Source organism: Balaenoptera acutorostrata, chromosome 1, assembly GCF_949987535.1.
Source record: "Balaenoptera acutorostrata chromosome 1, mBalAcu1.1, whole genome shotgun sequence".
In the NCBI taxonomy this organism is placed as follows: domain Eukaryota; kingdom Metazoa; phylum Chordata; class Mammalia; order Artiodactyla; family Balaenopteridae; genus Balaenoptera; species Balaenoptera acutorostrata.
In genome coordinates, this window is record NC_080064.1 from 127,121,533 (window position 1) to 127,265,711 (window position 144,179).

The following is a 144,179-nucleotide window of genomic DNA, read 5'->3' on the forward strand; positions in this document are numbered from 1 at the left end:
GTGTCTGTGAGCATCTGTGCTTTGTCTCAATTTGTTTTGTGCATCCGTTAGCAAGATGTGTCCTGAGGTGATTGCTTCTTCGCTTTACACCACTTGGGTTAATGCAAGGTTTTATCGGATAGTGGGGGAGACCTGTATATATACATGCATTCACACTTGGTGTGTTCAGCCAGCACCAACGCATGGTTTATTTCTTAAAATAAATGAACTGGGAAAAAAGTGCAAATTGCCCTTTCCCAGAGAGTGTACCTCAGATCACACTTTCTAATGGAGAAGATGTGGAAATTCCTTGCCTAAAATGTGTCTACAAAGCTGCTTCCCATAGAATTGAGCATGTGTTGCTTGGCTGAGTTGGTGAAGGTTGGGGATGTCTTAGATTATAAATACATATGCTTAAAAATATACCCCCCTCACCTCATGACATGTATGATAGAGAAATATTTTTTTCCAAGAGTGGAAACCACTATTTACCACTCTCTATTTCAGTATCTGGGTCTCCTTTCTTGCTTTACCTCTTTTGAGTGGTGGTGGTGGTGTGTATGTGTGTGTGTGTGTGTAAGTGTGAGAGAGAGACAGAGACAGAGAGAGAGAAAGAGAATGAAAGAGAGAGGAGAGAGAGAGAATATGAACTAGTGACTCTCAGCCCTCTTAAAACTGCTGATCCCACAGAATGGTCACATCTCTTATTTAAAATAGCCATGACAGATTTGAATAATAGGTGCAGTAGAGAGAACAGCTGGTACCTAGAGGACACCAGGCACTTACCAGTCAGGCACTGGCTTCCAAAGCAGAAAAGCAGGTCGGGGTGAGGTGGTCGGGAGAGGCAGGGGGCGGGGTTCTCATGGGCTGGGTCCCCAGTTCCTCCTACCTCCATCGGGTTTTCAGAATACAAGTACAGGTCAAGAGCTCCATCCCCACTATATTTCCCACTCTTGCCTAACTGTGGTCTAATCATTCAAAAATGCAGCTCTGTGGGAGAGAAGGCAATATCCCGAAGCCTTAACTGCCTTCGGGAGTTCAGACTCTTCCAAATATCTTGTTTTAGTCTGACCTTGGGTAGCAAGTGTTAAGCTAAAGGAAAATCATTTAGCAAAAGCAAAGCAGAAACTGATCAAAGGGTGCTCTAGGGAGGAGTGGAGGTGGGGAGAGGATGGAAGGGCAAGATTTGCCCTCTGTGTTTCTAAAATTTCTTCTTCCCCCAATTTCACAGCACTGAGTCACAGACTAAGATAGTGCATTATCAGGGAGAAGGATGAGGACCCCTTTCTGTTCCTTACTCAACGTCATCCAGCTTCTTTCTCATCTGAGACTTGCCTTCTGGACCAACAGTGATTGCAGCGCTCTGCCTTAGTCTGCAAGTTTTCCTAGCTGGGCAGGACTCCTGCATCTGCCCTCAATATGTCCCTGGGGCCTTCCCTGGGCTTTTTGGAAAACCAGGCACTGCATCTTTAAGGACCAAATTAAAAAGAAAAGAGACGTTGTTGTTGTTGTTGAATACATACTGTATTTAACATTTTTTTTAATCCCAGAGAAGTGAAATGCAACATCTGTTTGAGTTTATGTAACATCCAAAGACTGACGACTCAGAATTTCCTAATTAAAGTCATTTTTAAGGCACTCTGCAGAGCCAGCTTTCATCTCTTCCTTCGTTGGGTTTTTCTCCAAACTGTAGCAGAATACCTGGGTTCTCTTTCTTCAAAGTGATACACACATGCTCATGCTTTTAACCTGCTCTTTGTCCGGACGACACCGATAAACAGCACAATTCCAATTGGGAAACAGGAAAGGAAGGAAATACATGTGGGGAGATGGGTGAGGAGAGCACGGAGAGAACATCCAAGTCGATGAACTGATGTGGTAGGAGAAGAAAAGAGAAGGAGCAGAAGGGAAATGGAACAGGGTAGCGTGGGCCAGATGGCTGGCGGCCGGTGAAAAATAGGCTACATTTCCCAGTGAGGTTTCAATTAATTTAGCTGGTTCCTTTTTTTTTTTTTTTTCATTTTTAAACATAGGGAAAGTATAGGAGAGGTGTCTCAAAATTATGGAAAGTGTATATAGGTTAAGTGTGCTTGCTTGTGCTCATGCACTGATGAAGGTTTGATTTTAGAGATAGGTATGATTTGAGGGGTTGTAAAAAGTCCCCCTCTGATAAAAAATAATCTCCCCTACTGGCCCACTACTGTGCCTGAAATTCCCACCATGAGGGCCACTCCTTCAGATTAAGGCATTATCTGTAGCCCCTATTAAAACATAAATGTCACCTGGGAGGGGTAACACTCAACTCTTTAGCACCCACTGACTGAACTGTCTGTCACCTATCAGAGAGTAGGACCCTGAGAGACGGGACGTAGGGCAGGGACATTCTGACTAATTTGGAAACAAGGCTTGGTGATATGGGATACAGGAGAGGGACCAGCTGGGCAGCTGAGGGTGTGCTTGACATAGTAGTTGCCCCGGGAGGTTACTTGGGGGCAAGAGAATAACCTTTGAGGGAGATGGGGTAGCAAAAACAACTCTTCCCACATCACAGGTTTCCCTAGGCTGTGTGTGTGTGTGTGTGTGTGTGCATGTGTGTGTGTATGTGATGTGTCTAACAGTTTGTAGATATTACAACATTCTGTGTATATATCCAATATAGAATTCACTTGGGTCTATTATGAATGTAGTATATCTCTATGATTTTTATATCGTGTGTGCACATGTGTACACACACACACATATTTACTCACACTCAGCAGTGGAGATCGTGTAAGTGTGAAATGTGAGGTGTCTCTTCTTAGCCATCTGGGGTATGGATGGTTCAATTCTTGGGGAAAGGACTGGCGTGGGGCAATGTGACTCCTTTCTCTGTTATCAGCAGACCTGCGTTCAATTCAGGTGGCTCTGCAGAAATGGCCGAGGCTTGGGTTATAAAGACTGGGCACGGGCCTTCCCATCTGGGTTGGGATTTGGAGAATAAATGTCTCCAGCTTTGGAGTTTGGGAGCCTGGGGGAAGGGCAAGTAGAGAAAGAATCTGGGAAAGGGTAGGTTTCTGCTCTGAGAAAAGCTGGAAGTTGTCTGAGAGCAGCCCCCAGGCTGGATGCAGGTACCAGCCTCTATGTACAACTGGAGGGACCTGCCAGCTCTCCAGGGATCTGCTCAGGTTGGTTGAACTGATGGGGAAAGTTCAGTGGGAAGGGTCAGAGATGGGGAAGGTTCAGGGCTGGAGGAATGGGATGAGAACTCATCATTCCTCAATGGCCTTTTCCTATTCTTGGTGCTGAAGAAAGCTTGGGAAATAAAGGATGAAGGATGTGGGTGATGGGAAGAAGCAAAGGAGAGAAGACACTAGAAGTGCTTCTCAACTCTAGTCTCACGTTAGAATCCTCTGCATAACCTTTTAAAAATATCAGGGCCAGGCTAACCCCAGAGATTCTGCTGGAATGAGCTGGGGAGGGGACCAGAACTGGGTTTTCTGTAAGCTCCTCAGGTGTCTCTAATGTGCATGTGGCATTAGTTAAGAAGACAGTACCAGAGCAATTGAGAAGTCTAGTTCTGAGATGGTCAGGCTGGAGCTGAGTGGCTAGTCCCCGTCATGCACATGAAGAAGGAGAAGGGGAGGACTGATCCGAGGGGGTAGGGTTAGGGGCTTCTGAGAGCTTCTATTTGGACAGTCAAGCCTCTGCTGATGTGTGTGGCTTTACAGCCTCACTAGCTGGTGGTTTCTAACCCCACTTCTGGTTAAAATCTGCTTGAGGTGGAGGTGTTTGGGCAGAGGGAGAGAATTTCCCCCCCTGTTTTCTGTCATTTAAAAGAGGAATAATTCACTGTGCCCCATGGGGCCAAGAAGACAAATTCTGGGACTGGGTGCTTCAAAGATGGGAGTAGATTTTCTGCTGTATAATAAATACATATTTCATAAATAAATAAATCAATAAGCAAGGCAATAAATAAAATAATGCACACAGTTTTTGCCTTCTTAGGGTGGTTCTCCCCTTACCCACCCTGATCCTAGTGACATACACTTTGCCCTTGGTTACCCGAAGGTACCCAGCCTGGCCATGTAGGGGAAATAAGACTGCTTTGGCCCTGGCTCTCCAAGGATCAGAGAAATCTAGAGAGAGTATTAACACTGGCCACCCATGTGGAGAAGGGAGAAAGAGGGGAGATACGTACTCCCTCTTGTTTTTCACCCAAAAGGGTAGGGAGGGCAGGCAGGTTTGGGAACGAACGCTGGAACATTTTAGGTATCTGAAGTCCAAGCTGACCAGTGCTTCATCCCAGCTTCACTTAGAGGGATGGGCATGGACTTGAGATCTGGATGGACCCACTCTTTCCACACAAAAAGATACAGCAGGCACAACTCTCACTTTAACACAGCTCCCCAGGAGCCAACCAGCCAGCCAGTTAGCCCATGGACACTGCTGCCTGGCGCGTGGTGGGGTGGGAGGGGGTACAGGTCATGGGATGAGGGGATGGGAGGATGGCGAGGAGACAGGTAGGATGGCGCCCATTTTAATGGGAAATCAGCTGTCCAGGGCTTCAGCTTCTGGAGCCACCAGCCATCGCTCAGTTCGTCCTCTTTAGTCTCTGCCATGTGGTTCTGCTCCTGGGTGTGCCTTGTCCTACTAGGTGACCTGTATGTGGACATGGAGACATGTAAATAAAATGGGCATTAAGACAGTGACCGAAGAATGCCATTCCTTAAAAGCAGATGTTCATAATCTGGGCTCCATAAATAGATTGCAAGGGGACAACGACCCTGAGATTTTTATGCAAAATTATCGGTACTTATTTACATATGCATTGCTCTGTCAAGATGGTCTATAGCATTTATGTGGTTCTTTAAAAATGATTAAAAACTAAAATAATATTAAGGGATTCTAGATCGTTTATAGAGGTAACCCATCAGCAAGGCACAAAAGGATCTACAGAAATGGGTGGGAATTCCAGACCCTCCATGGCCTTGGTTCTCAGCATCCAAAGGCACAAGGTAATTTGCAAGAATCGCTGATTCATCAGAACCCTATGGCTCACCCAGTATACCTGTGCATGGCCACATATTCCAACTGTGCTAAAACTTTTTGAGTATGCCTGTATTATTCAACTTGAAGTTGTCAATCAGTTTTTCTTTAAAAAAAGAAAAATATTTTCCACTATTTTTGGGGGAACTTGTATATATTGCTTCATGTAATAGTGGTGGTCCTAAAGAAGAAGTGGTGAACTGAATTTTTAAAATAAAAAGGGTATTTTTGAACGTATGAAAGGAGTTGCTCTGAGGTAAATCCAAGCATTGGGCATCTTCCTCTTTCTTCCCTGATCATTTTTGTATGCTTTGTATCGTTGGATTATTGACATGCTGGGTTTGCTTACAGGGATGTACTGCTATATGGCATAACTAGTTTTTATGATTCTAAATGAACACTGTTGCATTTTCAAATTTTATGCATGGTTTCAGTTTCAGAAAGAAACCAAATTCCAAGTTCTTGTAGAGATGGTCAAATAAACTTGTTCCAGTTGTTTGAAGTTTGCAGACAACCCCATTATACATGCAAATGGGGACTTAGTAGCCTAGAAGCCATTCTAGAAACTGTCCCTCCCTACACCTTGTGCTCTGGAATAGCTACCATGGTCTAGTGTCAATGAATGCCAGTTCTTCTTCCTGCAGTGAGCAATTGGTCAGAGGCACTGATCGTGCTAGGCTCTGCCAGCCCTTGATGTCGCGCATGGCACAGAGTGAAAGACATGGTGGGTGATGGGGGAGAGTAGAGTACCAAGTGGGTACAGGTGTGCAGAGGCTTTGAGACAACCTCGGAGTCTCTCTGTTGCTGATGGACCACATTGCCTGTGTGCAGAAGTCATATCATCATGATGACTGCTTTACATGACTATTATATTCATTATCATATTATTCATATTATATTAATTATACAATAAAGATGCCTTTGGGTTAGCATAATTTTTGTACAAAAAATATTTTAACTGCATGGTCAAGTTCTGTCTACCAGTTTTCCCCAAGGCAAGGCACAAGAAGGTCAGAGCTCTATGTCAGTGTGCTCCCACAAGCCTAAAACCTTTAAAGGGGTGACTGTGGCACTGAGGACAGGTCTTCTTCCCATTTCACAGATGGAAAAGTGCAGGTGATCTGCATGAGAGGACCTGCATAATAAAGTCAATTCAAAAATCAGGCCTCAGGGGTCTCAGATTTCCTGGTCCACTAGACCCTCCTGAGCATTTGAAATAGGCTTGGGAGATGCTTCCTTCTTTACTGAAGAGGAAAAGACATTGTTTTGGCTGCAGAAAGTTTGGAATCCAGGTGAATTTAGAGTTGCTTATTCTGTCATAAGAAATGCCACATTTCCTTTCTGATAAACATGCCCAAAGAAGGAATTTCTCTTTTTTGATTTTGTGAGTGGCTCTTAGGAACAGGTATTTTCTTGCTGTTTCAGAAGACCCATGAAATTCTCCAGGTGAGATAGTAGATGAGTCTTTAGTCCCTGATGTGTGTGTGTGTGTGTGTGTGTGTGTGTATACACATGCATGCATGTGTACTGTGCGTGAAGAGGTAAGTGGGGTAGCGCCTCAGTCCCTGTTCATCTGATATGCATACGCAGAGTCCTTCTTTCTTTCCTAATTAATTAGAAGTAATAGCTTTCTATAGTTTCTGGTACGTGAGGGAATGAAGTGGGAAATAATCTAATTGGCTGTCTTGCTTTCAAAGCCCGGTTTAATGAAATAGTTCTTAGCCTGAAGTGCATGTATTATCTTTCCTGTTATTTTTCCAATTAACGTTTCATTGGATCACGTCTGTGTGGAATATTCTAATTGGTTTGAAGGGCGGGGGTGATGGGACGAGAGCAGATGGAGAGAGAACCAGCTGTTCCCTTCATCATCGGAGCCGTGTATGTACTGATGTGGCTGTAGGCTTTCCCCAGTGCGTTTCTTTGGAAGCGCTCAAAGAGCTCAAAGAGCTTGACAGAGTGCTGCCGTGTCACCTTTGCCATCCTCACTGAGCTCTTGGGCCAGACAGGCTGACTAAGGGAGCACTTGCCAAGATTCTGGGCTTCCTTCTGTGATGTGTGACTCCAAAGGGGAAAATGAGTGGCTTCCCAAGTTTCCTGTGGGCACTATCTACCTGCAGACTCTGTTTAGCCTGGAACATAGGAGACACCTCCTACAAATACTTGTAAGAGTGAGTGTGCAGAGGGGTCTCACAACACCCTCCCACATCTGCTCTTCTTGTGAAGAGAACAATGCATAGAACATGGCATGAAGCAGGGCTGGGGCTGGGGCTGGGGTGAGGCAAGCCAGGTGCCGAGGGCACACACCGAAGGGGGCTCTCTCTCAGCAGACACAGAATCACAGCTCGCAAACAGGAGTTGGCACCTTCTTAGATTTTCCAGCCCAGGCACCTTGGTTGGTTCACGCTAGTCCCGGGTCTGGCCTGAAGCAAAGAATTCTGTCCTCCCTCCTGTCTCCTCCCTGCTCCTAGTGATGCTGGGTCTCAGCCAGCCTGAGATCAGCCCCAAACTCAGCCATCTCTCCATTCAAATGCTTCACGTGCACTATCAGAGCCCCTCACGGTCTCCAGGGAGGTTTGACTGCATCTGGGCTGCTGCTCTGTGTCTTGGCCTTCTCCCCTCACTGCTGTAATTCGAATGTCTATATTCCTTTCTCCCGGGCATTTCTGACCCAGCATTCAGCTGTTTTAAGGGTCAGGCCACGTTTTCTGGGTTAGTGAAGGACAAATAGGAGCCCGGAGGCAGAGAAGAGCCTCCTTTGCAAGGCTACACGTGGCCTGCTACCCAAAGGCCTGTTTTCACATTTGTCTTGGTGAGAAGAGATAGTAGGCTCTCTTCAGGACCACTCTCCAGCTGGGCAAAATTACCTTTCTCCCCAGAAAGTCTGTGGTGGGGCCCACCTGGCAGTGAGGCACAGATTGGGGTTTGGGGCAGGGAGACTTGGGAAGTAGCCCTGAAGCAGGCTATGTGGCTGGTCCAGATGGGGCCATGTGGAATAGGGCTATAGCAGGCAAGGCCGGCAGAGAGAGGGGCCGTGGCCAAATATGCCTCCACGGTGGTGAGACAGCTTGGGGGTGGAGGCAGCGTTGGAAGAAGTATTTCCTCCTTTTATGTGTACCCATGTGACCAAATCTGTAATGTTACCTACAAACTGTGGCATCCCAGCCAAGATTTGGGGCATCAAAAACCGTCTAGGGACAGACAGGCCAGTGAAGACCCACATAAAATTATATATACATATAATGCTAATAATTTTTCCCTCTGTATCTCTTGCCTGAGCCAGTGACAGGAAAAACATAGCTGTCCCTGGCTGGCTTCTCCAGGAGGCTTAAACTAGGCAAATTGTGCTGGGATTTCAAGTCCGGCCCAGATCTGATCAACCTCTTTTCCTTTCCAAAAGGCAAGGAACTCTTGGAATTCCAGCTATAAATTCTGCTCAGAGCTGCTTTCTACAGGGCTATGCAGTGGTCTCCTTTCTTTTCTTGACTGCCAGGGTCCAGTTCTCTCCATCAAGGTGTCTGGGGGCAGGGGGAGCTCAAAAACCCCACCTTCCCCCAAGGCCATGCCTCCCTTGGCAGGGACAGTGGGTTTCCCTGAGATGGTCTTGGGCTTCCAATTCGATGGCACCTGAGGACCTGCAACTAACCCTGGGCCCCATGATTCTCCTGAAGTGACAAAACCTTACATCAGGCAGCACTTTAGACATTTTGGAGTGTTTCCAGACATCATCCTGCTGTGTCTTCCTGACTATGATGTTGGCTGGGCTGTATTAGTGGCTCAGTTAACAAAGGAGAAAACTGAGGCTGAGATGAATTACGTGATTTGCTAAAGGTCTAGTTCATCAGCTGCGTTTAGAAAATTCAAGTCATGCTGAGGTCTTGGGCTCTGGCCTCCTGTCTCAGAGTACTCTTCCAAGGTGGAAGAGGAGAGAAATCACCTGAGAGCACAGACCCTGAGACAGCTGAACCCAGACTCTTCAGGACAGCTTATTCTGTCTGGACAAAGTGCACCCGGAGATCAATTAGGGTGACCCTGCAAAGACTCCTTCTGCTAGTCAGTCAGCCCTGCCTGAGGAATAGCAGTGGCTGGACAGGCAGAGAAGGATGCCTGCACTTAACTAGGGAGAACATGCTCTGTGAGAACGGAGTAAAAGTGTTGTGCCAGAAGACTGAAATCCAAATCTTAAGAGCACCACTGATATCAGTGTGACCTTGGACAGGTCACTTGACTTTCAAATCCCTCGTCAGTAAAGTGGGGATATAAAGCAGACCTTATAAGATTGTTGAGAATCAAATGACAAAATTTTTGTGTCTGTGCTATGCAAACTGCAACATACTAATCAAATGGGAGTTATTGTTATTAATAACAATAAGAAGAGAAAGATTAGACCAATACTAAGATTTTTTATCTCGAATAGAGATGTTTTTTACTCCACACAAAGGAAGGTAAAAACCCTTTGTAAACTGTAAAGCACCGCAGACCTCAAAAGAATTATTAGGAGGACTGAGGTTAGTTAGTGATGGGATCCATCACGGGAGGGGGCATGGCTGACCAAGGTGAGCGACAGCACTCCGTCTCCCTAGAGGCATTCCTATAAGAGTGTTTAAGGATGGCCAAACAACCTTGGCTGTCCTCTGGCTGAGCTGGCAACTCTTCTGAAGGCCTTCCATAGGCAGATGTCCTACCAGGGAAACTGGAACCAGATGTACTCAAGATCTCAGAAGAAATTAGTGACAATAAGACTCTGGGGTAAAAATATCTCTGGGCACCGAGCTTGCTCACTCCACTCCCTTTCTATCTAAGGATCTTTTAGGCTTAATTATAGAGTTCAGGCGTTCATTGGGGTTTTAATTAATTTTCTTTTCAGCTTGAAGCATGTGTGAGTGTAGCGGGTCTGTGTGTGTGTGTGTGTGTGTGTGTGTGTGTGTGTGTGTGTGTTTACATCTTTCTTTGCAACTCAGTCGGGAGCTGGCTCTGGCAATGTTTAATTGTGCCCTGAGTTCTAGCAAGAACGTTCAAGGTGACAACCGGAGCTTGGAAAGCCATTGTTTCCAATGTCTCTGCCCCACATGCTGCTCCTGACGCACTGAGGGATGGCGGGTGGCAGGGCCTTGCTCAGCTGGGACCTCAGCTGTGGGATGCATGCTTTCCTCCTCCTTTTGTGCTCATGGTGTTTCAGGGATTCTCAGACCAGGACAGCAGATTTCCTACTCCACTAATTACCAGTACTGTGTTAAGAGATGCCGAGTGACAGCCAGCTCACCCACACTGCAGCCCCCGACAGGCTTTTTTTCTGGGCAAATCTCCCTGGGGATTGCACAGTTTTCTGCATAAGAAAACAGTGTTACTTCTCTTATTTTGATATGTCCACTTAGTAGACTGGTAGGGACTACATGACTGTGTGGGTGAAAGTGACTTGCTTTCTCCTTTCCTTCGTTCTCTTTTGTGCTCTCTAGGCAGGGAACAACGCGGGAGGCTCCACAGTATAGTGTAATAGCATGGGATTCGGAGCCAAGTGGCTCAGTTTGAATCCTAACTCATGACATTTGCTATTTCTGTGCCTATGGATAAGTCACTTAACCCCTTTGGATCTCAATTTATTGTCTGTAAAAAGGGGATAATAATAGCAATATCAACAACAATATTACACTCATAAGACTGTCTGGGGATAAGAAAATGCATGTGGAAGCCTTTTGTAAAATACTCCATAAATTGTAGTTCTTTTATTTTACTGCTCAGAACTACTGCTGAGAACATGATTTTGACCTGTGAGATATTCCTAGCACCAGGCAAGAGGGAGTTGCAAAAAGGCCCATGGAAGGGGAGGCAGAGAAGGAACTCGCCTCTAACCTTCCCGGGTGCTGTGGACCAAAGCAATGAACTGGGAATGTAGGATGCTGCAAAGGGCCCAGATTAAGATTTCAATCTCAGAACAGCTTGCATAGATAAAAGGAAACCAGGAACATTCAATTTTTTGAACATACTTGTGACAAGGATTTCCCCCTATTCTTTAAAGGATGGATTCGATTGTCTCTAGTGCTAAAAGGGTGAATGGCTCAAGGATGGTGACAATGCTTTGGCTGGAGACAAGGGGAAAACTGTGGGTCTTAGGTAAGTGTGACCATGCTGTGATATGAGATATGGGAGACCCAGGGTCTTCTCTTGGCTCTGCTGCTAATTATGACCCCTTGAATGATGTGACCCTGAATAGATGAGTTAATATAGCTCGACCTCAATTTCCTTGAGATCATGGAATAAAAAAATCTCAAAGGTGACTAAAGAATCTATGACCTAATGAAATGCTCTTTTCCACACAGGAATTAAAAACTCTTGTGCCAACTGTTGTGTGTATATGTGTTTGGAATCCAAATATAGTACTAAGACCACCCAACTAAAACCTAATCAAGGCACCACAGGAGCCCCTTTAAGCTGATGGTATCTGGCATCAGACCCAGGGACTGTCAGGGGAAGAAAGGCCTCATGGGAGGATAGAGGTGACCCCAACCGAGATTTCAAGGTGAATTCTCTCTTGTTGGAGAGTTTCATTTGGCAATATCCTGATTAGCTGAAAGGTAATGATCTAAGGATGACAGAAAGAAAAGGGATCATTTCCTTGTAAAGCAACTATAACTTTAAAATAATAGGCTGCAGGGCAATAGAGCATTCTGCCAGGCTGATTTCAGAATTGAGAGACCCAACTATGGAGTTCACAACAGTATCACTGACAATAATCAAAATGTATATTTGCACAGTGCCTTTAACTTTCATAAGCACTTTCCCATCTACTTTTCTCATTTTTGTTGTTACATAATTTTCCAGAAAACTTGTGGGAGGTCATTTCTTTTAAAACTCTGAAAAGTGTGAGTTTTCAGTAGGAACAAGTCTAGCTAAGTATGTAGCACCTTGCTTTATAAATACAATAAAAGTTATGCTATAAACATAATTGTGTAAGTAATATCTTATTTTAATGGACAGAAATCTTGTGTAGTATTTTGCAATGTAAAAAATCCTTCCTCATTAACCTTCTGTTTGTTACAATTTTAGATTTTTAAATATCAGGTTTTCTTAAAGTAGGGCCAATGGGATTGGATATCAGGATAAGTATCCACACTCCAGAATTCCATAAGGGTAGCATCTAATTCAATCACAGGGAGAGAGTCCTGTTTCTGACATCAGCATGGAAATTAAGCAGTTTTATATTTAAACCATGGAGCTCTCTGGGACTACCTCTCCCATAAAGAAGGAGGCATAACATGGGAAGGGACAGAGGAATCCAAATGTAATAGCTGAATTATTTCTAAATGGAATGTCTCCAGGTCTTCTGTGAGTCACCGATGTGTCATTAATGTGGTGTTATAAATAGCTCAGCTTGCCATCAATAACTGATCTATAAGAGAGTAGCTGTTGGTTGGAGTGTGAGATTAACACTGCATAATTTGGAGTGGATCTGTTAACCCTCTCATGTAAATAAGCACCATCTCCTGGGACCTGAAGTGACCTGAAATAAATTAGACTGAATTGCATTTTGAATAAAAGTAATAAACAAGTCCTCCTGTTTTTTCTTCTCCATTTTCAAACTCTGATAAAAGACAGGTCACTGGAGCCAACCATGGGATTGTAATAATTGTGTTGAATCGTAACTCTCTCATCTCTGAAATTAGGCTGGCAGTATCCACCCATAAAATCCACGATGATATTACGAGAGTTTTATAATTATTTTGCATGGGGGGGGCTTGAACAAGGATCTATCTATCATCTATCTATCTATCTATCAATCAAAATTAGCACTATGGAGAATAAAAGGAAAAGTTCTTTTTGTAGTGATTTAAAAGCTCTTTCTGTGGTGATCCATATGGTAAAGACTGGATACTTTTAAAAGTTTATATTGGCCTGACTAAAGATCTCAGCAATACAGGTTTGCTTACTGTGAGTAACTCAGATTTTCATTAAGAGTCTGAAGTTAAGACTTATGAAGCACTTTCTCACAAATGCTCAAGCAGTTAGAGTTGAGCTTCTGTGAAACTGAGCTAAAATAAACATACATAGGTACACAGTATATGTACTGGGTATGCATAAAGGCTATAAGCACACATACAGGTACAGCTGGCAAATCTGCTAGTAATTATGCTGTATATATCCTGGCATGTGTGCTTGCATGTGTGAATGTGTAACAGTAAAAATACTATTCTTACTTGTAGAAATGTTCTTGAAACTCTACATGGGTTCATGGCTTATAAACAATTATCTTTTTGTAAATTTAGGGCTGGTAATGGGAACAGAATAAGCAGCTGTAAACAAAATCACATTTCGGGTTTCACTAAAAACATGGTGAAGGCCCCAAATAGCACAGTTGTTGCAGAATACAGAAACTATCTATCCAAATACTGTGATTGAGGATACTTTAAATAAGCAGTTTTTGGAAAGAGGTGGGTAGATGGAACCATTGAGAGTCACCATCAATTAGAACTACGGTCAGCAACTTGGACAGTTCCTAGGAGGCTCTCCCTCAGAATGGAACCAATATCATGTCTCCAGTTTTCTTAGCGTTTCTTTCATTCCAGTGAGTGTGTTGACGATCTGATGATTAACTAAGACATGCACAGGTATTATTTTGCAATAACAAATTATTCCCTCCTCCTTCCATTGCCCATTCTCTTCACCACCTGACTTTCCTTCCACCCCTTTCCCCAGCACCCTCCAGTTGGGCAGTGGAACTGTATGTCTTACAAACACCTGGTGTGGATGTTTTCACTCCCACTTCTAATTGGTTGGGAAGCAGTATTTGCCACAGGCACTGTTTAATTTTGTTTCCATCCCCTGCATCTCACAGGAAAGAAATGGTCAATAGTTCAAAGAATCATCCTGGTCAGCTCCAAAATATGGCTACTTGCATGGTAATCACAGCAAGTCTGTCAAATCAGTGATTTCTTTATTCCTAAAAGGAAGGGATTTTTCCTAAGGATTATGGTTCTACCACCCAAGGAGCAGCTCTACTCTTCACAAGTGGCTGCAAAGGCTGGCAAACCACGAGGTCTGCTTTGGCTCAGAAACTCAGTTTGGCTCCTGCCACCCCTGGCAACCTCACTGTGTGTCTCAGTGGTGTGTGCTCCACACACAGTCAGGCCAGTCTGCTTCTACTTAGGAGGGATCACAACCAGAGGTGGCCCCCGCTTGGGCCTCCACATGAGGACCTGGGCATCGTTGGCATTGGGTTTCACTAGTGCGTTGGGGGGGATAGGTTCCATCCGGCTCAGGATCCGGGGCTGCTCCTGCTGAGTCCTGCCCACCAGCCGGGCCCGTTGCCCCAAGAGCTGAAGAGGGTCCACCTCAATGTCCACCCTCATCCTCCACTTGATAGTCTGCAGAATGATCTTCTCTTTCGTGGTGGTGTTCATGGCCACCAGCCAGGTAGTGAAACTTTGGTCCCTCTTGATCCTCGTGAGCAGTGGCACATTGCTGTCACTCACTGGCACTGCCCATGTCACACTGGGGTAGAAATTGTCATTCATGCTGACGGAGAACCTGGAGATCTTGTTGGTGGGGCCAACCAGGGTCACAGTTTCTGTGGTGTTCCCGTACCAAGGGTAGCTCACCCCATCTGAGTCACTGATGGCTTTTACTCTCCCTTCCCTCAAGTCAGGCAGTTCCCAGCTTGACCTGGCAAAGCAGAAGAGATGCACAAGAAAAGAAGAGGCTGAATGAATTTTTCAAAAGCTGGAGAGATGCCCACCACTTACTATCACAGTCAACTTGGGCAAAATGGGAAGTTCAGAGGGGAATTCAGGTCAAAAAGTTCTATGCTGTGCTGTTTCGGGATTAAATGAGAACAAATCAAAACAAAACAAAAATAAAAAAGCAATACCAGAACAAGTTAAATTAAGCCATAGCTGGTCCAACTGGAAGCAAAAAGCTCAAAGAAGCATTTATGAGACCCACAAAGAGGCATCAATTAGCTGGAATGGTGCAATTGTAATGAACTACCTAGAGGCATTCAATTGCAAAAACCACTTTGTCAGGAAGTATGCGCATCTCTAAGGTTTGTTAAGAAAAGGTGGTGGTTGAAATCTGACATACTTGGAAGGAAGTATCAGGTGGAAAGGAGGGCAAAGGGAGGTAAGGTTAAAGGTTATACTGATTTCCTAGGAAATCAAAGTAGTACAATTTCTACTCAACAAAGAAAGTTGTTTAAATTCTAGTCATTGGCCAATCCAGCATTTAGAAAACAGACGTAGAAACTGATAACACAGGAGATAATGGTCACCTTTAGGAAAGCACCTCAATGTGCACGTTGTGCCGTAGGCTGGCATACATAGTCTCTACTATGCTGTTCTCCCATCAACTTTAAGTCCAGCCTGGAAGTCTAATTGCTTAGTTTAGCAAACTTGCCATTCTGGGTACTTTGTTACTCCTGGCTGCTCCCAACCTTGAACAGAGGGAAGGAGGAGGATATGTGCCCTACTCTTAGCCCATGTTTCTCCCCCAGTGCTATGGACTACTCATCATCATCATCATAGCTGATACTTACTGAATGCTTGCACTATTCCGACCACCGTGCTGAGTACTTTAATTACGTCATCTCAGTTAATGCTCAAAATATCCCACAAAATAAATACATTTTTATTTCCATTTACACATGAGAGGGTGGAGACTTAAAGATGTTAAGGTACATGCCAAGGGTTCTACAGATTGTAAGACGTGGAGCTTGGAGTTGTCTGACTCCAAAGTCTATGTTTTTGACCACCGTGCTACACTGGTTTCTGAAGTGTCCTTACATGATGCTGGAGGAAGCCAGAGTGGAGGGTTTTCAGGCTATCCAGTGGGCTAGCAGTTCCCAGAGCTGCCATGGGAAGATGGACTGGGTCCTCCTAGGGGCAGACGTTTAGTCAGCAGAACCTGGCTATGCATCCTCCATAAATCCTTTCCTGGGACCAAGAATGACTCTCAGCAATGTTGCATGAGAAATTAATAATTAAGGAAAGAAATGAGACTGCTCCACTCATCAGCTAAGAGGTGGAGGTCTTGTTCGAAATGAAGTTCTTCTCTTAGGAAGTGACAGAAGATCCTACGACTTTATTTTTTTTCTTTTTAAATATTTTAATTGAAATATAGTTGAACAAAATATGTTACATGCGTGTAATATAATGATTCACAATTTTTAAAGCTTATACACCATTTAGTTATTATAAAATATTGGCCATATTCCCTGTGTTGTACAATATATCCTTCTGGCTTATTTTATTATTTATTTATTTATTTATTTATTTTTTAACATCTTTATTGGAGTATAATTGCTTTATAATGGCGTGTTAGTTTCTGCTTTATAACAAAGTGAATCAGCTATACATATACACATATCCCCATATCTCCTCCATCTTGCATCGCCCTCCCACCCTCCTTATCCCACACTTCTAGGTGGTCACAAAGCACTGAGCTGACCTCCCTGTGCTATGAGGTTGCTTCCCACTAGCTTTCTATTTTACATTTGGTAGTGTATATATGTCCATGCCACTCTCTCACTTCGTCCCAGCTTACCCTTCCCCCTCTCTGTGTCCTCAAGTCCATTCTCTACGTCTGGGTCTTTATTCCTGTCCTGCCGCTAGATTCACTGGGACAGTTTTTTTTAGATTCCATATATATGCGTTAGCATATGGTATTTGTTTTTCTCTTTCTAACTTACTTCACTCTGTATGACAGACTCTAGGTCCATCCACCTCACTACAAATAACTAAATTTCGTTTCTTTTTATGGCTGAGTAATATTCCATTGTATATATGTGCCACATCTTCTTTATCCACTCATCTATCGATGGGCATTTAGGTTGCTTCCATGTCCTGGCTATTGTAACTAGCACTGCAATGAACATTGGGGTACATGTGTCTTTTTGAATTATGGTTTTCTCAGGGTATATGCCCAGTAGTGGGATTGCTAGGTCATATGGTAGTTCTATTTTTAGTTTTTTAAGTAACCTCCATACTGTTCTCCATAGTGGCTGTATCAATTTACATTCCCACCAACAGTGCAAGAGGGTTCCCTTTTCTCCACACACTCTCCAGCATTTATTGTTTGTAGATTTTTTGATAATGGCCATTCTGACTGGTGTGAGGTGATACCTTGTAGTTTTGATTTGCATTTCTCTAATGATTAGTGATGTTGAGCATCCTTTCATGTGTTTGTTGGCAATCTGTATATCTTCTCTGGAGAAATGTCTATTTAGGTCTTCTGCCCATTTTTGGATTGGGTTTTTTTTTGATATTGAGCTGCATGAGCTGCTTGTAAATTTTGGAGATTAATCCCTTGTCAGTTGCTTCATTTGCAAATATTTTCTCTCTTTCTGAGGGTCTTTTCATCTTGTTTATGGTTTCCTTTGCTGTGCAAAAGCTTTTAAGTTTCATTAGGTCCCATTTGTCTAATTTTGTTTTTATTTCCATTTCTCTAGGAGGTGGGTCAAAAAGGATCTTGCAGTGATTTATGTCATAGAGTGTTCTGCCTATGTTTTCCTCTAAGAGTTTTATAATGTCTGGCCTTACCTTTAAATCTTTAATCCATTTTGAGTTTATTTTTCTGTATGGTGTTGGAAGTGTTCAATTTAATTCTTTTACATGTAGCTGTCCAGTTTTCCAGGTACAACTTATTGAAGAGGCTGTCTTTCCTCCATTGAATATTCTTGCCTCCATTATGAAAATAAGGTGACCATATGTGCGTGGGTTTATCTCTGGGATTCGTATCCTGTTCAATTAATCTATATTTCTGTTTTTGTGCCAGTACCATACTGTCTTGATTACTGTAGCTTTGAAGTATAGTCTGAAGTCAGGGAGCCTGATTCCTCCAGCTCTGTTTTTCTTTCTCAAGATTGCTATGGCTATTTGGGGTCGTTTGTGTTTCCATAAAAATTGTAAAATTTTTTGTTCTAGTTCTGTGAAAAATGCCCTTGGTAGTTTGATAGGGATTGCATTGAATCTGTAGATTGCTTCGGGTTGTACAGTCATTTTCACAATGTTGATTCTTCCTGTCCAAGAACATTGTATATCTCTCCATCTGTTGGTATCATCTTTAATTTCTCTCATCAGTGTCTTATAGTTTTTGGCATACCGGTCTTTTGTCTCCTTAGATAGGTTTATTCCTAGGTATTTTATTCTTTTTGTTGCAATGGTAAATGGGAGTGTTTCCTTAATTTTTCTTTCAGATTTTTCACCATTACTGTATAGGAATGCAAGAGATTTCTGTGCATTAATTTTATATCCTGCTACTCTACCAAATTCATTGATTAGCTCTAGTAGCTTTCTGGTAGCATCTTTAGGCTTCTCTATGTATAGTATCATGTCATCTGCAAACAGTGACAGCTTTACCTCTTTTCTGATTTGGATTCCTTTTATTTCTTTTTCTTCTCTGATTGCTGTGGCTAAAACTTTCACAACGTTGTTGAATAATAGTGGTGAGAGTGGACACCTTTGTCTTTTCCCTGATCTTAGAGGAAATGGTTTCAGTTTTTCAACATTGAGAACGATGTTGGCTGTGGGTTTGTCATATATGGCCTTTATTATGTTGATGTAGGTTCCCTCTATGCCCACTTTCTGGAGAGTTTTTATCATTAACGGGTGTTGAATTTTGTTGAAAGCTTTTTCTGCATATGTTGAGATTATCATATGGTTTTTATCCTTCTATTTGTTAATATGGTGTATTACATTGATTGATTTGCATATACTGAAGAATCCTTGCATTCCTGGGATATACCCCACTTGATCATGGTGTACGATCCTTTTAATGTGCTGTTGGATTCTGTTTGCTTGGATTTTGTTGAGGATTTTTGCATCTATGTTCGTCAGTGATATTGGCCTGTAGTTTTCTTTTTTGTGACATCTTTGTCTGGTTTTGGTATCAGGGGGATGGTGGTCTCATAGAATGAATTTGGGAGTGTTCCTCCCTCTGCTATATTTTGGAAGAGTTTGAGAAGGATGGGTGTTAGCTCTCCTCTAAATGTTCGATAGAAATCACCTGTGAAGCCATCTGGTCCTGGGCTTTTGTTGGAAGATTTTTAATCACAGTTTCAATTTCAGTGCTTGTGATTGGTCTGTTTATATTTTCTGTTTCTTCCTGGTTCAGACTTGGAAGTTTGTACTTTTCTAAGAATTTGTCCATTTCTTCCAGGTTGTCCATTTTATTGGCATATAGTTTTTTGTAGTAATCTCTCATGATCCTTTGTATTTCTGCAGTGTCAGTTGTTACTTCTCCTTTTTCATTTCTAATTCTATTGTTTTGAGTCTTCTCCCCTTTTTCTTGATGAGTCTGGCTAATGGTTTATCAATTTTGTTTATCTTCTCAAAGAACCAGCTTTTAGTTTTATTGATCTTTGCTACTGTTTCTTTCGTTTCCTTTTCATTTATTTCTGATCTGAGCTTTATGATTTCTTTCCTTCTGCTAACTTTGGGTTTTTTTTTTTTATTCTTCTTTCTCTAATTGCTTTAGGTGTAAGGTTAGGTTGTTTATTTGAGATGTTTCTTGTTTCTTGAGGTAGGATTGTATTGCTATAAACTTCCCTCTTAGAAAGGCTTTTGCTGCATCCCATAGGTTTTGGGTTGTCATGTTTTGTTATTTGTTTCTAGGCAATTTTTGATTTCCTCTTTGATTTCTTCAGTGATCTCTTGGTTATTTAGTAGTGTATTGTTTAGCCTCCATGTGTGTGTATTTTTTACAGATTTTTTCCTGTAATTGATATCTAGTCTCATAGCGTTGTGGTTGGAAAAGATACTTGATACAATTTCAATTTTCTTAAATTTACCAAGACTTGATTTGTGACCCAAGATATGATGTATCTTGGAGAATGTTCCATGAGTGCTTGAGAAGAAAGTGTATTTTGTTGTTTTTGGATCGTATGTCCTATAAATATCAATTAAGTCCATCCTGTTTAATGTATCATTTAAAGCTTGTGTTTCCTTATTTATTTTCATTTTGGATGATCTGTCCATTGGTGAAAGTGGGGTGTTAAAGTCCCCTACTATGATTGTGTTACTGTCAATTTCCTTTTTTATGGCAGTTAGCATTTGCCTATGTATTGAGGTGCTCCTATTTTGGGTGTCTAAATATTTACAATTGTTACATCTTCTTCTTGGATTGATCCCTTGATCATTATGTAGTGTCCTTCTTTGTCTCTTGTAATAGTATTTATTTTAAAGTCTATTTTGTCTGATATGAGAATTGCTCTGCCAACTTTCTTTTGATTTCCATTTGCATGGAATATCTTTTTCCATCCCCTCACTTTCAGTCTGTATGTGTCCCTAGGTCTGAAGTGGGTCTCTTGTAGACAGCATATATATGGGTCTTGTTTTTGTATCCATTCAGCCAGTGTATGTCTTTTGGTTGGAGCATTTAATCCATTTACATTTAAGGTAGTTATCGATATGTATGTTCCTATTACCATTTTGTTGTTTTGGGTTTGTTATTGTAGGTCTTTTCCTTCCCTTGTGTTTCCTGCCTAGAGAAGTTCCTTTAGCATTTGTTGTAAAGCTAGTTTCATGGTGCTGAATTCTCTTAGCTTTTGCTTGTCTGTAAAGGTTTTAATTACTCTGTCAAATATGAATGAGATCCTTGCTTGGTAGAGTAATCTTGGTTGTAGGTTTTTCCATTTCATCACTTTAAATATGTCCTGCCAGTCCCTTCTGGGAGCTTCTGCTGAGCTTCTGCTGAAAGATCAGCTGTTAACCTTATGGGGATTCCCTTGTATGGTATTTGTTGCTTTTCCCTTGCTGCTTTTAATATTTTTTCTTTGTATTTAATTTTTAATAGTTTGATTAACATGTGTCTTGGCGTGTTTCTCCTTGGATTTATCCTGTATGGCTCTCTGTGCTTCCTGGACATGATTGACTATTTCTTTTCCCATGTTAGGGAAGTTTTCAACTATAATGTCTTCAAATATTTTCTCAGATACTTTCTTTTTCTCTTCTTCTCCTGGGATCCCTATAATTTGAATGTTGGTGCATTTAATGTTGTCCCAGAGGTCTCTGAGACTGTCCTCAGTTCTTTTTGTTCTTTTTTCTCTATTCTGCTCTGCGGTAGTTATTTCCACTATTTTATCTTCCAGGTCACTTATCCGTTCTTCTGCCTCAGTTATTCTGCTATTGATTCCTTCTAGAGAATTTGTAATTCATCTATTGTGTTGTTCATCGTTGTTTGTTTGCTCTTTAGTTCTTCTAGGTCCTTGTTAAACGTTTCTTGTATTTTCTCCATTCTATTTTCAAGATTTTAGATCATCTTTACAATCATTACTCTGAATTCTTTTTCAGGTAGACTGCCTATTTCCTCTTCATTTTTTTGGTCTGATGGGTTTTTACCTTGCTCCTTCATCTGCTACATATTTCTCTGTTTTCCCATTGTGCTTAACTCACTGTGTTTGGGATCTCCTTTTCACAGGCTGCAGGTTTGTAGTTCCCGTTGTTTCTGGTGTCTGCCCCAGTGGCTAAGGTTGGTTCAGTGGGTTGTGTAGGCTTCCTGGTGGAGGGGACTGGTGCCTGTGTTCTGGTGGATGAGGCTGGATGTTGTATTTCTGGTGGGCAGGATTGCGTCCGGCGGTGTGTTTTGGGGTGTCTGTGACCTTATTATGATTTTAGGCAGCCTCTCAGCTAATGGGTGGGGTTATGTTCCTGTCTTGTTAGTTGTTTGGCATAGGGTATCCAGCACTATAGCTTGCTGGTTGTTGAGTGGAGCTGAGTCTTAGCATTGAGCAGGAGATCTCTGGGAGAGCTTTCGCCATTTGATATTATGTGGAGCTGGGAGGTCTCTGGTGGACCAATGTCCTGAACTCGGCTCTTCCCCCTCAGAGGCCTGACCCCTGGCCAGAACACCAAAACCCTGTCAGCCACACTGCAGTTGTATGATCTTGGGTAGGTTATTTAACCCCGCACCAGTTTTGCTTCCTTGTGTGTTGGTCTTGGAGAGTCTCCTAGAGAGGCAGAGGGCAGCTTCGGCTCATGCTGGGGCAGAAATATTTAGAAGCTTGTTCCAACGCGATAAGCTGGTGCCAACGGGTGCCACTGTCACTGCCGGACTTTACACCAATGGCCTAAAAGGGAGTTGCATTGCCAGGTTAATACTGAACTGTCTCAGAATCCTTCACACAGGGACATGGAGAAACTGACTGCTGCCTCCTGCTGCCCCCCACAATACTCCCTATGCTAGGCAGCCCCAGCCTGAAGGGAGGGGAAGGCTGGATTGCCTGGAAAGGAGGTGAGCCCACAGCTGCAAGAACCTTTTCTCTTGCCTCCGTGCCCTTGATAACTGCTGGGAAAAACTGCAGTGTATAATGGTTGGCAGAAACTAAGTAAGAGGAATTGACTTGATGCATAAAGTTGGAGACTTCAGTTACCATTTTGTTACCCATGCTAGTTGTAGCTTGGCCAAGGAGTAGCTCCCAGGTAATTCTATAGCCACTTCTTACTCTACAAAAGGGAATAAGTGTTGTTTGAGTGGGATATAATCATACAAGGTCAGGTCAAGTGAGAACCAATCTGCCTGCTGGGTTGATGAAATGGTCAAACTGGAGGCAGTTTTGTTCCCCGAGTCAAAGGGTTGTGACAATTATTCAGTCACCAGGCATTCATTTTCTGTGTTGCTTCAACCCTGTTCTTCATTTTACTTACAGTGATCAGGCTCTGCTGGCCTTTGGTTTCCTCTGTGGGACTGGAGGACAAGTATTCCCAATAGGGTAAAATTTTACTTGCCCTCCTGTCCTAAACACTGGGCCAGCTGTGGCGTGTTGCCTGGGGAGTTTAGCTTGTTATAACACTGTCCTTTTCAGGACTGGCTAGCTTGGCATTCTATTCAATTACTTTGTCTATAGAATCTTTACATTCATGTTTTTTCTCCATTTTCCCGTCCAGAGCTATGTGAGCAACGACTCGGGCCCAGGGTCTAGAGGTCAGTTTTTTGGGAAAATCACAAAGCTTTGTTTGGTCCCAGGTTTTCTGAAAACAGAGATAATACAATGAAGTTGCACTCTTGTGACTGTCTTGAAAGAGAAAGAAGGAAGCTACCCTTGTCTTGGAGGATTCTCTGGAAGAGAGAAATAAAATAGACTTCTTAATCATCACATCAAAACAAAGGCACCAGAAATGCAAAGGATAATGAGAGACTACTACAAGCAACTACATGCCAATAAAATGGACAACCTGGAAGAAATGGACAAATTCTTAGGAAAGTACAACCTTCCAAGACTGAACCAGGAAGAAACAGAAAATATAAACAGACCAATCACAAGCACTGAAATTGAAACTGTGATTAAAAATCTTCCAACAAACAAAAGCCCAGGACCAGATGGCTTCACAGGTGAATTCTATCAAACATTTAGAGAAGAGCTAACACCCATCCTTCTCAAACTCTTCCAAAATATAGCAGAGGGAGGAACACTCCCAAATTCATTCTACAAGACCACCATCACCCTGACACCAAAACCAGACAAAGATGTCACAAAAAAGAAAACTACAGGCCAATATCACTGACGAACATAGATGCAAAAATCCTCAACAAAATCCTAGCAAACAGAATCCAACAGCACATTAAAAAGATCGTACACGATGATCAAGTGGGGTTTATTCCAGGAATGCAAGGATTCTTCAATATATGCAAATCAATCAATGTGATACACCGTATTAACAAATAGAAGGATAAAAACCATATGATAATCTCAACATATGCAGAAAAAGCTTTCAACAAAATTCAACACCCATTTATGATAAAAACTCTCCAGAAAGTGGGCATAGAGGGAACCTACATCAACATAATAAAGGCCATATATGACAAACCCACAGCCAACAGCATTCTCAATGGTGAAAAACAGAAAGCATTTCCTCTAAGATCAGGAACAAGACAAGGGTGTCCACTCTCACCATTATTATTCAACAACGTTTTGGAAGTTTTAGCCACAGCAATCAGAGAAGAAAAAGAAACAAAAGAAATCCAAATCAGAAAAGAAGAAATAAAGCTGTCACTGTTTGCAGATGACATGATACTATACATAGAGAATCCTAAAGATGCTACCAGAAAGCTACTAGAGCTAATCAATGAATTTGGTAGAGTAGCAGGATATACAATTAATGCACAGAAATGTCATTCCTATAAACTAATGATGAAAAATCTGAAAGAAAAATTAAGGAAACACTCCCGTTTACCATTGCAACAAAAAGAATAAAATACCTAGGAATAAACCTACCTAAGGAGACAAAAGACCTGTATGCAGGAAACTATAAGACACTGATGAAAGAAATTAAAGATGATACAAACAGATGGAGAGATATACTATGTTCCTGGGTAGGAAGAATCAACATTGTGAAAATGACTATACTTGCTTTGACTATACCCAAAGCAATCTACAGATTCAATGCAATCCCTATCAAACTACCACTGGCATTTTTCACAGAACTAGAACAAAAAGTTTACAATTTGTATGGAAACACAAAAGACCCCGAATAGCAAAAGCAATCTTGAGAAAGAAAAACGGAGCTGGAGGAATCAGGCTCCCTGACTTCAGACTATACTACAAAGCTACAGTAATCAAGACAGTATGGTACTGGCACAAAAACAGAAATATAGATTAATGGAGCAGGATAGGAAGCCCAGAGATAAAGCCACACACATATGGTCACCTTATCTTTGGCAAAGGAGGCAAGAGTATATGGCAAGAATGGAGAAAAGGCAGCCTCATCAATAAGTTGTGCTGAGAAAACTGGACAGCTACATGTAAAAAAATGAAATTAGAACACTTCCTAACACTGTACACAAAAATAAACTCAAAATGGATTATGGACCTAAATGTAAGGCCAGAGACTATCAAATTCTTAGAGGACAACATAGGAAGAACTCTATGACATAAATCACAGCAGAATCCTTTTTGACCCACCCTCTAGAGTAATGGAAATAAACACAAAAATAAACAAATGGGACCTAATGAAACTTAAAAGCTTTTGCACAGCAAAGGAAACCATAAACAAGATGAAAAGACAACATTTAGAATGGGAGAAAGTATTTGCAAGCGAAGCAACTGACAAAGGATTAATCTCCAAAATATACAAGCAGCTCATGCAGCTCAATATCAAAAGAACAAACTACCCAATCCAAAAATGGGCGTAAGACCTAAATAGACATTTCTCCAAAGTAGATATACAGTTTGCCAACAAACATATGAAAGAATGCTCAACATCACTAATCATTAGAGAAATGCAAATCCAAACTACAATGAGGTATCACCTCACACGGGTCAGAATGGCCATCATCAAAAACTCTACAAACAATAAATGCTGGAGAAGGTGTGGAGAAAACGGAACCCTCTTGCACTGTTGGTGGGAATGTAAATTGATACAGCCACTATGGAGAAAAGTATGGAGGTTCCTTAAAAACTAAAAACAGAACTACCATATGACCCAGCAATCCCACTACTTTCTCAGGGCATATACCCTGAGAAAACCATAATTCAAAAAGAGTCATGTACCACAATGTTCATTGCAGCACTAGTTACAATAGCCAGGACATGGAAGCAACCTAAATGTCCATCGACAGATGAATGGATAAAGAAGATGTGGCACATATATACAATGGAATATTACTCAGCCATAAAAAGAAATGAAATTGAGTTATTTGTAGTGAGGTGGATGGACCTAGAGTCTGTCTTACAGAGTGAAGTAAGTCAGAAAGAGAAAAACAAATGCCATATGCTAACACATATATATGGAATCTAAAAAAATGGTTCTGATGAACCTAGGGGCAGGTGAGGAATAAAGACGCAGATGTAGAGAATGGACTTGAGGACACGGTTGGGGGGAAGGGGAAGCTGGGATGAATTGAGACAGTGGCATGGACATATATACACTACCAAATGTAAAATAAATAGCTAGTGGGAAGCAGCCGCATAGCACAGGGAGATCAGCTCGGTGTTTTGTGACTACCTAGAGGGGTGGGATTGGGAGGGTGGGAGGGAGGCTCAAGAGGGAGGGGATATGGGGAGATATATATAGATATAGATATAGATGATATAGATAGAGATATAGATATAGATACACACACACATATATACATATAGCTGATTCACTTTGTTATACAACAGAAACTAACACAACATTGTAAAGCAATTATACTCCAATAAAGGTGTAAAACAAAAACAAAAACAAAAAAACAAAGGCACCTGGTGCGTGTAGCTAATGGGCATGGTGACCTTGGGAGGCTACACACTCGTTCCATCCATTTCTGTGACTTTGGCCACTGCTCTATTGGAAATCCCTCAGGTCTGAGGCATGTTCTTTTCCATAGCCCCAGGGGCCCCAGGACTACATGATTAATGGAGGGTTTGATTTTGGAAGCAGCCAAAATTCATTATGACTTAAGCGTAGTGAATAGGGACTTAAGCCTAGTGTACAGGGAGTAGGTTTCTTTTTGAAAAGTACCATATCATTTTTATTTCTTTTATGAAAAATAGCTATTAATGTGCATTCCAAGGTAGTGGCTTTTTTATTTTTTATTTTTGCAAAAAGAGTTTTGCCTGTAAAATGCATGACTGGTTTATGTAGCTGATAAATTGGCTTTCATAATAGTTTTCAAATAGTTCCTGATAAGTTCCAAGAATAACAGCACCATTGGAATCACTCTATGACCATTATGACTACTTTGAATGGGATGCCAAAATCACTTCAAATTCCACATAGCCCAAGCCAAACTCACCACATCCACCATAAACTTGGCCCTTTCCCCCATCTCTGCTGCAGGCATTGGCCCACTGCTCACCCTGTCTTCCAGGACAGAAGTGAGGGTCATCTTTGGCTCTTCCTCTGCCTTCTCCTAGACTGCCAAAGCTGTTGTTACTGCATCTTGTGAATTTGCCCCATAAGTGATGCTTGAATTTATCTCCCTTTCTCCATTCAACTCTCACTGCCCTTATTATTATTATTTTTTTAATTTTATTTATTAATTTTATTTATGGCTGTGTTGGGTCTTCGCCTCTGCGCGAGGGCTCTCTCCAGTTGCAGCAAGCGGGGGCCACTCCTCATCGCGGTGCGCGGGCCTCTCACCATCGTGTTTTCTCCTGTTGCGGAGCACAGGCTCCAGACGCGCAGGCTCAGCAATTGTGGCTCACGGGCCCAGCTGCTCCGCGGCATGTGGGATCCTCCCAGACCAGGGCCCGAACCCGTGTCCCCTGCACCGGCAGGCAGACTCTCAACCACTGCGCCACCAGGGAAGCCCCTCACTGCCCTTATTTAATCCGAGTCTTCAGCATCTCTTACCTGGTCTACTGTAATGGTCCATAACTGGTCTCTCTGCATCCAATCCTGATCCCTCTCAAATTCATCTTTTAGGCTGCACTCATGTACAAATATGCAGATCTGATTATGTCTTTTCTCTACCTAAAACCCTTCAAAGTCTCCTTTACCTGGACATCACTGGCATCACCTACAGGAAAAAATTCAAGTTCCTTAATAGGACATATGTGGCCCTCTGCAGTCTGGCCTCCCTGTCTCCACATACCATGCTGTTTCTCACCTCTGCCCCTTTGCTCACTCTGTGCCGTCTGCCTGCACTGCTCTTTCCTCTCCTAAAGTCTCACTGTGTTTAACTGTTTGACATTTGAGAATCATTGCATGCATCACCTCCTCCAGGAAGCCTTCTCTTCTGTGCTCCCATGGGTATATCCAGATCTTTACAGGTCCCAGATTATATTATAATTATCTGAAAGGCTTGCTCCCTTGCCTCCGTCATTCCTGGCTCAAATATCATGTTCTCAGTGCAATAGTTCCTGACAGCCATATTCAAAATGGCAACTTCCTGCCCCAGCCCTCCCCATCCCTGATTCATTTTTCTTTATAGCACTGTCTAATATACTATATAATTTACTTAGCTAATGGTCTATCTCTCCTCATCTCACTCCCCAAATATAACCCCAAAGAAGGCAGGGATTTCCTATGTTTTATTCACTGCCATATCTCCAGTACTGACAATTTATTCACTGCTATATCTACAGTACCGACAACAGTGCCTGACACACAGGAGTTCAACATTTTTTGTTAAATAAATAAGCATTGAATTGATCTGAAGTGAAAGATGGGAGGAGACTATTTTCAGTTGGGATGTTGCTGCTTTTATGAAGTTGCAAAGTTGGGTCTAGAGCTTAGGAGAAAATCAGGGCTAGAGATGTAAATTTGGCAACTATCTGCATGGAGAGAATTGGTTGATGTGATGGGGATGGGTGAGATCTCTGGGGATGAAACAGAGATCTTAGGGGGCTTGTTAGATGGCCAGGAGACAAAGAGGAATCTGAAAAGCAGAATAGCCAGTGAAGGGGGGGTAGAACTTGTTTCCGAAGTCAAGAGAATTTCAGGCAGTCATCACTGTCAAAAGCCACACAAATGGAAGAGAGTGGGGTTAAGAAAAAGCCATTAGATTTACTATCAAGACAGCAGTAAAGATATGCTGGTGGAGGCCATTCTGTAAGGGGTTATGGAGGGAATGAATAAACACAAGAAAAAATGGAGAGTTCAGGGAGTTCCTTCAAGAAGTTGGGCAATGAAGGGGACAAGAAAGATAAAGTAGAGAGCTGATCAAGCAAAGAAGCTGAAGGCAGGATTTCTGGAGCCAGACTGTCTAGGCTTGTAAACCTAGTGCTATCACTTAGTAGCTACCACTTACTAGACAAGTTACTTGCCATTTCTATACCTGTTTCCCCATTTATCAAATAGACATAAGAACAGGACTTACTTGATGTACTTGGTGTGAGAATTAAATGACATAATGAAGGGAAGTACTTAACACAGTGTGGCACAAAGTAAGTTACATTGAAGGTTAGGTATCAGTAAGGAACAGAGACGGGGCAGCGTAAGAGAAAAAGGAAATGAACAGCCACTGAACCCTTCCACGTGCAAGCACTTAATAGTAACTATATGAGGCAGGGATTATTATACGCTGTTCATACATGAGGAAAAGTGGACTAAGCAAAGTCATATAGATGGTAAGGGGCGGTGCCAGGGTGTAAAGGCAAGCCTCCCTGGCCCCAAACTCTGCCTTTTCTACTGCATCACACTGTGGGAAGAGCTCCTTTGAGTTCTAAATTTCATCTCTTTCCTTGAAGTTTTTGGTGTGGTGAATGGAGGGAGCAACCAAGACTGCCCTCAGGAGTCTTGGATGTCAATCCCAAGGTGACAGCTGGCTGACCTCAGCAAATCAGCCTCAGGCTGCTCATGTGTAAAATGGGAAGAAAAATAACCCCGCCTCCTTAATCTCAGGGCTATTACAAGGATCAAATGAAGTGATGATCTGTGAGCAACTGCTTTGTAAACTGTAACACACCTGGTCAATATTAGTTCTTATCATCTCATTCCCCTCCTTCTCCAACCACCCTTCTCCTCACGGTGATAAACACAGTATTTTCCTTTCAGACAATCAGCTATTGACCCAAAGCTCACAGCTACTGGACTCGCCAATGGAGCTAATAATGAAAACATCGATTATTGCAACCTACATGCTTTCTGCGTTCCATTTTTAGAAGAAAGAGACAAATCTCAATCAAACAAGCTCACGTGTAGCATTTCATTCAAATAAGTGGTCCCTGGGTTGAGGTCCAGGTCTCCACCCAGACCCAGCCAGTTCTCCCAGTGTCCATGAGGGCCAGAGCAACCTCTCTGAAGGAGCCTTGCTTTGCTCTTGCCAAAGCCCTGTGGTCATCAAGGGGATGGGGGGCCAGCAGCAGCATTCTTGAAGGCAGGGAGTGGGCAGGTGTGCAGGGGCACTGCTGAGACTACTGTCCCCTGACGGAGACTGGAATGGGAGTCAGGGGAACCACACATGGAAAGGACTGATGCTTTCAAGCCTGTAGAGCTCCCAGGGGAGGCCATCCAGGATGGTACTGCCCCTAGGCCTAGGTAAGAGAAGTCCCTGCCTGGCCCAACGCTTTAAAGGTACCCACTCTAGTATCTTCTGGCTATGTCCTTACACATTGGGCAAGGAGCTTGTGGGGCTAAGAGGGCATGCCCACCTAGAACCTGTGCCCCTCCTTCTAGACCACCCTCCGGGTATCTGGGATCCAGCTCAGATGGCCCCAAACTTGCCTTCAGGGCCTACACAGGCCTTTTTCCTGGTCTGTTTTCCTAAGGGTCCACTCCACCTGTGTGTACACCCCTGGCCCCAAGGCTGTTTGTTGGGGGTATGCATGGAGTTTGGACATACACATGTTAAATGTCCACATGCATATGTGTGATGGTGCATGTCTCGATATGGTACAGAGCAAGGGGAAGGAAGAGAAATGCAACCAGGGGCTGAAGGTTGGCTACTCCTATGCTGCTACATCTGGCACAGAACTTTTGGAATCCAAGAATTCTAAACCTGAACCTGGCTTTCAGGTTGTTATAAAGATACATCTGTCAAGGTCAGAGGATAGAACTTAGTGTTCTGTTAGTCTGAATTATACATTCAGCATTTTGTTAGTTTGGCTTAAAATTAATATTAATATTTTAAAATACGGTATGTGGGCCTTCATTCTTCCTCTGGACCCTACAAATATTAGGGATGGGTAACAGGTGGGAGATCTGTAGCCACAGATCTGGAACCATGGACAGTTCCAACCCTGAATTTTCTTTGGGTATGTGAGTTTTATTCACATCTGTTTAGTACTAACATTTACTCTTGGAAACAGCATTGCACCTACTTCTTACATTGATCGCATGACATGGGCATCATTCCATTTCCATTACACAATAAGGAACCTGCTCAAGGTCACACAGCTAGTGCTGGGCAGAAGTGAGTTGCGAACACAAGATCTTATTCTAAATCACACGTGTTCCCTAAAGTGACTCCCTGGTACTAAATTAGTGCTCCAAAGGCTCTGAAAAATAATAACAGTCATGGATGATATTAGCTGGCACACAATGCTCTCACCGTATCTATTGTTAAAATGTTAAAACAGTTTTGGAACAATGGCTAAAGAGACTCCCCTCTCCCCAAGAGCGTCCCCCCTGGCTACCCAGGTTCCTTCTCAGGCCCTGGTTCTGTCCCAAATCCAGCAACTATAGGGTTAGTGTAGGCAGAGCAGAGGCAGTTCTGTAGCTGGGTATCAGTCCTGGTCACATGCCAGGCGCTGTTCTGAGAGTCTGTGGTCTAACCGCCTCAGCGCGTCTGCTCTTAAAGAAGACTGACCGCTGTGTAAACTTCACTGCACTTAGAGGGTGGAAAAGAGGCCCCTACCTTGTTTCTTTATGTCATGGCTCAAACCAATAGAGTTACCAGTCAGGAACGTGGAAAGTTTAGTTAAAGAGAACACTACGCTTTCTGAGAATTCAGCGTTTCTGCTCCATCCAGCGCAGAGAAGAGTCATGTGCCTACGTCCTGGGAAGCCGCCTGCTCAGCGTCACTTCGGACTTGCAGAGGCGGTGCCCAGCATCTTTCCTCCCCCCCACACCCCTGCACAGGAGGCTCTGGAGACATCAGTCCATGGTGGGCAGGGAGGTCGAGAGGGAGAGGGTGGAGATAAGTCCCTTTGGAAGGAGCAGAGCTCAGGGCTGGGAGAGGGCGGAGGTGGGGCTGGGGGGAAGCCAATACCCTGTATCACCCAGGGAGTCACGAAGCCCATGGCCCCTGGGTAGCCTCCCAGCCCACTCAGGCACCAATCCCAGCCCTGGCACTGGCACACATCCCGATTCTCAGATGGTCTGCACCATGATTACAGAGTAAGTTTTAAAATTAGGCTTTTCCTCATTCTGCACTGTTTATGTCAGACTCTGAGAAGCCTGTAAATACCACCCTCCCACCTCTGCCTCCGCCCCCTTCCTTCCTGACCACATCCTTTTCTTTCTGGCACACAGAGAGGCATTTTTCCCCCCCAACAGCAGAAAAGACAATTTCCAGTGTTTTAAAGAGTCATCAGCGTTGGGCGAGGCTTCATGTTTAACCGAAAGGCTTCTTTTGTCAGCCACCCTCATGTTCTGTTTAGACTGCGTTTCTCTACCAATGGAGACACCTTCTCAGTATGTATTTACTCTCGGGCTTCCCTGGTGGCGCAGTGGTTAAGAATCCGCCTGCCAGTGCAGGGCACACGGGTTCGAGCCCTGATCTGGGAAGATCCCACATGTCGCGGAGAAACTAAGCCCGTGCGCCACAACTACTGAGCCTGCGCTCTAGAGCTCGTGCTCCGCAACAAGAGAAGCCACCGCAGTGAGAAGCCCACGCACCGCATCGAAGAGTAGCCCCAGCTCGTCGCAGCTAGAGAAAGACTGCGTGCAGCAACAAAGACCCAATGCAGCCAAAAATAAATAAATTAATTAATTTTTAAAAAATGTATTTACTCTTCACCACTTAGAGGTCAGTCACTGTCTCGAAGCCCTTGTCCTGGCTGGGTTCTCAGACACCTCTGCTGCTTCGTCCTAGCTGACAGCCCTGAGGTCTTGGATCGGCGGCCAGTTTTCTGGGTCATGTCTGAGTATGGTTTGCCTCTGACTCCAATTCTGAGCTTCCTGGAGCAAAGCGCCTTTCCCCGCAGAGAGAGCTGTGGGCCTCGGTAGCCTTATCCACGGAGTATCCTCATGCGTGCCTGCAGGGCGGGAATGCGGACCCAGGCTGTGTCCCTTACAGAGCCGGCCAGGCATGGGCACTCTGCTGGGCATGTGAGGGTCTGTGCTTGGCCTCAAGGAGCTCGCAGCCAGCCTGAGGTGACCGGCCAGACCTCCTGATGGGTCAGACGCCAGAATTTGTCTTTACACTCTATGTGCATGGCCACCATCCCGCTCCTCATCATTTTTCCTCTCTCCAGGACACTGCAATGACCTCCTTGCTGGGCCCCCTTGTCTAAGCTTGCCCTGCCCCCACAAGCCACGAATGTGGTTTTTAAGAAATGTATGTCAGATCATGCCTCACCTCTCTGAAAACTCCGATGACGGCTTCTCTTGCACTGCACATCCACGCTGCATTATTTGGCCCCTGCCAGTTCTCCAGTCTCATCTCCACCACCTCCCCCTGGCTCCTTATACACCCCCAACACTGACCTTTTTCACCCTGGGACAAGACAAACTCCTTCCCACCTCTGAGCCTTTGGACTTGCTGTTCCCTTTGCCCAGAACCCTCTTCCCCCAGCTCTTTCAATGCTTGGCTCCTTTTCATCCTCAATTTGCAGCTCCAAGTCGCCTCCTGAGAGGGGCTGCCCGACGGTGCCAGTCTCCCCACCAGACTGCAGGCATCTCGAGGACAGGCCTCACTGTGCCTCCAGCGAGCCCAGAGCAGGAGCTTCCTCAAGCTTCTGCAATGAGCGGGCCCAGTGTTTCCGGCAGAGCAGGCAGGGCCGGCTATTGAGGTTAGTTCCAGAGGGCAGCAGAGGGGATGCTATGGGAAGGGTCTTCAGGAGACCAGGGGAACAGGCCTGATGTGACGACCAAAGGAATGCGAAGGGATTGGATGAAGACACATTGGGAGGAGCGTCTTAAGGTTCCCGGCTTGGAGCTTGAGTTGAACGTCCTTCTGACATTCAGCATTGACCATGAGCCCGGCCCCCCCAGGTGCTGGGAGAGGCCAGAGGCACCAGGTGGTGGGGGCCATGATCTGGCCATGGCAGTCAGCTGTATCCTCTACTTCCATCCCTCTAAGCAGACAAATAGTGGACAAGAGAAGAGGGAAAGTGGACATGTGTTTTTTTTCTTCTTATTTTGGAATTCTGCTACTACAGGTAGAACCTCAGTTAAAATTTAAAAAAGACATTATTGGATGGAGATTTCAAAATGTTAAAAGTATAATGATAAGATTATGGATATTTTCCTTTTATTTTTATTTTGTATATATCTTCATATAAAAAATAATTAATTTGTATTTATTCTGTAATCAAAAGAGATGAATTGCTTCACAGAATTGTGTATCATGAGGGTGAAGCATTTTGGGGAAAAAAAGAGGAAGAGGAGGGCTTCCCTGGTGGCGCAGTGGTTGAGAATCTGCCTGCCGATGCAGGGGACATGGGTTCGAGCCCTGATCTGGGAAGATCCCACATGCTGTGGAGCAACTAGGCCCGTGAGCCACAACTACTGAGCCTGCGCGTCTGGAGCCTGTGCTCTGCAACAAGAGAGGCCGCGACAGTGAGAGGCCCACGCACCGCGATGAAGAGTGGCCCCCGCTCGCCACAACTAGAGAAAGCCCTCGCATAGAAACGAAGACCCAATGCAGCCAAAAATAAAAATAAAATAAAAAAATTTAAAAAAAAAAAGAGGAAGAGGAGTGGCAACATAACGTAGGTTGAATTGAGCTGGGCAGGCCGAGGGGCAGCTGGAGGTGACACGGAGAGGCAGCGAGCAGGACTCACGCTGACCTGTGTGCAGCCCTGGACAGCACTGCCTGCAGGGCCATGCAGACTTGGGCAAACAGCTAGGCCTCTTGGGTCTTCAGTTTCCAAGTATTATGGGAATAATAATAAAACCCACCTTATAGGTTGCTTTTAGAAATAAATGAGAAACCTATGCAAAGCAATCTCTGCAGTGCCTGGCACAGAGTAGATGCTTCATGAATGGGAACTGTTATTACAGATACTGCTCATTTAAGTAGAATGTTGACTGATTGGGACCCAAGCATCCTCAAAGGGTAAGAGGTATTTCCTCCTTTAATGCAGGTGATGTGGGCACCTGAGTATTTCCCTCCCATACTGACAAGGTTACAGGAGGGTGGATGGCCACCCTTCATTTACATGATGGGGACACTGAAGGAGAGAGAGAGATGATCCATTCATGACACTCACCAAGAAAGACACACATCCACATGTTCATTTCACAAAGATTTTTGAGATTTTCTTCTCAACATTGAGTCAGACTTTGTAGTTAACAGAGAGGACCTAGGACACCAACCCTCTCAAATTTTGCATGCGATTTCATGGGAGAAGGGTCCTGCTTTGGAAGCTACTAGCTTGGCCAGAGACCACTCTCTCATGCTCTTCTGGGATGACTTTTGGGCTACCTTCTCCAACGCGAGCACTTTCACCTTCAATTTTTTTTCATCTATAAAACTGAGAGGGTGGAATACACAATAATCTCATGAATAAGGCCATGTCTAGTCCTATGTTCTTTGACCAAAGACCTCAGTCCTTGTACTGATGGCCAGTGGGATTTTCAGGGCCATAGAGGAAGAAGTTCTGCTTTCAGAAGAGAACTGTAGTGGGTACTCCCCAGGGATGGGCTGCTCTCCCCAGAACACAGGATCCTACACAACTGGTTCTCCTTGAGATCCAAGGCCACTGGGGACTCAGGGTAGCTTCCCTGGGTCTACACTGGGCCAGGGTCCCCATTCACATTCCACTCCAGGGTCTGGCGCCGTCCTGACTGAGTCTCCTGCACTACCTGCCGCTGGGGAGCTACTGCAGCTCTTGAGCCCTGATGGGGTCTCTGACTTGCCGGTTGTCAGGCTTCCAGTCTGTGCCTTGGGTGGTGGAAGGAGACACCGCTCCTGCCTTCACACCACCCGGATCCCAGCCCCAAGCCAGGCCTCTCCTACAGCTCCCACTGGAGCCTAGAATCTGGGAGCTCCTGTGATGATGAAAGACCTTTGACACTGTCAACACCCAACCTCTTTCTTTCTTTGCATTTTTCCTCTTGTTCCTTGTCCCTGACTGGGTGGAGGTGTGGTTCACTTATTTCTTTTTTTTTTGTTATTCAAGTGGGATTCCTAGTAGGAATCTTCTGGTGATCCCTGGAGGAGGACGTGTTGGGGTCCTCCCATTTACCCCGTCTCGGTGAGCTGACACAGTCTGGCACTGCATGCCCTGTAGTCTCATTGACTCTTTTAGCCCAGAACATCTGCAGCTTTAACTGTTATTTATAAAGATACAGCTAGTTTTCTGTGGGCTGAATCCAATGGTGGCACATATATCTGATGAAGACGATGTGAGGAAGTTTGGCTGGGGGTCCCCCTGAGGAGAAGACAGCCACTCTGCCAACCCCACTCTGCCATCTGGACCTAACGTGCATGGGGGCTGGGGCCAGAACTCAGAAGTCTTCCTATTTCTTGGCCTGGACAGCAGTTGTTGTGATTTCTTCCCATCCAATTTGGGAATGATTAAGGGCAAATTCAAGGGCAAGGAGATATTGGTAATGACACAATTGCCAAATCTTCCCCAAGATGAACAGGAAGTCAATAGATATATACCATCTGAATGAATGAATGAATGAATGAACCACAGCAGGACTCCTGGGCACAGTGTCTGAGCAGGAGTGAAGGGGCACCGCCCACCCTCTGGTATCAGAGAGCATTCTTACCCTTCCCCTGCCTCTGGTTACAGAGGTCTCAGGGACCCAGGGAGAAGTGACCAGGATTTGGACATGTCTGCTGTCATCATGTTTAAACCTCGCTCCTCTGACCAGAGCTGCCCGAGGCTCACTGATCCCAGCCTGGGGAAGAGAGAAGGTGGCCTCCTTCCACTCCTGCCCACCCCATCGGCTGGCCACGAGGAACATCCCACAGGGCTGCGGCTCAAGGATCTGGGTACTGGGGGGGAGGGGGGAGGGTTGATGCAGGGTCTGGGGAGGGGGGTCCTTGGCCTCAGCGTCTAGAGGAGCCTACAGTCTGGAAACCAGGAAATAAAGTCAAAGTCAAAGATCTGTTCATTGGAGCAAGAACAAGACCAGGGGAATCAGATTGAGCAAAACAGCCATGGTGACAGGGTTGAGAAGATTAAGGCAGACAGAGGGGAGACTCTCAGAAGTCAGGTATTATTAATACTGCTACTACTCATAAGAACCGCTAATATATACTGGGGGCTTACCATGTGCCAAGCATTCAACTAAATGCTTGATACATCAACCTCAAAGGAGGCACTGTTACTCCCTCGACTTTTTTCTTCCCCCACATAAGGGACCTGAGGCTCAGGTTAAGTCACTTGGCAAAGTCACAAAGCAAGTAGGTGGCTGAGCTGGTATGAACCTAACTCTCTAGCACCTGTGCCCACCTGTTGCCCAGAACCAAAGGTACTGACCTGGGTCCCCTAACTTGATTCCCCAAACACTGGTTTTCTGTACAGGTGAAACCACAGCTAAGGTGAGTCCCCAGGGGGAGCATGGTGGCAGAGGGACAAGACTGCCAGGAGCTGCTGGGACCAGTCCTCTCTCACCAGCACTGGGCCAGGTGTGGCCGGGAAGATGGAAGCTGCCCTCGCAGAATGCGGACATGCCAGTTTCCCTTCTCCCAGCTGCCAAGTCCTTCCGCTGCTTCTTTAGGGAGCTCCCATTTCCCACCAAATAATGGCCAAGGAGAGAAGGGGAAGGGTGGGGAAGGGTCAGGTTCATTAGTCTAAGCCAAGGAGGGAGGCAGACACAGGCTCACAGGAGGGACCAGGCTGAGGATGGAGGTGGAGTTATGCAGCGGCACAGACTTTTAAAATCAGAGTTTACTGTTTTCATTAACTTTCCACTGCGTGTTCATCACAGGCCACGTTTCACTGCCCGCTGAGCGGGGCAGCAGATGTGGGGAGTTACCGGCAGCAGCCAAGCTGGGAGCAGACCATGTGAGGATGCCGGCGGCTCAGTGTGTGTCCTGGCGACAGGGCTGTGAAAATGATTTATTAGACAGGTCCCTGTTTAGCACACAGAAGGGGCGCCTGTGTGCAGGGAGTTGCGCACATATGTGAGCACAGAGGACTTCACGTGGGTGTTATGACACTAGAGGGCAGAGAGATTGCAAAGCACGCAGGGGCTTCTAAGTTTTCCCCCAGTACAGCATGTCCAGGCGGGATGCCCCTCTGGGCGACGGTCGAGGTAAATGCTTCACACGCTTGCTCTCTTGAATCTGTGCCAACACTACCAGGTGGCTTCTATTACCACCATCCCATTTTGCAAAGGAGGAAACTGAGACTCAGAAAGATTAAGAGGTACCTGGGATCACATGGCTGGTAAGTCGTGGAGCCAGGATTCACACCCAAGCAGTTGCCTCCATGGCCCATATTTAAGCACTCGGCTCTCCAGAGACAGAAGGAAAGTACCTTTTCTTGAGCTCCTACTATGCTTCAGGCACCATGCTAGGTCCTTTGTCAACTCATTTGGTCTTCGTAACTGTCTTTGTGAAGGAGGCAAAACCCTGACTTAGAAATGCAGCAACTTAGGTTGAGAGAAGTTAGGTAACCTGTGTACATTCTCCCAGCTAGTAAGTGCAGAGCTGAGATTTAGCCCAAGAGAGATGCCGCACCCTTTCTCCTAAACTGGGTGCCTCCTACCTGACGGTATTGTGTTTTCAATTTTAAAAAGTTACACTACAGCTGACCCTTGGTATCCAAGGGTTCTGCATCCACAGATTCAACCATTGGCGGATTGAAAATATTGGGAAAAAGAATTCCAGAAAGTTCCGAAAAGCAAAACTTGAATTTGCCATGTGCCCTGGCAACTATTTACATAGCATTTACATTGCATTTATAACCATTTACATAACATTTATATTGTCTTAAGTATTATAAGTAACGTGGGGATGATTTAAAGTATATGGGAGGATGTGTGTAGGTTATATGCAAATACTATGCCATTTTATATAATGGACTTAGGCATTCCCGTATTTTGGTATACTCTGGGGGTCCTGGAACCAATCCCCCATGAATACTGAGGGACAACTGTATTTTTGACACTGCCTGCCCCAATCTGTTTTGTTTGTTGGTTGTTTAATTAATTCCTTTAGCACGTAATTCTTTTTTTTTTTTTTTAAGTATTTGTTTTTTTTTTTTTTTAATACTTTATTTATTTATTTATTTATTTATGGCTGTGCTGGGTCTTCGCCTCTGCGCGAGGGCCCTCTCCAGCTGTGGCAAGTGGGGGCCACTCTCCATCACGGTGCGCGGGCCTCCCACCATCGCGGCCTCTCCTGCTGCGGAGCACAGGCTCCAGACGCGCAGGCTCAGCAGCTGTGGCTCACGGGCCCAGTCGCTCCGCGGCATGCGGGATCCTCCCAGACCAGGGCTCGAACCCGTGCCCCCTGCACCAGCAAGCAGATTCCCAACCACTGCGCCACCAGGGAAGCCTAGCACGTAATTCTTGAAGTCCTTTTGTGTCCAAGGCAATATGAGGCAGGGGACACAAAGCTGGCTGTGACCTGGCTCCTGGTGGGTTTGATGACCTTGATGCAAGGAGGAAGGTGAGGAGTGCCGCTCAACCAGAGAACATTCTGGGGGTGCTGGGATGGCAGAGGGCACTTGTTCTCAGTATTTTGAATGGGATTGTTTTACTAATTTCCTTTTCAGATAGTCATTATCAGTGTACTGAAATGCAACTGATTTCAGGAAGCGCTGTGTCTGCTGCTGTTTCCTTCCGCACCCCAGGGGCGGTGGCTCAGGAGTCAGCCTTCCCCAACATGAAGTCCAGGCTTGGATGCTTTGAGCCAATTCTGCTCAAGCTGTTGGTCACCTCCATCAAACACTCAGGGGACTGCCTTTTGCCCCTGGATGGATCATCTCTGCTCTGATGATTCTGGCATCAGCCTGAGAGCCAGCAGGGGAGCTGGCTTTCAGCAGAGGCCTCTGGAAACTCATGCTTTTCAGATGTTCAGTTGAAATCAGGAGCTTTATGACTCTTCCTTTATTCAGAAGCCCATCAAAGCCAATGTGGGAGCTGCCGTGGATTCAGAAGGAAAACCAGCATCACACCTGCATGGCCCTTCAGCCCCACCATGTTCCACTCTGTCCTCACTCTCTTTCCAAGGGAATTTTCTTTCTTCTGCAGACCCTGCTGGGTGGGGCAGAAAAAGCACTGGGAGGCAGAAGATCCAGGACCGCTTTCCTGACTGTCACTCAGCCACATGACTCGCATGGGTTACATTTTGACTCTCTTAGGCCTCAGTTGTCTGAGCTGTAAAATGGAGATCATAATGCCCCCTTACGGATTCACCATGTGGGTTACACGAGAAGTAAGTGTAATGTTAGATGCCCATTACAAACAACTTCCAGTCTTCATTGAGTAACTTCCAGCTACGGCCAAGCCATTTCTACCCTGTGACCCTATGTGAAGGGCTTCTTGATCAGTCTAACCCACCTGACTTTCGGAGGGCTGTGTGACTTCTTCCCAGGAGTAGGGGCAGAGGAAGCAGATGCTGGATTAATCTGGGGTTTGGGTTTTGCTGGGTTGGTGGCCTCTCCACTCTACGACTCTTCAAAGGCTTCCTATCACAGGCAGAATCAAACCTGGACCCTAACTTGCTCCACACGGCCCTGCTTAATCTGGCCTCTGACTCTCTCTCCAGCTTCATCTCACACTACACTCCCCGTGCTCTCAGGGCTCTATCCCCACCAGCTTCCCTTACAGTCCTGAAACACGCCTGCTCTTCCCTGCCTCAGGGCCTTGGCACATGCTGTTGGGAAAGCACTTTTCCCACTGTTTGCATGGGTAACTCTGAATAATCCTTAGCTCTCAGTGCGAGTATTACTTCCTCTGGGACCTTCTCTAGTCTGCACACACCCTCCCCCAATGCTGAACTAAACTAGGTCTGTCTTATTGAACCCTGTTCTTTTTCTGATTCATAGAACATATCACTGTTTGCAGTTACATATGAGTGTGTTTATGGTTTAACACCTGTCTCTTCATGCGGACTGGGACAGCTCAACTCTGATCCCTGTTATAGACCCGGCACCTGCCACTGTCTGCCGCACGGTGGTATTTCATGAACGTGTGGAAGGGTGAATGTCTGCAGAAGAGGCAAGAGGATGGAGGGTGTCGGAAGAAGTGATGGTGATGACGTGCCTGAGAGGTAAGGAGGCAGGGAGAAGGCAGAGGGCTCTATGAGACGGAAGATGAGTCCAGTGGAAGGCCTGAGGGTGACTGTTTGAATTTAAGATTTCACAGGAGCAGCCTTGAAGGATGGTCTGTTTTGAGGCTCCCAGACAGGGTACTTGCTGCCTCCTGATGGGGTTTTGTGCAGTTGGGCATCCAGAGGGCCCCGGGAGCTGGGAAATGGACCGGGAAGTAGGAGAGGACTCCATGGACGGGCCCATGTTGCCGTGACCCTGTGGTATAGGGAAGCCCTGCCCTGCAGGTGTCTGAGGGAGTTGGGACTTCACGTGTATCCCTTGGACTCAGCAGGAGGGAACTCTCTTTGGGAGGCAGGGGCTCTGTGAACACAACTGCAGTGGGGGTTAAATAGCAGCTTTCCCTCATGGTCTGGAGCCCTGTGGCCAAAAACGCTGCATGGACTCTGTGAGACTCAGCTTACACCTTCCCTGGGCCACACTGGGGCTCTTAGCCCTCTGGAAGCAATGAAAAAGCTGAACAGCAGAGGCAGGGATGGAAAACTAAACAGGAAGCTGGTAATAGCCTCTTGCAGATGTAGCTCTTTTATAATAGAAAGGTTCATACCAAGGTCAGATATACAATACTCCTCCTGTCCCGCCCACGCCTACAATTCTTCCCAGTGTTCACTTTCTGACCCTTTGCTCTCATGGGGGTTGAAAGATGTCAACATGAAAACTGGGAAACAGGAAGCCCTGTCTCGTATGTGTCAATTTTCGGGGCTCTTGAGCACACAACCATGGGAGTGACTCTTTTTTTCCAAGCCAGGACCATGATACCACCTGCTCATTCACTAGCCTAGCCCCTGGATGGACGGGCAGACCAATGCCCCAGCCACTGAAACTGACCCTTATGCAACAGGAAGACTGGGCTGGAAAAGCAAAAGTCATCAGGAGAAGTAGGTGCCACGAGCTGAAGGAGGAGCCCACACTGATGACAACAACAGGGTAAAAGCCATCCAAGATCACAGGTTAAGTCCATCCTTCTATGGCTAAGACTAGACCCACCGAAGGGAATGTTGTCCCAATCAAAATCGATAATAAAGAAAAACCACCCCATGGTGACAGATGGTAACTAGACTTATCATGGTGGTCATTTTGTAATGCATAGAAATATTGAATCACTATGTTGTACACCTGGAACTAACATAGCGTTGTAGGTCAATTATACTTCTATTAAAAAAAAAATCATGATGAAATGGATGTGGAGGCAGGGAAGTTTGCCAAATTCCTCTTAGCAGCAACCTGCTCCCAAACATAATTAGATAAATTGTGGGAAGAAGTTACATTGAAGTCTCACCCAACTACAGTGTCTGTATTCCAGACCCCAGGTCTAGATCAAATGCCATTAGACAGGACAGAAATCATCTAAAGTGTATACTGAAATATGATGTTATCTCTGAGAGTGGCGTTGTGGGTGATTTTATTTTCTGCCTTATACTCTTATGTATGAATTACTTATATAATAAAAAATGGTATTTAAAAAAAAAAAAAGAAAAAAGAAAACCACCCCAGAGATATGGCTCATTTTAAATCAGTTACCTGATTTCTTGAACCCTTACCATGTGCCTGGCTCTGTCCTGGGTGCAGAGGACATCAAGACTTATAAAACAGGGTCCCTGCCCTCAGGGAATGTTGACATTATTTGGGGAGGACTCAGAGGCAGATTACTTCAGTACAATGTGGGATATTTGTGGACAGAGACATGTCATCACGAGGGCAGCAGTGCTTTTGCTGGGGAGAGGATGGTGGTGGTAATAAGGACAGCCAGCGCTGATGGAGTGCCTGCTCTGTGCGGGCCTCGTTCACGGCCCTTCACATGCATTAGCTGATTGATCCTCACAGCCACTCGGTGAGGCTGGAACTAGCCTTGTCCCCATTTTACATGGGAGGAACTGAGGTTTGGGGAGGTAAAGAAACTAGCCTAGGGTAACGCAGGATTTGAATGCAGGCCAGCTGGCTCCTGAGCAGAATCTGGATAAAGAATGAATAGCAGAAGAGGAAGCAGCATGAGCAAAGTCCTTAACAAGTGGTGTGGGCAGAAAGGGTAGAAGAAGTAATTTCTGAATCGCCTGAACATAATGTTGGGCTAAGAGCGAGGGAGGATGAGGCTGAAGGGAAGGTGGTGGGCTTGACAACTGCCCCAGGGCTGTCTGGTCAGGTTGGTGCAAGGAGGTGGGGTCTCAAGACTGATTCCTTGTGGGTCCTGCCACCTCCTGCTGCTACGGAGATGCTCCACAATGTTCGGTGGTTGAATGAATGGGAAAACCACCACAGCCAAATACTGGCTTAATATTCTGCTTTTCACAACATCCTCCCCTTATAAATGATCTCGTTTAACCTTCATGCTAACCCTATGAAACAGACAGTATGTCCTCCATATTATAGACAAGGAAACCAAAGCTCAGACAGGCTAACTGATTTTTCTCAAGGTCCAGCAGTTAGTAAGTGATGGAGACAGGTCTTGAGCCTATATCCACATTCTGTATGTTTCCTACCACATGCCCCACTGCTGTCACTGAGGCAGGAGGGCCTGAGAACCTGGAAACGCAGTGGTTGACACAGTTGAGCTATCATTTCTCTGAAATACAGAATAGGTGGGAGGTTTAGGTATGAAGAGCCCATTTCTCTGAAGAATTTTCCAGAACTTGACTCTCAGGAAGAAGATCTGTCCAAACGGTCTATAACACACTTAGTAAACATGAACAAGAAAAAATTAGCGAATGAGCTGCCATCAACGCTAATCATCTGTGCCAAAGGAGGCGAGCACTGATGAGGGAGATAAAAAGCCATGGGAAACTGTCTTTTGGATGGTGGGACCCGGGCCCTGCTCCCCAGCAGGGGGTCCCGGGCTGGCCTGCCTTCTGCACAGCCTGAATTCCAAACCTGCCTGGTGTTCCTGACCCTACCCACTCTGGGGGCTTGTTTAAAGGGACCCCTCCAGGTGGTCAGTGGTCTCAACCCCCCTCCTCCTCCTCCTGCCCCCAGTTAGTCCTGCTCGGTTTCCTCTCTTCCACAGACCTTTTGCCTTGGATTCACTTCTGGTTCTCTGCCTAATCTCTGCCCATTAGTCTTCGTGCTTCAAACTTCCTTAGCCCGTTCTTGTCATCCAGGATGCAGACCTGGCTTCTCCCTTATTCCATACTCCTCAGTTACAAGCCAGCCTTGCCCACCCAGCACTCCAGTCCTGACCCTTGGGAGCCCTAGGTGGGAGCCCCACAAAGTGAATTTTGTGTACATGGCAGTTTTTATCTTAGGTCCAACCACCCCAAACATAGTCTCTTAAATTTGGTGACATCTGCGCAGTTCTTTTTGTGTGATACGGTAAAAGAGGCTCTCAGAAATGTTATTCTAATCTACATTTTTGATGAATGAAGTAATAAGGAACTTGTTTAATCCTCCCAACAATGTCCATTTTACAGAGGAGCACACTGGATCTCAGAGACCTTCTAACTTGCCACTAAGTGGCCAGGCCAGAATTAAACCTGGGCCTATCTGAGCCCCAAACCTACACTCTTTCAAATCCACTTGGAACTTCAGCAGTAGTTAAGGATATGTAAAGAAACAAATATATTGGGGCAGCTACTACTTAAAGGAGCCTCACAGAGAAGCATTTTGGAACAGAAAAATCTTTATGTAACATAAATAAGCACCCATTAGTTTTCTGGTTTTATAAGTTTCTCTAAATATATATATATATATATATGTGTGTGTGTGTGTGTATATATATATATATATATATATATATATATGTATATATATATATCTCTCCAGTTCCTTAAAGTGGGGCATGTCAGTTTGTGAGAAATAACCCAGAAAAGTGGCCAAGTTGTGTCTCAAGTCTAGTTGTGAATGGTAGTTGTGAACAGCAGGAAAAATAGGCAGCTGATAATAAATTCTAATTTTCAAGCAGCTATTCTAAGTCCCTGCCCTTCCCACTACTTTTACAAAGAAAAAAAGGGGTCTTATAGAGAGACCTGTGATTGCCAAGGGGGAGGGGGTTGTTGGAGGAGGGATGGATTGGGACTTTGGGGTTAACAGATGCAAACTATTATATATAGAATGGATAAGCAACAAGGTCCTACTGTATAGCACAGGGAACTATATTCAATATCCTGTGATAAACCATAATGGAAAAGAATATGAAAAAGAATGTATGTATGTTTATACATATATATATATATATATATATATATATATATATATGTATGTATAACTGAATCACCTTGCAGAAATTAGCACAACATTGTAAATCAACTATACTGCAATAAAATAGATTTTTTTAAAAAAGGAGTCTTGGGGGGGCATTTGTTACCTTTTACTTCCTTTTCCCCTGGGCCAAAAGCAGAAGGAAATAGGCTGAAATGTCACTCCCTGCCAGGTACTATGGGACCCAGAGTTCACAGAACCCCACTGAAAGCAGGGTGCTTGCCTTCTTTGCCATCAAATATCTTTCGGGGCCCTTCCCACATGTAAAGGCTCTAAGAGATCGAACCTGTGTTACACGAACGGATGACAAACTCATGAGAGAAAAGTGTGTCAAAGAGCAGTTCTCTGCAGAATAAAAGAATCCTGACCAGCAGAGGTTTCTCAAGGGCCTGGCAATGGCAGGCAAGCAGGTCACATGGAAAGGGCTCTTTATTATTTTTTTAAAGAAAGTGAGAAAATGAGCAGATGTAGATTAGGCACTGAAGGTAAGGCAGGCATTGATTTTCAGGAAAGACTTGATACCTCCTGATTGGCTCGGATGATATAAGGATAGCGCTGCTAGGAGGGGACTGCGTATCTTGGGATCAATGACTGTGCACAGGGGAGAGGTGGGGATGTGGGGAACAGGGAAGGAGGGCACACAGGGAATGTGAATGAGTGAGTGAGTGAGTGAGTGAGTGTGTGTGTGTGTTCTGGAGTCCATGCTTATAGAGCCAGAGGTCCGGCACAAGGAGGGGAAGCAGGAGGTTGGGATGCAGGGATGATCTCAGACAGCAAATGCTGAATGCAGCCCCAGAGCAGAAGTCATCTGAGGGGGAATGCACCTGGGGGAGTGTCCATACCCACAGCCAAAAGAAAAATGGTGGTAACTGAAGAGCACACAGAGGTGGTGGGAATGAGAGTCTCGGTTCCGATGGAGCGGGAGGCTGCAGCCAGGAGGGGGCACGGAAGTGGAAGGCTGTCACTCCACTACGGAAGGCGGAAGTATCCTGTGCTCCCTGTGAAATCAGTCTCCAAGCCTCTCTCCCCGGAGGTGTGTGTGCCACGCTGACATCTGCTGTCTGCCAGAATGCTGCAGTGGGCATTCTGCAGTCAAGGTGGACCCAGTGCTGCCCTTGGCCATGCTGCATCAGGACTGCAATGAGTCCGTGGATTCCTGCTGTCATGTTCTGTCACAGCAGATTTCCCTCTGCTTCAAACAGTGTGTACTTAGGAGGCTGACAGTGCAAGACAGTCCTATAGATGCAGGGACAGAATGTGCCTTAATTCTTTTGCAGTGAACATTTTGGCCCCATATGGATGCTGCCATGAATCAAAATGGTCACATATTCTGGAAGGATCCCTGGGAGGAGCAGAGGATGTTTGGGGCCAAATGAGGCTGAGATGTGCAGGGGAGGAACAAGCTGGGGCTTCTGTTGTAGTGACAGCAATACAGGAGTAGTACTAGTTACTGTGGTTTATGCACCTATGACATGCCAGACAGGATAGAGAGTTTTATGTACATTTCTTCCCTTAATCCTTAGTACCATGCTTCTGCACAGTGGATAGTATTAGACCCATTTAATATATAAGAACACAAGTTCAGGGAGCTGAAGCAGCTTGTCCAAGGTGGGGAGTCAGAGGTGGCCCAGCTGGCAGGCTGCTCTGACACTTAAGCTGCTCCTGTGCCCCCTCTTTAGGCAGGGGGAGCTCTGTCCTCGGGCCCCTGCAGGAGCAGAGTTGCGGGCACACGTGCGGGCTCAGGAGGCCCGGCCTCAGGTGGCTGCATTTTCCCATTGCCCAAGGGCTTGCCAGGCCCTGTGGTGGCAGCTTCCCATCCCTCCCCTCCTTCCTTTGAGCACGGAAAACTCAGCAGACAGGCCCCTCCCGCTCCCCAGTCCCACTGTGGTGGCAGGCCAGGCCCAGGAGGACTTGGGCAGAGGGGTGCACAGGCATCACAGGTGAGACCAGGGGTGTGGGGAGCAATCTGGGCAGGTAAAAATGAAGGCAGAGGGGCAGCGGTCAAGGTGGCCAGTGGGCCAGGAACCGGGGCAGGCAGGCAGGAGAGCTCACGGAGATGGAGTGGTCAGAAGACATGGAGGCAGGCCTGGTGCTGGCCCGAGGTTCGGGCACATCTGGGGGCGTGGGCACACAGCTTCACAGCTTCTCGATTCTGCAGCATGGGCTGTCAGGAGCCACCGGGGAGGGGAGGTTAGGGACTACCCTGGAAGGAAGGCCACCACGACCGTTTTCAATAGGAGCAGTACAGCCAGAGCCTCTGGGCACAGACTGCCAGGCACTGCCCTGGCAGAGAATCCTCACTCCCTGTCTCTGCCCCAGAACTCTTGCACCCCAGGGACCCCTAGGCCTCCTCAGTCATCCCTCTCTTAACCCCTGCCAAGAAAGGGGCTGGGGGAAATGGGCAGGGCATTGCCCAAGTGATAGATACAGTGAGTGAGGCTCAGACCCTCCCCCGCCACCTCCCAGAAGGTCTCTGGGGCTGGAGCAGGGGATGGAATCAGGAACTCTTGTGGGTGGAGACACTCCGCTGGCAGAGAGGAGTAAGGTGCCGATGCCCGAGGACTGGTGACGGTCAGAATAAACACGGAGATAATCAGATCCTAAGTGCAGCAAGCTGCAGACAGCAAGGTAATTCCCCATCCGGCAATGGCAACACCTAAAAGTACTGAACTGTGGTTCTCACAGGAATGCTTAATGGCCCACATTCAATCTAGAGCGGCTTCTGGATTATGGGTTAGGGTAAATAAAGAAGATCATCTAAGCGACATAACCACAGGTTTTTAGCTTAAAATGACATCTGGTACCAACAGAGTGTCTGTCTCTAAGAAACTCAGATTGCCAGTCATCCCAGGAGCCTCTCTGCTGCTCTCAGCAAGTTTTCATCCTGACTTGTTCTGACTGGTGGGAAGAACACAAGTTTGGACCTCCAGCTCCCCTTTGGGCCCCTGTCGTTTGTTAGCCAGGAGCCACTGCTGAGAACGGGCCGTCACCGGTCAGCATGTGGGCTGCGGCTCTGGCAAGGGCGGTCAGCTGGGTCTGCTTCCACCCGTGGGCTGGAAGCTCACCCCGCTGGCCAGCCCAAAGAGCCCCCCACGCACATCACTATACCCCCGTCTCTTCTCCAAGAGAAACAACTTTAAGCACACAACTTCCTGGTGGCTGGTCAGTGGCAGCCTTTCCTTTGGAAGGAAGGAAAACTCAGGATCTAATTCCTGGTTCTATAATGTCCTGGCCATGTGACCTAGGGTGGGTTACCTCGCTGCTTTATGCCTGTTTCATCATCCAAGATGGGGACTAAGGAGAGGAATGTCTCTGACTGCCCTGAAGTCATCAGAGAGGTCTGCTTCAATGCTCTCATCTTCTCTTCACCCAGTTGACCTTCCTGCCCTGAACACCCATCATGGCAGGTCTGCCTGCATCTCACCGCACCCTGACCTTTGCCTCTGGAAGCCAACCTAGTTGCCAGGGAAACAAGGCTGGAGTCCTAGGATCAAGCGATGATGAACAGCTGTCTTCAAAAGGAAAAGAACAGGATTTATCACTGGCCCTGACCCTGGGTATCACCCTGACTTCACATCCTCCCTCTGCACAGGTGGGCACCTTTGAAGAGTCAGGCAGTAAGAGACTGTAACTGCTCTCTTACTTCCGCTGTTTTGGATGTTGTTATTCATTATCTTTTCTTCCTCTGGCTGAGGCCAAGGCAAGTGGTGAGCAATCCTGGCTTTTCCTCCCGTGAGCTGCTCCCCAAAGCCCAGCTAATAGTTAACTTCCCTGCTTCTTTCTTGCTTGCCGGTCACTGATGCCATGACCACATGTCATGTGCATGCTGGCTGCTGGCTAGTCTTCAGCTTTGGGAGAGTAGAGTTTGTGGCCCTCAGCTATGAAAGACTCAGCTTCTGCTATCTCATCAGGCAGAGTTCCGGGAAGCTGAGCACATCTGGACCTGTGAGGAGTGAGACAGAAGATATAATGGGATGACGGCTTAGGACAGACACAAGCTCTGAACCTCCAGCTTCTCTGCATGTAATACTGAGAATTAAGAAGTTACAAGTGTGAGCATGGGCTGGCACTATACCATCAAGCTTTGGGAGGTCCTATGCCCTGTAAATGTTGACAGGAATGACCGAGAAACCTGAAAGGTCCCTGCTGAGCAAAAATGAAGGACACCACAGTTGTGAAAAACCAAGTGACCAGTATGAACTGTATTTGATGACCAATGTTGGAGGGTGGAAAGCGTTAGGCCTCTGCGTGAAGACAACTGATGGGACCACTGTAGACAGGGGTCTCCTGACCATCCCACAAATGCTGGCCTGAACCTGACCCTTCTCTTTCATATGTTCCCTGGATCAAGCAACTATGGAATTTAGGTGACTGAGATCAGTCCAAGGAACACATTTTTCAGTGCATCTGCTCTTTTCTGCATCAAGGAGACCCCAAATGTATGGCTTGTTAAAAATAGGTACTCTCTCCAGGACTCATGGGCAGGAATAGGAAGGATAAGGTTATACTGGGTTTCACGTTTGTTCTCTGCACCCCAATAAATGGGCCTCTACTTTCAGAGCTTGGTTGTCAAGTCAAGACGCCTAATATGATGATCGTACCAATGCAGAGAGAGAGAAAGCTAGAAGTCTCAGACGAGTCCAGGACAACTTGTAACACAGGCTAGAACAGCTGTCATCCGGCAAGGACACATTGACTATGGTCCACGTACAGCGTCTGTGCTGTACCTACAGTCTGTTCTGGAAATGTAATAAGTCTCTTACTTTAGTTACAAATAACTGGGAATTACCACTTCCTTTTGGCCACCTGAAATGGGAGAAAAGTCAAATCCACAAGGTCCCCAAATATGTCTTTATAACAGAAAATTGTCAAGTGGTTACTAGACCAGGATGCCTTCTGCACAGGGCTTTTGAGGGGATCCAATGAGTGCAGGTCATCAACGTTCGAAGCACTTAATAAGTACTTGGTCAATGTTCAATGTTATCTAATTTTCTGTAATATTTGAAATATAACCAGCCAGAAACTAGGGCTCCTGGCTTCCCAGAGGCTAGTTCATTACCTGTGGCTTTCCATTCTTTATTGCTCTCTGGCTAAGCTTCCATCCAGGTCATAGTGATTTTGCCTAAGATAATATAAATTGAGTTCAGTAAGTTGCATGATCCAGGTTCTCAAAGACTTGATTAGCATCAGGAGACATTACTCAGCACCATGGCCTTCCCTGGCTATAATTCTGCAATCTCGTCTCCAGAAGCAGCCAGGTCTCTCTGGCATTGCTGTTTCTGTCTAAATTCTTGGGGTGTATCTCCCCACTGGCTCTGTCTGCAATTCTCTTTCAGCTTAGTCATTCCCTCTTCAGAACGGATTTACTAGGGATTAGCTTTCTTATTCATTTATCACATTTCTATTATAATCATACTCACGACCCCAGTCCCTGGATAGAGACAAAACAGAGAGAAAAGTCGAGAGAAAATATAGGTCCAAGCCCAAAGTAGGCTTCTATGGAGTCCAGCCTAGTTCTTCTCTTCCAATCTTCACCTCACTTCACCCAATTTATTTAGTTTTTATTTGTTTCTTTTCCATTATGGTTTATCACAGGATATTGAATATAGTTCCCTGTGCTATACAGTAGGACCTTGTTGTTTATCCATCCTATATATAATAGTTTATATCTGCTAATCCCAAACTCCTGATCCATTTCTCCCCCACCCCCCTCCCCCTTGGCAACCACAAGTCTGTTCTCTGTGTCTGTTCCCTTCACCCAATTTATAAAAAAGCACTAATCAGGTTCTTAGGTCAACAGTCTGAATTACCTTGGAGAGAAACCTCTGGAGCCTGAAAGAGTACTTTCCCTTAGAATCATCCTCCAAATGCTGCCAGACCAAGCTCTGGGCCCTCAGCCCTCATGGCACTGCCTCAGATAAGATAACTGAGGAAAGGCTTTGAGGGAGATGTTAATTCACGGATTTCCCTGATGAAGAGCAGAGTACACACTGACGTCCCACTCTGGCCATTCCTTTCTGCAGACGCCCCACTATTCAAGGAGCAGCTGGGTGCTCTGTTACTCCAAGAGGCAGGTGTTGTCTCAGCTCCTGCCCTCAAACCAAGGAGGATGGGGATCTGACAACAAGGCCCTGGACCACCTACAATTCTGGGAGTACTTTCTATATGCCAGGCTCCATGCTAAGTACTCTATACATTCACCTCTTTTCATCTTTGCAACAATCCTATAAAGCACATACTAGGTGACCCCCATTTTACAGATGTGCAAACTGAGGCCCAGAGAGGTTATGTAATTCAGCCAAAGTCACTAACAGGTGCCAGAGCTGGGATATGAACCCATTAGACTCTGTATTCTTGGGAAACCCACTTAAAATACATTGTTAAATTGGCTAAATTAGAGAGATGAGAGGTTAAAAACAAATCTGTTTTCTAATTAAAAAAATAAAACCACAGAAACTTCCTATCATGAATCAGGCTTGGCTGTGCCCCATCTGATGGTCATTCAGTCTGAAGATGGTCACTGGCCCCCCAGACTCCGCATGCCCTGTCCTGGCCCAGGTTGGGGGTGGATGTGTGGGGGTGGGCAGCAGATGAGCAAGCTGGCTCTCATGACGGCCCTCTGGACCAGTTAGCTGTCCTCAGCCAGGATTCCCCTCCTGCGGGCTCCGGACTCACAGCCTGTCCCCATCAGGGTCCTGCCCCCTACAGGCTTCCTCGGAAACAATGTGGTTTAGTGAAAAGAGACTCTTTGCAAGGGGAAAAAGCTGGATTTGAAATTCCATCTCTCTTATTTGTAGCTGTATGTTCAGATGACTTTACCACTCCAGCTTTGGTTTCCTCAACTGTGAAGCAGAGCTAATCACTCCAACAATGTTATAAAGATTAAATTAAATGTGTGGTGAGAGAACCCAGGGAAAGCTTTATAAACATTAGCAATTAAATATATAACAAAGTTCATTTTCATTGGGGTGTGAATGACCATTAGGAGTTTTGCATTTTAAAGAATACTTGCATTTTAAAAGAGGAATCTGATAAAACAAATGACGCTCAAAGCAGTGGGTTGTTAATGTGACATCAGAAATCCAGGAATCCCACTTACTTCCTCTGGCAGGCCTGGAGGACAGGCATCATGCTGTTCCCTCCCTTCAAAGAGGCTCTGGCCCTGCTGTGTTGTTCTAGCTGGCCTCCCGTGCATTCACACTTGAGTGTGTTTCCTTGAACGGCCCTGCACAGAAATGAGTTGGTGCTTCCTGGTATATATGGGTTGCTGAAGGGAGGGTAAGGAGGTGGGGTCTGCGTGCAGATGGGAGCAGCTGTGAGATCTCAGCTCTGCCGTGTAGGATGGGGAGGTCGGGGGAAGATGCCACTTCTGGCAGGAGCAGTGTCAGGATCCAAACGCATAAACCATTAAGGTCAAACACAGGGCAAAAGGAGGCAGCCCATCAGAACCAGTAACACCCCCTACTATGCTGGGATCCACCACCCTGCAGGTACTTGTTGGCATGCAAATTCTTTACATAACAAGATGCAGGGCAGTAAGTAAATCAAATAGACACCATTTATGCTCTTAATATTCAGCCAAAGGCCCCCTCTGTGCACACGTTATGTCAGGCACTGCTGGGGGATACAATGTATGATGATAAAAAGACATTTTTATTGCACATTAGGATTTCTGAGGTGCTCACACATGCACGATCTAACTGAATTCTTGAAATGAACTGTGCAGAACATAGTCTAATGCCCATTTTGAGGTCAGGAAACTGAGGCTCAAGGAGGGTGTCCTGGGTCATAGTAAATGGCAGAGCTCAGGCTAAAGGCCATTGGTTCATTCATTCGTTCACTCAGTCACAGAGTGGCCAGGATTTTTCCAAATTGATTTTGGTGTAGATCTGTCATCTTTAAGAAAAGACTGGCTGCTGAGGCTAGAGAATCCAGGAGCTTGTGAGAGGCAGGTACGTCTGTTTGGTTCATGTGGTCTCCCCAGGACAGTGGGTGCTCTCTTGGACACAGAGGGGGGAGTAACAGGTAGAAAAGTGAACTTTTACCTCCTTCAAACTGTGCCTCTCTTCTGCTCAGCTCCTACGAGTCCAGGGATGGATCACATTGGGGAAACAAGCAGCCCAGCATCCACCAATCACACAGGCGGTCAGCTGCCACTTTACACTTGGTTTCATCTCCACAACATCCCTGGGAGGTGTTAAACCCCCACTTTACAAACGAGAAAAGCAGGAGTGGGATAGGAGGCAGAGGGCTGCTGTATCCTCCTGCTGCTCTGCAGGCCGCCAGGAACGCTGACTGCTACAGGGCTGTCCACCACCTTGCACGTCCTTCCCTTCCTTCCATCCTCCTGCTGTCATGGCTCTAGTTTACCCAGACCCTGATTTTCTCTCTCTTGCACTACTGCAATAATTCCATTTGACATTCATTTAAAAAAAAAATGTGTATACTTAGTGAGCTCCAGCAGTGTCAATGCTGGGCACTGGGATAGAATGATGCGCGTAAGTTAGTGCCTGCCGTTCTAGTGAGGGACACGACAAGAGAACAGGCAACCCTAAATGAGGATGAGTGCAGCAGCAGGGAGAAGTCCAGGTGCAGCATGAGTGTGTGGCAGATGCACCCAGTCCAGCTGGGGGAGGTGAGGGCAGGTGGTGCTCATGGTCAAGAGAGGTTGGGGACCTCCAGGATGAATCCAAGTCAACCATCTTCCTAAGAACCCCCTTTGAGAGTCCTTCTGAAAATGAAAACCTAAGCGAACCACTCCTCTTCTCAAAACCCTTCAGTGGCTACCTATCATCCACAGAACGAAGGACAGGCTCCTTAGTGAGGCTCCCAAAGTTCTCCAGGTTCTGACCTCATCTCCCACCATGTCCCAACGTATCTACATGGTTGTCTCCTCCAGAATGGAAGCATCTTGAATGCGGGGCCTATGTTCAGTTTAGTTCTCTGTATCCACGGCCCAGAACAGGGCTGCTATATATTTAGGTGTGATGGACTTATTAAAAGAATGAATACATTCCTGAGGTCTGAGCCCTTGTCCCTAAAGAGAAGGCCAATTCTGCCTTCCCTTGGGTCTCCTGGTAGAAATGGTCCAAGCCCCCTGCAATTTTGGTCACTGAGGGGAGAAGAGAAGTTTAATAAGGAATGGGGCATGTGACTCTTCTGGGATGTAGCTCTGCACCCCGATTTCCTGATCTCAGCCCTACGGCGAGTTCTTCCTAAGTCTTGACACAGAGGAGTCCTGGGTCAGTTTACACATCCCCCAAGTCAGAGTGCATGGAAATTCCTTTGGGTGACCTGTCCCTTCCCCCAGTTCTCTGCATTCCATCCCTAGGAGCCGCAGCCCCTCACACAGTGCTCTGTGCACATCAAGCATTTAGGGAGTTCTGTGTGAATACTGAACGCTCTACTCTTGCCACCAGGATGGGGTTTATAACGGAGACAAATTCTCCTGTGCTGATTTTCAGGGAGAAAAGAAATGCACTTCAAGCAAGAAAACTGGGCATCTGGGAAGGTTTCCAGCCAGGAGATTTCCAGCAGGAGTTGGAAAAATGTAGTCCATCCCGCACTGTAACAGGCTGGGGGTGGGGTGGTGGCCTTTACACCCCTTTCCCCAGCCCTGTGCTAGTCCCCGCAGAGGACACAGAAGAGGAAGATGTGGAGCCTGCCCAGCACAGTATAACAATGTGGAGTCCTTATTTCCAAAGAGACAACAGTGTAGCTTAGGTTCTCTGTTTTCCCCCCACCAAAACTCAGAAACCATAGCTGTGCTAGCCAATATCTTTGCAGAGTTAGACTGTGTCTCACCCACATCAACCTCAGGGCTCCCGACTCCCGCGGAGACAGTCTGATCATGTACAAAAGGTTCCCCGCAGCCTTCTCTAATTGTTAGCATAGAGACGGAGAGTCTCAAATATTTTTGGGAGGAGGGCAGAGGATGAGGAATGAGGGAATAGGAGGGGCATGTGGTACCACTATGCTCTCCAGATGTAACAGGAAAGCAGCTTTTGGTGCCTTAACGTGGAACAGCATGGTTTGTTCATTCATTCGATAAATGTGTGCCGAGGGGCAGGGACTGTTCTAAGCTCTTGGAGTCACAGCAGCAAACAAAACAAAGCTCCTGCCCTCAGGGAGCTTACGTGGTAGGAGAAAAAGACAACAAGCAAACAAACAAACAGGATAGAGGTAATGAAGGATGGGGCTGCTTTTTAAGACAGAGGTGCAGGGAAGGCCTCTTTGGGAATGTTGTCCCATTGTCATTTTAAGCAAATATCGGAATGAAGTGATGGAGGGAGCTGCTTGTATGCGTGGAGGTGGAGGGTTCCGGGCAGAGGGGCCAGCAAAGGCCCTGGAGTGGGGAAGTACTTCTTGCATTTGAGGTCGGCTTGGGGAAGGTGGGTAGAGGTGAGGTCCAAGGGGCTGTGGGCCCAGGGGTGATGCAGATCCTATGGGCCCTGGAAGCCATGTTGAACGGACTCTGGGTGTCTGCTGTGCACCTTCTATGTGCCAGACATGCCCTAGGACCTGGGGATACTCCGATGAACAGTCACGACCCGCTGCTTTCATGCAGCTTATGATCTAGGGAAGGATGACGGACAAAGAGAGGGAGCCCAGGACCCCATGGTCAGTGCTAAGGGGGCACTTGGAGGAGCTGAGGGCTCAGGAGAGGCCTTCCAGAGGAGATGTCAGCAAAGCTGGCAGGAAGAGTTGTGAAATAAGCCAGAAGTCAGCTGTGTTATGGACCCAGTTTTGCTCACTTGTTATCTCAGTCAAGTCCCTTGATGTCTCTGAGCCTCGACTTCATTGTGCATAGAATGGGAACAATAATAATACCTGTTCTAGGGGCTTCCCTGGTGGCGCAGTGGTTGAGAATCTGTCTGCCAATGCAGGGGACACGGGTTCGAGCCCTGGTCTGGGAAGATCCCACATGCCACGGATGCAACTGGGCCCGTGAGCCACAACTACTGAGCCTGCGCGTCTGGAGCCTGTGCTCCGCAACAAGAGAGGCCGCGATGGTGAGAGGCCCGCGCACCGCGATGAAGAGCGGCCCCCACTTGCCACACCTAGAGGAAGCCCTCGCACAGAAATGAAGACCCAACACAGCCATAAATAAATAAATAATAAATAAATAAATAAATAAAAGACTTTCTATAAAAAAACAAAACAAAAAAAATAATAATACCTGTTCTCTAAAGAAAAAACAGGGTCATAGGTGTGAAAGCGCTTTGAAAACTGTAAAGCCTCAGACAGATGTAAAACACTGCTGTTAGCTCACTGCACTGTTTTCTCTTCCTACGTATTCTGTTACTCTGGGTTTGAGCGCACAGGCTCACAGCCTCTCTCCTTCCCCCTGGAGCCAACCGGAGCTGGTGGCTCAGTCCGTGCAGACCTAAGCCAGGCTTCTCGGCCAGAGGCCTGGTTGCATCGTGTGGACTCCACGCACACCGTGGCCACCAGCAGGGCTGCCAGAACCACACTCATGGCATCTGCCCCAGTGGTAACTGGACTTGCTCAAACGTGTGTGTAGACACCTGTTTGCTTCTGGGCTCTTCGTCTTCTCCAACCAGAGCCAGAGATGGGACCCTGACCCTGCTCCCCAAGCCCCAGATGAGAGGCGGCCACCCTGCACTGCCATTTTTCTGCATCCGGGAGGGGGACATTGTTGCCACATACACCAGGCTTGGCTCTGTCCAGAGCTGCATTGCTCTGTAGTAAGAGGCATTCAGCCAGGGAAAGAGAAGAGCATGCTCTCTCTATAAACAAGGTCCATCTGGGGAGTAAATTTCCATCTGCAGATTGGCAAAGTCATAGTTTAACACCAAACAATCCCCAACGAACGTAGAATGAAGTGCTTTCCACAAATCTTATTCCGTGGTTAAGAAGCTCTTTTTCCTAGGTCCTTTCAGGAAGAAGAGAGTTTCCTTTCAATAATCTTAGGCTTTATGTATTTCATTTTGCAGGGTATTTTCTCCAATCAGAGTTGTCCTATGGAAAACTTACCCTCCTCAGCTGAAACACCCACTTTCAATTCCTAGGGGAACACTGGCTGGGTTCAGGTACTGGTTCTGTGACCCCGAACACCCCTTGGGCCTCAATAACTATCTGTAAAATGGGGGGAATGAGAACAGATGACTCCAAGGTCTCAGGACCCTTTGTTTTTGTTTTTTAGTTTTTATAAAATAGACTTTATTTTTAGAGCAATTTTAGGTTCACAGCAAAATTAAGTGGGAGATAAGGAGATTTCCCATATATGCCCTGCCCCCACTCATACATAGCCTCCCACATAATTAACATCCCCACCAGAGTGGTGAATTTGTTACAACGGATGAACCTACACTGACACATCATTATCACCCATAGTTTACATTAGAGTTCACTCTTGGTGTTGTATATTCTATGAGTTTGGACAAATGTATGACAAATGCATCACATGTAGGCACAATTACAGTATGCAGAGTAGTTTCACTGCCCTAAAAATCCTCTGTGCTCCGCCTATTCATTCTTTCCCTCCTCTCCACTCTTGTTTTAAATTCTATGCTTAAAATATATGATTTCAACTACTGCTCTATGTTTAGAAACTCCTCCGCTCTGAGATTCAATACCAAGTTACCTGTGCTAGTTTGACTTGTTTTGTGTGTTTCCTTCTATAATTTTTTGGTATAAAGTGAAGATCTACATATTTAACAATAAGAATAGTTAATCAGTCATCCTACTAGTATTTCTTTAAACTCTCTTCCCCCAAATATATGTGACTCCCATTCATCACAAGCTAAATTGTAACTATATAATAGTCTACTTCTGCGTTACATTCTGTGCCATTCATCTGTCCGTTTATTTTTTTGTCAATTAAAACTATTTAATAAAAGTGTATTTCAGTATTTGATAGGGCAAGTCCCTCATTTTCAAAACATTCTTGACTATTTTCATTGACTTAATTATTCCACAGGAATTTTTTGATGTGTTTTTCAAGAAAAAATATCCCATTAATATGTAGTGGAATTAATTTCCATGATTTAAAAATTATGTTGAGTCACGAGTTACTTAAGGAGCATAACCTTGGTTCTCTGGTACGGCTACTCCTGGAAGACTAGTATGAGCAACGTTTTTAATTGGCAGCCTGGGAGGAACAGGAAACAGCTACATGGGATGTAGCCAAGGATGGGGCCAGCCAGAACTCACACAAGAAGAGATCTGACTCCCTTCAAGAAAGAGCCAAACCATTTACTCACTCAATATCTATCTGAAGATGAATCAGAAAACAAATTTGGCTTTTAATCCTAACACAGAATGACTGGAGTCTGAGCTACGGAAGAATAGAGAGGTAGCAACTCTTTAGATTAGCTAACCAAATCCCATCTGCCCTCACATTTTTCTACTCCAGATACTGGGAACCAAGGCTGTAAGCGATTGAGAAAAAGTCATCCAAACATATCAGATCATCATCACTGATAAGAGTCCGAGACTTAGAAGTCTTTTTTTTCACCCTGAGGGACCCTTTTTTTTTTTCTTAATTAATTAATTTATTTATTTTTGGCTGTGTTGGGTCTTCGTTTCTGTGCGAGGGCTTTCTCTAGTTGCGGCGAGCGGGGGCCACTCTTCATCGCGGTGCGCGGGCCTCTCACCATCGCGGCCTCTCTTGTTGCGGAGCACAGGCTCCAGACGCGCAGGCTCAGTAGTTGTGGCTCACGGGCCCAGTTGCTCCGCGGCATGTGGGATCTTCCCAGACCAGGGCTCGAACCCGTGTCCCCTGCATCGGCAGGCGGATTCCCAACCACTGCGCCACCAGGGAAGCCCGGACCCTTTGTTTTTAATGGCACCACCCTGCCATCTTGTCCTGGCTGAGGAGTCACCATGTCCCTTGACTTTCATCTTGACTGTTCCCTTTCCGTGGTCTCTTTCTGCTTCCCCCGACAGTTGAGGGAAAGACACAAGTCCCTGGGGAGGATTCTTGCCTAATATGGCATGGTGTGGAGCATGTAGTTTGCTGTTGGTGTTCAATAAACACAACAGCAGAATAACAGACCCCAAATAGCAAGTTTTTCTTTGTTCATTTAGATGATCAGCTGTTACCCTCGTTTCCTCGTCAGCACAGGCTACTGCTTCTCTGATAGGCTAACAACCTAAGCATCCATTTATTCCCATCTGAGAAGCGTAGTTTCTAGGGCCACTGTTTCATTCCAATTTTAATGGCACTTATTTTTCTATGGATATATGCTTTCATTAGCATAGATTTCTGTTGAGAAGGCAGTTAGCTCTTTTATTCATGGTAGGAATGGCTGAACTGTGGGTATATAGGTAGGCTGAAAGCACTGGGGGTCTGATTGGTCTGGAAGAGAGTGGACTTTAAATACCTAAAGAGTTATCATGTATTCTAAACATTCCTGGATAATTGGGGCCCAGGGGCTGGACACAAGCAGAGCTTCTGGATATCTGGGAAGGGCACAGGGGCTGAACCAAGTGCAGTCTGAGACGTAGAGTTGGGAGTGCAGCTGGGATGGAAAGCTAACATGCAGTCCTCTTGGAGTGAGAGTGCTCTCTCCAAAAGTCTGGGCCTGCCCGGAGCCAGCCTGACATGAGGCAGCTGGGGAGGAGGTGGGGGGGCCCAGGAGCGGTGCACCAGGTTTCAACTGGAAGCAAGGAGGCAGCGCTGAAGTGGTCCTTTGAGGCAAACCTCCTGGACTCGACAGGGGAAGTGCGACTCATCTGTGGGAGATGAGGGTAGAAGGAGACGGTAGAAGCAAGGAGCATGCACAAGTGGCACCAACGGGGGAAGTCACAAGGAAGCAGAGTCTGCCTTCGTTGAGAACTTGTTGACAGCGGGAGGGGCCTGGATGGAGTGGGCTGTCTCCTGAGATGAGAAGCTCAGTGCAGACTATGGGTAACCAGGAGTCAGGAACTCGTAGAGGGGCTTCCAGGATGGAGCAGGTGGTGGTCCCTAAGACCCTTTTAGCTCTAAGAGTCTGACATTCTATGAGGTTTTGAAAAAGTATATACCAAGGTAGCCATCTAATGTGTAACTTCAGTTAATCACATAGCAAATAAAATCAGCAGTAATTTCACACTCTAATGGGTTTTGTGACTTCACAAGATAAACGTGTAACTTAACTGTTAGGAGGAGCCTTACTGGATATGTTTATTACCTTGACTGAGGTGATGGTTTCATGGGTGTATGCATATGAGTTTAATTTTAAACTCATCAAATTAAATATTAAATATGTACAGGTTTTTGGTATATCAATTATACTTCAACAAAGCTCTTAATAAAAAAAATTGTGAATTAAAAAACAAGAACCTTATTGGTCATCTAATCCATGGTTGGCCAATTATGGCCTGCTGTCTGTTTTTACAAATAAAGTTTTATTGGAACAGCCACGTCCATTCATTTACGTAATGTCTCGGCTGTTTCCGTGCTATAATGGCAGAGGTGAGTAGTTGCAACAGTGACCAAATGGATTGTGAAGCCTAAAATGCTTATTTTCTGGCCCTTTAGAGAAGAAGTTTGCCACCCTTCAATCTAATCCAGTCCCCCATTTTATAGGTAAGAAAACGGAGGCTGACATAGTTAAGTGACTTCCTTTAGGTTGAGTTAGTTGGTGACTGAGTCGGGACAAGAACCATGGCATCTGATGCTCAGGCCTGTATTTCTCTGCCTCAGCCCCTAGTGTCCCAACGCTGGCTGGTCTGTGTACAAGCCCCTCTTAATGTCCTGCCACATTCACGTTTCACAGACCCAGGGCCCGAGGGGCAGAGGTGAACAGACCTGCCCACGGTCACTCCACCCACCCGCCAGCCACATGACGGGCCTCACGCTTGCGAGTTCTGACCCTACAGAGCTGGCTCCAAACCACTACTCCAGGAAAGCTGAGGCCTTGGGAGGCAGTGAGAGCTTCTGAGAGCTTCTGAGACAAGCACTCATCCAGCTCCCCGAGTCCCTCTCAGCATTAGCATTCACCTTCTGTTATCCAACAAAAGGACACATTTACAACTGTCTCAAATTCAACCTGAAAACCCTTTTCACAGGTTTCCAGGGAAATTACTCCAAGCAGCCCTGATGGGTTAAAATGATTTTAACACACCCAGTTGCCTTCAATTACTTTGGTGGCATCTGCTACAAACAGCAAAACATATGAGTACCTGATATTTACCTTCTTTTGCAGTAAGAGATTCCAAAGGAGACAATGCAAAGCGTAAACAAAACAAAACAAAACCAAGCTCTATCTACCCACAGTCATATTTAAGGGAAAAAACAGCCAATCTGAGGCCCAGGTCAGGCCTCCACTTTCCATGTGGGAGATTTCCCAGAGGGATGAGAACCAATCAGACCATTAGAATGACCTGTATTTGTCCAGGAGAGTATACATTGAAAGCCAACACCCACTTTCACCCTTCTTCCAGCTGCCTCCCTAAAAGGGCTGTTCTCCTCCTCCTTGCCCTTTATAAGCCTTTACATTTTCTGCATTTCCACTTCTCTTACACATCTCTCTTAGACAGATAAGAATGAATATTCATGCAGGAGACTAAAGCACATCAGCAGTCCTAACATAAGTGGTCAGGAGAATAAAGGACGAGGTTTGTAAGTGGCCACATGAGACGCCTCAGGCCTTGCCAAGGCGATACTTTTGACATGTGTGTGGTTCCCTGGGGCCACAGGACCCCTGCCCAGCTCTGACACAAGCTCGAATTCCAAGGGTGACGTTTCCCACCCAAGGGAGGAAAGCTAAGGATGAGAGAGAAGACAGATCCACAGAGGCAGCTCTGCTTGGGGCTCAGCCAGTGGATCTACTGTTACTTGTACCTTTGAACTCAGTCCGCCCCTCTCAGCAGAGTCAGATCTTCACAGCGCAAAGATGAGAACCAACATACGTTATGTCAGGCACTGGGTGGGGTGCTGGGAATCAACGGTAAATAAGGTCCTTGTCTTTACATTTATTGAGAATCTATCTGTGCCAGTTCCTGTGCTAGGGGTTTTACATGTGCCATCTCTCTAAACCCTTGCACAGCACTAAGCTCAACATTATTATCCTCATTTTATACATGTAGCACCCACAACTCAGAGAAGTTAAGTAACTGGTCCAAAGATGTACGGGAATTAAGTGGTGGAGCTGTGCTTTGAACTCGTGTGCGTCTGGGTGCTTTTTATTACTCCATGCCAGCGCAAGACCTGGGGACTTTCTTTCACCGCTGTTGCTGGCTGACTGTGCCTCACCCACTTAGTAAGGTGCCCAGCAGCTGCAGGAACACGGGTCGAGGAAGAGAGGCATGGGGTGTGCTGCGTGTCATGTTGAAACGAGAGCCCGTGGAAACGCTGAAGGTCATTTGGAGAAGAGAGGCAGAGGAGTCAGAGGAGGGAAGAACAAACCCGATTTGCGTGGAAATACAATTGTTTATGTTGGTGTGAATTATATGGATTGATCTTGCCTGCTGTGAGTGCCAGATGTACAGACAACTGTGTTCAATCAGGCCCCAGGGGCTCCTGAAGAGGGGTCCCTGAGGGCCACTGTCAGGGATGCTGAAGATAGTAAAAACACCAGATTCCAGCTGAATCTGGAGTGAGGTGGGTGGAGAAAACAGGAGGAGCTGAGAGCTGTTTCCAGGAGAAGGGAGGGTGGGGAGCAGGGGACCTCTACCGAGAGCTCGCAGTTAACCAGGGTGAACGGATGAATGCTTGAGGCGGGAGGGGTCGGCCTGACTCCAGAACCCCTGGCCGCATCTGCACACACCATTTGTTTTGTCCTTTGCACCTAAGTTTCCAACACCTCTGCCTTCTCTCTACTTGGCCACAGTTAGCAGAAGGAGGGAGTGAGAAAGCAAATCAATACAGTCCTGCCGTCAGCTTCAGGTGTTGGTTCCCAGGGCATCAGCTCAGCAATCAATCGCTCTCCATCTCCCTCTTTACCACCAACTTCATCACCACGTTCCCCCAATTCCCCTAAAATTTTCAGGGTCCGGGACAATAATTTTTTTAAAAAGCCCACATACCATATGACTAAGTATTTTAAAGTTATAAATCAATCCTACAAATTGCTAAATAAAATATGTGCTCTTCTCTGACCTTGACAAGCTTCAGGTCTGGAAGGCTAGATTCAAATTTAGAATTCTCGGACTCCACCGAGTTCTGCTGGACCATGGTGGTGAGGGACGGCAGTCACACGGATGTGGACACCATGATCCAAGAGGAGCGACACCCACATCATGAAAGGCCATAAGGGGCCCCGTACAAACAGGTGCAGACACTGTGGCCCACAGGGGGCTGATCACACCTGGGCGTGGACACCAAAGTCCACAGGTCCAGGTTCCATCCACATCACCACCTTTGGTCACCTGGGGCCTCTGGGGGTTCCCAAGGCAGTGGAGTCCACCCTCAGGAGGTAGACCTGGGGAAAAGGTCTACAAGGGTCCTGGAAGCAGGCATGAGGCTGTTCCAATAGGGAATTCTGAGGTCCTGGTACCTGAAGTATGGTCTAGAAGGAGGAGTCCAGACATGTCTCCTTGGCCCTTCAGAACTCCATACACTGTGGAGTGCAGGGCCCTCTAAGGCATGGAGCCCAGGACAAGGGTCTAAGAGTGGTAATGATCTTCACTGATACCCATTGAGCATCACATACTAATAGTTGTCCTAAGCATTCTATGTGGGGTAACTTAGGTAATTCTCACAACTCCATGAGCTGGGTACCATTATTGCCATTTCTCAGATGAGGAACCTGAGACCAGAGCAGATAAGCCACTTGCCCACAGTTATACTTGATGGAGCAGGCTGTCTGGCTGCAGGTCCTGACTCCTATCCATCACCCCATGTCCCTCCTCACATGGGAGAGACCACCTTCGGGGCCCGTAAGGCTCACATGGCAGCCTCCCAGAGGGATACACAGCCCTCAAGACAACTCCCAATCAGGCACTATGGAGCTCCTACTGTATACTCATTGCCTATATTCCTGAATGTTTGGAACAACTCTTTGTCATATCCCTGCATCTCTGACTGCTTTGCTGAATCACAGATTAATTCCCAGATCTGTGTGGTGGACTTGCATCATTTTGAGGAGTTGGAAGTGACTTGGAAGATGGATTTTTTTTCTTGTCTCAGACAAGATAAGGAATAGAATCTTCCTTAAGGGAGGGGACAAGCATGGTCTGAGGGCACGTGTGGTGTGATGCCATAGCTGGTAACCAGAAGACTGCTGCTCTACCCAGGACACAGATCTGCCTAAAGTGTAAGAGGTGGAAAACAAACAGCCCAGATGAGCAAGGTTTCTAGCAGGCAGTGATGGTAGCTGCTCTGGAATTGAGGGAAAGTACAAACCAAAGGAAAGAAAACTTTTGTACCTCATCTTGGTTCCCTTAAAAGTGCAACCCACCTCTACCTAAATCAGATAAATGTGAAGGAAGATACCATCAGCTCTATATTTACATATGTTTGTAAAGTTTATTATCCAACGCTATGTCAGCCAACTCACATCTTAGATAATCATAGATGTTGGACTAGAGATAACAGCAACCCACTCTTAAATGGTTAAAAAAATCAGTCTAGGGCTTCCCTGGTGGCGCAGTGGTTAAGAATCGGCCTGCCAATGCAGGAGATACGGGTTCGAGCCCTGGTCCGGGAAGATCCCACATGCCGTGGAGCAACTAAGCCCGTGTGCCACAACTACTGAGCCTGCACTCTAGAGCCCGTGAGCCACAACTACTGAACCCGTGTGCCACAACTGCTGAAGCCCGCACATCTAGAGCCCATGCTCCCAACAAGAGAAGCTACCACAATGAGAAGCCTGCGTACCACAACGAAGAGTAGCCCCCCGCTCACCACAACCAGAGAAAAGCCCACATGCAGCAACAAAGACCCAATGCAGCCAAAAAACAAAAAACAAAAAACAAAACAAAACAAAAAAATAAGTCTAAAGGTGAGAATCACCAGGGACCTGGGCTCAAATCCTCATTTTTTCCCTTAGCAGCTGCATGGTGTTGTGTATGTCATTTGATCTTCCTGAACCTTGGCTTTCTCACCTGTAAAATGGGGATAGAAAGTATTTACCAGGATTATTGTGAGAATTAAATGAAATGATGCTTGTAAAGTCTCTGGTATATAGAATGTACTTTTTTTCCTTTAAAAAATTTTTCTTTTTAAATTTTTTTATTGCATGATTCTTCAAATTCTATAGTGCTTTACAATTTTCAAAAGTTTCACATGAATGATTTCATATAATCCCACAGTAACCCTTTTGTCTTTTTCCCTCTGCCCCTATATTTCCTGTCCCCACTGGAAACCACTAGTTTGTTCTCTGTATCTGTGAGTCTGCTTCTTTTTTGTTTTATTCATTAGTTTGTTGTACTTTTTAGGTTCCACATATAAGTGATATCATACAGTATTTGTCTTTCTCTGACTTCTTTCACTTAGCATAATGCCCTCCAAGTCCATCCATGCTGCTTCAAATGAAAAAGTTTCAATCTTTTTTATGACTAAATAGTATTCCATTGTGTGTGTGTGTGTGTGTGTGTGTGTATACATACACCACATCTTCTTTATTCATTTGTCTGTTGATGGACACTTAAGTTGATTCCATAGAATGTAGTTTGTTTTTTTTTTTAGAATGTAGTTTTTTTTTTAACATCTTTATTGGAGTATAATTGCTTTACAATGGTGTGTTAGTTTCTGCTTTATAACAAAGTGAATCAGCTATACATACACATATATCCCCATATCTCCTCCCTCTTGCGTCTCGCTCTCACCCTCCCTTTCCCACCCCTCTAGGTGGTCACAAAGCACCGAGCTGATCTCCCTGTGCTATGTGGCTGCTTCCCACTAACTATCTATTTTACATTTGGTAGTGTATATATGTCCATGCCACTCCCTCACTTTGTCCCAGCTTACCCTTCCCCCTCCCCATGTCCTCAGGTCCATAGAATGTACTTTTAAAATGCTATTTCCCCCACTCTCAGGCCATTTCCCCTTCCACTCCTCCCTCCTGGGAGCCTCGGTCCCCATGCTGACTTTAGGATCCCATGGAGCGGGTTGTTCACAGCTATGGGAGGCCTCTTCTGCGTGGGGGAAACATGGTCAGGCTGGGAGGCCCGGGAGGAAGGTACAAAAGCAGCAGAGGGCAGGGTCTGCTTTTGATGAGGAACCACTCTAAGGAAGATGGGAAAACAGACAAACACATTTAAAAGAAATCCCTCGGCAGTGACAGACAGCAGAGCCCTGGGGGGCAGACCTGACACGGCAAGGTGACAGCGTGCTGAGCAGAAAGGGTTTGCTGCAAGGGGAGAACAGAATTTCTTGCTGCCTCTGCCACCTGCCGCTTCCTGGCCTTGACCTTCCAAGCCAGGCCACCTGCAGCTGGTCCAGGGATCTTTAGGCCCTGGGCCTCATGGGCAGAGACACAGCTGACGGTCAGTCAGCGCCTGGCTCCTCCTGCTCTGGGCCGCCTCTGGTTTCTCAGATCAGCCTGTCATCTCCATTCCTACTTCAATTCTCTCAGGTCAGGCCCTCGCCACTTCTCTCCTAGATGAGGATGATAGCCCGTCACTGGTGTCCCCATCTCCAACCTTTCTCTCTAATTCATCCTCCATACTGCTGTCAGGGTGACATCCCTGAAAGGCTCAAGTGACCCAAGTTTAACACCCTTTAATAGCTCCTCACTGCTCAGCGGAGGAAATCCCAGCTCCTTGGTGTCGTCTATTAGTCAGGCCTTTTTCACTTGCAAATATCGGAAACCCACTTGAAGAAGTCAGGATTGGGAGGGAGACGCAAGAGGGAGGAGATATGGGGATATATGTATACGTATAGCTGATTCACTTTGTTATACAGCAGAAACTAACACACCATTGCAAAGCAATTATACTCCAATAAAGATGTTAAAAAAAAAAAAAAAAAAAAAGAAGCCGAGATTCTAAAAACAGGTTTGCTGGTAGGACAGTGAGATAGTTCACAGCACAGAAGGCAGGCCTGCAGGAACCTGGGCAGCTCCTGGACCTGAGGGGCCAGGACTGGGGACCATGCCACAGTGGGGAAGAGGTCTTTAGTCACCCAGAACCACACTCCTCCAGCAACATGCCACGAGGGGCAGTGGACTGGTCCACCCAGGCCCCAGAGGAAATTCCAGGGGACCATTATGATTGGCCAGCTTGGGGCGCATGCCCTTCCCCCCGTAACTCTCATGGCCAGTAAAACTGGGAAGGTGACTGGTACCTGGGCCTAGATAGAGTGGGAAGTAGATTGGAATCTGAGCTAAAAGAAGTCAGGAGAAAGGTGCTGAGCTGATGAAACCCCCCATGATCTGACCCTGCTTCAGCTTCATCCCTCAGCATCCTGCCTGGAACTTTACACGGTACCAACACTAGCCTCCGTGCAGCTCCTAACACACTCGGGTATGTCATATGGTTTCCAACACCCCTTTCCTGGACCATCTTCCACCTTCTTGGCTTGGGTAATGCCTACTCATCTTTCCAGACTCAGCGCATTGTCACTTCCTCCAGGAATCCTTCCCAGATTAAAGTCTCTTTTTGGGCTCCTAGCACTCCCGTGCATCTTTATATCACTTATTACAGAATAACACTAAACAATAATAATGACAATAAAAACAAACATATATAACATTTACTGTATGCCTGGCACTGTTCTAGGTATTTGACATACTTTAATTCATTTGCTCCTCACAAAAACCCGATGAGGTAGGCACGATTATTAGTCCTCATTTTATGAAGCAAAGAAACCGAGATACAGGTGGTTTATGTAACTTCCCCAAGATCACAGACCTAATAAATAGCAGGGCCAAGTTCAAACACAGGACTGGTGGCTCTGGGTCTGTGCTCCTAACTACTGCTTCTAGAAATGGCTTGAAGAGCCTCAGTCGGCCTTGCTGGGTTGTGAGCCCTCAAGGGCAGGGATGGTGACAGCCATCCTCACACACCTAGTGATGGCTGAGCTGGCACTCACGAAATACTGTCTGAAAGAACTCAATAGAACTTTCTCTGTTAGGTGATAGAAGGAGGAGGATGGAAGGAGAAAAGTCTACTTGGGCCCCTGGGAGCTGGATTTTGCAGGGCCGTGGAAGGAATGGGGTCAGAGATGTCCAGCCCCACAATACCTGTGTCCTAGAGGTCATGGTATTGGGCGGGCGGGAGGCGGGGTGTGGGCACAGACACCAAAGAATCTTGCCAGAGCCCTGCTGCCCACCAGGCCATTTCTGTGGAAGGTCTCTGGCTGACTCAGCCCACTTTTTTTCTCTCCAACTTGTCTCCATATTCTTTAAGCAAATTTGACTTCTCCTATGGTTTGCTGAGACTTCCTTAGCGGCACAAACAAGGAGGCTTCTGCATTGAGCTCTCACAATCGCAGTTCCTTTCTGTACATAACTTGGTAAGGCCAGCGTCAGGGTGTGCTGCGCTGGGGGGATTCTCTCCCGGAGCTGAGGCATTCCTCAATTTAGCTGCACTTTACTACAGTTGTCTTTCCTTAAACAAGCTACCAAATGCTCCCTGACTTGGTTTCTCCAGTTGCATATTGAAGCTGACTCTGATCACCTGCCCCAGTGGGTCATAGAGCTCCATGAAATAGTCTATTTGTGTCCACGAGGAAGGTGGGCGGCAAGGGGGGACTGCGCCCATAATGGACAGACCATGGAACACGGACCGTGTTTCCCTCCAGTGGAACCTCAACCCAATACAACCCAACAGCAAGTTAATCGATATGAAAGTCAGATACAATGAGAGCAGCCTTTTATTGAGTCTTTGCTATGGGTCAGGCTTTGAGCTAGGCTATTAACAAATACTGTCTACTTTAATCCTTACAAATCCGTGTTAATCCTTTCAACACTATGACTGAGTACCAGTATACGCCAGGCTCTGTATTGGGCACCTGGAACACAGCACCGAACAAAACAAAGAACTTTGACTTGAATACAGATAGCAAGCAATAAACATAATAAACAAGTAATAAACAACGAGGTCAATATGTAGTAGGTTAGGGAAAAATACTATGGGTAAAATAGTAGCACAGGTAAGAGGGACTGAGAGTGCTGGGGGATGGTCCAGGGACGTCTCATTGAGAAGATGATATTTGAGCAAAAATTCGTTGGAAGTGAGGGAATAGGCCATGTGGATATCTGTGGGAAGATTTTTCTGGACAAAGAGAACAGCCAGTGTGAAGGCCTGAAGGTGGGAATGTGATGGGGGTGTTCAGGGAGTGGTGAGGAAGCCAGTGAGGCTGGGAAGGAATGAGGGCAGGACAGATGAGGATGAGAGACGATGAGGGGCCATGTAAGGTAGAGCCTTGTAGGCCATAAGACGAGTACCATTATTATCCTCATTTTACAGATGAGGACCACTGAGGCAGAGCAAGCTTATGCCATGACCTGTAGGTATTAGAGCTGGGAATTAACCAGCTCTAACCACATCCACAGTCCATGTGCATATCCTAATACTATATACTCCCCCTCTCCACACATGGCAAACCAGGAAGTTTCTTGATATCCTCCCATGTCAACCAAGTTAGGCTAGGTGGGACCCAAGACTCAGAAGTTTCTGAACTTGGAAGGAATCCTAGAGATCTTGTCCAATTCTGGCATTGTGGAAGGAACAATAGATTTTGAGGCTGAAGCCTGGGTGTTCTCTCTTGCTGGGTGACAAGACTTATGACATATGACAGGTATCCTTACCTGCAAAATGGAAACAATCACTCCTGCCTCATATGGTTGTGCAGATTAAATGAAATGATGTATGTACCAGGGCTCTGAAAAATGCTGGCAGCTCCTCTTTTTTTTTTTTTTTTTCCCATCTCCTTCCCTAGCTTCTTGGAGCTGCAGTCAGTTACAATCCATCTCCAAGTTCAACCCTGCCTCAGACAGAGACAGGATATGTATTTTTTTAAAAAAATTTATTGGCGTATAGTTGATTTACGATGCTGTGTTAGTTTCAGGTGTACAGTGAAGTTAATCAGTTATATATAAATATATATATATATATATATATATATATATATATATATCTCCATTCTTCTTCAGATTCTTTTCCCATATAGGTTATTACAGAATACAGAGTAGAGTTCCCTGTGCTATACCATAGGTCCTTGTTATTGACAGAGGAATGGATAAAGAAGATGTGGTACATATATACAATGGAATATTACTCAGCCATAAAAAAGAACAAAATAATGCCATTTGCAGCAATATGGAGAGACAGGATATGTACTGATAGCTTCCCCTGTCCCCAATCACCAGCAATCCAGTGGGGAGCTTGGAGTTTCCCTGGGACTGGGGAGCAACATCCCCCTTATCTGTCCCCACACATGGTGAGTCCACTGTCCTCAAACTCTCATCTGGTGCTCCAGGGGTCCCCAACCTTGAGTCTCCTCACTCCCTCTCCCATCAGCTGGGGCCCTACTGTATGTGCTTACAGCTCTGTTTAAAGTGTTAGATACATAATAGGTGCTTATTAAATGGTTGTTATTGTTATTACTAGTAGAAATGGAACTCGCTGCCACAAAAATATCTTGCCAGTTTGAACAGACATTGGCAAAGGAAAACTTGATGATGGAAAGAGAAAGATAAATTTAGTTCACCAATCTGTCTGAACAGCCATTGCACATGTGGGGAAGTCAGTGAAACAGCTGCACCAAGATGCGAGATCACACAGACGGCCTGCCGGGGTTAACCTGCGGGCTGAGGATGGTATCAAGATCACACCTCACCTGCGACAGCCCTGGTGGGTCAGGTGGCAAATGGATCTGCACAGAGTTACTGAGCATGCACCTGTGATTATCTTCGAAATAATCAGTATAAAATGCAAAGCCATCATACCAGACAAGGCATCTTGCTATCAGATAAAAACAATCTGTGAAGTTGGCCTCATTAATATAAGCTTTATTGTAGGGATATCAGAAAACCTGTATAAAATAAAAGCCTAGGACACAGGGGCTAAAGGAAATGTGTAAACTGAGAAATAGGAGAGCTCAGCCAACAAATACCATTTTGACACCCTAATTAGACATATTCCCAAGATCTAACCTTTTCTTCTTTGCTCGTCACCTTTCATTCCTTTGTTTATTCCTCTAGTTAATTCATTCCTCATTCATTTATTTTCTCCTCACTATTTTATTCATACCCTAGTCACTTATTTTATGTATTTATTTTCTTCCTCCCTAGCTGTTCCTCACTCCACGGCGGCCCTAATCAGCAGTGAAATGGACCAGAGGAAGCCTGCAGCTGGAGGAAAGGAAGCAAAGGTGATGGACTTGACAGAAGTTGCCATGTGGCAGGAGCCTGGACAGGGGACTGGGGTTCCAGTCCTTGCTCTGGCACACAGGAGCTGTGTGGCCCTGGACGAGTCACGCACTTCTCTGCACCTCAGTCCCCCACAAAGCGGGGGCTTAATACCTGTCTTGGTTTCCATCGTGACAGCTGGCTTGGCTAACATGGATGAAATGGTGAAAAGCTATCCACATGTAAGGCTCAGTTTTTTGATCATCAGCTGGAGAATAGAGGAGAGAAGTGTTCACAGATGGATCCCACTGCCAACATATATAAACCAGAGGCAGGGGACCTGGTCCTTGGACCTCTCCTCCCACTCTCCCCCTGGGAGCAAACCTGGCATGGGGTTGTCAGCGAGAGTGGCTGAGGTAGGATGGCCTTCTCTCCTGTGTCAGCCCCACAGATGCATGAAGCATCCCTTTAGCTGGTTAGCAGATAAATATTAATGACTAAACATGTATGTAGGATGGAAGATGGACGGGTGTCCTGGGAGTCATCCCTTTGATTGTCCCTTCTTAGATGCATTTAAGGATCTCAACATCATAATTGCAGAATGTGCTGGAATAAAATAATAAAAAGGGTGGCAGGGGGGCAGGGGAGGTAAAGGAAGGTTCATGGGAGGAAAAATAAACCAAAGCCGAATCACCTGCTGAGGGGACAAGATGAGAATGTGACAGAGGCGTCCCTGGAAAGGATGGAAGTCTTTTGTGGGAACATAAACATGGGGATACCTGCTCACACACTCAAGGGTCCAGCCTCTGTTTTCCTGCCTGGGTGTGTGAGCAGGAAGTCCAGCTGGACCAATTTGGGCTCAGAGCCCCTGCTGTGGGCACACTCCTGTGTATATAGATTTAGAGCGTCCCGGTGTATTGTTAGAATATTAGGAAAAAGCAGCATATGGCATATGCTCTGTGTGCAACTCGGTTCCTGCTGTTTAATTAGTTAATTCCATACTCTGATTCTTTCTGCTTATAAAAGGTGCTTTGCACAGGGACTCAGGCCCCAGGCTGAGCTTCTTTTCTTTTTTTCACTGAATGTTGTTTTTTGAGATAAATAGTCCCTAAAAAATGATAAATGGATTTGAGAAGCCCATCTCTATTGAAAAAACAAAGCACTGAGCAAACGACTGTGTACTTTTTCCCACAGGAAGCGTGCGAGACTGTGTACAGGCATGGATGCGGAAGGATTCGGGAAACCCACACATTTAATGCTTTTCCCTGGCCCCTGCTCGGTGCCCAGAGTTCCTGATTTCTGGTTCTTCCTCCGTTTCCTCCTGTTCTATTAATGGAAACCTCTTTCTCAGGGATCAGATTCAAAGCTGTAGTCCCCTCTGCCTCCTTCCCTTCCTCCCTGTCCCCGGCCCCCAATTCCTGTTGTTTCTCCCCTTGTACTTTCTTCTCCATTTCCTCATCCCTCCACTCCAACCACTATCACTCTAGTCTAGTCCCCCAGTCATCTTGTACTTGGCCTCTCCTCACTCCCATCCACCCCAGACACTACTGCCAAACCCCTTAAACACAGTTCTGGCCAAGCCATCCCATTACTCAGAAACCTTCCATGGCTCTCCATGGTCCACCAAGCTAAGGACAACTTGCAAACCCAGCATTCAGAGCCTTCATAAACTGGCCACAAGGCCATATCTCCTGCTACCTTGTCCTCTAGTCCTATGTGCTTCTCTGCCCTTAATCACACTCTTCCCTACTGAAATCCCATTCGACCCTCAGGGCCTATCCCAAACAGTACCTCTTTCATGAAGCGTTTTCTCTCTGCTACCTGAGTGTCTCTTTCTGGTCTTAGGTATGTACACTCTGCATTCCAGTCATTTCCATGCTTAAATATTCCTCCCACTGGAATTTATCATCCATGAAAATAGGCACGGCTACTCATCTCTCTGGCTCTTCACTTCACATACAGTCGACACTAAACACGTTAGAAGAAGGAAACTTACTTGAACTGCATGAAGTAAAGCACAGACTTATCAAGTTACTTGCTGGGCCATGGATGGGTCTGGTATAGAATGTGCTGTTTCTACTTTCTGCTTCTACAGAACTATAGTCAAATCAGAGAAGACCAAAATGCTAAAGGATAATGATGACAACTCTGATGTCCTGTATTTGCACACATTGTGATTCAATGTATCTGGATAATCCTATCAGTTAAAGCAGTGCTTCTCCACTGAGGCAATTTTCCCACCATGGGACACTCAGCAATGTCTGGAGACACATTTTGTTATCACAAGGCAGAAACGCTACTGGTAGAGGCCCGGCGTGCTGCTAAACATGCTACGATTCACACGACAGGCCCCCTCCCAGCCCCCCACAAAAAAATTATTTGGACCAAAATGTCAATAGTGCTACCGTTGACAAACCCTGGATTAATGTAACAAAGACATTATTAACCCCACAATGCAAATGAAGAAACTGGGGCACAGACAAGTCAGGTGGCTTCCCCAAGATAACACAGCACTTTAAGTGGCAGAAATAGGCCTTAACTCCAGGTTCCCTGATTCCCAGCACTGTGCTCTTTCTCCTAGATTACGCATCCATCTGCATAGCCAGACACCATGGCAGGAACTCAGAAGCACCAGACTGGACCAAGATGCTATTATTAAGCCTGGTAGATGCCAAAGTGACCACAAGGGTGTGGGCCCAGGTTGGATAACTTGGTCTACCAGCCAGTCCTGCTCCAGGATGCTTTTCTATAGCTCCTCCTAATTGAACAAGACAGTGGGAGGCAATGCCAGCAGCCCAGAGTGAGGCTGACCCCTATCCCAGTAGGGAAGGCCAGACTGCTCTAGGGTTGAAGCAACTCCACTGGACCATGTTGGAAAGGGTGCCAGGGAGAGGAAAATAATTCCCCCTCCCATCAATGGATAATTGAACCCTCCAGCAGACAGTGGCTTTGCAGAGACCAAATAGCATCAAGGTCAGTCTTCCTTACTCCAAGTGCTGTATGCAGCCTGGGAAGCAGCCCAAGGAGAGTTGATATCCAGTGATGGGAATGCCAGCTGGGAAACCCTACACAAAACCTCACTTACTGAATTTCTTGACTCCAGAGAGCAGAGGGGCAGCATGTTGGCATGGAGGGCTTGACAGACACAGATGCCACTTTTTCTGAGCATTTGGGCCCATGCCCTGAAACCCACCACCTACAGGAGAGTGGTGGGATGGAAAAGCGCTGAGGAAGACTGATGGGGAGAGCAGGAGACTTGCGGGGCAAGAGCTCTTCCTCAAGTATCTTCAGGGCAGCCATGCGGATCTGTGAAAAGGCGTATCTTAGGGGCTTTCATGGGCAGAACTGGAACTCATGGACAGCATAAAATTTGACAGGTGTGGGCCCAATATGAGGAAGAATAGGGATAACTGTATAAAACTGTATGACGTTCCATGTCGTTGGGATTCAGGGGAAGCTGGATGATCTCCAAGGGATGTTGAAGAAGTTCCCAATTGGATACCTCCAATAACCTGCATGTTTTATGAAAGAAAAAGCAAGGCTATGTGGCAATGTGCCAACTGTAGGGCCTAAGCTTATGACCCATCTAGCATGGGACATGTGACTTGAAAAAGCCCTGCCCCAAATAGCAGGAGATGTTCAGCTGAACGCAGAAGGCCTAGGTCTTAAATTTTGCAGTGACAGTGACACATATGCATTGCTTTCACTCTGTTCAAAGCTGTTGACTTCAGTTGAGAAAGACTTCTGCTTCAGTCTAAGGCTGAAAGTCAGGAAGGCCATAAAAGCTCACCTAAGTACCCTTTTCATCAATTAAAAAAAAAATTTGTTGGGGCTTCCCTGGTGGCGCAGCGGTTGAGAATCTGCCCGCCAATGCAGGGGACACGGGTTCGAGCCCTGGTCTGGGAAGATCCCACATGCCGCGGAGCAACTAGGCCCGTGAGCCACAACTACTGAGCCTGCGCCCCGCAACAAGAGAGGCCGTGATAGTGAGAGGCCCGCGCACCGTGATGAAGAGTGGCCCCCGCTTGCCGCAACTGGAGAAGGCCCTCGCACAGAAACGAAGACCCAACACAGCCAAAAATAAATAAATAAAAATTAAAAAAAAAAATTTGTTAGGAGATGTCTCTACAGTAAGCACAATAGGCTATGAAGACTGGGCATGTATTAGCTGCCATTATTAAATAAAACTTGTAATAAAGTGAATATGAGATGTTCAGCAATATCTTATCATTACTGTTCTGTAACACGGGGATTAAGCAGTTCACATAAACAACTGGAAGGCGTTTGTTTGGTTTTTTCTGTTCTCACTTTGTTACTTAGAGGGGTGGTTCCAAATCTCCTCTCCCCCAACACTCACAGTATGAAGAAAATGACACACTGAGGTTGACTGCCATTGCCTGATTTCAAATTCTGGCACTGCAACTTAACAGTATGCAAGTCATGTAATTTTCATGTTGTAGTTCCCTAATCTGTAAAATGGGGATGATACTACTACTTACCTTTATAGGGTAACTGCTGAGGATTCAATGAGATGTTTGTACAGGGCACAGGAAGTGTGGGCACAGCAAGTGGCTGCTAAACGTCAGCCGTCATTACAAGGGCTTTCCCATGTCATCTCCCTTCTCCTTCTACCACCATAAGGTGCTGCAGAGAGAGCTTCCCCCCATCCCTCCAGTGCATCATTCTCCACCTAACAGTTGTTCCCTCTTGTTCTGCCTAATTAGACAAAGATTCTCATGTTAGGATGAAGGCACCAAGTTCAAAAGCCACTTGCTTCCAGTTATGTTCTGTGAAGGAACCACTATAAAGTGTAGTATATTCATCAACTATGTGAACCAGTAAGGTCAGCTTTGTTGCTAATGGCCCCAAAGTATTATTAGATAAACAGTGACTTGAGCTATAATACCAGCTCATTGGTGTGATGAAACAATGCTTCACAATATCTGCTGGCTTCCCAAGATGAACCATGATGAAAGCAGTAGGGCAGTTTGTAGGGGTGTCCATTGTCCTATTTATCTCTTCAGGGATACGGGAACAATCTCTGGGGCCAGTCCAAGGTCTTCAGCAGTGCTGGGGATTTGCTGGGCAACTTGTGCTTCCAACAATGAGGGAAGGTACGGGTAGTTTATTAAACGTTTATTAAATTGGCAGGATCTTGGCAGGAAAGGGACATTGCTGACTCTGGGAATGGCAGAGTGGCTCTCTTCTTATCTTTGAGAACAGGATTTCCGCTAGAGTCTGGATCCCAGTGTTCTTCTCTTGGCTTCGTGTATGGTGAATGGCTGAGCTTTGCAGAACTGAATGTCCTGATCCAGCAGCTGCATGCAGTGCTTGAAACTCCTAATAATGCTCCCTTTGGTCTTTCTCAAGAGCAGGTTACAAGACCTCTAGCAGAGGATGCTTGTTCCTGTATAACTTTAGGTTTAGAGTTATCTTTCCCAAAGATGTACGCAGAAGGTACAATTTCTTAAACAAAAGAACCTGCAATTTGAATACTCTTCCAGCAGGTGGCAGTGATGTGAACCAAACTACAAGCTATCTGGTTCATGTGGGGAATCTCTCCCCAAACTCCACAAGTGTAAAACTGTTTTTTTTTTTTTTAACAGTTTTTCTTGGTAATGTCTTTTTAAAAAAATATTTTATTTATTTATTTATTTGGTTGTGCTGGGTCTTAGTTGTGGCCGGTGGGCTCCTTAGTTGTGGCTCTCTGGCTCCTTAGTTGTGGCATGCAAACTCTTGGTTGCAGCATGCATGTGGGATCTAGTTCCCTGACCAGGGATCAAACCCGGGCCTCCTGCATTGGGAGCATGAGCCACTGAGCCACCAGGGAAGTCCCTGCAAGTGTATAACTGCTATTTCCACTGATTTATTAAAATGTATACAACTTTCAAACAATATTAATCAGTAAAATTGAGCAACCTTAAAGAAAGAAAAAATATAGGTATAATGTGGAACACTCAACCTGATTTTTACTGGTTAAGAATGTTTTTTTACCGCTAATTTCACACCCAGTTAATTGCAGCGGACTTTGCATAGCCGTGGGCTGCAGGCTGTAACCTTTCCCAGGCTGCTTCCTTCAGCTGCACCAGCTTCTCTTTCCCTGATGGTTACTTACGAGGAGCTTGCCATTATAATTGCCCTGTTCTGGAACACCTCTCTCCTTTCTCTAAACATTATTATTTATTGAGCACTGACTCTATACCAGAAACTGGACAGAACACTTTATGCCACTAATCTCATTTCTGCCTCACCACAGCCCCACAAGTTCCATGTTATTATTTCCATTTTACCACTGAACGACTAGGATCTGCTGGTGACTGAGTCACATCTGAACTCAGATTTTGCCTCACTCTCACACACACTGTGAGCTCCCCACTCTCTCTCTCTCACTTCCTCTACCAAATTCAAAGAAAAGGAAATTATGGGGAGTTTCCTGATGCTGACACGGGTTTCCGTGCACTGCCCCTATAATGTTCATTTCCTGTCAGAAGGGGGAAATTGTCTACTTTATCCTTTTTGAAAAATAAGACAAAACAGTCTCTCCACCCCACTATTCTTTTATTCTAGGCATTCCCTGAATGATTGTGCATATCATATTTATTTATAGATTCATAGAATTTTGCCACCAATGGGACCTCAGAGGGGGTTTAATCAAACTCCCTTTCTTTGAGATATGAAAAACTAGGGAGGAGAGCTGCAGTGACACCCCAGGGTCAAGCAACTGGTTAGTGGCAGAGGCAGGATTGGAGCTCAGGAGTTCTGTCTTATGGTTGGACTGTAGTACCCTGTAGGTTTTTCCAAATCATTTCAGAGAGTTCTGAAGAAGTGGCCAATTGAAAGAGATCAGAACATCAGCATTATCATCAACAACAAAAGAAAAAGAGAAAGAAAGAAAGAAAGACTAGAGGTTAAACTAGTTAAACTGGCTTAAAAAGAATGGAGCATGAGAATTTAAAACATCTCAGTAGGTCAGATCAGCATTCACCCCACCTTACCCAGAACCCTTGATGGTGGTGTCACCAAGGGTCATGGGAAAATATGGGAGACCCATCTGTAATGTTAACTTTAAGCATTTAGAAAACGTTACCTAACTTCCCTTTAATAACCCCATTTATATCTGTCATCCATGACTCTCTGAAAGTTCATTCCTGGAATCTATTTATAATTTCAGTCCATACTGTTTCTAGGAGTAACAATTTTTACACATTTACTACCTGCAGCGTAAAGTACTACTTCCTTCTATTTGGCCTAAAACTATCAAGCTCTCTGGCTGTGCTCAGCAGGTCAGGATGAGAAGCCATTAACATCTTTCATCTGAAGAATTATTTTTAAAGAAGCTAATTAAGTCTACAATGAAAATAGGTATATTTACTATGCAAAAACATTAATTAGGACAATTTTGAGGTTCCTACAAGTTTCCTGAAAGAGTTCAGTCCACCTACAGGGCTTTATCTTCTCCAGATGTCTTCCAGGTAGAACCTACTTCAGTAGGAATTTTCTTTACACACCTGTGTGGACATGGTTTGTGTCTGTCCCAGAAGAAAAATGAAAATAGTGAGTCCAAGGGGCAGGAATATATAATCTATAACTACAGTATTACAGCAATGACATCGTGAAAATGCATTCTTTTGTTTCCAAAGTCCAAAACTCTGAAAACAACTCCTTTCTAAACAAAGGTATGTTGGGAATGGTTAACTGACTCCAATATCTAAAGCTGGGAGATGGATAGCAGGAAACACCATCTCGATGAAGATTCAGGTTTCATTACCTGAATCCTTCCAGATCACGATTTATATCGAAAGCATGCGTTGCCCCTTGTCTGTTTCACTAACAGTAAGGAAAAAGCTTCCGTTGCTTTTCTATTCAGCCCGATAGCATGAGACCTGTTGGGTGGAGACATTCTCCTTGAAGATTCAAAGAAAGGGCAGATAGATGGCTCTCTCTGAGTCTCCTTTTGTGGCCAGGAAAGGGATGGAGAGGCAATCAGGCCAGAAAGAATTCCAAATGGAACAGTTTCCATGGAGGTGTCAGGGTTCTTGGGTTACCAGCCCCAAATGACACAGGCACAGAGTGCTTCTAACTCAACACCATGGCGTCTGTCCAGTGAAGAGGGGAGGTTGGTGCCCAAATGTGTTTCTCTCTCCTCTAAATAGATTTACAATCTGTATGCATTCCACAGAGATAGTGCAAAGGTTAATAATCTGAGGTATTTTAGAATCGGTACAGACCAAACCCCCTTTCCAAAAGCTGGTTTTTGATGTATTAAGAAGAGATCTAGTCTCCCAAGACCCAGGAAATCCCCAGGGGTTCCTGCATTTGCAAGATGGAGCAGAAGGAATGTATAAACGTTGCAAGCCTCAACACTAAATCTTTTCAAGGAGCCCCTTTGAGGGGGACTTGTCACTCACCAGTATTTTAAGATGGGCTAAGTACAGTGTCTTAACCAAACCCTGCCAGTAATTTGCTTGTCTATGAGACCAGCTGGGAACTAGCAAAGGACACGGAAGATGTAACAGAACAAGGCTCTAAGAATTCTAATGCATGGAGGGTGTCAGAGATTTAATGAGTTCAATCTTATACCAATGTCTGAATTCACAGCATGGCTTTTCCCAAGAAGTGCCAAGTACTTTAAGGATGACACGTTAATCTTCCCAGAGCCTGGGTAATGGAAAGCCTGAGCCTGCAGGGACAGGGTGTGAGGTTGGGGAAGCAGACTTCTAGCAGACTTCTAGCTGTGTGCTGGCCCCCGAGAGTGGATCGGTGACGTGGGTAACAGGACAGCCGTATCCAGACGCCTCATCTTTTTGCCCTGACTGCTGCTGCCAGGGCTGCCAACTCTCACTCCCAGTGTTACTGCAGACTGTGACCCCTTACTTCTCACTTTCTTTATAGCAGCAGAACTTTATTGATAAGTAATAACCAAAAATAAAAGAGCTGAAGAGCAGATAAGTGAGTGAAGGGGGTAACAGGAAGATTTGCCAAAAGAAAAAAGCAATGAACTTATGGAAAGTAACGCTATAGGATGGACAAATCCACCTTCTGTCCAAGGTCCTGGGTTACCTCACCCACATTTGGGGGTGTGCTTGCTCCAGACCAAGAGTCTAGGCTCTCTGTCCCTGAGCAGAAAGAAGATCTAGATGCCTGGTGGGGTGCTCAAGTTCCTGGCCTGACCCAGTACAAATAAGGCTCTACCCCACGTGCTAGTGCAGTGCCTGGCACACAGCAGGTGCTCACTGAGTGTCTGCTAAGTGAATGTACGTGTACTGCACTCTACAGTTTAGTAAAGTGCTTGCTCACCTTAACTCCCTCACTCATCGTAACTACCATGTGAGGTAGGTGTTATTACCCTCGAATTAAACTAAGCCTGTTAAGGCAAAAAGAAAGCGCCTGAACCCAGATCGTCTCATTCTATTACTTTTTCTAAGTATCTGTAGAAAAGGAATGTTCCAGGCTGACTTAGTGGAAACAGCATGGGCTGGAAGGGAGGAGACCAGGTTTCTATGCCCAGAATGTTAGACTGGAAAAGAACCTGGAGAGCTAGTTGGGGGATGACAAGCAGTTTCATTTTATGTGCTAACTCTGATTTTCAGCAGTGGCTGTGGGCTGCTGGGGAGCAGGGTACTGAGGACTCTGGGGCTGCTCAGGGGAGCAGCGTGCTGTGATCGATTAGCCATGTCTGCCACAGGTATGGAAAGGGCTAATAGGACCAAAGATGTTACCTATTTGTCATATTTTCTTTTTCTAGTCTACCTACTTATTTCATAGATAATAAAATTAAGTCTATCAGAAAATTAATATATTTGAAGTCACACAGCTAGACAGTAGCAGAAGGGAAATTTGAAGCCAGGACTCTTGACTGCTAGTGCAGTATGTTTTCACTGTCATACTATTCTGGTTCCAATACTTAGTTCTAGCTCCCTAAATATGGATAAATGAGTCCCCTATGACTCTGTTTCCTCACTTGCAGATTAGAGGAGATAATTCCTGTTTTATCTTTCTCACAGAATTACTGAAAACCAAATGAAATGCCAGAATCCCAGAACTTGAAGCTCCCAGGCCCACGTTCTTGCTACTGCACCATGATGCTATCAATAGACACGAAAACATTGAAAGGCGTAAGCAGCCCTAAAAACGTAGAGCAGTATTATTGGAAGTGAGGAGTCTGGAGCCCTAGATTCTGCTTCAGTTGCATCTGCTCCACACCTGCAGGCTTTCTCTCTATAGCCCTGCGCGCAGGAGCTCAGGAAGAGTCTGAAGGGGAGCGAATCAAGGCTAACAGGGGAAGCAGACCCCCGTCCCCTGGGAGGCAGTTGGTCCCATGTATGTTGCAGAGGAGAGCATGAGACTGGAGGTGGAAGCTCCATCCTATTATATTCCACTCATCCCTTCTAGCCTGCTCTCCGGAGTACGTGTCCCAGACCTAGTCAATGAACAGGAGCTGTGTGATCGGAACCTGGGATACTGCAGGTAGCCTCCCAGCTTCTCAGCAGTATGGCTTACATGGGAGTGAGGCTGGGATTCCTGGGTCTTGCATTGAGGGGTTTCCTCTGTCTGTCTCCTACTTCTGCACTCTCCTCATCAAAGGCTCCATCTCCACCTCCCCTGCTTGCCGTCTCCTCCTCCTCTTCCTCCTGACTCACTCTCATTGGTCCTTCAACCAAGTTGCCTATCCTCTGAGGTCCTCCTTCTTCAGCCTCAGTATCACAGTGATCTCAAGAAAAGGCAACCACCCCTCGCCATGCACATTTGTGAAGTACTGGGTTTTGGCACCTTTCATAACAACAGCCACTGCATCTACCTTGTCTCTCTTAGAATGAGAGTTGTCATAGAGTGGAGACCATGATTAAGCCTAGAGGCGTTAGAATACAGAGAGATCACTCATCTTAACCAGCCTCAGATTCATAAGATTGCAGAGCTAAAAGGAACTAACAAGGTCTAGTCTAACCAGCCACTGGAAACAAATTCTAAGTATTAAAATTAACGTATCTGAAGTCACGCAGCTGGACAGTAGCAGAGGTGAAATTTGAAGCCAGGACTCTTGACTACTGGTCCAGTACTTTTTCACTATGTCATACTATCCTGGTCCGAATACTTAGTTCTAGCTCCATAACTATGGATAAATGAGTCCCCTGTGACTCATTTAGAAAAGTATCCCTGAACATAGGAAACAATAGCTCCCAGGCAGCCCACTTTGGAAGTCCAAGAAGCTCTGACCCAATACATTTATTTTATTTTTGGATTGTCTCTGCTCACTAGAAAGTAAACTCCATGAGGGTGAGGATTTTTGTCTGTTTTGTTCATTGCTGTGTCCCTATTACCTAGAATAGTGCTTGCAAATGGCAGGTGCTCAATAAATATTCATTGAACAAATTAATAATTGGTCTTCTTTCTAGCCCTTGGGGCCTTTTGAGAGTCTGATCCTCTTCATCATCTATATGATAGCACCTCAAGATTCAAGACAGCTGGCATGTCCCTGAGTCTTCTTCCTCCCTCCCTAAGTACTGACAGTCCCTTGAACATTATATGAAGAATATCCAGACCTTTTGCCATCTTGGGGTGTTCTCTGAAGTGCTCCAGAATCACAAAACAGCAAGGGGGAACACCTGAAAATTTTCCTAGCTAGTCCCTGTTCTCGTTTTACAGACAAGAATTTGGAAGCCCATAAAGGTACAGTGGCTATGTTAGAAGGAGAGGCCTGGGCTCAGAGCTTTATTCAGTAGCAGGTAGGCCAACATCAGAAACAGCTGAGATAAGCTCCATGATGCAGAAACTTTGTAGGTAAAAACAATCCCACACCAATGTATTTCCCATCTTTTTGATGCTATTCCTGTGAGTAGCAAAAACAGGCGTCTCCAAAAAGAAACCAACCACTATGGCTTTCCATGCAATCAGACTTTTTATTCATTCAACAAGCACTGCTGACAGGTCAGTGTGTGCTATGAACTGTGCTGGGCTTTGAGGCTACAAAATTGGGAAAAATAAGTTTCTACACACTTGACACTTACAGTCTAGTGGAGAAACCCGAGCAAACAAACAAGATGGCCACGGTGATAGAGGGGCAGAGTTGACAGGGAACAGAGAGGGAGGAGCCCCAAAGTCATTGTCAGGGAGACGGGGAAGGCTTCCTGGAGGAGGAGGTAGCATTTGAGCACCAACAAGCCCCACCAACACATGCCTGGTCTGGGTTTGCCACTGGTTTCAGATTGAACCCTGATACATATAAGATGAGCCGCTGGCAGAGGGGGCTGTAGGGCTCGTCTTATCCAGACTAGCAAATCCCCTGGGCTACTCTTCCTGTGGACACCATCAGCCAGGCTTGTGTTGCCCCAGAAATAGCACAGTATGTTCTTTCAGCCAAAGAATTGAACAGCCCTGTTGCTTTCTCATGCAGCTGCAAGTTGGGCTGTCCTACTTTGGAGATGAAGGTTAAGAGGCTGGACTCTTCCACGATGCAGAGCAGGGCGGCAGCCTCCCTACCACCACTGCCAGGGCCCCCTCGAAGGCAGGATGTGATGAAGGCCATGCAGGATGCGGGGCAGGGTGGAGGCAGATTTCTCCAAACCCTTTTGGAGGACTGCTTTAAATGAGCAGGAAAGAGAGGTGTAGAGCACACACGTGTCTGACACCCTACAGCAGAGCCACACTCTTCTTAGCTAGAAAATAACCTTTCTAGTAGTGACTAGGATATTCCAGGAGCAGAACTGCTACCTACCCACTGCATCCGCCTCCCCACCAAACCTTCAAGTGGGCAGATCCCATGTTCATTCTTTCATCCACTGCACAATCCACTGCCAGCATGAGACTCCTAAGAGTTGCCCCTGTCCTGGAGAGAGAAGGCTGACTTGCTGGGAAAGAGCAGAGACCACAATCAGGTGAGAGAACTGGCCCCAGCTGGATTGCCGCCTGGGAGGATTTGGATTGGACAGTGAAAGTGAATATGCAAATTAGACTCCAGACATTGTTAGTGCCTAGAGACTGTGATTATAAATCTGGGAAGCCAGACAGCAGCATTACAGAGCTCTGGGCCTTCAGGAAATGATAGGACAACTAATAAATCTGACCAGAGGAGGGAGAGAGGCGCCATCGTCTCTGCTCCAGGGTGGGCTGAGGAAACTGACCTGCAGAAGGCCTCTGTCCTTTGCTAGGATGCTGATGCTGAATAAGTCATAGGGTGTGCCTCAGTTTCCCTTACTGCAAACAGTGGGCGAAGTTGCCGATTGTTAGGAAACAGCTGAGGTTTCTAAGAAAATACTTGATGATAAAACACAACAAAGAAGACTTTTTTTTTTTTTGGCAAGATTTGTATCAGTCCTGACCACTGGTCTGTAGCATGGAGAGGAGAGGAAGTGTCCTGAAGTTTACAGAATGGTTTCCCATCATCCTATTCGCTCTCAAAACAGCCCTGTGAGGCAGGTATCATTACTAATGCCTCCATTTTCCAGATGAAGAGACGATGGCTTAGAGATACCAGGCAGCTTGACTTGCTCAAAGTTCACGGCTAACCCACAGCAGAGCTGTGGCTGCAATCTGGCCTTCGGACACGAAAGCCCAGGCTACCTCTGTAAGTGAAAGTAGCTAAATTAGAGGCGCATTGAGTGTCTACAAAGCGGAAATCTTCATGTACTAGCAATGCTCCCTTGACATCGAAGGCTGGGCCAGTGAGCAGGCAGAATGCTCATAAAGGGCTCACCCACCGTGGTCCAACAGATATGTATGATATGCCCACTGGGGCAATGACATATAAGGTGCACAGAGACAGTCTCTGCCCTCATGGTCTCTAGTGCAACAGAGAGATAAGTCAACATGCAATTACATCACAGTCAGACAAATACTTGATGGGGCAAGTGCCCCATCACAAGCAGAGGTTTGGGGACATGGAAATCTCGTGAGTTTTACTCCAGTTATTGAGCAAGACACCCCATTTCCCTGCATATCCTAACAGCATCAAACAACTGAAGGAAAGGAGTTGGAATACTGCTACCTGTGCATTTTCCATGTAGCTTTGAAACCACTTTGTCTAAGACAGAGTTTCTTAAAACTCTTTCAATTGAGTGTTTACTATGTGCTGGAAGCTGGGCCCCTACAGGTTACTCAAAAAATTTGTTAAACAAATAGATGCAGGAACTTCACAAACACTCTGCAAGGAAGGCATGTTTCTCCCCATTTTACAGAAGAGGAAAGCGTGTTCCTACGAGGAGGTGATGGGAGGTGCACATCCATGTGGGGCCTGGTAAGGGGTGACCTACAGATGAGTGGCAGCCACGTCTGGTTGTCCTAGCTGCTTCTAGAGGCAGTCCATGACAGCATGCATTGCCTTCTGCATCCACATTGGTGCATGCAAAGCCGTACAAGCCAGGGACAGACTGCAAGTGCCCCCCACTCTGTTGGAGGGAGACTGCTCCGGGCTGGACGGGGTAGAGAAGGGGAGGGGGCAGGCTGACAGGTGCTGAGCTGGGTCCACAAAAATGTGGTGCTCTCTGCACTCCTGGCAAGACGTGCCGACTGTGAGAGGTCCTGGGTTTCCCTGCTCTGAGCACAGTTCCCCTGTGAGCAGACTGGCTACGAGGGTGATTGGCACAGTGGCAGACGGCCCTGCTCTGTCCTGGGGCATGTCTGCATGGAAGGGGACTGCTGCCTTGTAGAGGTCTATACCCAGGTAGGTCACTAGGGGATGCTGTGCAATGGAAAATAATTGGTAGTGGGTGGACGGGTCAGACTGCACTGAAATGAGGCTCTAGAGTCCAGAACAACTTGGGTCTATTTCAGCTTGGGACTATGTCCCCAGAAACCCACTTCCAAACTGGAATTTCCCAGATGTCTGGGTCTTTTGCATGGCCTCACCCAGGCCTGGGAAGACTGCATAACTGAGGCTAGGACACGGGGCAGCAGCAGAAGCCTTAAGTCCACGGAGAGGCACTTGCTGAGTACCGGGTACTGAGCTACAGTACATTGGCCCTCTCTTCAAGGGTACTGGGGTCTAGCTGGGACAAGTGGGAGACTATTTTTATATGAGGACTGACCATAAGACAAAGAAACTGGTTTTGTTTGTGATTTGAAGCATCATTATCATTCCTTTAGGTTTGTGTATAATCTTGTTTATTTCAACCAAATTATAAGTTCCCCAAGGGTGCAGCCTTGTCTTCTAAGTCTCTGACCCCAGAGTTCTAACACATGAAGGCATTCTAGGCCTTTTTCTATGGAATGATGTATGGGCAACTAGTTGCATAAAGTAGGTTCATCTTAAATCTACTGAGTCCCACAGGCCTAGAACAATGGATTGACGGAAGAGTTACCTGGAAAGGAATTGTGCTTATACCCTGAGTGAGGCAGGGAGACACGCTCCAGGATCAAACATGCATAGCACAGGGCTTCTCAGGTCAAGGAGCTCAGTCCATGAGGGACATGGCTTGGCCAACAGCACCAGAGGCCAAAGAGCCCAGTGGTTACGGTAGACTCTGGAGCCAAGATCATTTGGGTTCAAAGCCCAGCTCAAAAGTGCTGTGAGATCTTAGACAATCAGTTAATTTCTTTATGTCTGAATTTCCTCATCTGTTAGTGGCCATAATAACAGTGCCTAGTTCATACGGTTGTTGTGAGGATTAAATGTGTTAAGAGATATGAAGTATCTGGGAACACATAAGTGCTAGCTATTAACACATGGAAGAGGCTGGGGCAGTGGAAGGGAGGGACACCGAATCCAGGCTGGGGGAGGGTGCCAGGGAAGGCTCTCTGGGGAGATACATCCTGGCTGGGAACTGCACGTAATTTGGTGTGGCTCTGGCTGAGGGACCAAGGAGGGACAGGCAGATGAGATGGATAAGAGACGCCTCTGGTCCCCTAAGCAGGGAAGGTTTAGCGTAACTTGCTAAGGAGTTTGAATTTTATCTCGAAGGGCATGGGGAACTGTAGGAGACTTTTAAGTAGGAGGGGGTGACCTGATCAGATTGATAGTCTGAGGTTCTCACTCTGACCGTGATGCAGAGGATGGCTGGTAGAGGGGAAGAGTGTGGAGATGGGAGGCAGGGAGGCCAGTAAGGAGGCCATGGCATTAAGGCAGGTGAGAAGCTGAGGCTTGCACTAAAGGAGTGGGGATGGAGAGAAGAGGGCAGACAGATCCGAGAAAGATGAGTTAAGTAAGTCATGTTAAACAACAAGACTGGCAGATACTAAAACACCAACAATAATAATATGTATGGAGCCTTTAACCAGGTCCCATGCTAAACAGTTGGCATGGATCATCTCATTTAGTCCTTACCCACATCCTACAAACCTCATAGGGGTGCGGGGTGGTGGAGGGATGGGGAAAGAACAGATGTCCACAGGGACTGGAGGACAGATAAGACACAACCTACTAGCCTACCTTTGATGAAAATAAAAAAGGAGATTTTATCAAGGAGTAAGTAATGATAAGGCAGCCAAAACAGCTGACAAAAGTCACCAGTGAAATCCTGAACCCGAATCAGTGGGTCCAGTAACCAGGGTTCCCAAGGAATAAAGGGATTGGCAGGTCTCTACTGTTAAGTATTCAGGAAATAAATACCAAAACGTAAAATTGCCCGACAGTCTGCAGTCTGTCAAATGCGTGTGTGTGTGTGTGTGTGTGTGTGTGTGTGTGTGAGAGAGAGAGAGAGAGAGAGAGGGAGGGAGAGAGAGAGAGAGAGAGAGAGAGAGAATATGTTTTCACAGATCCACGCATGCTCCGGCATTTGGATGGGAAGAAAGAGCTGTGTGTAAGAGGGGGTCTAGGAATGGGTCTCATCCTCCTTATGAATGATCTTGATGTGGGTGTCACAGGAATGAAATCAACAGATGGCAATAAATTTGTAGGAAATGAAAGAGACAGATTTAAATCCAGGATCACAGGAACCCTTAAACTGCTTCTATGCAAGGGAGGCATATGAACATTAAATATTTCCTGAAGGATTAGCTCAGTTCTGAAAGGTGGGAGGCAGGGACAGGGAGGAGGAGGCTGGCTGTCCTCATGATGGAGCAGGAAGAATCAGAGAGTAATGGGGCGGGCGGAGACGGGAGCAGAGAGAGGTCTCCCATTCATCTTAAGCTGTACTGGCTCTTGACAGACAGGGAGTGGGTGGCTGTTTATTTCTCAAACCTCAGCTATTTTCTTCAGCAACAAGGTGTAAACTAACTCTGCTCAGGGCAAAATCTTCTGCTGCAAAGGGGAAAAATCACATCAAAGGTATAGAGCCCACAGGGGGAGGAGGGACCTTCCAGGGAGGCCCCCCTCTCAGTTCTCCACAATGGTATACCTCTCCCAGAGGCTCCCCTAGGAATTCATTCATCTTTCCATAAAAGAAAGCAACTCCCTCTTCCAACCCCCTGCCTAGGAAAGGAAGAAGTTTGGGGTTTCTTTGAAAGAGCCAGAGATGGGGTGGGTGTTAGGGGGACTCAACACCTGCCAGGCTTGACTATCATTTGAAAGGTACACATCAGCCCCCAGTTCCTTGGATCTCAAACTTTGCCAGAGAAGACAGGTGGGAGGAGGCCCTCAGGTTGGGTTGAGTCCATTCTAGTCAAAGTGAAGGATGTGCCCCCCGGGACAAAAAAATCCGACCCGTTGTCTGACATCCCCAGGGTGCCAAGGACTGCGGTCATCACCAAACCTGCCTCAGACTCGCATCTCTGCCATCAAGGTTGTTCCTATCATGCTCGTCTCTCCAAGTCAGAGGGGCCTCCTAGACATGGAACTGAGGCAAGATCTTACGCTCTGGATGATTTTCCACCTGCCCAGCCTGTCTGAACGGCAAAAAATATCATTCCAGGACACATGTGGCATCCTGCCTTCCAGGGCATCCTGCAGGTTGGTACCAGGTGCCAGCTTGGCATCAGTGCTTTGCCCGGGCTTTCAAAGGAAAAGAGGGCTTCTCAATGGGCAAAGGGGGTGTGTGGAAGGGCCTGTGTGGTACAGGACATTCACCTGCTCTGCGCTGTGTGGAGGAAGAGTCAGATGTCTCCGCCAATTCCCTTCCAGCTGCTTCATGAGTTTAAGAGAGGCCACAAAGCATCATCTTAGCGAAAGTCAGCAGAATGTCCAGTCCTGGGTCTGTATATGATCAAAGACAAGCTCAAGTCTGACACATTTGTGGCACCCAATGGGGCCCATCTATGCAAGTTTTCCAAATGAAAGGGGATTGACTCTTTTTCTTGGTTGGCTGCACATTAAAGCTGATGCTCAAATTCAGGACCCAGAAGGCCAGTGGGATGGTAAAGTGGACAAACAGTGCAAAATGAGTCAGAGGACACTTTGTTAGCCTATGTCTGCACCCTTCTGGCCTTGGGCAACTCACACCACTTCTGAGTCTTTGTTTCTTCATTTGCAAGAGAAATGATACCTTCTCTACCTTTAGTCTCGTAGTTACTCTGAGAAGCAAAACAAATGTTATGAGCCAAAGCACTTTGTAAGCTTTTATTACCAAAATGAAGGATGGTTATTAGTAACATGGCTTGGAAGGGCCAGAATCTTCCCTGAGGACAATTCAGGGGAGTGCTTTAGGCCTTCAGTTCAATGGACTAATGTCTCAGAGTTACTGCCACTGCCATTTTGTTGACAAGGCTTTTGACCTCAAGGGCCAATTTCTACCTTCTTCATTCAGGGTTTTATGGCATCTGGGAGCACAAAGCATTGGGTTTATTGAGGATCCTGTCTGAGTCACTTTTTCTACCTCTGAATTAACCTTATTGATTATTGGGTCAGGGGTGGCACATTAAGCTGGCACTCACATTCAGAACCCATAAGGCCAATAGGATGGCAAAGTGGACAAACAGCGGGGAGTGAGTCTCGGGGGACATCTCCGTCAACCTCTCAGCAGAGGCAAAGGGCCTCCTGAGCATTGGTGTTCATTTCATTTTGGCTCGTGGGGCCTGGAATTTTCCTGGGCTTCCTCTTCTAGAAGCATTAGTTCCTTAGCCTTCCCCAGCATTCAGTGCTCAGGCTCAGTTTACGACTTTGTGATAATGACCTACAGTTCCTCTTTGCAGGTTTCATCCCCTGCCACCAAGCACACACACAAAGCCATCAGCGTTCCTAGAAATTCTAAGCTCATAAGCTAATTCCAGGCCTTTGAGCTCGGAGTCTGGTTCTCACCCGCCTGGGGTTTAAGCGAGACCACATCTAGGGGGAGATGAGCAGAGAGGTGGTCAGGAAAGAACAAAGTGCAGCTTCGCAAGCCATCAGTGGACACGGGGAAGGCTGTGTGTGAGGTGAGGACAGCCAGCAAAGCCCTAGGGGTTGCTGAAGGTAACAGCTGGCATCTCTTACTGGAACTCTGTGGTTCCAGAGATAAGAAGCAGGTGCAATGCCGGCAAAATAACACCCAGGTGGGAATCAGTGAGCAGGAGGCCTGGGGAAGTCCGCTCGTGGCTGCTGCCCGCCCAGGCCAGATCTCATCTGAGAACAGAGTCCAGGGGTGAGCGAGTTAGACCCAATAAGGATGCTTTAGGGAACAGGCACAATTCTGCCCGGAGAAGGCTGGATGAAAAGGCGACTTAATGGTGGTTGTCAACTGGTTTTTACGCATCTATAGAGTTCTCCCTCCTCTGGGTGAGCTCCCTGACCACGAAGCTTATGCTGGACCCAGCACAATGCCAAGTACCAAGGTGCTCAAAACACCAGCTGGCTGATCCAGCTGGATAAAGGGCTTTTACACAACCACAGCAGGTTTTTCTTCACGGTATGAAACACTTCCCAGCACAGTTCCTGGCACACACCAGGTATTCAGTAAATTTTTGTCCATCTAGTTATTTGTTCATCCGTTTAAAAAACATGTAACAAAAACATAGTGCCTGCAACGCCTCAGGCGCTATAACCAAGCACTTTATAAACTCATTTCATCTTCCTAACAACTTCATGATGTAGGAACTATTATTACTCCCTTTTATGAATGGGGAAGCAGAGGCACAGAGAGGTTAAGCTACCTGAAGCTACACAGCAAGCAAGTGGTGGAGGCAGGATTTGAACCTATGTGCAGAGGCTGCAAGGTCCATGCTTTTTTAACACTACATTGCCTTCAGTCAAAGAGGAATGAAGGGCGATTTTCAGTGACCAGTGGCTCTGAAAGCCATGCCCTTCTCCACTGCAGCACACTCTTCCTGTTAATCTAAGGCTTCATCTTTAACAACACCAACTACAACAATGATTCTCTAACTCTGTGGTCCACCCACGTAGAAGCCCCAGATGAACACAAGGGAAGATGTGAGGGGTCTAGAGAGCTGGTAACACAAAGAATTCAAATCTTGGATACTATTCTTTCAAGAGTGGTTTTTTTGGCTTACAGATAAATCCTGAAATACCTTTCATATGTGTGCAGTTTGGTAAGAGTGCTTGCAATAGTTTTGTTATCAGATGTTCAAATTACTTGCTGTTCCCAGCATTCTCAAGCCCTGCTTGGAATCTGAAGTTAACTTTTCTCTTTTAGGTGAAGCAATAATGTACTAATAATGGTGGCCAGGGCATAGATTTGGAGTCCTTTGAACCTGGCGTTAAATTCTGGTTCTAGCACTGTTACACGATCTTTCAAAAGCCTCGGTTTCTTTATGAGTGAAATAGAGATAAGATGAATTTAAATGAACTTTAAATGAGGTATAATTTGTGTAAAACACCTAGCATCTCATGTTTGTCTTGTCCCCATTAGGTGATGAAACAATGATGGTTATCTGAGTTAGGAAAGGACTTACCCTGACAGTCAAGTGGGTGAGACACAGCTCAGATTTCTGATGGGTACTAAATGGACATGAGGGACAGGACAATTCATTCTACCACTTGGAGTCAGGAGGCCCAGCTGACAATCGTGGTTCAGACCCTTTCTTCCCAATACAGTTGTCTATTAGGCTAGGCCATTCCTGTAGACTGTCGTTCCATTTTGGAGTGTGTTTCCCAGAGAAATGACAAGATTTCATAAAAAAAAATTAAATTCACTGAATTGAATTGCTATCAAAAGCACAGACAAAATTTTTAAAATAAACACAATCCTTCGAGGATCTCAACTGGTCTGCCACTTAACTCCTTGTATGACTTTGGACAATTCCTTTTACCTCTTTTAACATCTGGGCTTTTTTTTTTTTTTTAAACCTGTAAAAAAAAATAAAAGAGTCAGACCCAGGAACTCCAGCATCTTTTCAGCTTCCAAAGTTCTATCACTTTTTCTTTTACCAGCATCAGCTACCTAAAGCGAGCAATCAATTTGGAATCAGATGGCAACTGTGGCCACTTCCTCACTTAACCTGCCAGATCGCTTAAGCTTACGGAGCCTTGGTTTTCCCCTTGCTACATGGACAGTAATAGCATCTCTAAGAGTGAGCATGAAGTTCAACAGAAGTAACATACACGAAAGCATTTTTGTAAATGCTGAAGTGCTAGCCTAGTCTTTTGTCATCGGAGTCTAGCTTTACGTGGTCCCAACCACCTTGAGATCTCCACAGCCCTGAATAGCTCAACGTAGGGAATCCGCCCCTCCTGCCTCCACCTCTGGAGAGAATCAGCCTGCTGAGTGCCAGGGCCATGCCAGGCATGCGCGCCTTCTCAGGGGTCCCTGGGTATGCCTTCCAAAGAGCAGACAGCTATTGGAAAGCATACCCCGCCTCCCTCCCACCCTCCCGCCTCCCGTTGGTCTTTCTCAGAGCCATCTGGAAGAGAAGGAGGCAAAACAAGCTCACGAACTGCCAGAAGCCAAATGCCAGTGCAAAATGAGCCTCGGGGGTAAGGCCCAAGGAAGAAAAGTGTGGAATCCTGGAGCCAACTCGAGCCTCTGATGCTACAGAGAGACACTGAGGATGGCTGTGACCTGAGGCTCTCCAGGAAAGCAGCTTCTTTTCCAGCAGGACATTCTGGCTTGTCAAGGCCAACTCGGGGCCCTGAAGTGTGTACAGATGGGTGGCAAATGCAGTAGTCATTCAGCAGTCGCTTACCACACGGCAGAGACACTGGGTCCGCGGAGAGAGCAGTTTGCGCCCGTCAGCCGTGCCCAGCGCCCAGTGGGGGTCTGACGGGCTCTCTCATCCTTAGCCGTGGACCCAAGATCCTGAGAGTGCCTTGGCTCCCCTCCTCACCCCCAGCGCCAGAGCGCTAAGAAACCTCAGCTCTTTCTATCAACGCGCCTTGCCTAGGCAGACAACTTGCTTTGAAAGACATTCATTCAAACCAGAAAAAGTAGCCACTGAAAAGCTCTGTGTATGGTTGAGGAACAGAAGGATCTAGCAAGCAGATCATAATGTGGTAGACTAAATATCTTGAAAAACCCTCCATTACAAATTTCTCACTGAATCCACAGTTGAGCTTTGCAAAATAAACCCCCAGGGGTCAGAAAAGAAGAGGAAACTGAAAGCCAAAGAGGTAAACAGGCTCAGCCTCAAAATGCATAAAGAAACAGTGGACAGCCCCGCAGGAAGAGTCACGAACACACAGGCAAGAGGGAGAAATTTCAGCAGGCTTTCTCAGTAATTGATAGATCAAGCAGATAAAACTTGGCAAGAGTACAGAACATTTGTATAACACAGCTAACAAACTTGAGCTCATGGACATAAGAAACAGTGAAAACACATTCATTTAAAGCATACATAGAAGCCAATCAGAAATGTTCAGAAGTTGGATGGAGTGACCCGGAACTGGGATTTCGAACTCGCGTGGAAAGTGATTTCCCGCAGGGGGACCCACCTCAGTGCTGCCCTGGGTCACGCATATATCACACCGCCGACAAACGGCAATGGCACCCGAAGAAAACGAGCACCTGAGACTGGAAATGATTGCACGTAGAGCTGTAACAGCTCAGGAGTTCACTGCTACCTTGTACATTGGTCTGCGCTCTTGAACTCTGGATATATACTTAGCCCTTGACCTGTCCCAGGGAAGACAGCCCGACCATTCCACCCACTTCTTTTTCTCCGGCTCCTCTGCTTCCATTTAACCAGAGGTGTTTCTAAGACAATACTTTTTCAATGTCTTTGTTCTTTCAAAATGGCATGACAACACTCCAAGATGCTTTTCCTTTTCGTGGAAAGTCATCAACACTAGCGTGTAATTCTAGATCCCAATCCTGATGCCCAGACATTCCAGGAAGCACCAGATGCTGAGGGAAAATCTTGAAAAAAAAACCTCTCGGCATCCAAGTAGGGGATTTCCTTCTCAGAATAACCACCTAAACATGCCTGTGTTCTGATCTAGAAGCATCCCTACTCTGCTGGGCTCAATGGTGGTTGTTTGTCCAATTGTGGGGTACCTGGCCTATGACTCCTCAATCCTGAGTCTGAAGACATTGATACAAACCGCAGAAACTGTGGCCCCACGTGAGTGGAGAGGAAACTGTCTTAAACGCTAAGTGGTCGCAAACAGTTCCCCATGGGGGCTGTGCCCGAGTGTCTCGGCTTCAGTGCTGGACCCACGCCACTATTCATCCATTTGGTGAAAGAGATTGGCCGCTTAATAAAAAAGTTACGGTGCACAGATCCTAAGGTCGACAGACAGGGTTACCATGAAAACTTTCTCATGTCGGCAAATGCACCTTCCTCATGTGGACAAATTCCCCCCTTCCATTCGGCGCTGAGGCCTGGTGGTTACTGCGGGAGAAACGGGCCCTCAGCGCTACATCTGCACCGTGACCCCTTTCCGTCAGCCTTTCTCCAGGTCCAGCTCTCGGTATGAGTATGCAGCAGGTCCATCTCTGAAAGTCTTTCCAAACAGTGACTAAGCAACCCCACCGGTACCCAGCTGGTCTAAATTCCCTGTGGGATTCAGGTCCTGAAAAGACAAGCTCTCCAGAGACATCTGAGAGGAGCCAGCATTGGCCAGCACGGGAGGATGCCTGCCTCGACCACAGAGGGGCCGCTTTGGCATTCCCAGCTCCTACCCTCCCTTGCGTCTCAGAAGCCTCTCAGCTGGGGCCACTCAGCTTGGTCACCCGCCTGGAGATGGTTACCTTAAGGGGCTTTTCTGCAGAGAAGACTCTGGAGTGTGGCTGTTCTCTGGCCTCGGGGCGGGGGGGCGGTGAGAGCAGCTGCCACCCTTGCTTGGACCCCGCCTCCCCCGCCCCCAGCTTCACACCCGGCAGGACAAAAGGTCAAGAGTTTGTCCCGACTTGTCGGGCAGGAACTAGGCTGCATGTGGCTTCCCTGGGCCCTGTCCACCCCCCATCAATTGTCCTCTTTATCTTAGGGTCTGCTCTCGACACCCAGGCCTTTCTGATGGCTGCTGAGAAGACAAGGGCAGTACAGCATGTTCTGAACCCCCTTTCGTGCTCCCTCTCTCTGCTCCAGACTGTGCGCTGACCAGCCCTGAGTGCTTGTCCAGTGAATCCCCTCCTCCCTGCCCCCACCCGCTCTGGGGATGTCCACAGCGCTCTGGTCCTAGCTGTTTCAGCTTCCTCACCAGACCTCTGGAACTCTAGTTTAGTTGCCCCTTTAAGTCACAAGCAATTTTCCTCATAAAGATCATCCCCACTCATGAGATGAGAGTGGAAGCCCAGTGCAGTCTCAGAGGGTCCAAGGAGGACAGAGGATCTCATGGGCTCCCCCGGCGGCAGCCCCCTCTGCATTTGTGTCTCCTACCTCAGATGGAGAGGGTAAGCCCAACAGGGAGGACCCAGGAGGACAGGGGGCCTGGGGGCAGACGTCCGGCTGAGGCCCAGCAGCTTGAAGAGTGCCTGGACCGAGCAGGGAAACCAGAGGGTCAGAGAGCAAGCAGGGAGACACTGAGATGGACACAGAGACAGCACAAGTGGTGGCCAGGGACAAAGGCAGGCAGAGCCTTCATATACTGAAAAATATACTTCATATACTTCAAATACTGAAAAAATCAGGCAGCAGGGCTGATCAGACAGGTACAGGGAGCCCTGAGAGTTACAAGACTTGAAAAGGCCAAGCCAGGTTGGTGGGACAATGGCGAGAGTCCCAAGGAGGCCAGGAGACCTAAAGGTGCCTCCTCCTCCAGGGAGGCCTCCAGGGAGGGCCAGGGGTAGGTCCCAAGTGCAAGTTTTGAGAGGGAGGGCCAAAGCTGGAATGGGACCGTGTGTGGGGAAGGCAGACCCCCTGACATCGCACCGTATTTCCAGAGTCTTCCTCGTGAAAGGCAGTCTGGAGTGGTGCAAAGATCTTGGGTTCAGCCAGACAGGCAGAGGTGACAGGCTGCTCGGAGGCACAAAGTCGGCCCCTTCAGATCCCAACAAGGGCAAAGCAGATTGTATTGTATCCCCGACCCGCTGGCTCCTGCTCCCCCCCACCTCCCACCTCCTTTAGAGTAAGCAGACACAGGACAATTGGATCATGCCCCTATGCTAAAACGTATCGAGTTCACAAAAAATAAAAGGGGGGAAAAATTGGAGAAAACCCAACTAAAAGCCACAACAGAAACAGAGTCTCCAGGCTGCTAGGATCTCCTTCTCAGACTCCCCCATCTGCTCTGCTCCACAGGGGCCGCGCAGCTGAGCCCTGCTGTCAGGGGAGGGCCCTGGCCCCCTCACAATCTGTCATCTCTGATACCACTTGGATCCCGTTTCTTCTGGAGCTGCCAGGGGCCATGGAGCTACCCTGCCTGTCTGTGGGCAGGGCCCAGGGGCCCAGGGATGGCATCAGCGCCTGGCCTTGGGGGGGTGGTGGTGTTGAGGGGTGGAGAAAAGGATTTCTGGGTTGTTGCGCATCCATGCTGAAACTCAATTTCCAATTTTTCCATACACCCCTCCTCCCCTGGGCTGCCGAGCCCTCCCATTTCCTGCCATCTGTGATGGGCGTCTCTGGGGAGCCCCTCTGTTTTCTGGCTTGCTAATCACTGCCTATGGACACTGGGAAAAGGCTGGTTTCTCTGCTCCTGGCAACTGTGTAGACATCCCCTGGGCCCATCTGAGTTCCTCTCTGTGCGGCCCAGGGCTGTGCTGCTTCCTCCCTTGGGCCCGTGGCCATCTCTGCCCACAGACTTGGCCCCTCAGCAAACGGGGGGTGGGGAGGGTGTGGAAAAACAGGCGGTGGTGAGCCCTGATGACTGCTTTACAGACCAGGGGTGCCCCCAGCCTTGACCCACGGAGTGAGCCACTGCTCCCCCTCAGGTCTGGTGTGGCCCGGTGGTGAAGAACGGTGGCTGTGAAGTCGGAGGGACCTGGGTCTGAGGCCCAGTTCCAGCACTCCCTCGCTGGAGTTCAGTGTCCTCTCTGGGCTTCAGTGTCCCCATCTGTAAAATGAGCAGCTGGGCCAGACGATTGTCCACAGGGCCCTGACACCCCCAAGTCAAGGAGGGCTCTGCTGACCCACCACTTGCATTTTCCCGGCTGTTCCTCTGCCCTGTAATCTAGAGTCTGCTATGACTGGCAGCTGGAAGCAGTCACGTGCAAGGCAGCTGGAAGGGCAGAGTGCTGACCTGGGTGCTGGGATGGTCTCCTGGGTCTGACCCCGAGACCCCAATCTCATTAACATGACCTGACCAACTGAACAAACGGGCTGGGAGGTGAGGAGGCTGCTTGTTTCCAAAGTGATTTCAACCCTTTGTTCCCCAGGTCCCCACAGCAAGGACAAAAGCAAGCATTCAGGAAATATCCTGAATGCTCCCTGCTCATCCATTTGTTCCTTCATTCACTCTATCGTGCAATCATTCGTTCTTAACGTGGCAGTGAAACATCATAAGGAATCACTGGAATTCTGGTTTCTGATCCTGGCTCTGTCACTTATGAGCTGGGTAATGCTGGCAAGTTACCTACCCTCTCTGGGCCTCTGTTTCATCATCTCTAATATGGGGAAAGCATGGCACTTGTCTCCAGACAGTGCATACGAAGCACTTAGCACTGGATAAGCGTTCAACATTAAGTTGATCATCATTAAGTTGAGTATGTTGTTCACGGCCTCATGGGGAGACAGACAATAAGCAGATACCTGCCCACTCCTTAACGTGTACACATGTCCCAGCAAGACAGACTCCCGGCTCCGAAGGCCAAGAAGAAATCTGCAACAGGAGTTTGGGTTTAGTTTTTTGGCACAAATCTCTTCTCCATCCTTAAACAAGGTGAAGGCTATTTACGGAAGTCTGAAAGGGAGTCTCAAATATGTGAGTCACTTAAAACCTGGTCTTGAAGTGACTTCCCCGGGCTCAGCCGTGGAGGCTGTCATTTTGGAATGGAGGCTCAGCTGGTAGCTCGTGGGAGGGGGAAGAATGAGAAGGCCACATCCTGTTCTCTTTCAAGCCTCTCCCTCCCCACACATACCAGCTCCCGAACCCTTCCTCCCGCCCACGCCTAGGGCGAAGGAACATCTCCTTGGTCTGTTTCTGGCAGTTCCCAGGCTTGCCAAAGGCTGTCCCTGTCACCACTCATGCCCTCAAGCCATGGCCTCCTTGGCCTGCATGCCCCCTCAGGATGCTGCAGAGCTTGCTGACTGAGGAGGCTGATTTATTGCTGCCCATTAGCCAGACCTCTGACAGCCTCTGAGCACCCCGGCCTGACACAGCCCACAAGCCAGCTTGGAAAGGTCAGGTCTCAAGAGAGGAAGCCAGCCTCCAAGGTGCCATCGCGTGGCACATGGCCTTGTGCATTTTGTCTTAATCAGGCAGCCTGAAAATTTCTCTTTGCTTCTGTTGAACATATTTAGATGTTTCTATCTACCTTCTCTTGTCTTCAGAGGCCATAAATGACGCCCCCCAAAGTGCCCGTGTGCCGACTGACCCTGGGGTGCTCAATGGCTCTGAGCACATGGCTCTGAGGAGGACCTCTCGCACCCCCACCTCCTATCCCGGGTTGGCGCTGACCATGCACTTGGCTCAGGAGAGCACTAGGGCAGGAGCTGGGAGCCCTGATTCTACCAGCGCCTGCCCTCATGACCTCAAGTGACCTTGAGCACATTACTTATCTAATCAGCTTGCTTATCTAAAATGGGAAAAATGTTTACCCTAAACAGGTTTCATGATTATTTTGGGATTATGTGAGGTCCCCTTATAAAGGGTTTCTTCTTCATGGTTTCTTCTTATAAGGAAACAAAATCATGGAAGTACATGTTAAAGATATACTAAAGATATATTGGAAAGAATATATTAGAAATGGTTTCGGACACAGATTATTTCAGGTGTGGGTCTCATCGTCCACCCAGGCTGGCAACTCCAGACCTTCCTGAGCCTGGACAGCATGGCTGACACGCTCTAGCAGCCCCCCAGCCCCGAGTCCTCGGCTCCTCATCTGGGGCCTGACTGGTACACCTCAGGAGGACCTGGGGGCGGGGCAGGCAGTCCCCACGAGGACATGGCCGAGCTGCAGGCATTGCACCCAAGGACTGGGAGCGGCCAGGGCCCTGCATGCTGCTCATCTGCCCGGGGCAGATCCGGGAGGGCGACCTCTGGGCGGGGCAAGAGGTAGTAGCTACCACCCTCCGCTGAGTATGAATGGAAAACAGCCCTGGCCCTGAAGGATCTACAAAGCGAGTCTCTCTCCTCCCCTCTGGCTCTGAGTGGGGCTGTGGGAGACCAGTGGCTGATGCCTGAGGGACCCCTCTCCAGAGTGTGAATGCTTCTCTCTGCCAGGGGAAGCCACAGGGTCACAACCTCCCTGTTCCTTGAGGCTGATCCAGAGTCACCCTCTAGTAATAATCACAGCCACACTCTATAATAATAAAAAAGCAACATGTGCACCATACACTACAGTTTGGAGAGCCCTTTCACACTTTTCATCTCACTTGATTCCTGACCCCCAGCCAAGGAGACAAGACAGATCTTTTCATTGTCTATTTACATGCATACAAACTAGATACTGGATTGTTAAGGAACCTGCCAAAGGTGACACGGCTGGAAATCGAACCCAGGTTTTCTGACTCGAATCCCTGTGCTGGGGAGCCAGCTGCTATACTTTCAACTGGCACAGTGAACAGTTCCAACTGGCTTGTATCAGAGCCACCGAGGGAGCAGGGTCCACACAGCTAACACACTGGCCTGAGGGGGCCTTGGAAAAGGAATAATAGTATAAGAATTCCTGCGAGCCAGCGGAATGTCCGATGAGCTGATGGTAGAGCCAGGGGTCCTTCCCACCACCAGAAGGGGGTCCTCTTTTCTTCCTAATCATCTGTCCAAACAGCAATTGTCTGGAGAGTTTGAGGGATGAACAGACTCACAAGTCCAGTAACTGAGTGGTCTGGGTGACTGTCAGCTGGGGCCCAGGGCTGTCCATCTGAGCTGACATGTGATCCCCAGGGAAGATTCTGGAGAAGACAGCACGGGGCTAAAACCTGCAGTCCAGACTGGCCAGCTCGGGGTCCCTGAGAGCTGAGGAGGCATCCCCCTGCTCCCAGGGAATGAGCTTCTCAGCAATGGATGGACTTGGTCCCTTGCCCTCTTGGCTCCGCCCTCTCACAAAGATTCAGCTCAGCCACTTACTAGATGTATGGTCTCATCTGACCCCCCTGAGCCTTAGTTTCCTCATCAGGTATAAGAGTAGCTTCTAGCTCCCAGGGCCATAATAGAGAGGGTCAGACAAGATCAGAGTGCTACACAAATCAGAGGGAAAGGGGATATTTGGGATCTTGCGTCTTACACCAGATTCTGCATTTCCTTACTCAATCGCCAGCCTTCTTTAACCTGGAACATGAAGCATCTGCAGACCTAACCCCGCAAACAGCATTTGCCTCTGCTGTCATGTGGAAGGTCGCTGACGTCTTGCAGTCCAACACCTCCCAGCTCACCCGTCTCTGCTTTCTCCATCCCGTGCAGCTGTATTTCAGCATCCCAGGCTACACAAGCCACATCCCGTTGTTAACTCCCATTTATTTCTCCCCTTCTCTTTTCTGAATCATTTGTTTCCTCCCCTGTTCCTCCTACACCTCCCCTCCAGCTCCAGAGTTGTGCTTTATCTCCAGAGAGCTTAATGCTTCCTGATAAGACCAGCTAATCCTCTGCTGCTCCTCTTTTGCGGAGATGGAGAAGATTAGAGGCAAAGGGTCAGTCCGCCTCCCCTTCAAGGGCACTCAGGACTTTAATAAGGGAATTGGATCCTGCTTTCCCATCTGATGCTCTGGGACTGAGGGTCCCCATCGTTTCTGATGAGGAGCAGCTCTCGCTACTTCCAGATCACGAGGCCCCTGACTGGGGGGTGTGATGGGACTGGGGGATGGGTGTTGATGCAAGTCTCCGCGGGGAGACAGAGGAAGTAAGAGACGTGAGCCCTGTGCTGAGGCGCATTGGACCTGGTAGGACAATGCACCTGGGGACTCATCAGGCTCCCTGGACGGATAAGCCGAGCTGGCCCTCAAGAGCAAAATGCCCGAAGGAGGCACCTCTATGACCAGTGAGAGCCACACTCACAGCCATGCCGCACACGCAGCCGTGAACAAGGGCGGAGGTGTTCACTTTGTGGGCAATGACCCTATCAGGCAAGGTATTTAAGTGATTGCTAGGGCCATCACCTCCAGAAGTCCTGGGGTTCAGGCCGCGAGTTAATGATGCAGGTGGAACTGTGCTACGACAAGGTTTCTATGTCCCATCTCCTTGGGCAGACGGTGAATGCCACTTTGTAGTAGGTGACGTGACAGTGAGGCTTCAGTGTTTGCTGAACCTCACTCGTGGTGTTCAGAACACCTCAGGGCGACAGAAGAAGTGACGGACACAAGCCCTGGGCTGAGGAGCAGCGGATCTGGTGGGACGATGCAGGTCAAAATGACACAGAAGCACAGCGGAGTTAAACTGTATGTGCTACGTGACTGCTGGAATGTCAAGAGTTGGACAGCTTTGTGGGGTTGCCGTAGGTTTTATATGAAAAGCTAATTCTGCAGAGGCATGATTTGTTGAAGAGGACACAGACTATTTGAGGTCAGAAAAATGGCTCCTTTATTTATTTTTATCCAATGTTTATTGAACTTCTGCTATGGGTCAAGCACTGTTCACAGAGAATAAAATGGATGTAATACCTGCTTTAATGGGGCTCATATTCTTGTAGATAAGTCAGATGTTAAATAAACATATAATTACTTGCTTACTTGCAACAATTACTTGCAACAACTAAAAGAATAGTGTATTACTCAAGAGAACAGGAGAACCCTAATTTAAACTATGAACTCAGCGCTGCCTCTCTGAGCAGGTAACAGTTGAGACCTGAATGAGGAGTAGGCATTTTGCGAGACAAGCGTGGGCGAGAAGAGCATTTCAGACAGAGAGCAGCACATGGAAAAGTTCTGAACTGGGATGAAGCTGGTTCCTTTGAAGAAATGGAAAAAGGCTGATGGGGCTTAAGAACAGAAATCCAAAGAGTGGGAAGAGATTTTCAAGTTTTATCTTGATTGCAATGGAAAGTCATTAAAGGGTTTAAGCAGGAAAGCGACAGCATTTATGTTTTTAAAATATCACTCTGGCTATCGTATGGGGGATAGACTAGAGGGAGGGCAAGAACGGAGGTGGCAAGTTTGGTCAGAAATCCTCCATCGGAGCAAGTGATAGGTGATGGTGACATGTCCTAAGATGGAAGGGGTGGACGTGGTGGCTGGATTAGAGCTATCTGTGAGATGCAATCAGCAGGATTTGATGATGGACTGGACGTCTGGGGAAGTATCCAGAGTGACACCCAGATTTTCAGCTGGAGCAATCCAGGGACTGGAGGTGTTATTTATTAAGATGGGAAAGAACGGTGGAGGTGCAGCTTTTGGGTGGGAGCTACAGCAGAGATCAAGAGTGCAGGTTTGGATACATTAAGTTCAAGATGTCTTTCAGACAGCCAAGTAGAAATTGTATGTAGGCACACACACCTACACTGCAGGTGACTGTGTAGCACAGAGACCATCTGCTGCTATTGGGATGGATGAAATTACCATCCATCCAGTATGGAATGAGAAATGTCCTGATGAACTGTCCTAGGAGGTCAGATAGAGGAACAGCCAGAAAAATAGCATGAAAGCTAAATGATGGAAGGAGTCAAGACACAGGAAGCTGTCAACTATGTGGAATATTGATGAAAAGGTGAGCGCGTCTCAAAGTGCCTGCTGGATCTGGCAACGTGGAAAAGCCCAGACGAACTGAGCAAGAACAAATTTGGAACAGATAGAAACCAGCTTGGATTGAACTGAACAGTCAACAGAGGTGGGTGGGTATAGTCAAAGCCTCAACAGTGTTGGCTCTGAAGGAGGAGTAGAGAGACAGGCAGGAGCTGTCTCCTGAGAGGAGTAAGCTCTGACCTCCTCAAGCTTCACCCAGGACAAGGTTCTCCAAATTCTATACCATCAGCCCTAAGCTGACCAGAGAGCTCCCTACGGCTCTAGAAGACAACGCACATGGGCTCAAAGGGAGTGGGAAGGGCCTCCAGCCAGCCATTGCCGGCTCTCCCCTTGACCTCAGCTTCACCTTCATCCTTGGCACGTGAACCTCACTCTTTGTTCTTGGGTATTGTACTCTAGCATGCAAAACTGTTCCATCATGGGGTGGGGGAGGGATGGATTGGGAGTCTGAGATTAGCAGATGCAAAGTATTACATATAGAATGCATAAACAACAGTCTTACTGTAGAGCACAGGGAACTATATTCAATATCCTGTGATAAACCATAATAGAAAAGAATATGAAAGAGAATGCACACATATGTATAACCGAATCACTTTGCTGTACAGCAGAAATTAACAAAACATTGTAAATCAACTATACTTCAATAAAATAAATTAAAAAAAAAGAAACTGTTCCATCATAAAGGTCTCATGCCTCTACTGAAAAGCTCCTGTATGCCCAAGAGGCATGGAGAAGGTATGAAGAGCTTCCTTATACTCTTCTGGTTAAGAAGACCTGACCTTACTTAACCTTCTCTTTTCCAGAGCATATTGTCCTAGGCCTTCCCCAACAGACCCTTTCTGACCTCATCTCCCACTGTTCTTCCCCCTGAAAGCTCCTCTACTACCTACGCATGCCCCCTTAAGACACCTTATATTTTCCTACCTCCATACCTTTGTTTTTCCCCTTTAGAACTAACTAGTCCCTCCTCCTTGCCTCACTGAATCTTATCCACCTCTCACATTCAGCTTGAGTCCTTACACATCTAGAAAACCCGGCCTGGTCCCCTGCCCCTCTCTCTGGCCTTCCTCCTACACTGCTTGGGAGCACTGGCTTTTTCTGCGTGTGCCCCTACCTCCTACACTGAGGATCAGTGACGCTGTGTGCTTATTCCTTTGTTTTCTTTGCTGGCACTGGTACATCAGAGGCGCTTGGTAAATATTTGTTTATTGATGGGTTGATTGAGAAAATACAGTAGCCCTTCCTCCCTGAAGGATGAAGCCTTGCAGTGGTCTCAGCAGGGCTGCATGACCGGGGCTCAACAGGGCCAAATGAGAAATAAGTGGGTTCCACAAGCATTTATAGCCTGTTTCCTGTAGAATTATTGAAGGAAGTTCCAAGTCATTTGAGTTCAAGTTAAAATTAAGCTCCGGCCATCCTGACCATCAACTATTTCAAATGCTCCTGTAGAAGCCTACTCGTTTTTGGAAATGTTGTGAATTTAAACCACAAAAGCTCATGTTTTCTTTTAAACCTATAGATAGAAGTTTCTTGGCATTTTAAGTTGCGGGTTTCCTCTGGCATAGTCCCTTTTAAATGTTGAAAAGGTAGCTTTCTAACCTACACTCTCTCATCGTGTCATGCTTCATGTAACAAGAGCATTGCACAGGGGTGAAAATTCAGCCTGCAGTGTTTTTTCCACTCAAGGTACTGGCTAAAGTGGACATAGTAACTAATAGACTTCAGTGACTTTCATGCAATATGAGTTTCCATCAAAAAGTTTACACTGATGAAGTTTTCAGTGCAGAAACATTTTGTGGAAATTGGTTCAATCAAATCTGGGCTCCAAAGTGGCCTTAGACACATAGCAATTATTGCAGCCATGAAGAGACAGGTAGACCCTTGACCCATTTCTAAAATAATATTCTTTGTGATTTGCTCCCTGGCACCAACAACAGGAAAACCAAGAATCTTAAAATACAGAAGGTGGTAGTTTAAAGGCAAAACTTTTTTCCCAAATCCCAAAGGCAAGAATTCAGCAAGGAAGGGTCAGGGAAGATGTGTCCCTCTGGGCAGGCACCAACTCATGCCCATTAAAGCAGGTTCCCATGAGGGCATATCCTCTCATAGTCAAGGAAGTTCAACTACCGTGTGTGTTTATACCTCACCTCGGCTTCTCCTGAGGTAGAATATATTTTCTTTTATGGAAAGAATGATTTATTTGCTTTCCGATTACTAATTTACAAGAGATGTGAGGCAACAGAGAGCCTTGGCTGTGCAGTCTTGGGAAAAGTAAGGCTGTTTCGGCTCAGTACCTCCTAGCCTCCTCCAGAGGGGCCCCAGGCTGCAGTTACAGCCCCCCAGCAAGGCTGCACACTGCCATTAGGGCCAGGCCAACAGGACAAAAGGGAGGGTGCCCTTGCCCTGTCTGGGGCTTTCTCTGACTTGGCTGGAAATAATAAGTTTCTTAAAAAAACATCTTTAAGAGACACATGTGTTCAGATATAATCATTCTTTCGAGGATGTGTCTGTTTTTAAATGGTATGATTCACCCCAAATAGTATGTCCCCCATTTCTCACATCCAGCTGCCATACAGAAAGACAAGAACACTCTATGTGCAGAGGCACAGAAGAAACTGGGCTGTCACACATCTTCCCTAGGAAGGAACTTTCTCCAGCATTTAGCTTTTATGGTTAAAGAGAAAAGTTCAAACTCTTTGGGGTGGGGATGGGAGGGGGGAGAAACAAAGCGACCTGTCAAAATTCCTTTTAGCACCTACGACTAGTGTTAACTTACATGCTCTCAGAGTGCAATAAAAAGCCTCCAAACTGCTGTTAAAGAGATAGTTTGACCTTTTAAAATGGAAACTCTCCCACCTTACATCCATATTCAAAAGATGAACCTTGGGAACTCTAGAGTTTTAGATTAATAATGAAATGAGGCTGCCTTTCCAGAACAGGGTTTCCCTACAGGCTGCAAGCTAATTAGGGTGCTCTAGACCTACATTGTAACAGCAGGTAGAACGCAGGCCCCAAACCTTTTAGCCATTGTAGTTGCCAACTGCCCATAGTCTACTTCTGAAAGGAGGCTGGCAGGGTGTCATGGAAATTTAGTAAATAAAGAAGTCCTGGACGCGACTGTCAGTTGCCTGCGGTTCCGGGGCAGGCTGTCGGCCCCTGGCGGCAGAGGAGTCGCCGCGATTTCGGGTCTCCACCGCAGCCGCCGAGCTCGGCGCGCACCGAGCGGCGCTGCTGAAAGAAGTTGGAGAGCTCCCAGATCGCCAACAGAATTCGGCGGTGGGCGCTGGGGAATCACTTCCAGCGTCGCAATCAGTAAAGTTTTGGAGTAAGTAAAGACTTTAGACCGACAAGAGACCCGTACTTTCCTTGAGCATAAGACACACACCGCACCACGCCAGCCAGAGGCTGCTCTTACAAGGCCATCAGCCCTGCTCCACCGGGACGCGCCCGATGCCTTCCAGTTCCCACCACCCCAGTACTCGTCCAGAGGGAGCCGAGCCAGAAAAGCGGCTCTCCCGGGTTTGCGGTTCCGGATGCAAATGCCTCCAGGCTTCCCGGCCCGGGGGACAAGGGCTAGAAGTCAACAGTCGTGGGAACAAGGGCAGAACCACCAAGTCCAGCCGGGACAGCCGGGACCTTCTCCTCCAAGCCCGCTCGGGTTTCTCCAACGGACGCGCGCGGCACAGCCCACGCGCCCCCGGCACTCCACTCCACTCCTCTCTACAGGTCCCCCCCAAACTCTTGCCGGGAAGCCCCACAAAGCACAGACGGAGCCCCGAAACTCCCCCAGAGCACTAGCCAGCCACCCCCACCTCCGTTTCTCGAACCCTCCTTATCGCACCGTTCTCGCGTTCATGGGGAGTGAGAAGCAAACCACGAGAAAATGCCTTCGCGAGGAGCCTCCCTACACACACCCGCCCTGTCACTGAAACAAAAGCGTAGGGAGGAGGGAGATGGAAGAGGAGGCGGGAGGAAGGTTTAGAAAGAGGATGGGGAGAGCAGTAAGAAGGAGCTGGGGAGGAGGGTCGGGATCAGGAGAAGAGACCGGGGCCAGGGACCCCGTTCCGACTCCGCGCGGCCGGTCGCTTACATGCCCAGGTCGCTGTAGGTGTTGAAGAACTCCATCTGGTTGCACGCCTGGATCCAGCCCACCACCCAGGTCTCGTGGCGGGGGATGGGGGGCATGACCACGCGGGCCGAAGCTTTGAAGTAGGGGGTCTTGTAGCGCAGGACGATGGGCGAGGTCTCCTCGATGCGCGTGGGGCACTGGTCGATGGTGGCGCACACATCGTACACCACGATGTTCTCGCGCCGGATCCGCGCCTTGCAGGTAATGCTTTGGATACAGCCCATCCTTCCGCCCGGCGCCGGCGCGGCGCGGCGTGGGGCAGCGCGGGGGACCGCGCGGGCAGCCGGGGGCGCCCGTCACACCGGCATGGCGACGCGCCGCCCGCTCCGGGTCCGGCTCAGCCCGTGCCTAGGAGCGGTGAGTCGGCGCCGGGCATTCTCCGAGGCAGCCCCCTCCTCTCGTCGCCGTGCCGGGTCTCCGCTGCCCCGACGCCCGCCCGCCCCTGCCCACGCCCGCCCCCTCTCCGGCAGGGCGCGCGGAGCGTGCGCTCCTAGGAGGCGGCGGGCGCCCCCGCCGGCTCCAGGGCCGGCGCGGAGGGCAGGGAGGGGAGCGGCACTGCGAGGAGTGGTGCCCACCCCGGGCCGGAGCCCCCCGCCCCTCGCCGGAGAGGAGGAGGCGGCAGCGGCGGCGGCATGTAGCCGGGGGAGGGCGGCGGCGGCGGCGGCAGCGCCGGGTCTGTCTGCCTCCGCGGTAGCAGCAGCAGCAGCAGCCGCCGCCGCCGCCGCCACCGCTGCATGAACCTCTGCACCGCGGCTGCCCCCCGCGTGCAGCGCGCCCAGAGGCTGGCGAGCGGGCGGCCCGAGCGGCAGGCGGAGGCAGCAGTGGCGGCGGCGGAGACCTGCGCTCCCGCCGGCCCCGCCCCGCAGCTGGGCCGCGGCGACACTCCTCTGCCCGGCCGCCGCGGGCTTGGGGGGCGCCAGGGGACTGTGGCCCAGGGTGGAGGGTCCCACGGGCTGGGCAACCCCAGACGAGATCCGCGGAGGAAACTGGCTGTGCGCCATCAGTTTTGTCCCTCTCCGGCTGCCGTCCGGCTGCCGTGGGGGGGTACTGTGTAAGGGTGGGGGTGTTTAAAGGACAGCCAGCTCAGGGGTGGGGCCCGACACGTGGGGACCGGGAGGGGCGGGGCCGCGGTGGGTGGTGTTCCGGGGGTGGGCGTGGGGGCTGTGGGAACCCCTCGTGGATTGGGTGGGGCCGAGAAGGGTGTGGCGCTGTCCAGGGTCGAGGAAGGAACCCGGCAGTGAGTCTTTGGGGCAGCCTGAGGGTTAGGGGAGCAGCTATATCTGAGATTGGCCAGTTATTTATAATGTAGTTTGTTAGATTAGAGTTAGGCTGAGGTCTGGGCTCCAGTATGTTGATACATGCAGTGGATTTCGGTCTTTCCCTGACTGGGTTTGCTCTGGAAGCTTTTCTTTCCACCACTGTATATGGGGAAGATACCCAAAGAATCCTTCCGTGCCCTAACACCAAGTCACCAAAACTCCCAAGAGTTTTGACTGAAGCTCGAGCTCAGTTTTACTCATCGCCTGCCTTCATCCAAATCTTTTCCTTCTTAGAAAACGCTCTTTCAGCAAACCCCCGCACATTGGGGAATTAGAGCAGGAAGGGACTTACCCTAAACACTGCCTTTTGAATGTAGCTACATCCCGAGACAGGTTGTGCCTTGCAGAACCGACTAGCTGGATTAGAATGCTTAGCAGCCTTCTTGAGGTTACCCAAGGTAACCTGTGACCTGTTAAGTACATGGAGAACTTGAGAACATTTTTGGAACCGGGCTGGATTTAAATAGTAACTGCTTAATGATACATGTCCAGGGTGCCCGCTTGTAGTAATCCACATGGCCTACAGAAAGCCTGGAATCTTAGGACCTATTCTTTTCTTTGCTTGTCCAGGGCACAGCATGGTGACTGGCACATAGTAGCTGTGCAACAGTTGTCTGTGAATGAATGAATGAGTGAACAGAAAAAGCCTCACTGTAATTGTCCTGTAGAAACTGCCACCACAAATATGATTCCTTGTGTCTAATATTGTGGTTTACAATGCCAAAAAGAAAAAAAAATTAGCAAATGGTCTTATTGGGCAGTTATTTTTAACATTTGTATTTCCAAAGCCAATAGCTTCTCTTTAAGTATTTCTTCCATGATCATTGAGCATTTGCTGGATCTGGTGTCCAAGTGTGAAATATTCTGACTTAACAGGCTGCACAGGAGGCTGGCTAGAGTTAGTCTTTAGCTAGGACAGATGTGATGAGTAATTTAAAAGTCAGTTGAGATCTAAAAGCACTCTTCATCCTTATTTTAACTTTCCTGGTACCTTGATTCACTTTAGAGTTAACAAAAAAGCAGTTTTGCCCTTTGATAACATGCTTCTCTCATTTTACCATTTTAGCCACCGATCTCAATCACTGATCCTTTCATTCAGCAAACAATGACCGCCTGGCAGGAGCCAAGCAGTCAAGCATTGTGCTGAGTACTAGGATTCAAAGACAAGAGCTTGTGGATCACTGGAGAAGATAACGTTGTGAACAGTTTGTCGCTGTAAACTATGACACATGCTTTAATAGTGTGTATTCAGGGCCACAGGAGCCCAGATAGGAGAGCCACTGAGAGATTTACATGTGCCTCCCTTGAAGTAGTGGCATTTGAACTGGATCTGGAAGGTCCGATAAGAAGCTCATTAAGAGTAGAAGAGTGAAAGGGCAGTGCAGGATGAGAGTTGGGCAAATGCAAAAATGCACAGAAGTATGAAAGAACACAGCATGTTTAGGGACATAAACAGCTCAAGTCAATGCAGTTCTCAAAGTGTTATGTGTAAACTATTGGCATCAGACTCACTGGCCAGGAACCAGCTATTGATGGGACCATATTTTGATCTTCAGTGGAAACTAATGAATGCAAGATTTGCATTTTGAGAAAAATCACTCTCTATCAATTTGGAGGATAGAGGAAGGACAGGTTAGAGGCACTGTGTCAGGATATTGTGATGACAGATGATTTGGCCCTGAGCTAGAGCCGTTCCATGGGACTGGAGAGGCCTGACTGCTTCTGAGAATCATTTAAGAGGTAAAACTGATTTACTTTGTAACTGAGGAAATGCTGGGGGAAGAGTCTGGTCAACTCTGAGTTTTCCAGCTTCAATTAAATACATGTGATCCTAATAGCCAAAACAAGGTGACAGAAGTGGAAGCAGATTGAGGTTGTGTGTTGTCATGTTAAGTTTGAGGTACATGGAGTGTATTTTGGGTAGGGAGCCAGAGTTTGAGTTTCAGTGGTTATTAAGTTCCAAGAAATAGACCAAGAGAAAAGCATTTAACTGGGGGAATTTAGTTATCTTTGTTGATTTGAGTTGCTTGTCAGGCTGCAATTTTGTGGATAAATATTATCCTTTGTCTTCTGGTAATACATGGTAAGCCTGCATAAATAGGGAAGGGCAATAGTAGCCTTCTCCAAATAATAGGAAAATCATATAAAGGAGAATATATCTTACTTTTCAAACTTAAAATGAGACCATGTTATGTCCAATAGAGTGCCAATAAAATATAACTCATCATTCACAGACGTGGACCCTTGACATTCTCAAAGGGTTCATCCATGACCTTCATGAGTATCCAGAATCATGAATGTCACCATGACATATAATTTTCACTATAAAAAGCAGTAAAGGGCTTCCCTGGTGGCGCAGTGGTTGAGAATCTGCCTGCCAATGCAGGGGACACGGGTTCGAGCCCTGGTCTGGGAAGATCCCACATGCCGCGGAGCAACTAAGCCCGTGAGCCACAATTACTGAGCCTGCGCATCTGGAGCCCGTGCTCCGCAACAAGAGGGGCCACGATAGTGAGAGGCCCGCGCACCGCGATGAAGAGTGGCCCCCGCTTGCTGCAACTGGAGAAAGCCCTCGCACAGAAACGAAGACCCAACACAGCCATAAATAAATAAATGAATAAATAAAAATTAAAAAAAAAAAAAAAGCAGTAAAGTGTAACTGAAAAATGTAAGGGATCATTTTTAGACTCTTAATGGTTCTATAAATATGGCGCCAAGGTAATTTCAAAAGCTACTTAAATAAATTTTGCCATTAAAATAAACTCTTTACTTCATTACATCTGTACCTTATTAACTCCATATTCCTTGACTCTGCAAAGAAAAAAAAAAGTCAATCAAAGTATGAGAATTACTACATAGATGTCAATGAGAAGAGCTAAGCTGTGCTGGGGCACAAATGCCAGGTGTTGGGTGTGGTTCATTCACTAACTAAGTGGCTGGCAAGTACACTCTGGCCTCCTAGCAGGCCATTCAGATTTGTGTCTCAGAAAATTACCTCACTACAGGGACCTTTCAGATCACTCAGTGGAGACTATTTTCATCCATGAACATTCAGTCTGCAAATGCCAATGGTCCGCTACATGTAGCTCAAACCACAGTCTTCAGAAGTACAACAATGTCTCTGTGCTGCTCTTTTAAGTTTCTTTCTCTCCTGGTGAAGTAAATCTCCCCTGCCTCTATTAGCATCCTGTACCTGCCTCTGTGAGCACCTTTCCAGCTGTTTCACAGTTGTTTGCTCACACTTGTCTCCCTCGATAGGCTGTACACTCCTCAAGGGGATGTGTCATCATGCCCTGTTGTCCAGCCTAGTGCCTGGCACCTAGGAGCCGCTCAGCAAATATTTGAATGACTAAATTTATTTTTTTAATCTGGTAAAATACTATTTTCCATAACTTAACTATAAGCTCTGTCTCCTTACCTACAATGAGCATATTTTTTTAATCTACTTCTTTCTGTATGGTACCTCTTTGTCTTCCCACCGTCTTTCCCCCCAGCGTCCCTCCTAGTTGTAAAAGTGATGCCCTTTGTCTTTGAGCACTAAATCTCCTCTCAAGGGTTATCGGTTCTAGGCACCAAGAAATGGAAAAACTTCAATGACAGGACCTGGATGACAATCATTCCTTGTGAATAACTTCATTTGAGTTTATTCTCAGGGCACAGCACAAATACTCCTTTGTACTTTATGCTTGTGATATTCTTGAGCATGACAGAGCCCCTCAGATCCCTGAGTTAGAGCCCTAGAGCACACTCTCCAGGATGCTGGCCTCTGCACCCCCTTTACAATCCATTCCCTCAGCCTCCAATGACCCCATGCTCCATCTTTCCAGAAGCAGGGCAATCTCTGACTTTATTTTTCCTATCAGTTGACTCATTACTCAATTTGTCAAGTGAGCTTTTTAGAAACTTTGAGCCACAAAGGCCTATTTTCTAGTTGACCTTGGCAAGGGTTTTCAGAAACTGTAGAACAGACTACCAAATTTGCTGGGAAATTACCTCTGGAACTGCTAAAAAGGGAGATAATTTCTATCTCACTTATACGGTCTGAAGGCAGGCAACGGGTTAAATGAATCCTCAATGTCCAAGAGAACAGGATTAAAGAAACAACTCTTTTTGGGGTGAACTCCTCCTACGACCACTTCAAGTCAGAGTAACCAATTTCCCTTCCAGGCTAGGCTAAGAAGCTCTACAGGCGGTGGACCCTGGCAATGGACTCTGACTGCTTTGCTAAATGCATTGAGCCCAAGGTATGGCAGCTGTTTCAGGTAGCCAATATTTATCAAGCTTTTCCCACCAGCCTCACGTTACAGTAGGCTGCAGAGACTACCAAGAATGCCCTAGTCTGTGAGCCGTCCTGTTGAAGGTCACTCGTGCCTGTCTCTGCCACAGAGTCCTTTTCTTAGTCTTTTTTTTTTAATTAATTAATTAATTTATTTATTTATTTATTTATTTATTTATGGCTGTGTTGGGTCTTCGTTTCTGTGCGAGGGCTTTCTCTAGTTGCGGCAAGCGGGGGCCACTCTTCATCGCGGTGCGCGGGCCTCTCACTGTCGTGGCCTCTCTTGTTGTGGAGCACAGGCTCCAGACGCGCAGGCTCAGTAGTTGTGGCTCACGGGCCTAGTTGCTCCGCGGCATGTGGGATCTTCCCAGACCAGGGCTCGAACTCGTGTCCCCTGCATTGGCAGGCAGATTCTCAACCACTGCACCACCAGGGAAGCCCCCCTTTTCTTAGTCTTTATCTGCAGGACTTGATGCTCTTCTTTTTATTCCATGATTCTGCAAATCCTAATTCTCCTCTTGGCTTCTCTGATTCCTCTTGCTTTCCCTGGTTCCCCCAGGGTAGTATTTTCTGAGGGTCCCTCCTCCCCTGTCTGAACTCCTGCAAGGCGTAAACCGTTGATATTGGTTTTAACTATTATTTTCTATGATGTCTTCCAAGTCTGTCCCTCCAGCCCAAACATTTCCTGAACTCAAGGCTAGCATGTCCATCTGCCTACTACTAGATGTTTCCGTTCAGACATACTGCCAGTTTCTTCATCTCAGTGAGTTGACACCTCTCTTCCAGCAATCCAATGTCGCCTCCTGACTACCTTGTTTCTTTTTATTTTATTTTTTGTGTTCAGTATTTTTTTGAATTTTTGAATTTTATTTTATTTATTTATTTTTTATACAGCAGGTTCAGGTTCTTTTTTTTTAACATCTTTATTGGAATAAAATTGCTTTACACTGGTGTGTTAGTTTCTGCTTTATAACAAAGTAAATCAGCTATACATATACATATATCCCCATATCTCCTCCCTCTTGTGTCTCCCTCCCACCCTCCCTATCCCACCCCTCTAGGTGGTCACAAAGCACTGAGGTGATCTCCCTGTGCTATGCGGCTGCTTCCCACTAGCTATTGGTTTTACATTTGGTAGTGTATATATGTATATGCCACTCTTTCACTTTGCCCCAGCTTACCCTTCCCCCTCCCCATGTCCTCAAGTCCATTCTCTAGTAGGTCTGCGTTTTTATTCCCATCCTGCCCCTAGGTTCTTCATGACCAATTTTTTTTTTAGACTCCATATATATGTGTTAGTATACGGTATTTGTTTTTCTCTTTCTGACTTACTTTATACAGCAGGTTCTTATCAGCTATCTATTTTACACTTATTAGTGTATATATGTCAATCCCAATCTCCCAATTAATCCTACGCCCCCACCCCCACTTTCCGCCCTTGGTGTCCATATGTTTGTTCTCTACATCTGTGTCTCTCTTTCTGACTTGCAAACCAGTTCATCTGTACCATTTTTCTAGATTCCACATATATTTGTTAATATACAATATTTGTTTTTCTTTTTCTGACTTACTTCACTCTGTATAACAGTCTCTAGCTCCATCCACATCTCTACAAATGACCCAATTTTGTTCGTTTTTATACCTGAGTAATCTTCCTTTGTATATATGTACTACATCTTCTTTATCCATTCATCTGTCAATGGGCATTTATGTTGCTTCCACGATCTGGCTATTGTAAATAGTGCTGCAATGAACATTGGGGTGCATGTGTCTTTTTGAATTATGTTTTTTTCTGGGTATATGCTCAGTAGTGGGATTGCTGGGTCATATGGTAGTTCTATTTTTAGTTTTTTAAGGAACCTCCATACTGTTCTCCATAGTGGCTGTATCATTTACATTCCCACCAACAGTGCAAGAGGGTTCCATTTTCACCACACCCTCTCCAGCATTTGTTGTTTATAGATTTTCTGATGATGCCCATTCTAACCAGTGTGAAGTGATACCTCATTGTAGTTTTGATCTGCATTTCTCTAATAATTAGTGATGTTGAGCAGCTTTTCATGTGCCTCTTGGCCATCTGTATGTCTTCTTTGGAGAGATGTCTATTTAGGTCTTCTGCTCATTTTTTGATTGCATTGTTTGTTTTTTTAATATTGAGCTGCATCAGTTGTTTATATATTTTGGAGATTAATCCTTTGTCTGTTGATCCATTTGCAAATACTTTCTCGCATTCTGAGGGTTGTCTTTTTGTTTTGTTTATAATTTCCTTTGCTGTGCAAAAGCTTTTAAGTTTCATTAGGTCTCATTTGTTTATTTTTGTTTTTATTTCCATTACTCTAGGAAGTGGGTCAAAAAAGATCTCGCTGTGATTTATGTCAAAGAGTGTTCTTCCTATGTTTTCCTCTTAGAGTTTTATAGTGTCTGGTCTTATATTTAAGTCTTTAATCCATTTTGAGTTTAATATTTTGTATGGTGTTAGGGAGTGTTCTAATTTCATTCTTTTACATGTAGCTGTCCAGTTTTCCCAGCACCACTTATTGAAGAGGCTGTCTTTTCTCCACTGTATATCCTTGGCTCCTTTGTCATAGATTAGTTGACCATAGGTGCATGGGTTTATCTCTGGGCATTCTATGCTCTTCCATTGATCTACATTTCTGTTTTTGTGCCAGTACCATATTGTCTTCATTACTGTAGCTTTGTAGTATAGTCTGAAGTCAGGGAGTCTGATTCCTCCAGCTCCGTTTTTTTCCCTCAAGACTGCTTTAGCTATTCGGGGTCTTTTGTGTCTCCATACAAATTTTTAAGATTTTTTGTTCTAGTTCTGTAAAAAAATGCCACTGGTAATTTGATAGGGATTGCATTGAATCTGTAGATTGCTTTGGGTAGTATAGTCATTTTCACAATATTAATTCTTCCAGTCCAAGAATATGGTATATCTCTCCATCTGTTTGTGTCATCTTTGATTTCTTTCACCAGTGTCTTATATGTTTCTGAGTATAGGTTTTTTACCTCTTTAGGTAGGTTTACTCCTAGGTATTTTATTCTTTTTATTGCAATGGTGAATGGGATTGTTTCCTTAACTTCTCTTTCTGATCTTTTGTTTTTAGTGTATAGGAATACAAGAGATTTCTGTACATTAATTTTGTATCCTGCAACTTTGCCAAATTCAATGATTAGCTCTAGTAGTTTTCTGGTGGCATCTTTAGGATTATCTATGTATAGTATCATATCATATGTAAAAAGTGAGAGTTTTCATTCTTCTTTTCCAATTTGTATTCCTTTTATTTATTTTTCTTCTCAGATTGCCGTGGCTAGGACTTCCAAAACTATGTTGAATAATAGTGGTGAGAGTGGACATCCTTGTCTTGTTCCTGATCTTAGAGGAAATGCTTTCAGTTTTTCACCATTGAGAATGATGTTTGCTGTTGGGTTGTCATATATGGTCTTTATTATGTTGAGGTAGGTTCCCTCTGTGCCCACTTTCTAGAAAGTATTTATCATAAATGGGTGTTGAATTTTGTCAAAAGCTCTTTCTGCATCTATTGAGATGATCGTATGGTTTTTCTCCTTCAATTTGTTAATATGGTGTACCACATTGATTGATTTGCATATATTGAAGAATCCTTGCATCCCTGGGATAAATCCAACTTGATCATGCTGTATGATCCTTTTAATGTGCTGTTGGATTCTGTTTGCTAGTATTTTGATGAGGATTTTTGCATCTGTATTCATCAATGCTATTGGTCTGTAATTTTCTTTTTTTGTAGTGTCTCTTTCTGGTTTTGGTATCAGGGTGATGGTGGCCTCATAGAATGAGTTTGGGAGTGTTCCTTCCTCTACAAATTTTTGGAAGAGTTTGAGAAGGATGGCTGTTAGCTCCTCTCTAAATGTTTGATAGAATTCTCCTGTGAAGCCATCTGGTCCTGGACTTTTGTTTGTTGGAAGATTTTTAATCACAATTACAATTTCATTACTTGTGATTGGTCTGTTCATATTTTCTATTTCTTCCTGGTTCAGTCTTGGAAGGTTATACCTTTCTAAGAACTTGTCCATTTCTTCCAGGTTGTCCATTTTATTGGCATAGAGTTGCTTGTAGTAGTGTCTTATGATGTTTTGTATTTCTGCAGTGCCCACTGTAACTTCTTTTTCATTTCTAGTTTTATTGATTTGAGTCCTCTCCCTCTTTTTCTTCATGAGTCTGGCTAAAGGTTGATCAATTTTGTTTATCTTCTCAAAGGAGCAGCTTTTAGTTTTATTGATCTTTGCTATTGTTTTCTTTGTTTCTATTTCATTTATTTCTGCTCTGATCTTTATGATTTCTTTCCTTCTACTAACTTTGGGTTTGTTTGTTCTTCTTCCCCTAGTTCCTTTAGGTGTAAGGTCAGATTGTTTACTTGAGATTTTTCTTGTTTCTTTAGGTAGGCTTGTATAGCTATAAACTTCCCTCTTAGAACTGCTTTTGCTGCATCCCATAGGTTTTGGATCGTCGTGTTTTCACTGTAATTTGTCTCTAGGTAATTTTTGATTTCCTCTTTGATTTCTTCAGTGATCTCTTGGTTATTTAGTAACATATTCTTTAGCCTCCATGTGTTTGTGTTTTTTACGTTTTTTTCCCCTGTAATTGACTTCTAATCTCATAGCGTGTGGTCGGAAAGGATGCTTGATATGATTTCAATTTTCTTAAATTTACCAAGGCTTGATTTTTGACCGAAGATGTGATCTATCCTAGAGAATGTTCCATGTGCACTTGAGAAGAAAGTGTAATCTGCTGTTTTTGGATGGAATGTCCTATAAATATCAATTAAATCTAACTGGTTTATTGTGTCATTTAAAGCTTCTGTTTCCTTATTCATTTTCATTTTGGATGATCTGTCCATTGGTGTAAGTGAGGTGTTAAAGTCCCCCACTATTATTGTGTTACTGTCGATTTCCTCTTTTATAGCTGTTAGCAGTTGCCTTATGTATTGAGGTGCTCCTATGTTGGGTGCATACATATTTGTAATTGTTATATCTTCTTCTTGGATTGATCCCTTGATCATTATGTAGTGTCCTTCCTTGTCTCTTGTAAGATTCTTTATTTTCAAGTCTATTTTATCTGATATGAGTACTGCTACTCCAGCTTCCTTTTGACTTCCATTTGCATGGAATATTTTTTTCCATCCCCTCACTTTCAGTCTGTATGTGTCCCTAGGTCTGAAGTGGGTCTCTTGTAGACAGCATATATATGGGTCTTGTTTTTGTATCCATTCAGTGAGCCTGTGTCTTTTGGTTGGAGCATTTAACCCATCCACATTTAAGGTAATTATCGATATGTATGTTCCTATTACCATTTTCTTAATTGCTATGGGTTTGTTTTTGTAGGTCCTTTTCTTCTCTTGTGTTTCCCACTTAGAGAAGTTCCTTTAGCATTTGTTGTAGAGCTGGTTTCGTGGTGTTGAATTCTCTTAAGTTTTGCTTGTCTGTAAATCTTTTGATTTCTCCTTCAAATCTGAATGAGATTCTTGTTGGGTAGAGTAATTTTGGTTGTAGGTTCTCCCTTTCATCACTTTAAACATATCATGCCAGTCCCTTCTGGCTTGTAGAGATTCTGCTGAGAAATCAGCTGTTAACCTTATGGGAGTTCCCTTGTATGTTATTTGGGTTTTTTCCCTTGTTGCTTTCAATAATTTTTCTTTGTCTTTAATTTTTGTTAGTTTGATTACTATGTGTCTCGGCATGTTTCTCCTTGGGTTTATCCTGCCTGGGACTCTCTGCGCTTCCTGGACTTGGGTGGCTGTTTCCTTTCCCATGTTAGGGAAGTTTTCAACTATAATCCCTTCAAATATTTTCTCGGGTACTTTCTTTCTCTCTTTTCCTTCTGGGACCCCTATAATGCAAATGCTGGTGCATTTAATGTTGTCCAAGAGGTCTCTTAGGCTTTCTTCATTTCTTTTCATTCTTTTTTCTTTATTCTGTTCCATGGCAGTGAATTCCACCATTCTGTCTTCCAGGTCACTTATCTGTTCTTCTGCCTCAGTTATTCTGCTCTTGATTCCTTCTAGTGTATTTTTTGTTTCAGTTATTGTATTATTCATCTCTGTTTGTTCTTTAATTCTTCTAGGTGTTTGTTCTTTAATTCTTCTAGGTCTTTGTTAAACATTTGTCGCATCTTCTCAATCTTTGCCTCCATTCTTCTTCTGAGGTCCTGGGTCATCTTCACTATCATTATTCTGAATTCTTTTTCTACAAGGTTGCCTATCTCCACTTCATTTAGTTGTTTTTCTGGGGTTTTAGTTTTTTCCTTCATCTGGTACATAGTCCTCTGCCTTTTCATTCTGTCTATCTTTCTGTGAATGTGGTTGCAGAATTGTAGTTCTTCTTGCTTCTGCTGTCTGCCCTCTGGTGGATGAGGCTATCTAAGAGGCTTGTGCAAGCTTCATGATGGGAGGGACTGGTGGTGGGTAGAGTTGGGTGTTGCTCTGGTGGGCAGAACTCAGTAAAACTTTAATCCACTTGTCTGCTGATGGGTGGGGCTGGGTTCCCTCCCATTTGGTTGTTTGCCCTGAGGTGACCCAGCACTGGAGCCTATTTGGCTCTTTGGTTGGGCTAATGGGGGACTCTGGGAGGGCTCATGACAAGGAATACTTCCCAGAACTTCTGCTGCCAGTGCCCTTGTCCCCACGGTGAGCCACAGCCACCACCTGCCTCTGCAGGAGACCCCCCAACACTAGCAGGTAGGTCTGGTTCAGTATCCTATGGGGGTCACTTCTCCTTCCCCTGAGTCCTGGTGTGCACAGTTACTTTGTGTGTGCTCTCCAAGAGAGGAGTCTCTCTTTCTCCCAGTCCTGTTGAAGTCCTGCAATCAAATCCCACTAGCCTTCAAAATCTGATTCTCTAGGAATTCCTCCTCCTGTTGCTGGACCCCCAGGTTGGGAAGCCTGACATGGGGCTCAGAACCTTCTCTCCAGTGGGTGGACTTCTGTGGTATAAGTGTTCACCAGTTTGTGAGTCACCCACCCAGCAGTTATGGGATTTGATTTTATTGTGATTGCACCCCTCCTACAATCTCATTGTGGCTTCTCCTTTGTCTTTGGATGTGGGGTATCTTTTCTGTGAGTTCCAATGTCTTCCTGTCAATGATTGTTCAGCAGTTCGTTGTGATTCTGGTGCTCTCGCAAGAGGGAGTGAGCACACGTCCTTCTACTCCACCATTTTGAACGAATCTCAACTACCCTGTTTCTACCTGAAGGTTCTTCCATCTCTATCTTTGCCACTCTCCTCCCACACATCAAGACAGAGCAAATTTTTATCATGATTCCCCCTATTGTAGAAACGTTCAGTGTTTTTTTGTTACTATCAAATTCACCACAGATCTCTTGACTTGGTAGTGAAGTACACCATGATGGGACCCCAAGCAGCTGTTCTAGCCTTTTTTTCCTCTGCTTCTATTATACCCTGGGCCTCAGGCCAAGCAGATGGCTCACCATTCCCTTAACAGGTCTCCATCCTTTCCTCTTCTCTTTGTTTAAGCTGCGTCGTCAACTGCATGTTCATATCCCACCCTGCTCCATGACAATGATAATAATAGCAATGGTGTATGTCTCATTGATTCCTTACCTAAGTCTGTGAGGTAATATCGTTATCCTCTTTTACAGACAGTGGTGCAAAGAGAGTAGGGGACTGCCCTAACCTCACAACTAGCAAGTGGCTGGGCCAGGATTCAGATCTCTGTCTGACCACACGCTCTGACCTCCTGACTCTCATGAGAAATTCTGTAAGCACTTCATCTAGAAATGATCTTTTCAACCCCTGACCTCCTACTCAGAACATTCCTTGGGCACTGAGTAACTAGTACATGAATGAATAGAATAATAGCAGTTTTTAATAGCTTTATAGAAAGATCAAAGGAGAAGGAAGAGTCAAGGATAAATCCAGATTTCTAGGCTAATTGTTTACTGAATGATAACACCATTGTCCAAATGAATCACATGAGTAAAGGAGAGTTTGGTAGACTGGGGGCTACAGTGATCTTGTTATCAGGGTATCCAAGTGTCCAAGTGAAGATGCCCCTTGGGGAAGTCACTGATGGGTATATCTTCTTTGAGTTGTCATTTTAGAAATTATAGTTTATTTTATTTATTTGTCTTTTTTAGGCCATGCTGAGTGGCTTGCTGGATCTTCCAGACCAGGGATCAAACCCATGCCCCCTGCAGTGGAAGTACAGAGTCCTAACCACTGGACCTCCAGGGAAGTCCCTAGAAATTATAGTTTAGTGAAATTCCTTCTATCATTTCTCTTGCCTTCCCTTTCTATGTCTCACCTTCCCCCCTTTACTTTCTTACAGGAATATCATTGACCTTTACTTGGTATCTGGTATTATGGTGGTGCTTAGAGATAGTGAGGTATGGAAAATACTACATCCTGTTCGTACCCTTACCTTGTTCATAGCACTCACCCTTTAAAAAATACTATTTATTTACATGTCTTTCTCATGGATACATTATCATCATCTTAAGTTTGTGCCTCATATTTAATTTGACTTTGTGTCGTCAGTTCTAAGCACAGTGCCTAGCACATAGTAAATGCTCAAAAGAGTAAAGGGTGGTCTGATGCAGAACAAAGGAAAGGGTATTTCAGTTTGAGACCAATGCTTCTTAAATTATAATGCACATATAAAGCCCCTGGGGATCTTGTTAAAGATTCTGACTCAGTAGGTCTGAAGTGGGGCAGAAATGAGATTCTGCATTTGTAGTGAGTTTCTAGGTCCTTATTATTCAAAATGTGGTCTGTGGACCCACAGCATTGGCATTCAAGTTGAGAAGCATGATGAAGAAGATGGTGTGTGAGGGAGCAGCAGGAAGTTTAGTGCGACAGAGCATAGCACCTGGGAGGGCAGGCATGGGGATTGATAAGGTCAAAAAGGGAGGCTAGGACCAAAGCCCACAGCTCCCAGTAACTACATGAGGCAGAGGCAGGTGTAGTGAAAAGCTAATGCAATTGGAGTCAGACATACCTGGGTTCTAATCTCAGTTTGGACAAGTACAGGTGGTACAGTGTCATTGTCCCTAATCCTCATTTTCCATATCTACAGCATGAGGACAGGGAGAGCACAATGTCTCCTTCACGGGGCTGCTGTGAGCATTAACTAAATGTAAATTTCCTTAGTCAATGCCTGGCACATGGTGGATACTCATTAAATGGTAGTGATCATCATCACCAGGGTAGGTGATGGGCAGTGTGAGTCTGGGCAGACAGAGAAAATACTATTTCTGCCTATAAGACATTCCAGAGTGGATGAATCATCAGCGTGGATGGGCCTTCTGGCTATTGCCCCTCCATTTTCTGTTTTGGCTTCATGACTAGAGGGAATAAACTGTAAATTGATTTCACAGCTTGAGGCCCCAGGTGAGATTTCCACTCACAGGTAGATCCAGGTCAGTAAACACCCTCGGCAGAAGGCAGTTACCTTCTCTGGATTTGCTTTGGCCTCAACCACATTTCTTCTAGACACCTTCCCTTCTTCTCCCTTCTTACCGCACCCTCAGGTTATCCTACCAAACACCAACTAATCCTGGATGAGGTGTGTTTGACCAGATTCCTCCACGTGGGTGAGATAGTAGAATTTGTTGGAGCAGCAATTCAACACTGTTTTCTATTCAGGTATGTTCCTTCTCATCAGGGCTGGCCGCTGTCCAGCTCTTGTGCTGTGTGGGACGCAGACCCCCACTTGTCCTCAAACACACCCCTCTCCATCTCCATCTCCTTTGCCTCTTTCACTACTCAATCCTCATCATCCAGAGCACTGGTCTCCAGAACAATCTCCACTGGAGCAGAGGAAGAGAATAATAAAATTCCTATTTTTATGTGTGTTTTACTAATGACTATATCAGTATTGTGATACTGAGGTATACAATTTATAAATAAACAGGCAAACCCATATGACAACTACCGATCTAGACAATTGCAATTCCTTCTAGCTGGTCTCCTTGTCTCAATCCCATCTTCTGTATTACACGATTATCTTTTTTTTTTCGATCTCTTTTTTAAAATGGAAGTATAGTTAATTTACAATGTTGTGTTAGCTTCAGGTGTACAGCAAAGTGATCTGAAAAAGAATATATATATATTCTTTTCAGATTCTTTTCCATTATAGGTTATTAGAAGACATTGCATATAGTTTCCTGTGCTATATAGTAGGTCCTTGTTGTTTATCTATTTTATACACAGTAGTGTGTATATGTTAATCCCAAACTTCTAATTTATCTCCCTCCCACCAAAGATTATCTTTCTAAAATGTACTTCTCATTGTTCACTGGCCTGTCTAAGGTCATTCATTCATTTATGTGCTGAGCAGCTGTCATCTGTCAGGCACTGTATTAAGTGCTGGCGATACAAAGATGAGTAAGATGCTGCCCTTGTCTTTGCAGAATCCAGGGAAGTGGGCTCCTTGTGATCTAATTCTCCTCTGTGTGATGAAAAAGTCTTTGTAGTCTGGCCCCCTCCTACCCTGCAGCTAATCTCCAAGCTCTCCCATTTACATTTGACCACATCGAGGTGATTAGCATTGTCCAGTTTTCACCCTATGTGTTTTCCACTTTCACATTCTGCAAACATATAAGCTCCATGAGGGCAGGGATCTTTGCCTTTTTGTTCACTAATGTATCCCAAATGCCAGCATATAGTGGGTACTTAATAAATAACTTATTGAATGCAGGACTGCTCAGCACATGCTGATTTCCCTCTTCTTTGAGGTCTTTTCTCTCTGGTGAATGTCTTTCAGGTAGCCAGCTCATTCTTCAGAGCTCAACCTAAATGCCACTCCCTCAGCAATGCTTTTGGCCTCCCAGACCCAGCGAAGGCTCACCGTTGTGCATCCTTAAAGCCCCTTGTACCTTTTCCTCACAGCACATATCATGAGTCAAATTCTGGGATTATTTAATTATGATCTGTCTTCCTCGCTAGATTATAAGCTCCATGAGGGTAGGAACTATGTTTAATTTTGTCATTGCTGTTTCCCCAGCCTTCAAAACAATGTCCAATACATAGTGGTTGATCACAAAATATTTGCTGAATGAGGTGAGGGCTTCATCTTGGTAACCTGCCCAGTATCCCAGTCCTTTGGGAGTTATTGCCCTATCTCACTCTCAACACTCCCTTGCCCCCTGGGTGGGAAGGAGATCCCCAAACTCCACCTTGGTGATTGAACCCTGACACTTGCTCATGGACTCCTTCTCTCATGCTGCCTCCCTTCTTGCTGCTCCAGGATTTGACCAGTGCTTTGCCCCCTGCCAGGACACATCCATCATTCCATTAGAGGTTCTGATGAGGCCAGGCCTGCCTGCCACCATGCTGTCCCTGTGGGATGAGGCACATTTCTCTCAGCATCAGCTTTGGGATCTCCTCCTTACTTTCAAGTCCTACTCCTCCTGGACTGCCCCATCCGAATTGTGTTGGGGAAATGTGTCTGGAGATACCACAGGAAGTTTTGAGGATCTGGTGTGTGGATCCCCAGGGACTGATTGTGTGGGGTGCTCTAATGTGTGCTGTATTTACTCAGAAAGTGCAACCCTGGGCTCAGTCCAGGCTAAATAAATACAGCATGAGGGTAGAACTCTTAGTGAGCATTTACCATTTGGAATAAGTATTTATTTTTATTACTGCTGGAAACTATGAATGGAAAGCAAGACCAAATCACATTATAATAAAGGGAATGAACAGTATAGGAAAAACACAATATAAAAGGGAAGGAGAAAAACAGAGATGCTCTTTAAATTGGGTATTTGCTGGAACAGAAACTAATTTTATCTGTATTGCTCAGTAAGTATCACACACAGTGGAAGCAAAATAATATTAGTGTTTACACTTCCTGAGGCAATTGGAGGCAACACCCACGATCCAGTACCAACATGAGGCAAGTATCAAGCAGGTCACACATCACAATTTCATTTCACAAACGCCTCATGGAGCTTGGTGGAGAAGACCATGCTGTCTCCCCAAAATGTTTGAAGCACAATTGACTGCATCTTAAAATAGGCCCACAGTCTGGCACTGGGAGCTTTATTGGAAAGTTATGTCTCTGAGGCTTTGTGTCTTCCACCTGACAGAGGATTGGAAGTGATATCAACTTTCTAGTCTCAGGCAGTCACATAAAGCCTTTGAGCCTCAGTTTCCTTGTTTGTATTTGTAATTCAAAGAGATGATCTCTGTAGCTATCTCCAGATTTCCTCCTGTTTTTGTTTTGTGAAACACCTTGATGTACTGCTTGGGGCAAAAGATGAGAATTTGACAACAGGAACTTGAGACCTGGTAAAAAGATGGTAGTTGGTTCTCCCATAGAAAGGGATATGAATTTGGGAGATGGGAAGAGAGTGAAGAAAAGGGAAGACAGGGGAAGGAAGAGATTGCAGGTGGCCTACCCAAATTGGTAGGAAGATCTACCCATTAGAACAGGGAGATCTAATGTCCGGTTTTAGAAGGTTTGTATTATTTTTTCACATAAAAAACCCACTCCTCTTAGTCCACAGACCTTTAATACAGTCTTCCTTATTTACAAAGGCATTGTGTGTGTGTGTGTATGTGTGTGTGTGTATGTGTGTGTGTGTATGTGTGTGTGTGTGTGTAAATTAAAGAATAGGGTTGAGTTCCATGTCTGGGTCAATTAAAGGGCAAACAACTGTATGAGTTAGAATGAGACCAAGTGTTGAGAAGTGACATGAAGTCAGAGTCAGGCACATAAGACATAAGCCTCCTGGAATTGACAGAAACCTTGGAAAAGTGAATTAATTTTCTGAGGGCATAGGTAAGCATTTGAGCCAATCCAATCCTTCTTTCTCAAGGAGAAGGAAGACCTGAGTACACTAGGTCACATGCAAAAAAACAAAAACAAACAAAACACAAGGGCAAAATTCTTTGTGAGTACATACCATTGGAGTCAGTAATTCTTTTTCATTATTGCTGGAAACTGCCCTGCCCTGTTTACCTTATATGGTTGTTAAGGGTTGAGGAGGGCCATCAGTTGGGTAGTGTATGTATGTGAAAGTTTATTACTTTGTCAGATATTGTTATTACTATTACTATTTTAGGGGGCTTAAAGCCCTCTCTGCTGTGTCCTCAGATTTTGTGACTCAATTTTCATGCTGGAAAGCATTACACAAAGTTATTGTTTGTTTTTCTTGGTTGTTGGAGACCAAAGTCCACTCCATAAGGACATCATCTTTCTTTCTTTTTATTTATTTATTTATTTATTTATACAGCGGGTTCTTATTAGTTATCCATTTTGTACATATTAGTGTATATATGTCAATCCCAATCTCCCAATTCATCACACCACCACCACCCCCACCACTTTCCCCCCCTTGGCGTCCATACGTTTGTTCTCTACATCTGTGTCTCTATTTCTGCCCTGCAAACTGGTTCATCTGTACCATTTTTCTAGGTGCCACATATATGCGTTAATATAGGATATTTGTTTTTCTCTTTCTGACTTACTTCACTCTGTATGACAGTCTCTAAATCCATCCACATCTCTACAAATGACCCAATTTTGTTTCTTTTTATGGCTGAGTAATATTCCATTGTATATATGTACCACATCTTCTTTATCCATTCGTCTGTTGATGGGCATTTAGGTTAAGGACAGCATCTTTCTAAGCATGCTATTGTATCTATGATAGTAACTAAAATAAATGCAAAACTGAGAAATTTTGCAAAGGTGTAAAGAGATTGAGCAATTTCCTCCTCAAAAGGGAAGAAATTAAAATATGACATTAAACAAATGAAAAAATGATCAATGGGAGGGAATTCAGCTCCTTTTCCAGATGACAGAGAGTAATGGGACCTGAAAAGAGGCGATCTAAAGGAAATTCTCAAGGTAAGGAGTAGAGGCAAAAGCAAAAGAGATTTTATCTACTTTACCCAAGTTTCAGGGGGATGTGGAGACAATTGAGCAGAGTGTGTAAAGCAGATATATAAATAGAAATTATAAAAACCAGAAGACAGACTGGGGAAATAAATGTCATAAAATATATGTCAGGCAAGCATAAAGGGATCACCCCCAGGCATATTAGACTGGGACAGTGACCCCCAACACTCCCAAGGTGGAAGACACCATCATCATGGAACTGGAAGGCTGTGTCTGGGAGATTAGATGATTTCTAAGATGTAAAATGGGAAAAGCTCACTGGACTGTTGGCCTATCTGGCTGTACCTATTAAACTTCAGTTTAAACATTCTCTTTTCCATTTTTATTAGTATTTTGGGAAGAGAAGTAAAGGAAGCTGAGTGCTTTGTTGGAGGTGAAAGCAATGCCTAGAACGTCTGGAGGTCAAAGGAGCATGGTACAGGACTGGGGAGGCCAGGCAATTCAGAGGACAGGCAATTCAGAAATACAGATGGGATGCATAGAGTCCAGCACAAAGGCCCTATTAATTTTTACCTCCTTCAGGCAGGGGTGGACAACTGTGGCATATGCTCAAAGGAGTAGTCAGAGTAGGGGACTGTCAGCCAGGTTGGGAGTGGATCTTAATGCTCTTCCACTATCTCATACCATAAATTTGGGTGAATAATTTACCCTTCCTGAACTTCGGTTTCTTCATCAGAAAAATAGGGTTAATCACATCTTCCTCATTGCCCTCAAATAGAATATTATATGTATAAATGCCTGGACATGGTGGAACTCTGAACACATGTAAGCCAGATGATGTAATGTTGAGTGGAAAGGATGATGCTTTTGGTTTTGGAAACCTTCCAAGCCCCTCTGAGGATCCTTTCTTCCTTTTGGATTAATTGCCTCTGTCCCGTAAAACACTAGGCTCTATCTCAAGTGACTGTCAACTATTCTCCACTAAGATGTTTATTGACCAATAATTTATGAAGGGTCTCCCCCATGGCAGGCACTGTGCTAGCCATTGAGGATTCAAAGGTGAATTGGATGCCATTCTTGCCCTGGTAGAACTCACAGTCGAGGAAGAAAGAAATAATGTAATAGAAGATGAAGTCCTATAATAGAAGACCTAATAGCATGCTGTGAGAGAGATAGGAAAGATGGGGAGGAGGAGCTTGAGGCAGAAGAGGAAGTTTTCTCAGAACAGAAGAAGTTATCTGTTCTAGGATGTGAAGGGTGAATAAGTGTTCCCCATTGAGAGAACAAGAGAGGACAGTGTTTGCAGGGGAATAGCATGGGAAAAGGCATGAGCATATGGAGGTAACATATATTTAGGAAATGGAGAGAAGCTGATGCAGATAAATCCTAAGTTAGGGATGGAATGGGGAAAGGTGGAAGACGATATAGGATGGGTTGCTGGAGGCCAGGTCTTTTAAAGGAATTTGGAGCAGTTTGGAAAAGCAATGGAATATTAAACCGTAACAGCTTTCCTTGCTAAAATGTGGTAATGACATTTAGTGTTTATATTCTGTGGTTTCTTTATTGTAATGTCATTGTCTGGTTTTGCTATCGAGATAATGCAGGCTTCATAGAATAAGTTGGAAGTGTTCCCTCTTTATAGTATTAGTTTTTTATTGCTGCTGAACAAATTAACACAGATTTAATGGCTTAAAACAACAAAAAATTATTATTATACAGTTCTGGAGATCCAAAGTCCAAAATGCATCTTACTGGATGAAAATCAAGGTGTTGGCAGGGCTGACTTCCTTCTGGAGGCTCTAGGGGAGAATCAGTTTCCTTCCTTTTCTGGCTTCCAGAGGCTGCCTGAGTTCCTTGGCTCAGAGCACCTTCTTTCATCTTCAAAGCCGGTAATGTAGTATCTTCTAATCTCTCTCTCATTCTAAGTCTCCTGCCTCTCTCTTTCACTTATAAGGACTCTCTCTTATGATTACATTGGGTCCACCAGGATAATGCAGGATAATCTCTCCATCCTAAGATCCTTAGTTTAATCACTTCTGCAAAGTTCCTTTTGCCATGTAAGGTAACACATTCATATTCTTCCTTCCTACTTTTCTTCAATTTTTTTTAAAAGAAGATTTTGTGTAGAATTGGTATTATTTCTTCCTTAAATGTTCGGTAGAATTTGCCAGTTTGGAGTTTTCTGCATGGAAAGATTTTTAGTTACAAATACAGTTTCTTTAATAGGTTTAAGACTATTCAGATTATCTACTTCTTTTTGAGAGAGCTTCAGTAGATTATGCCTTTTAAAAGAAATTTATACCATTTCATCTAAGTTGCTGAATTAATTGGCATGAAGTTGGTCATAATATTCCTTTGTTATCTTTTTAATTCTATAGGATCTATTGTGATATCCACTCTCTCATTCTGATATTGGTTATTTGTCTTCTCTCTTTTTTTTGGTCATGATCAATCTGTGTAGAAGTTTATGAGTTTTATTGATATTCTCAAAGAACAAGCTTTTGTTTCATTGATTTTATCTATTGTCACTCTCTTTTTTATTTTATTGGTTTATTTTTTATTTTTTTATATGTCATATATTTATTAAGATCAGATATTTATTTATTTGTTTTAAAATATCAGGTGTTTATTTATTTATTTTTGGGTGAAGCAGAAAAGAATAGCTTTGTTGCTTTGCCAGGCAAAGGAGGTCACAGCAGGCTAATGCCCTCAAAACTGTGTGTCCCAACCTGGAGAGGGTAGTGAGAAGTTCTGTGTTTTTTTTTTTTTTAACTTTTTATTTTATATTAGAGTAAAGTTGATTAACAATGTTGTCTTAGTTTCAGGTGTACAACAAAGTGATTCAGTTATACATATACATGTATCTCTTCTTTTTCAAATTCTTTTCCCAATTAGGTTGTTACAGAATATTGAGCAGAGTTCCCTGTGCTATACGGTAGGTCCTTGTTGGTTATCCATTTTAAATATAGCAGTGTGTACATGTCAATCCCAGACTCCCTAACTATCCCTTCCCCCAACCCTTCCCTCCTGGTAACCATAAGTTCATTCTCTAAGTCTGTGAGTCTATTTCTGTTTTGTAAATAAGTTCATTTGTATCATTTTTCTTTTAGATTCCACATATAAGCGATATCATGTGATATTTCTCTTTCTCTGTCTTACTTCACTCATTATGACAATCTCTAGGTCCATCCATGTTGCTGCAAATGGCATTATTACATTCTTTTTAATGGCTGAGTAATATTCCATTGTGTATATGTACCACATCTTCTTTATCCATTCTTCTATCGATGGACATTTAGGTTGTTTCCATGTCTTGGCTATTGTAAACAGTGCTGCAGTGAACATTGGGGTGCATGTACCCTTTTGGACCATGTTTTTCTCTGGGTATATGCCCAAGAATGGGATTGCAGGATCATATGGTAGCTCTATTTTTAGTTTCTTAAGGAACTTCCATACTGTTCTCCATAGTGGCTGCACCAATTTACATTCCCACCAACAGTGTAGGAGGGTTCCCTTCTCTCCACACCCTCCCCAGCATTTATTGTTTGTTGATTTTTTGATTGTGGATTTTATTCTCAAAGAACAAGCTTTTGTTTCACTGATTTTATCTATTATTATTCTCTTTTTTCATTTTATTGGTCTAGACTGTTACTATTTGCTTTCTTCTTCTTACACTAGATTTAATTTACCTTTTTTCTAGTTTTTTAAGGTAGAATCTTAGGTTACTGATTTGAGACCTTCTTCTTTTCCAGTATGTGTTTAATGCTATAAATTTCTCTCTGAATGTTGTTTTCACTGCATTTCATAAACCTTGATATGTTGGGGTTTTTAAAATTTCAGTTCAAAATATTTTATATGGTCCCTTGTGATTTCTTCTTTGACCCATGGTTTATTTATATGTGTGTTGCTTAATGTATAGATATTTAGAGAATTTTAGGTTGACGGTTTTTTTCTTTCAGTATTTTAAAAATGTTGCCCCACTTTCTTCTGGCTTATATTGCACTCAGAGAGAAATTTCCTGTCATTCTTACCTTTGTTCCTCTATATGTGATATGTCCTTTTGTTTTTTAATCTGGGTTTTTAAAAGATTTTTGTTTTATCATGGGTTTTAAGCAATCTGATTTTGATGTGCCTTGGTTTACTTTTGGTAATGTTTCTTCTTTTGAACTTCTTGGGTCTGTGTCTACAGTTTTCACCAAATTTTGAAAAAAAAATCTTCACATTTCTTCAAAAAATTTTTCTACATCTTCTTCCTCTTTCCTTTTCCTCTCATTTATGGCCATCAATTACTTATATATTAGACTACTTGAAGTTCTTCCACAGCTCATTTATACTTCGGTCATTTTTTCAATAATTTTTCTTTCTGTGTTTCATTTAGAATATGTCTATGGTTGTACATATTACTATTTACTAAACTTTTCTTCTACAGTGTCTAGTCTGCTCTTAATATTTTTGATTGTACTTTTTCATCTTAGGTGTATTTTTCATCTATAAAAGTTCAATTTGGATCTTTTGAAAATGTTTTTTTATATCTCCTCTTATCATGTCCATGATTTCCACTACCTTCTTGAGTATATGGAATGTAATAGTTTTTTAAAAATTTATTTATTTTACTTATTTATTTTTGGCTGTGCTGGGTCTTCGTTGCTGTGCACGGGCTTTCTCTAGTTGCGGCGAGTGGGGGCTACTCTTCGTTGTGGCGTGCGGGCTTCTCATTGTGGTGACTTATCTTGTTGCGGAGCACAGGCTCAGGGTGTGCGGGCTTCAGTAGTTGTGGCATGAGGGCTCAGTAGTTGTGGCTCACGGGCTTAGTTGCTCTGTGGCATGTGGAATCTTCCCAGACCAGGGCTTGAACCCGCGTGCCCTGAGTTGGCAGGCAGATTCTTAACCACTGCACCACCAGGGAAGTCCTGTAATAGTTGTTTTACTGTCTTTGTTTAATAATTCTTTCATCTGTACCATTTCTGGGTCTATGTCTATTGACTGGTTTTTATCCTCATGGATCATATTTTCTTGTTTGTTTGTATGTCTGATAGTTTTTCATTGGATGCTAAGCATTTGCATTTTATGTTTTTGGTACAGAATTTTTTGTGATCCTTTAAATGCTTTTGTGCTTTGTTCAGGGAGGCAGTTAAGGATCAAACAGTGTGATCTTTTGAGGCTTGCTTTTAAACTTTATTAAGTGGGACCAGGCAATCTTTCACATTGGCTAATTTGGCAATACTCTTTGGAATACTCTTCCTTATACCCCAACATGTTACAGTTTTCTCCACTCTAATTTTGGAGAACACAAACTATTCCCAGCCCTGTATGAACTTTGGGAGTTGTTTCTCCTGCTCTTTTCCAGTGGGTCTTTCTCCTATCTCAGCTAGTTTCCTCATATGTAAGCATTAATCAGTATTCAGCCAAAGAATCAATGGGAACCCTCTGCAGAGCTCTGGAGCTCTTTCTGTATGCAGGTCTGTTTTCTTTGATACTTTGCTCTGTGAACTCTAGCTGCCTTGGGCTTCCCAAACTCCCAACTCTATCTCCTCAACTCAGGGAGACCCCTTTGCCTGGGGCTCCCATCTCTGTTCTTTGTCCAGGAAACTCTTTCTAGGCATCAATTTAGGACAACCATAGGGCTCCCTTTGTTTGCTTCTTCTCTCTTGGTGACTCTGTCTTTTACTGCCTATTTTCCAATGTCTAAAACCATATACTTTGTTTTTTTAGTTGTTTAAGGAGGGAGGGCAACTAGTCATTTTTACTTCATCTTGGTTGGGGGTAGAAATAGACATAAAAATAGCTTAAGATGAGATTGCTTAAAGATTTGACTTTTTAAGAAGCTTTAGGTCCAAAAAAATAATGCCATGGTCACAAAAACCTAGAGCATGGAGATCTAGGGCATGGTAGGGAGCAAGTGACTAATATCAGTATGCCTAAAATCTATATAATCAGTTCCACGCTGCCTCAGATCAGAAGTCCACACTAGACCCTCCTGAAAGCTCTGCTGGAGCAAGACACAGAACCCCTCTTCATCACTGGGTGCTGGATGTTACCTCACTTTTGGTTCTAGGGAACCCACTTGCCCTAATATGCTAGAAGTTGATGAAGTCATCAGGCAGGGTTGGGCCTGGGCCCCTGGTCACAGTGGATTTGCCAGGCTTCCTTGAAGACTATTTCTGCCTCTGTTTCCAGGGAAACAGGCCTGAGCCCCATGGAGCCTCCTAACACCTCAACACTGAAACTCAAGACTAAGAAGTGAAGCCATCCTCCAGTGTCTCACTTCTGCCCATTGGGATCATGATTAACTTTGTGGCAGCAGAGTTAGGATAAATGACTTTCTTTCCTTATAGGAATTCAGATCTCCTAGGTGGAGCAGCTCTGCTGGGATAAGGAATAAGAGTTGGGAAGCTCCCTGTGCTGCAGGGGAACTGGTGGCCTCGATGGCTGAGCATATCCCTGCTGACAGCCCTCTGGGGATAGGCAGATGGGGATACAGTTATCTACAGGCTAAGCCTCTCTCCCAGGCCTAGAATCCTCATTTTAAAGAATGTGGAGCTAAATAGTCTAGAAGATCCTTACCTTTTATCTTCTTGAAACTCAGTATCATTTCCCTTCTGGTTTCTTTTTATTGAGGCAGAGTCCATAGAAACCAGTGCTAAAGAAGTGTAGCCATGTGGCCCTGCAAGGGAAGCTCTCACCTCTTTGAATGACCACGAAGGGCTCTTCCTCAGGGCCAATTGTGATGGCTCCTATAATGATGACAGATTATCATAGTGATGACAAATGCCAGGCATCACCTCTGTACACTTTGCTTAGAAGGCCTTGTTGACTGCAGTCAGTAAGCATATGCGTGTCCAATATGTCTGCTGAATCAGCTGCAATGCCTAATGTGGGTCAGGACACACAATAGGCACACAGGAAATGCTCACTGAATGAATAAGCAGAGAGACTTTTATAGTTGTCATGGGCTTGGAGATGGACGCATTTATTGAGCTCTTCCTGGGTGCATGGAACCAATATTATGGCATATGAAATTAAAAATGACACCTCACCTGACACACGGAGTTTTCCAGTCTGGGGCAAAGAACCGTAGTACAAAGTAAAAAAGCTGTAATGTCTACAAAAGCAGTGATTCACAAAACCCAGGAGGAAGAAAACCCTTAATTCGAGCTTCTTCTTAAAACAGTAGCCCTCTAAAGTTAATGCTTGTCTGTTTTCTAATCAAATGTTCTAAAACCCTTCCTAAATTTGGGGCATTTTCTGCATTACAAGTCTCCCCTCCCCTAGGGGAAAGTCAGGCACTCAATTTTCCAGCCTTCCTTGCACCTGGGGTGTGTCTATTCACAGATCCAGGTACTGCCAATCAGTTATGCTGATGGGAACCTCTGATTAGGAAAACAGTAGAGTGAGGAAGCAGGGGCTGTAACCCATTTTCTGGTGTGGAAGACTATGGGACACTTGGCTGTTGGAAACAGCAGAGGCAGTTTTAGTCTTCCAGGGCCCAGGGGTGTGAACTTTGTGCTATGTCACTCCCTTCGGTGGGATCTCCAAGGGAGACCTCAGTGTGGTTCAAATGTTGTCCCTGGTCATGTCACCTCCAAGGCTGGCTTTCTGGCCCTCCTAGAGATTTTCTGAGCTACCCAATATCCTTTAATAATTATTTTTTCTGCCTAAGGTAGCTGCAGGATGTTCTGTTATGTGTAACTGAGAACCTGAGTGAAAAAACTCTCCATTGTTGGCTGATAAGGGCCAGTGCTTCCTTTTTAAGTGAATGTGAAGAGAACTCATTTGTTTGTTCCGTGACTCAAGGTACAACTTCCTAAGAGCTGCTTAGTCAGAATGAGCGAGTAGGTCCCAAACTTACCCTTGAAGGAGTGAGCATACTTCTCACTTCTGAAAGCTTCCTTGCGGTTTCTGCACTCTAAATATATGGACATGAATGCTCTTCTGCCTGCACCCCCAATTTTCGTTAGTATCCCTGGATGCACAGCCTGAAGTGTGCAGTCATCCCAGACCCTTCTTCTCCCTCACCTCCCAGTGACAAACTTTCAGAATTTGACCTTGTTATTATGGCTTAAATGATTGCCCTTCTTCCCATCTCCACTGCTGTTTCCTTAGCTTAGACCTCCATCTATTGTATTTGTCTCCCAGTTCAGTCCCTGTCTCCATCCTCTTCACATTTCAGGCCATCTTCCATGCCACTGAATTTAATCAGGTCATCCTTCCTTCCGAGATAAAACCCTTCACTGGTTCCCTATTTCTTGTAGAATAATGTCCAAGCTCCTTTGTGATCTTGCCCCAGAAAATCATTTCTAATTCACTTCCTGTCATGCCCTCATCACCTCCTGCGTCTAGCCACCCACCAGTCTCCTAGCACCAGGTTCTCATATCTGCATCTCAGTGTGCACTACTCTCTTTTCTTGAAATGTCCTTTGTCACATTATGCATTTGGCATACTCCTACTCATCCTTCAAGATTTAGTGAGAATGCTACCAACTCTGGGAAATGATTTCTGCCATTTCCATCAAAGTGTAGCACTTTTTTTTCTGTGCTCCCAGCCATTTTCCCATGCCTTTCTCCATCCTTCTAATATAGCACTTACCGCATTATTGTGTTTATTGACTCCTACGTGTGTGTATCTTCCCACTAGATGGTGAGGTTGTGAGGAGTAAAGGCAGAGCCTTCTTCATCTCTGCGTCTTCAGGGCCAGGGACAGTGCCTGGTACTTAGTAGATACTCAGATGATGCTTGTGAAATTAGCAAACTAATTAATAATAAAAGCACTTCCAGGAATGAATCTTGAAATTAGTCAAAAACATTGGCAACATGCATTCCCAAATAGAGGCTGTTATTAAAATAGTGAGATTCTAGTCACTCCGGCCACAGCTGTCCCCTCTCCAGTGAAACATGTGCATCTCCCAAGGGAAATCTTTCTGCACAGACAGCCTAAAGGCAGACCCAGAAAAGGAACTGAAGCACCTGCTAATTTACAAACACCTAGGTATTTAGAATAGTAATTAACACAAAGCTCACTAATAGTTAGGGAGTAATTAATAGCTCAATGTTGGCATTTAACAAAATGTTTTTCCCTTTTTCTACCCAAGTAATGATTTTAAGTTGAGGATGCTCAAAATGGCTTGAAACGGGAGGAAATCATTCCAGACACCACGTGTATTTAAAAGGCAGTGCTGCTGGTGGGCGTCCTTCATTGCCATCATTAACCACAGTGGGAACAGCCAGCGTTTACTGAGCCCCCGCCAGCCAAGGCAGAGGTGCAGACTTCAAGGCAGGCCTGCTTTCACAAAAATCTCTCATATGAAAACAAATTACAGTTGCAAAGCAAGTGAATTTAGAGGGAGGTGGGTGATCATTCACAATCCAAAGAGACCCTGTGCTATACAAAAGGACCGCCCCCCCAGGGCTCCTTTAAATAGGAAACTGGTAGGGAGCACCTAAACTATCAGTGAGTTTATAAGGAATCGATTAAGGACCGATTCTTTCAGAAACCAATCTATTGCACAACGAGGGTGTAGCTACCTTTAGAATTGCTGCTCCAACCTTCGCCTTGCCATTAACCTTTGTCAGCAACCATTACGCAGCAACAGTGTGTAAAGGAAAATACATACACAGGGTCAAGAGACCTGGATTTGAATCTGGCTTTTGACCATGCTGGTTTGGCCTCAGTGTTCTCACCTGGAACTAGGGCCAACAGTCTTGGGGGCAAGGATTAAAAAAGAATATGAGTTTGAAATAGCCCATGACATGTGTGGTTGTTCACGCATGTATTAGTTTGCTAGGGCTACTGTAACAAAGTACCACAAACTGAACGGCTTAAACAACAGAAATTTATTGTCTCAAAGTTCTGAAGGCTAGAAGTCCAAGATCAAGGTGTTGGTGAGGTTGGTTCCTTCTGAAGTCTGCTCCATGTCTCTCTCCTAGCTTCTGATGGTTTGCTGGGAATCTTTGGTGTTCCTTGTCTTCTGCTGCATCACCCCAATCTCTGCCTTTATCATCATATTGCATGTTCTCTGTGTGCATGTCCACTATGACCCCATCTTAACTAATTACATCTGCAATGACCCTATTTCCAAATAAGGTCACATTCTGAGATACTGGGAGTTAAAACTTTAACACATGAATTTTGAGAGAACACAATTTAATTCATAACAACTCATTATTGCTCTGGCCTTAAGTCACTGAAATGACAGACATGCCGTGTTTTTTATTGGTAGATATTTTGCTTTTCTTGGCTAAGATGTTGCCAAGTGAAAGGCATTTTTATAGAAACAACAGCAAGCCACAAAGAGAAGATTTTGAACATAGAAATCAAGACAAAAGGGAAACTTTAGGAGAGAGCATATTAGGCAACAGCTCCAATAGCAGTTTTCTTCTTCCTGACAGCCTTTTATCTTTTCCCTCATAGGGAAAGGAGTGTACTCACCAGGGATTTGGTCACATTCTCCTTGCTACATGAGGAGTACAAAGGAGGTCTGGCACTCTATTCTTTTTTTTTTTATGATTTTTTAAATCCTTTATTCTGTTAATTATGTGAATCATTATTTATTTATTTATTTATTTATTTATTTATGGCTGTGTTGGGTCTTCATTGCTGCGCACAGGCTTTCTCTAGTTGTGGCGAGCAGGGGCTACTCTTCGTTGCGGTGCGTGGGCTTCTCATTGCGGTGGCTTCTCTTGTTGCAGAGCATGTGCTCTAGGTGCACAGACTCAGTAGTTGTGGTTCGCGGGCTCAGTAGTTGTGGCTCATAGGCTGCAGAGCACAGACTCAGTAATTGTGGTGCATAGGCTTAGTTGCTCCGCAGCATGGGGGATCTTCCCGGACCAGGGCTGGAAACCCATGTCCCCTACATTGGCAGGTGGATTCTTAAGCACTGAGCCACCAGGGAAGCCCTGGCACTCTATTCTTATCATGACTCACTTTTTGCAGGAAGAAGATTTCTCACACCTAGCGGAACCATCTTTCTGTCAGAAGGAGAAGGCTCTCTGCCTCCGTGGTTCTGCCAAACCAGCCACAGGAGCAACAAATTGGTCATTTCCTCCCAAGTGTGGCTTCCAATAAACTAAAAAAATAAAATAAAAAATAAGCCAACTGATGTTATAAGCCCATAGATTATATTACCATTGGATTGCTGGAGGTTTGGAGGTCAGAGACTGGAAGAAATAATTTGGGGAGCTTTAGAGTCTAGGACACACTTGTGTTATGCTCTGGTCTCCACACAGTGACCTTTGGATATTGGCGTAGATTGATTGTAGTAATGACCTAATTTGTTCCTACCACCTGTATCCAGGCATTTGCTAATGCCCTCCCACACTGACTTTTGGCATATCTATGCATCTTGATATGGCCAAAGGGAGCAGCTTGCAAAGTGCTTGTACATGGGGGCTGGTCCTCTTGCTGCTCTTGCAGCCTCTGCTGCTGCCACCAAACAATCAAGCTCAAGCTAACCTCCTGGAGGAAGAGACACCACATGAGCAGAGATAAACCATCCCAGCTGAGCCATCATAGACTAACCAGTTGCCAGCCAACTCCACAGCTGATCACAGATGTATAAGTTCCCAGCTGATATTAGCAGAGTCTGTCCCCAGGCTGGAAGAACCACTCAGGCACAGGTGGCCCAAACTGCAACCTCTCAAAATTGTGAGCTAAAGTAATGTTTTCCTTTCCCTTTTTCTTTTTGTTGTTGTTGTAAGCCATTTGGTTTTGAAGTGTTTTGTTATGTAGCAAAATTTAACTGACACAGATATTTTCCTAAGGGTTCTTCTAGAGTCTAGTGTCACTGGTGAGATCATGTGTGTTGGGATTTTAGGGACAGTTTTCTATCTAGCCAGGTGTAATTTGGGTGAACTTGGCTAGGAGGTGGGATATATTACCAATCATGCTCTGTGGCCTTTGAGAGCACAGGCTTTGGAGTCAAACTGACCTTGATTCAAATCATGGCACTGTGTCAGTGTGGAGTAACAGCTGTAATAACATCAAAATCTCAGTGGCTTCACACCATAAAGGTGTATTTCTCTCCTATATTACAGCCCATCTATATATTAATATATTTGGTGTCCTATACAGCTGTGATAATCTGCAGTGCTGACTGGGGGCTGGCTAGTCTAAGAGGGCTCAGCTGAGATGGCTTACATCTGCTGCATATGGTATCTCGTCCTCCACCTAGCTAGCTTATGCTTGATTACACTCGTGTATATCCATGTAGAGATTCAGGGACCCAGGCTCCTTCCATCTAGTGTGTTCTCTGAGTCCTCCACTGGATCCTCTGCATCCAGCCAGGAGACAAGAAAAGAAAAAGAACATGGAGAAGCTGGTGGGACTTGGTTTAAGGGCCAGGGCTGGAAATGCCACAAGTCACTTCCTCCCTCATTCCATAGGCTAGAACTAGTCACATGATCCCACCTAGATATAAAGGGACTGGGAACATGATCCAGCAGTACGCCAAGGAAAGAGAGAAGATTGGTGAGATCCAGAAGTCTGTCTCATTCAGCAATTCATTAACTAGGTACTTGGGCAAGTTATTTGACTTCTCTGCTAGTCAAACAGTCCTGTGATTATGCAATTTTTGCAGAAGTGGCTTCACTCCAAACTGTGTCTTCTCATTCTGGTCTGTATCCATTCACTCTGGGGACTGAGGCCGTTTAGTGCCACGTTGCTATGCTGTTGTTTTTCAGAATCAGGCCCTACCTGGCATAGCAAGGACAGGGGAACAGCAATGGTCTACCCTGGGTAATGAGTGGGTGTGTTTTCTGTAGAGAAATTTTTTAAATTATAAAACTAATTGAAAGTTGGTCTGTTTTTTATTATTGTCATGTGCCAGCAAGTAATAATAAAATACTCGTTCCTAAGAGAAAAATTGTTCTCTAAGAGCTAAATAATTACTGCATTACTGTTGAGATTTAGTGATATTATGTAGCTAGAATTGGCCTCTAACATACAAGGGCCCAGCTGCACACTTGAAGAGTACGTTAGAGAAGTATTTGGATTTCAGATTCATTTGAGTATATTTTCAAATGATCACTCTAGTCACTCTGTTTCACTGTTTTAAACACAAATAAACTACAAGTGGTCACGCAGAATGGCAGAACTAAAGGAACACAAGTTCTTTTTCATCACCTTCACAAGCATTGTTTATTTTTGCTTTACAGCTTAAGTGCAGGAATATCTAGTACCATGGGTGTTAGAGACATAAGCTGCTCCCAAAGGGAGCTTGAACTATGCTAAACCATTATGAGCTTATTGGGAATTCATGTAGTTCACTTCTGTGTAGAATATAGTATCTACTTAAAGGATGAGTGACTTAGTCAGCTTGGGCTGCTATAAAAAAATACCACAGACTGAGTGGCTTAAACAACAGACATTTATTTCTCACAGTTCTGGAGGCTGGGAAGTCCAAGGTGAAGGTGTTGGCCACTTTGGCTCTTGGTAAGACTCTCCTCCTGGCTTGTAGATGGCTGCCTTGTTGCCATCTGCCATCTGTGTGTATCTTCACATGGTAGAGAAAGGAACCTCTGATGTCTCTTCCTCTTCTTATAAGGGCATTAGTCCCATCATAGTGGATTCACCTTCATGACATCATCTAAACTTAATCACCTCCCCAAAGCCCCACCTCCTAATGCCATCACATTGGAGTTAAGACTTCAACAAATAAATTCAAGGTGGGACACCAACATTCAGTCCATAAAAATAAGTAATGAAATCGTACCATTCTGAAGATAATTTAGGGGGAAGAAGTCAGAAAATGATATGCTTCGGGTTCACAGTTACTAGCTTAGTCACTGGTCACTCCACAGAGGGTTGGTCTTTGGTATCCTCTCCCTGCTAGCACTCCACCCTCCACTGTGTTTCCTGGGTCCTCCCAGATGTATTAGATCTTCATAGGAAGCGGGGTGACTGGACAGGCCTGCAGAATTCCAGGTCTCAGATCTAGACATTAACTGTGGCCTGGACCACACTGTTCACTGGCTCGTGGGGCAGAGCCATGTTGAATTCAGGGGAGTCAAGCATGGAAACAGATCATCAGCTCCTGAATCCCTATCCTTCTCTCTCTCACCCATGGTCTGCTGCTCTAGTCTTTTTGTTTGTTTGTTTTGTTTTTAAATTAACCGCTGGCTGCCTATCAAATAGGCAATTGTCTCCCTATCCAAATGATTAAATCCAAATCTGTATGGATCTGTTCTTCCCATACATGTCTCCCTTTCCAAGCGTCCCACATTCTTCCTTTTTTTGTTGTTCTTGATGATGATGATGACACCATTATTCTCCCAGTCTCAGTTATCTTTGACATGTTCTCTTTCATTTTCTGTAGTTCACCAAGATCTGTAATAAAGTTCTCTCCTTTTCCATTTACCCTGCTTTCAACCTGCGTCAACTTGCATCTAAGATCATGCCTCACTAACCCTGTTTTCTGCTGCCAAATGAACCTTCCCAAATACCACTTTCATTGTGTCACTGCTCCCCCAAGAGTCTGCAATGGTTTCCTGTTGCTAATGTATCAAAACTACCTCCCCTGAGGCCTGACAAGGCTGGAGCCAACAATAAAGAGATTAAAATTTTTTCAGCTAAACATTCCAACTTTCAATTAAAGATGCTTTTCCCTAAATCTAAATCCAAGCCTGATTCTTCAGGAGATAACATGTGAGTGGGGCAAAAGAGACACCATTTTTCCTCCATACATGAGAAAGATGTGCTGACTGATGCAGAGATTCAGTAAATATTTCTTGAATAGAGAAAATAACTTTATGGATAGTATGTGAAACTATAACTCTCTCAGATAAGATACTTTGTCCATAGTCATTCATTGATATTGTTTTATTTATCTGTAGCTGCATTAATAAGCTATCATAAACTTGGTGGCTTAAAACAACCATTTTATTATTTTTCATATTTCTGTAGGTTGACTGGGCTCAGCAGGGCAGTTCTTCTGCTGGTATCTCTTGCATTCTCTCTTGCAGTTGTAGTTAAATGGAGGCTTGGCTGGGATGCTAGGACAGCTGGGCCTCTTTCCCTCTTTAAGTGGTCTCCTCTCCCCCTCCATTTGGCCTCTCAATGTGGTCTTTCCAGAAGGAGAGCCAGATTTCTTATGTGGAGGATCAAGGTTTCCAAAAATAAAAATGTGGAAGCTGCCAGGCCTATAAAGCTTAGGCCATAGCTGGTATAGTGTCAGTTCTGCCATATTCTGTTATTTAAATCAAGTATCAGGGAATCCCAGCTTCAGTGAGAGAGGGGTCTACACATGGTGTGAATACAGGAGGCGTGGTTCATTGAGAACCATATTTGGAGGCTAGCTACCATCCTCTGGCTCTGAATGATTCATGGACATCCTACATGAAAAATACACTCACCCCTGCAAATCTCATCCCAATATAGCATCAGTTTAAAGTCCAGGATATTATCCACTAAATCAGGCTAGACTCCTTGAGGGCAGTCCCTCATATGCACTTCCTCGGGTGCAGAGACCAGTGAAGACACCCCCCACCCCCATCACCCAATATGTGATGGTGAAAGAGACAGAAAAACCTCAGTGGACTCCCCTGTTCAAAAAGAGGGGAAAAGGGAGCTGTGAGCAATTGCTGATTTATAGCGATTCTGAAATCCAGCCTGGCACACATCCCAATTTCTCTGACTCGAGGCAAAGGATAGTCCTTGATTAAGGCACAATATTGATTTTTAGGAATGGTTTTCCTCAGCTCTTGGTTTCATCCTCTGGGCTCTGGCTCTGAGTCATTCTTCCTTTTTCATAAAAATGGCCCATGTTTGTAGCTGTATAACTCTAAGACTCTTTCCTACCTCTTTGGAAGTTAAGGGCCCAAAGTGAGGGCAAACTGGGATGGCTAATCTATGAAAAATGCCCCAGTGAATCACACCTCCTGTTCATACCCTTCTGTGGTTCCCTTACTCATTGAATCTGGGCTGGTCCTGTGACCTGCTTTAACAAATGGGCAATGGCAGAAAGGACACTGTACCAGCTCTGGGCTAAAGTCTTAAGAAGCCCTGGCAGTTTCTGATTTTGTACTTTGGGGATCCCCAAGCCACCACCATGTAAGAAGTCTGGCTCCTCTGCTGCAAAGACCACATGTAGAGTCTACATAGAGAAGAAGAGACTTGAGACTATACAGAGAGGTAGAGAGGCCACAACATCCCAGCATCCCAGGTGTGCCTCCAGATAAACCCATGCCAAGCTGTCATCTAACTGCAAGCAAACCAGAGAATCCAAGTGAAACCACCAGAAGAACTTCCCACTAAGCCTAGTCAAATTTTGGAACTGTGAATGATAAAGTCACTGTTGTTTTAAGCCATTAAATTGGGGTGGTTTGTTATGCAGCAGTAGATAACCAAAACACATGTATCCATTCACTGAAAATTATTTAGCTATCCATCTGTGCCTGATACTGCATTAGGTGAAGTGGATGCAAGACTAAATAAATTGATTCTGAACTCTACCTCATTTATATGTTTGTTAGTGAAAAAACTTTTTAAGAGGAAATATTTCAATTTTTTATTTTAAAGGTGAAAGATTTCTATTTAAAATATACTTGCAGTGAATTATTTTGTAATAAAGAATAATCACTCTGAGATTTTTGAAATTTTTAATTTTTTCATGTTAAAGCTTTAAATAGTGAACCATACCAGAGATCTTAATAATAGCATTTGATTCAGCAAATATTTTCTGAGCCCTTACTACATGCTTCCTCTGTATGTTTTAAAAATGCACATTGATTCAGGTGCTGTTTTCCACCTGATATCTACTAGCTTGCATGGGGCTTATTGCCCTAAGTTACTTGGGGGGATCCTGTTTTTGTCTTTTAGCATATATTCTTGTTATGATTATGCATCCCTTGGCTGTTTTCTTATTGCTTCAGCAAGAATTACGTTCAGTTGTTCAGTTTCTAAATGACCTAATTAGCAGCACTTTTTCCATTTTTTCTTTAGAATTCTTTCAGTCTACAGTTGGACTCCTTCCCCATTACTCTCTTTTCCTCCCTGAGTTTTACTCAACATTCTGCTAATGAGTTCACGTTCCACTCTTGTCCCTCCATGGATTGCTGCCCAGGCATTTGGAGGCTTCCTTGCCTTAATTATTGGGGGAAAACAATCTCTTCTTGTTCCTTCCTTGTTAGACTCTGCTGGCTCTGAGTTTCTAGCTCTTACCTCTCATGTGTCTTTGTTTTTCACAGAAGTAGAGACCATAAAGCAGAGAGAAGCCCCAGAGGTCATATAATTTTACGGATGTTCAAACTTTGGCCAGAGAGCCAAATGACTTATTCAAAATACTACAGCCAGTTAGTGGCAGAGCCAGGGCCAGAACCCATATCTCCAAACCAAGAAGTTCTGGCTTCACTAAAGAAAGGAATGCACTATCAGACCACATCAAACTAATCAGACCAATCAAACAGACTAACTGAGGCTTGATCAGCCAGTTCTATTTACAGTTAATTAATGGGTTTTAGTTACATCTCGATTCTCAATCTTGGGCTACAACTGAGGGAAAATAAGAGAAAAAAAGAGAAGTAGAGTGGGTTCATAAGCTGTAAGGTGTACAGCAG

General features: G+C 45.4%; 1 protein-coding gene across 2 annotated transcripts; it reads right to left on the reverse strand.

The window, feature by feature from the left end:
- Nucleotides 1-4,548: 4,548 nt before the first annotated feature.
- On the reverse strand, nt 4,549-107,611 carry FAM78B (family with sequence similarity 78 member B). 2 transcript variants are annotated; one of them, XR_450181.2, is made up of 3 exons: nt 107,159-107,611; nt 13,733-14,658; nt 4,549-4,617 (listed from the first exon to the last, which is right to left on the reverse strand). XR_450181.2 is itself a non-coding variant. In XM_007172451.2 (2 exons), exons 1-2 carry the CDS (start codon nt 107,419-107,421, stop codon nt 14,136-14,138), a joined length of 786 nt encoding a protein of 261 aa, XP_007172513.1. In that variant the 5' UTR covers nt 107,422-107,611; the 3' UTR covers nt 13,521-14,135. The 2 variants fall into 2 exon arrangements, 1 of the variants encoding a protein (XP_007172513.1); XM_007172451.2 differs by lacking the exon at nt 4,549-4,617 and having other exon boundaries at nt 13,521-14,658.
- Nucleotides 107,612-144,179: the final 36,568 nt, after the last annotated feature.

Coding starts and splice junctions, on each gene's coding strand:
- FAM78B (XM_007172451.2), bottom strand. CDS start 107,421: ATGGGCTGTATCCAAAGCATTACCTGCAAGGCGCGGATCCGGCGCGAG. Junction 14,659..107,158: donor ACCTACAGCGACCTGGGCAT/GTAAGCGACCGG, acceptor CTGCTTTGCCAG/GTCAAGCTGGGAACTGCCTG.